Source organism: Athene noctua, chromosome 12, assembly GCF_965140245.1.
Source record: "Athene noctua chromosome 12, bAthNoc1.hap1.1, whole genome shotgun sequence".
In the NCBI taxonomy this organism is placed as follows: Eukaryota; Metazoa; Chordata; class Aves; order Strigiformes; family Strigidae; genus Athene; species Athene noctua.
In genome coordinates, this window is record NC_134048.1 from 11,956,835 (window position 1) to 12,101,013 (window position 144,179).

Here is a 144,179-nt window from a genome sequence, read left to right on the forward strand (position 1 = left end):
TCCTACATATATCTCCAGAAGATCCTATATACTGTTTGAAAAACTGATACCACATCTATAGAAGCAGATGCAGAGATACTAGGCATGAGAAATTCTGGTTTGCAGCTTCCAGGTTGTAAAGGTATACAGTCTTTTGTGTCTGAGCTTCCCCTGTCTCTCTATTTTGTTTCCTTTTTGGGTGCTCTGTTATTCAATTGCCATGTCAAGCCCTGGCAGGCAAGAAAGGGTTCCCATTGGTCTGCTACTTGTTAAACTTTCCTCAGGAAGCAGCCCAGATGCCTTGTCTGTCAGTGACAGGCTTCCCCTCTTCACACCGAAGTCTGGTCTGACACCTCTCTTTTGGTCTCTGGCAGGAGGAGCAGGCTGCTGTCACTGCAAATAAGATGGCTGAGTGATCCTGCTCTGTTACTCTTTCTACAACAGAGAAAACTCCAGCTGGGGCTTTTAGCTTTACTGTGTATGTGTGGCAGCTCCGGAATGAACTATGAAATCCATCTACAGCACACTTAAACAGTGATATTTGCATCTGGATATCAAAGCAAGCCGTTTGCCAGAGTTCAAAGGCAGCTTTGCAAGCATTAAATCTGATAGGTAAGGAAAATGACAAAGGAAACTGATAGGATTGCAAAATTTATGTCCCCTGCTTCCTTCACGTGCTTTGCATGCATGGGACTTCAGGGAAAGAATTAAACAGGAAGTATTATCTTCCCCTAGGTTAGCTCTGATTTAACAGTCCTTGCTCAACAATACACTTCCTGGGTGGGCTATATCTTTGTTAGGTTTATATGCCTATAGTGCAGATGCTCTACTCGGAGGGGTCTCCTCATACAGCCAGTGAAGAGAAGCGCTTCCAGAGCCTAATTCAGGTGGCCAAAGGCAGGTATTGACTAGCTCTCTACTAACTGGGAAGTGAGTCTGAGATGACTCGTGCCACTGCAGGCAAGTGCTTGAACTGCTTTGTGCCTCTTTTTCCTCACAGCCAGTAGGAGTAACAGCATTTCCTGAAAGAAGATGCAGTGATCATGGCTGTGAGTTGCTCAAGTGCCTGGGAAAAGTCATCTAAATAGAGAGTGCATAAGAAAAATAGATAAAGCAGAAAACATGCTTGGGATGTGGGCACTGTGGAAAGGAGCACAAAACATAGTGTTTTAGAGATGGGCAATATGCTGGTTCTTGCTTTTTTCTCTGATTTAGGAGAAAGACAAAATCAGTGTTTGGGTTTTGAAAAGAAAAGGATTTTGAATTATGCTTTTATTTGAGAAAGAGTTATAAGGAGTTTACGGAGACAGGAAATTTGCCTTTCACCCTCACTCTAGTCTCTTAAGCTCTTCCGTGTGTTAGAAACAGCTGAGACTCTTGCCCTTGCCCATGATTTCTGCTCTGAGTTATTAGTTCAAGCAGTTCAAACTTACTCCCTTGTCAGGGGGAAGATGGGGCATTTGTATGTACATGTGTGCTCTGCATGTGGTAACAGGACAGCCAAAACTAGTGCCCCATCAACTGCAGAGTTTCCATTAGCTCATAAACAGTCATTAGGTGTTGAGATAACCTTTCTCCATTGCAGGCTAGTTACAGAGCAAAACCACTGGCTTTGTGTTTGCAGGGAAGAACTGCTTCCTATGGTATGATGGCTCCAGAGGAATTATCTAAGCTGGAAACCTGCCATTTAGTATGAGAGCATGAGATACAGTTGGGCAGCTGACCTTGGTTTAGTCAGTCCAGCTATATCACACACTTCCAAAGAAAGGCGAGGCAGAAAGATGAAACATGTTAGCAAAGCAGCACTAGAAGTGCTTAACTTTTCTGGAGGTATCACCCCAAAACCTGGCTTCATCTCAGAAGAAAACCTTTGGCTGGGAGCTTTCAGTACAATGCCTCATTGTTTTGAAGTGCTTCATTTATGAAGACCCACAGCAACCCCCAGCCTTTGGGGACAGGCCATCCTGAAGAGGAGCTACCTGAGAAATGGAAGTATTTCTGGTAAGGAAGGTGCTTGCAGAACAGTCATTTGCAAGAAAATACTCAGGAATGTAACAGGATGGGCTGTTAAAAAATGTCCTTGCTTCCACAGGACAGATGGATCAAAAGCAGAAGCAGAGGATAGGTCAGCTTTCTCCTTCAGCAAATATTTCCCATGATGGTCTGCAGTTTAGATGTGAGTTTACAAATAGAACTGTAAAGGACATATGAAAAGCTGTATGTTGGAACTCTGGTATAGAATAGGGACATGGCAGCATTTATCTGCTGCATATAATTATGCTCTGGACAAGCTGCCACATCTGTGGCTGAACTGGAGATCTGCAGACGAGGAGTCTGATGGTAATAGTGAGCGAGCATAATGACAGTCCTGCTTTGGCTGCTACTGTTTGTTTGCGAAGAGAGGACTTCTTTTTATTAGATGAGGCCCACACTTCTGCTGTAAAAACAAGCAGAAACATTTTCACTCAGTTTTCAAAACAGATGATCATGTTTCTCGGTGGTCTATGCTGACCAGCTCCCAGGTGGATTTCTGCCTGAGGGTATTTCCCAGTGTAATTTAATCTCCTTATCTCTCTCTCAGTCTCTTCCAGGAGCAAAGAGAAACAAAAATCACAGATTTTATGTTGAAGTTAGACTCTGGCTTTGTTGCACTCCTCTTTCCAACTCATTAGTTGGTCAAGGAAGGGACGAAGCAAGTGGAGGTTATAATTTTGAACATGTCTGGTCTAGCAAAGGGCTAACAATCTGTCAGTTTGAAATGGGAAATGAGTTGTGCTCTCGGGTGATGCTGTCCACCCGTAGCCAGCGCTGGTGATGCGGAACTGGAGGTAGGCTCTCAGGGGTAGATAACTCCTCTCCTGGCTGCTCTGAGTTTATGCAAGAGGCACACAGATGTTCACAGCTTGAATTTCTGTCTCTTCACATGATGACTAGTAATGATCTTGGGACTGCCTTTCAGTGTTGTAAAGGTGGTAGCAAGTGAATTGACTCTTTCAAAGAGAGTAATGATTGAGTGTTATAGCAGGGCGCAGTCATGGGAACTGGTATGGAGTAAGCATATATGTGTTAATCTATGTAGATTAAAGTAACCCCTGGATTAATAGCTGTTGTTCAGTCACTGACAGTAGTTATTGCAATAATGCTCTAGACTCTCCTTTACTTTTTCTGTTTTTTGCAGATAGAGGGGTTCCCTTGAATAGGGTTGGATTTAGAGATTAGTGATATGAAGATGACCATTGATATGGTGTGACAGCCCTATCAGATATTCGTTATGTCAAGAGCCCTGTTTGGTGCGTGGGGTTCAGCTGACAGGAATATGAAAATAGATTCATTACTGAGTCTGCTGGGAAAGGATTTAGTTATGATACTTTGTCTGGATCAGTCAGTGCCTGAAACACACCCCATGGCAGCTACAGGTCCTCATTTGGGGCCTCCCTAATCTTGACATGGAAGAAAGCTTCATGGTAGACAAGTGTGATACTTAGCAAGGAAATAAATTTGCCTCTTGTCCCACAGGACTGAGAAGCCCCCTTCACAATATCTCTCAGAGAGTTCACACCTTGGCAGTACAGCTACTGTGTAAGGAGCATCAGCTAGCATTGCATTCCCATTCTATTGGGGTCCATGAAAGATATTTAGGGTTTCTCTGGGTTCTTTTAATGATTGATTTCAAGAACTTCAGAAGATCAATGAAAATAAAAAGACAGAACTCCGTAAATTGTCAAATAATGTTTGCTAAAATAATGTTAAGCTCTTCTGCTAAATCTTAGAAATTCTTTAAGTACTAAACATACATTTGACAGGAAATCTACTAGATTTCCTAATAGCATAGGCAATTTCATTTCACTTTAGCAGGAAGTAGTGGAACTCAGATATCAGGTAAATGCTAGTTAAATTATGTCTGTTTTTAATTAGGTGAGAAAGTTCCTATGGTAAGGTGAGTCTTTATAAGATGATGAGTAAATATGTGATTATTTGAATTGAGAAAGATTTAAGTTATACAAAAATTGAAAGAACTAAAAGCTTTTGTATATTTTTATTGAGTTCATATTAGCAGGAAAAAACAACAGATTTATTGTCTTTTGGCATGATACTACTCAGAGATGGCTCAGGAAATCTAATGTAGAAAAGGTTGGATCCTAAACTACTGAAGGATTTACAGTTGACAGTTACAGAATGAAAATGCTCTCCTTGGCTTTAGCATTTACGAAGACGGGTGAAGAAAACTCTTCAGAATGACTCAGAGTCTGCCATATGTGGGCTGCCTGCTCCAAGAAACCATCATTTTACTGGCGTTGTTATGTATTTTCATCTGTGCTAGGAATTAAATGGACACGGTTTGGTCCCAGTTGGTTAGTTCCGTTGCACACTATTAAGTCAGGCTGACACCAATATATACCTTAAATACCTTTTGATTCTTCCTCATCCTTGCTGAGCAGGGCCATTTTTGAGTGTATGCTGTTCTAAATGCCACAACTCTTCGGTCGATCTTTAGGTTGAAGATATTTGTTAGTAATACCTAAAGTGAGAGGTATTTTGAGATGCACAAAAGCATTTAAGTACAACTAGTATACTATTACTGATTATTTGCAGAACTCTTGATCCCATTTAGGGTACAGTAGGAGAAGGCATGGTAAAATAAAAGCCATTTTGAAGTGTGCTGAAGTCAAAGGCAAGATGAATATCATTGAACCCTCTCAGTTCTGACTCATATTCAAGTTTTCAGTGGTTACCTAACACATTTCCAATGTACATTCTCCTTGAAGTGTCCTTTGTTATAACAGAGAGTGATGGAGGATCAGAGTTTGCAAAAGGAAAGAGACTCTCTGGAGCCAGGGATTCATACTGCTCAAAATCAAGATGACCCTAATGATGGTTTTCATTGCTCATATGAGTCCATTTTGATTGCACTCATTCTGCAAGCTAGACCAGCACTGCAGTGACCCTCGAACTGGGGACTCCTTCAGGTAGATGAGCTAGGCCAGGGTGTGGGCTCCTATGATTGTAAGTAAATCATAACCAGTAATTAATTAAGCTTATTAATACGACAGTATCTCTGTGAGAAAATGGTGGTTGTATGTGCCTCACTATCTGCTTGTGACTGGAAATGTGCACAGCATTGAGAAAGAGGTTTTCAGTGTGCTGAGTTTGTTTTTTCCACTCAAGTCCTCTTCATGTGCATACTATGTGCATGGCCTCTCTTTGAAGCAAACACTTCTATACTGAGATCAGGAAGGATTTTAGCCTTCAAACAATCTGAATGTGGAAAATGTAGATTGGAGCCAGGCACTATGTGGGTGAGAAGTGAGTAAGGGCTTCCCATCCATCTCTACAAATACCCCTCAGCTCCAATACTGTCAGTCCCTCTGTTCCCACTGTGAGCCCCTTCTCAGCTCTGCTAATACACTGCAACTGGAGTGTAGGCACAGAAGCAATGTACTGTGGTGTAATGCAAATAGAAGCTATTGCCTTCACTTTTAAGCCACTGTGGTAAATATTTTCATTTCTTATTGTGCTTAGGCATCAGATCCTGCAATAAGAGCAGGTCATGTATTACATTTCTGAACTCAATGAAAAGGGTTTTGATAATTTATTGAAAGCATTTTTCTAATTGTTTTGCAGAGATAGTTTCTCCTTTTTTTTTCCATTGCCCTCTCCAAGACCGAAAAATGAAAATACATTCAGTGTTGAAAGAACTGTGAAGGATAAATGTGGAAGGGACATTTCCCCATAAGGATTCATCTGTCTGCATGGTGTTTATGAGCATGACCTGCTAGTACACTTGGGCTGCAGCCATATCTCCATACATCTCACTAAGCAACACAGCTGCTGACTGCCTCAAGCACTGACATTTACAGAGTGTGTATCATCCAGTTATTGCTTCACATCCCTCCAGACAGTCTTGATCATCAGCTAATTAAAGGGTATGGCCTCTTCTGCACTCTTCCTTGGAGCTTCTGTTTTGTGAACACAGCTTCCCATTGGTGACGTGTTTATTATGTATCTGAATTTTGCTTTGCAACATGACTGTGGCTTACTTTCTATCTGAATAAACTGAGTATCAGAGACATGGAAAGCTGCTTGGTAGAAAAGATGGCTTATCTCATGGTGGTGTGCACCTTGACACTGTCTAGGGCCCACTTAAAGTCAGATAGCCCACAATTTTTAGTGTTAGGCTAGGTTTTCAGTCTGCCTCTGGAAGTAGTCAGCCTCTTCTGCTTCTCTCTTTCAGCACAGGTAACCTCAATGCATCTTTGGATTTTATTCTCTGGGTACATGCCCTGCTATCAAATGTCATGCAAGATCTCAGAAATGCTTCTGGAACCTAGAAAAATACAGACATACAAAAATACAACTGTGTTGATCAGCCTCCTGAAGAGGGTTTAGCAAAGGTCCTCCAGCCAATTTCTTACTAGCTAGTTGTTTTGCTAGCACATTACCTCTGGCAAGGAAAAGTGTAATCTGTTGTAATCCAAGAAAACAGCTACACTTCTGAGGCTTACTGCGTTCAAAAAAAAGTAAAGTGGTCCCAGACCATAGATGTGGTGGTGTGCTAATTTCCTGATGAGTACTAGTATATTTATGTGAAAAAATAAATACATGGTTATTAGAGAGAATCTGTGAGAGAAGACAGGAGAGATGGGAAGGAAGGAAGGAAGGGAAGGGAGGGAGGGAGGAGCATCCTTTTTCAGTCCAATTCAATGGGAAACTCAGAGAAACAGAGCCACACAAAATTATATCTGAATCCCCATTTGCAAATACCTGTCTTGAGCGTGATGCCTACAGCAGTGACATCTCTCAGTGTAGGTAGTCAGAGATGAGGTGGACACAGCACAGGTGAGGGAGAAAGAGGGTTCAGTAACAATCTAAGCAAAAGTGTGGGGAGAAAGAGCCAGTGCACAAGAACTTGGTGCAGGAGGCAGGATTGTTCTGGTAGATAAATATTAGGAACTTCATTATAAACCAAGAATTCATCCGCATTTTTAAAGCAATGGGGCCAGATTCTCCCTTGCTGTTGTAGCTTTGTTTGAGTATATTGTGAAGCAGGTGAAAAGTATTACTTGGTAGCATTTTATGTTTTGAGTAAAAACAGTACAAGAAATGAGCATGAGCTGGAGTTTACTGCAATGTACATAAAGGACTTTTTATTTTTAGAAACATCCAATGCGTTACACATTACTCAGCACAGGCAAAGACTCTTGACACTGCTAGCCAAAATGATCAATGGGAAGATAAACTCAGAGGCTACAAAAGCAGCTACCTTTAGCAAAGGAGATCGAGTATGGGTTCTTTCCATGAGACAGCTTCTTTTCCATAGAAAATCTAACATTACTGATGATGGACAATGTAATTTACTGGGTTCAAAGAAGCATTGCTGAGATTGATTTATTAAGCGGGACCTGCCAGGTGGCTCATGACAGGTTTACTGAGTCCAATGAGCAATTAGCCAGGGATGACACAGAACATGGAAATTTCATGTTTGGTATTTCATTCAAATAGAGTGTTTGGAATTGAAGCCTTTTTCCAATCAGAACTGTTGACCATTTTGGCTAGTGAGCTACTGATCCTATTTATAGAGCCTTCTGAACATAGCCCATGAGTAAAATTCAGTGTTGAGAAGTTCATTTTAAATTAAGAGATATATTACTATAGCACATAAAAATATAGGAGAAAACAACACTTCAACGACAACAGTAGAAACAAAGAACACCATCACTATAGCATCCCCATGCTGCTGGTTCTGTATCACTCCAAGGAATTTCACACCAATATTTTGATGCCTTTTAATGGGGACAGAGAAGAGCTTTTATAGGATTTCTTTAAGAAATTTGATACTTGAAGTGAAACCAAGACCACCTCTTCTGCAGTCTTGCATACCCAAATCCAGACAAAAACCCATGAGAGCAGTTCCACGGAGGTGTAGATCACAGGACTGAAGCATCTGGGATAGATTTTTTTTTTTTTTTTTCAAACTTCCAATAATGGCCTGGTTTTTTCACTCACTGTTCTGTTTTGGTGTTAACAATAGAGTTGAACTGATAACGAATTCTTTTGGAAACACAACCTTGTAAAAACAAGTCATTGCCAAACTCTTCCTAATGATGAATCAGGAATTGGCTCGAACTATCTCACCCTCTCTTTTCAAATAGCTCATGTTCTTCCCATCTGCACCTATCAAAACAAACACCAATAGTTTTTCTCTAACTGCTAGCAATTTTCTGCATTGGTAAGTGTCTGGTTTCTTCTAATTAGGTCTGTTTCTGCCCAGTAATCTTTGAATCCTATAGGAAAAAGATGTGAAGCTTTATCAGTTTAATTTTATGTGGAAGAAGTATTTAAAGAAGTCAGACACCATGGCAAGGAAGCCAGTAGCTCTTATCATGCATATATTTTTTTCCTACTAAGCAACATTTTGGTTTGTTCAAAGCAAGATTTGTTTGTTTACAGTAAATACCTGTCACATAGCAACAGAAATATTACTAAATAATAAAACATATAATGTTAAGCTCCTGGGTCTAGAAGCTTTTCATGAAAAAAACCACGTTCCTGATAAAAAATAATAAATAATGTCACCTTTTCTTTTTACATTAAAAATATCTGTACATGATTACACAATATAACAAAGTACAATTTTATTTTCTAGGCTCAGGGTGGCATCTCTGGGTTAGATCTTTATCTAAAAAGGGTAGAGGCTTGTAGTCTTGATCCTGCATATTTCTTACTGCATTTTCCCAAAGTTATGAAGTCTACAGCCTTGCCCACCCTTTCCATGCAAAGATGGAAGCAGCTCACAAGGAACATAGCAACATCTACATGCAGGAAGCAGCTAAGTACTGAGATTTTTGCAGAGATGTGCATATGGTGATATTTGAAAGTCTTGAAACTTCTTGCCTCAACTGGAAGAGAACAGAAACAAATAGAAAAATAAAGATGGAAAATGTAAGTAGAAGTCTGTCTTTCCAATGTAGCTAGAAAAGTTTTTAGATGGTATATTTTTCAAGATGGCACTTAGTGATCTATTACAGACTGAGTCTCTCTTGGCCAACATTTCTTCTTGGTAAGAATGTCCAAAGTTTGCTCAGATGAGGACAGCACTGGCAGTTTGCCTGGGGTTTGAGGGCCACATCCCATTCGTTGGCCTTCGAATGGCAGAGGTTGGCCACTGTTTTTTAGAAATTGAGCTGAATTGAAGCACCACTTGCAGGACCTTCTGTTAGTGGTGAAAAGTCTCTGTAGGTCCCACTCCAGCTTGTCAGGCACTATGTACACCCTATGAGTCTTCTACCAATGAACTTGCCCAGGAAACACAAGAAAAGCATTTACAAAGAAAGCTCTGAAGGGTAGGGTGAACCAGCAGCTCACGTTGACCTTTCACCAGTAACTATAATCAAATGGCAAACGTTTCCTCTTATTTTGCTAAATAAAAGGTAGTGCTGTTTCTTTCCTGACAGCAGCTGGTCACTGGCAGGCAGGATCTGGTGCAGATCAAGCAGGCATTTAGTCTCTCATCATGTTAGGGCTCTAGCCAGAACTTGTAATCTTTAAGATCGTGATATCACAGGACACAGAGGTGGCTTGTACACAGATGGCAGCTGGAAAGGAATAACAGAAGTCCTTGCACTGGGTGGTTTGTATCTGTGTTGTTTCCTTACGTTGACAGAAAGCTCACTCGTGGAGTAAGGCTCTGACAGTCGTATAATCCTGCTGTCCTTGCAGATACAGGAAAGTCTCCACAGCTGTTTTGCTCATGTACCTTCCTGTGCCCCCATCAATCCACACACATGCAGCTGGACATTCATATGAAGTCAGTGCAGGAGGCACCATGACAGTGCAGATGAATGAGTCTTCATAAAGTCCTGCTGTCCCTGAATCCTTTGGGTATCCTAAAAAGAATCTCTTCCTTCAGCTGAGCCATTCCTCTTCTAGGGCTGTGACTAGAAACAGGACTCTTGGGATTCAGGGTCATTGTGGATGGGAAGCTTCTCATGTTCCTGATGATGCCCATTACGTAAAACAGCGTACCTGGGAGTGGAAAAACATAAAGATTTGTTAGTGCTAGTTAAAAGGACAAGATTATGTAAAATGAAATCTTGAAAACTCCAAAGTACATCTTAAGACAGTACTTCTTGCAAATATCCAGATCCCACATTAAGCAAACGTGAATCCCTACTTTGCTCCATAACAGGAAACCAAATATTCCATTTGATGCAGTCAAGGCAATCCCTGAAAATCAAGAACCTGTTCGTTTTCATGTATCTAAGGTGCAGCTGGTAATGAGAGAAGCCAGACCAAAGAACTAAGAAACACTGATCATCTGTGGGTGGACTAACCTGAAGGTACTTCAGTTAGTCTTCAATGCAAGCATTTAAAGAATCATTTGAGCCCAGCTTAGGAAGTGAATGCTGTTTAAGATGAAACCAAGACCAACATTTCAGGACATTTCCACTTATAAAAGAAAGTAGTCTTTTGCAAAGTTGGGTTTAGTGCCAATTCTAGTATCAAACCAGTGCTGTTTAGGTTTTATGTCCTTTGGAGGTATCATGTCATGTATATACCTTTCTGATATTTCTCGAGGCTTTGGGCAAAGCAGAATTCAGGTGTGAGGAATTCCACATTATCTCTTGTCCTGTGCCTCATCTACCAGCCTATTTCCTGCTGCCCATCTCAATATGGCTTTCTGAACAGAACTGTTGATTTAGTTTGCTAATGACATGTCACTCTTTTCCCTAAGTGGTATGCAGTGCTCAGTAGGAATAAGAAAATCTGAGGTGACAGCAAAAATGTTGGCTAACAAGTAACACTGATTTAGCATATCTTTCTAGAATTTCACATTTAATCATTCTTGCCTGCAAACCCCCTGAAGGGTACAGTGCAAATCAGGTATCTTGCCTTGGCAGTCTGTTTCATTTAAACTAAACTGAACCAAATCATCCTTCAAGTAGGTCCAGAAGTAGGAAGCTGCAAAAATAACTGTAAAAACATATTTTTCCCTAGTCCAAATGCATATCACAGAAATCAGGTCTCTGCTAAGACTTTCCTCTCCTGAGTGTTTAGAGATGTAGATATATTATTTCTATTAGTAACAAATATCCAAGACATACCTGAAATATCCACATCTCAATGAAGATTAAAAAAAGAAAAAAGCCTAAGTAAATAGAATAATATATCAGTTGTCCTGCTATTAGCAGAGGGAAAAGAAGCACTATCAGCCTCAGGATTTGTCTGAATAATCATTAGAGAAAAGGTCAGGGATTCCTCATTGTCTACATATTAAAAAACTGACATCAATTTACTTGGCATTATTAATCTGGATGCATCTCTTTCTCCATTGAGTATACCTGGGAATTAGGCTCCTAATTAAGGTGCTTACAGTGCCACTGAAATGTCTGAAGTAGATGTCTGAATATCCTACAAGTGATGTATCTGTTAATTCCAGTAGATCAGCCAGGCATGGACTCAAAATGAAGCCAGGGTGTAAACTCTACTGTCTGTCTGAATTTGCCCTGGTGAATATTCCTGGAGCAATTTACCCTCTAATGTACTAGATTCTGTTTTTCAACATGGTCAGGCTTGATTGCCTTAATACAGGTCACTATATGTCCATCACATTAAATAATGATCATAAATTTTAAAAAATGTGCTAGTTCTACCAACAAGATACAGACTTGATGTAAGAAACAAGAAAAGACATTTTGCATCTAACACTGAACAGACACTCCAGTTAGATGACCATGAGGCATACAAGTCATAACGTAATTTTAATTTCATATACCAGGTAAGACATGGCATGTTGTGTGATGCAATCCACCAAAGAGACCTTTAGCAGGGCAAAGTCTCTGCTACAAATGGTGATACAAGGATGAGAGCCAGGAGACACCCCGCTCTGTGAACAAGGCAGACACAGTTCAGAGCAACTTGGGACTTGCTCAGGAGCACAACAGACAGGCACTGAAAGCTGACTTCATACAGGATATCCAAGGAGCCAAACCTTTCTTCTTCTTCTGCAGTAGTCAGAGAACAGTTGTGCAAGATCAGCAATTTAGCAGGTGATGCCGTTTGTTACAAAGATGCATTAAGCTAAAGAGAAGTCATTAAGGTGTCCCAGGATCTCTTGTGGCACAAAGTGTCTGAAGCCTCTGGCAGTTAGCTCAGCACTTCCAGCTGTTTACCCTGTGGGGAAAGAGGACGGTAGGAGAGGAGGAAAGAGCATTCGTAGGCAGGGTGCGAAAGCTGCACCACAGAGGTGATGGCTTGCTCTGGTACTGACACATCATTCCTAAAAATCTTACCAACATCTCCAGGAAACTGTTAAAGGAGTGCTCTGCTGGCAGGCCTTTGTGTTACCAGGATTGTTTTCACATATTGTGGCATTTCCCTGCAAATGAAAGTTCAAAGCTACCTGACAGTTACAGGGCACCAGTTTAGTGTTGGATAAAAGACAGGATTATAACAGCCCTCCTTTTTTTTCACATCACCCTGTCTTAAATGATCTGCCCTCCGAAAATATAATTAAGTTTTCAGTCATCAGTATCTATGTGGAGCAAGCTTCAGCTGCACCTGAAACTCGTTTTTGCCTCACCTACAGGAACGCACACCTAATGTGCCTCAGCTCTCACCCAGCTGAGAAGTCAAGCACTGTGGGATTTATTTTACCGACTGCAAGAAGAAAACAACACCCGGACCCTGCTTGTGTGGGCTGAATGTTTCAAGAGAAATTTATCAAGAGAAAATATCAAGTAGGTTTGAGTAATGAATACATTTGAGGAAGTCATAGTATGTGAGCAGGAAAAAAAATTAAAATGTTTAAATGCATTAAATAAATTACCTGCAACAAATTAGTTGCTCAGCTTTCCTGCCTATAATGAGTTCCCTCGTTGGAATCTGTATATGCTGGCACATCAAGCTACAAAGCTCAATTACAAATAGCATCCCAGGCTGCCTCTGCCCTCTGTATCCGACTCCTCCCAGAACTGGGGGCGAGTGTTACTGTCGTTTCACCTGACAGCTTTACTCAGATCATAAATACCACCACCCAGTAATAAAGCCCAATAATGAAAATGTATTACCACCTATAAAGGGACCATGCTGCAGGCTATTCACATACTTGCCAAATGGTATTTTAATTGTGATGATGACCAATTTGGAGATAATTGCTTCTGCATCTCCTGCTGTTTCTGACAGTCCAATGGACTCTTTAATTAACTGGTTTGATTAGCTCTCCGCACAGTGGAGGGGAGCTGTGTGGTTTTACCCTCCATAGGTCCATGACCAGAACAAGTTGCTCCAGCATTATTCTGGGAAATTGGCAAGGGCTGGGGTGCAAACACCAAGGTGAGATAGTGGCTGTTTGTAATCTTCCCATTTTCATTCCCTGCAGAGCTATCCCCCACACCAACTTGTATACAATTTATTAAGGAAGCAAAGCTGAAAAATTGCTGGTCTTTGGCTTCTCCAACCCTAATGAAAAACAGTCACCATTTTCATAGAGCCTGAGGTCCCTGCTTAGTCCTCTCCTGATGAGAGCATCCACCTCTGTCCCCCAGGATCATGCCTGTCTGGCTAAAAAGCAGAAAACAGTGCAATTTTGGGGCAGGGTTCCTGGCTCTGAACACAAAAGCTAACTGCATCCATTTCCTTGACAGAGCATGACCCAGGAGGAAGGGAAGCAATACTCTGATGGTATGTGGGCCATCCCTCTATCAGAGCTCACAGCCACCTGTCCAGTTTCCAGAAGGGAGCCTCTCTGGAGACGGTGCCTGGGGTCCTTTGGGCAGTGGGGAACAGACAGGAATTGGAAGGCATCTGCTTTATCCCAGAAATGGCTCCTACGAACCTTTCATGCTTGCAGTATCTGTGTAAAGCTGCCTACACTGGTTACACATGCCCACGGCTCCTCTGCACCAGCAGAAGTGCCTGGGAAGCACAGCTTACAGTTCTGCAGCTGTTTTACCGATTAATTACTCCCCTGGTTTTTAACCATAGTCCTTGCTCTGAACACTCATATCTGTCCTTCTTCCTTAAGCTCCCTGCAAACTCGAGTTCATCAGCCTGCAGGCAGTTAATCCTGGTGGCTGCTGTGAAGGGCAAGGAGCCCATCGCAGGTACTCTGTGAGGGTTTGGATCACATTAGTAGATACTTCTCATTAATAACAAACTGACAGAGAGCAAAGACAGCCTTTCCCAGCTACAGCTGAATCACTAATGGGCTAGAGGAATTGTGTGGCAGCATCTCCTGCACTTTTCAAAGCCTCTGAAGAGTGGGCTTAGTGTTCCCTCAGCACCCTCCATCTCTTTAACCCTGTCAGGTGAAATAATTTTACCTAGAGTGTCACAATAATAGAAGAGAAAAAAAGATTAAAATAAATGCCCACAACTGTCCAAGCATGGCGAAGCTTTAGCCAGGCTGAAGGCAGATGAGCAGAGGAAGCCACAGCCATCCTGAACCCACTGTAGGTGCACAGCTGTCTTTGCTCTCTGATTAGTAATCCTTTCCCAATACACCTGTTTACATTGCTTCCATTTTTGAACTGGCAGAAAGTGGTTCCTCTTGTCCTGACATTCACTGGAGACGGAGGTGAGGTTTTGCAGCTGTCCCTGGACTGCGTGGGGAAGGGTTTGCTTTCGTGTGGGGCGGGGGGATACTGGGAGCTGTTAACTCTCTGCTCCCTGGGACTTTTGCCACCTAAATCCACTCCCCCTCTGCCCTGAAAATGAAGGACATATTGTCACCAGGTAGAGAAGAGATTTTGCACATGCATTCAGACACCAAGAGGTCAATGTTGGTGCAGAAGTAGGTGGATGGGTGCATTTACGGTAATGTGTCGGTAACTGGTACTGCCAGGATGCCCCGCATCGCATCTCAGCTGGCTACACAAGTGGCTGGAAAGTCTGGGTAAGTTTACACACGAACTCTGCAAAAAGCTGATAAGCACCAAGTGTCACAGTATTTGCAAATCTTTTTGATATCTCTATATTATAAATGCAAAATAGTTACTGCCAGAGTTTCTAAATACCCCCTGGTAATACAAGAATAGAGATAAAAATCCTTGATTCAAATTCTTTGAAATCTGGTGTTCTTAGCTGTTCACTTTAAATTGTTTGAAGCCTGTAATATACTCCACCACTGGCTTGCAACAGTGACGAGAGTCTCCTAGTGACCCCACACTCACAAAATTCCGGAAAATTACCCCTAATTGAAATGAAACTGTGGTCCTGGGACATCCCTGTACTCGGATTTGGGCTTTATTGCTGGTGGTTCATTAGTGACTCCCTACTGGAATGATGGAGGGAACTCAGGCATGGCAGAGTCAGGCAAGAAGCAAGTTTTCACTGTGGCATGCTTAAAAATTTGAAAGAATGAGAAAAGAAAGAAAACTACAGGTTTTGTGGCACTGAAAGTTTTCCTGAGTTTGTGCCAGTTCTCTAAATTTGTCTTTTAAAAAAAAATTAAGAAGCAATAATTCTGTAAAAATGACAAGTGAAATTTCTCATTTTAAGGCATTGAAATTTGTTGTTGTTTTGGGGAATTGTCCTTTATTAATTTCATTAATATTAACATTTTTAGTATTTTAATTTTTTTTTTGTCAACTCCTTGCATTTCAAATGCAAGATTCCAAATTAAACCAAGCATTAAATTAAATCCAAAACTGAAAAGTCTAAATATATTCATGTTTTCCTGACAGTAGCATACTGTAGTCCAAACTAAAGCAGAAATCTGTTGTGCTGAGCTCTGGAAAGTTCCTTTTGAAGACAGTGCACACCTTGAAAAAATGTACAGGCCAATTTAGCTTAAAACTAGGTGGTTTAATAGGTTGGAGTGGATGTTTAAGGGAGGTCAGAGCATCTGAGAAACATGCAATTATGAAGTTTTGATAGGTCAAAAATAATGAGTTTCAAGCTAAAATCAGCAGTATAGAAAATTCTTTTCCCATTCTCCAAAAGTTTCCACAGTTTCAAATATTTTCCCCATTTCTGATCTGGAGCAAGTCTGTAACTTTCCACGAGACAATAAAAAAAAAAAAGAAAAAAGAAAAAAAGAGCAGACCAATTCATGTTCAAGGCCCTTTTCTGCCCTTTATCAAGGTGACTGATCTAACCACTGTGATATTGGCAGTTCTGTATAAGAGTGCACTCATCAGCCTGTCTCTTAAATTTTCTCCTTTTTCCACTTGCTGATTGCCAGCACTCCAAATTAAACATTTCAAAATATGTTTATTCCTTCATATGCAATTAGAAACTCCTTCCAGAATCCCAGAAAACTTCTCAGTAACATCTGTAGTACAGCCAATTTGCATTTTTTAAGGTTGTGACAATGGTTGCAGAGGCAACCCAGAAAACACAAATATATCTTGTTATTCTGGTTATTCCTAGTGAACACCATCAGCTTTTCTACTGCTCTCCTATTTCCTCCCACCTTTGGTTCTGCTTGCAGTGGGCTCAGACAGGAGTCCTGCGGCTTTGCATCTCATTCTCCCCTATTTTCGCTGAGTTTTGCCTGCAAAATTCTGATGACCCCGTGGTTGTCCCACAGCTGTGCGGTACAAGAGATGCTTTGGTGCAGAAGAGCAAAGCTTTCAGCTGTAGGAGAGCTGCAAACTATGTTTTTGAGCAGCCAACGAGCAGCACAGCCCTCAGACTTCTCATGGAGTGAGGGAGATCTGCCACAAGTGGCATCTTGAAGTAGCCTGGGTAGGACATATGCACAAGGAGATGTGAGGGCCAGGAATGAGAATCTGGATAATAGCCAGAACTGGAGAAATAGACTCCTTCAAACTCAACAAAAGGAACCTTGACGCTGTGTCTCTGCTTTCATCTGTGTTCAGACCAGATCTTGAAGTCTTGATGTGAAAATAGTGAGGCAGGACATCTCAGAAATAAAATACTGCAAAGGAGTTGAAGTGCAAATAATTGTCTCCAGAGCCATCACACACCTTGCAAGATGATAAAACTGGTAAAGTGAAGCTGGTACAATAAGATTTCCAGGAAGGAAGGCAAATAGGTGATGATTGCTCCCAGTTACATCACGAAATCTCTTAATATTTGCAGAAGCACCCAGTAAACACTTGTTTGGACTAGAGAAAGACAAGATGTTACTAGGTAAGATTGATAACCTGTGAAGATTTAAGTTTTACATGAGCAGAGAGTTCCATTTTTAATAATGGAATCTACTATTATTGAACCCAACTACCTAAGACAGTAGAGAATAGAAAGAGTTTGTGCATAGGTAGAAGCTGGCTGGAGCTATGTTTTAAGTGAAACTGAGCTTTCAAATTGAATAAAGAAATGAAACTTTTCTTAGATTTGAGAATTGTGTTGGTCCACAACTTAACTTTCCCTGCATTTTTCTTTCTCTCACAGCTGTAAAACTCTTCAGTGGTTTCCCATCTGGAATATGTGTAGCACCACTATTGTAGCTTCACACTCAATATGGTATCCATTTCTCAAAGCTCCGTTTCTTTCAGATGGATTTACAGAGAAAGAATAACTAACTCTTTTCAATATCAAATTGGGATTACAGTTAACAATCACTTGGCAGACCAGAGTAGGTTATTTTAATGAACACATCATTCTGAAATAAGCCTTACACCATCTGTTCAGTCCCATAATTATAAATGCAAACAACATAATTCATAAATGCACTATAAAAGAGGGGGAAAAAGAGAACAGCTTAAGATGACTGTTTGTTAGTTATCCCAGACAGTGATGCATCTGTTTACTTTATTCCTGTTTCAGGAGCAGGTAGAAAACAGTCTTTTAATTCTGTATTTTATGGCAGTCACTAACACACAGTAAATGATTATCTGTAGATGATAGAGATATCATTAAGTGCAGTGTGGCTTCTGGTTGGCATCATCATTTAGCCATGTCTATGATGGAAGCACCCAAGAAAGATCACACAGACCACCCTGAATCCCAGTGGACCAGGAATAAACTTTGAGCATGTTTTTCAGAACAGCAGGAAAGAGCCTGTGGCATTGGAGTGCCCAGGGTCCTGCAGGGTTACAGGAGCTAAGGGTAAAGATGACAATGTTATTGTCTCCCTGAAAAGATGCTTTTGACATTTGGGAAAACTGGAAAATCTTGGGAAACAGTCAGAAAGTTGAGAAGAATATAAATCTAAAATCCAAGAATCTCTGGAATTTGTTATTGTATTGTGTGACATTTTTCATTTTGAAAGAGGCAAAAAAAAATTTTAAATCTGAAAAACATGAAATGTGAACAAAATATGTTGTTTCATTCCTATTTTCTGCTGAAAAAAAAAAGAATACACATAATCCAAATTAAATGTATTTGATTTTAACATTTGATTTTAATACAGCTGCGTATTTAATTTTCAAAAGGTCAGTGCAGAATTGTCCCTCTCACAATTACCAGGTTCATAGACTCCATAAAATTAAAAGCTTTCTAGTAACTCTGTAATCTCTGGGCTGAATGACTCATGCTTTCAGCCACTAAAGTGGCTATCAGTAGAAACTCAGTATAACAGGATAAGAAGAATAACCCCTACCTACTCAACACGATTCCTGGGGCAAAATGGAACCAGATGTTACAAGCTTGTTGTCTTTTTGTTGATAACATAGCAGAACATTGTAAATCAATTTCATATTCAATGCTGCAAACTAACAATAGATCTAGGATGAATAGGTCCTGCTGTTTCTCTGTGGGTTTCTCATCTCTTCCTCTCTTCTGAGATGAGCAAGATACTTGCAGGATTTCCTAGCAATAAGGTTTAAGCTTATTGTGTATCATGCCCACGCTGCATCTGATTGACCTGCAGCCCAGAGGAGACCAGCACGTTATCAGAGGTGAGTTTACTAAAGGTAGGTCTTTCACTGCACCTGCGCATGACTACCTGTGACCTGCTTTGTCCAACCAGTTCAGAGAAAAATTATCTTCTAAATGTACGGAAAATCAATGAATATAAAAACAGTGCATGAACTCAGAAAATGCAATGAGAACTGCTGCTCCAAGAGAGCTCCCTCAAATATCAGATACATTCCTTTAACTCTGTAGAGATATACTTAATGTTTGTCTCTTGTGCACTTTCAAGTGCAGGGCTCCCACCCAGGAGGGTTGGAGGAAGCTGGATTTCAAACCAGACGAACCCAGACATGGGGATGGTGAAGCTGTCATTATGGCCAGCTGCTGCTTCTGCTTGGGAGCGGAGTTTGTCTGGACGACAGACAAATGTCTCCATCCCCTCCTCCTATGGCTATTTCTCTTCATTGCAAGCTGACAGCCTGCAGAGCCCACGAAGATAAGGTATGATTATCTGAGTAAAGTGGCTGGGGTAGATGATTTGCTGAATCGCCTATTGGATCTCTGTTGGAGAAACAACTGACCAGATGTGGTCGGTATTTGTCTCTCTGCAGCCAGGCCCAGGAAAGCACAGTCGTGTGGCCAAAAAAATGAAGTCCATCCTCTGCAACAAGCCTGACAACAGGGACCTTCCTTTGCTTTGAATGTCTTTTATTCCAGTCCTGGGGAGGGAGCATCAGTTATCTGTGTGCAAAACCCACCTAGTCAGTGGACTTAATGTTTCAAGCAGCATCAGCACCAAAGAGAAAATACTCCTAAATTCCTAAAATGTCCTAGTCAAATTTGAAGTCTGTCCTAGTCTTATTATTTAATTATATTTTTTTTTAAATAAAGGGGAGCAAATATCAGTGGACCATTCCTTCTTAGAGATGATGCAGTCCTTTGGGAAACCATGGGCAAAATCCACAGAAATACCATAAAAAGTCCCATTTTCCTACTGCAGCTGAATGATGAAAATCCAGATCTCATGAAAACATTTGGATTGCTAAATTATTTATATGGATATGACAGCAATGTTGATTTTTAAAGTCCTTTGTAGTCAAATGTAAATACAAATTTGTCTCTATCTCATGACAACTTGGGGTTTTTTTTCCACTCTGAGCAGTCACACTGAATATCTTAATTATCTTTAAATCAAATAATACTGTTCAGACCTTGTGAGCTGGAATTAAGCACTCATCATTCTTTACTAAATTTCAGTTAGAGGTTTTAAAAACAGCTGTCTCCAGCCCACATAATCCAGCCTTCAGTACATTTTGTAAGACTTCTACGTGCCTCCTCAAATTTAAAATTAGCAGACAGTTCTTGAAGTAAGCAAAGCCCTCATGTGAGAGAAAGATACCACTGGGGAAAAAAACCCACCTTTCTTCATATCTGACAAGTCCCAGAAAACAAAGAAAGTATCCATCAATACATTTGTTTCTCTCCTTTCTTTTTCCTTTGTTCCATCATTCCTGAAGGATGTTTTCCTCAGCTGAAGCTCGCCTGTTCTCTCACTCTTACAAGCCAGCTCTGGCTGCTGCTTGGTCTACTGACCTGCAGCTCCAGGACATGTTCCCAGACCATCCCAGTCAGACGAGGGCCAAGGCATTCCCATACAGTATGAGGAAAGTCACTGTAGCTACGTGAGGGATGTCCTCATCTCCAAAAGTGGAGGTGTGCAGATAATGCCTAGTGGATATGTGACCCCACCATCACTCAGGCACTACTGCTTTAGGTTGATGTACAATAGAAATGTTTCATGTTTGTTTCTGGCAAAACAAGACTAAAATAAATAAACCTCCAGTTCATTTATTTTTGTGTTTACACTAGAAGTGTATCTTTTTTTTTACGGAGGATGTTTAACTCCTTTTAAAAGTACAGGCAAATAATAAACTGAAATATGATTTTGAAATAAAATGTCAAAACACTTCACATCTTGTTTCCTTTTAATTCTTTTCTGATGAAAACATTTGCTGAACTTGACCTGATCAGTTTGTTTCCCCAGAACTGCAAGAGCTCATTATATCTTCCTTTTTTTATTCTTTTTATTGCCAGGTTCTATTAATGAACTTGGTCTAAGAAAAATTATAAGAACGCATTTAAGCTATTTTAACTTCAACAACTAATCCCAGCACTCTGCTCCATTGCTCAGAAGACGGTCGTTCTGTGAATGAAGGAAAATCACATTGGCCTCTCCAGTAGAGTGCTGAACGCAACCCTTCACTTGGCACAGGAAGTAGATTGGATAGAGATTGATTAATGAAGATAACTAATTAGGAGCCTGGCCTGAGTCAGCCAAGGCATTTCACATAGATCAGCAAAGAAGCAAAGAGTTGAAGTCAATAAAAAATAGGGCTGAGGGAACACATTTCTGTATGTCATTATCTCTAGGTACTGGCTAAAACCTTTTGCATGATGTTATAAAGTCTCATTCTTGTGTCAAATAATAACCTCTTAAGATGATTACCTTCTTGATAGACATCAAAAGTTAAAACAGGCACATGACTACAGATACTTTAATGCTACGCAGACAAATGCTAAATGTGTGCTAATAAGAACAAAGATCAGCTAAGTTCTTCAGTGAGCTATTCTAAGAAGTTGTTCACAGAAGATTAGCAGGGACTCAGGACACCTCAAGACTGCAGAGGTGGCTTTTCTAACAGTTCTTGTTTGGTTATGGGCAAACCATGCCATTTCTCTAAGCCTTCTTTTCATCATGGATAAAATAGAGGCAATAATACTTCCTCTGTATGCCTCATCTTTAGACTCTTTGGAACAAGCATTGTGTCATTTCAGATACAAATAGTGTCTGGTACAACTAAATCATAGTTTGGTTCAGGACCCTGGTGCTCCAGCAGCAGCAATTAATCACTTAGATAAAAATAGTTTGTTTCGGTTTTAAAATGTCAGAAATGCTTTCCAGGACAGAACACCCTACAGCTGTAGGAAAGGTGTTTTATTTATTGAAGAACTTCTTTCCTCCACTAAATCATTCCCACCCTCAGAGGCTGCGAATATTCTGCCTCTAGGTCACTGACCATAATGATGCTCTCAGGCTGGTGAAATATAAACAGGGAGATGACAGAGTTTCACTTGGACCTCCCGTTTCTCATTGCACAGTCACAATAATTACATTCCACCTTTCCTCTGGGTCATTTACCAGTGCTTACTAAAAAGGCTGAAGACTCCCTGCACTGGAATGGTTATGCTGCAGCTCTGCAGCACTGCGCTTGTGATGCTGAGCTGGCATGAGTCTGTCCCAGATGATTCTGTGATTCTTCCTGCCTGCCCATTTCTTAGATCTTATCTTACGAAACCAAACCTTCATAGCAAGCAGCTGAACAGGTTAAATCTTTCAGCACAAAACAGTGTCACCATTGAGAAAGTTAATATTTTGGGAGATGGTTACCAGATATCTGCCATGAGCCAGAATCATTGAGCTGCTGATGGCCCGGTGGCTATTTAGACATGAGCCAACAGGGCTCAACTGGACCTTAAATAAATCAAATAACCATAAACCCAAAACATGGCATCACTGTTGTATAAGTTGTTCTCTTCTGTCAGCCTGACCCAAGCAACAAAGCTCAACTGAGAATGAGGTTTCTGTTTCCCAGGGAGCTGATAAACTCTCATTGCTGTTGCCCCAGTGCTCTGTGGCTTGATTGCATTTTCCCTTCCATGCTCAGGAAGGTGCCTGTGTCTTCCAGAGCTGTGAAACTCAGCAGCTTTCAAACACCAAACCTCACTTTAAAAATAATCAGCCTCATTATACCATTAGCAGTTTTGATCCTGTCAGAACAATAGCTACCCCATTTCTCCAGTACAGCCCAAATGCACCTCACTGGCCCCTCGCTAGGAAGATGAGCAGTTTGTATCTCACCTCTTCCTGGATGTAAGGATCCCCAACTCAGGATGTGCGAGGGATGCCACCTCTCTGCTCCCCTCCACCCTATTCACACGGAATTAAAGAATCACACAGAATCATCCAGGTTGGAAAAGACCTTGAAGATCATCCAGTCCAACCATTGACCTAACATTAACAGTTCCCAACTACACCAGATCCTTCAGCACTCCGTCGACCCAACTCTAAAACACCTCCAGGGATGGGGACTCCACACCTCCCTGGGCAGCCCATTCCAACACCTAACAACCCCTTCTGTAAAGAAATGCTTCCTAATATCCAGTCTAAACTTTCCCTGGTGCAACTTGAGGCCACTCCCTCTGGTCCTATCGCTTATTACTTGGTTAAAGAGACTCATCCCCAACTCTCTGCACCCTCCTTTCAGGCAGCTGTAGAGGGCAATGAGGTCTCCCCTCAGCCTCCTCTTCTCCAGACTAAACCCCCCCAGTTCCCTCAGCCGCTCCCCGTACAACCTGTGCTCCAGACCCTGCACCAGCTTCGTTGCCCTTCTCTGGACACGCTCGAGTCATTCAATGGCCTTTTTGTAGTGAGGGGCCCAAAACTGAACACAGCAATCGAGGTGCGGCCTCACCAGTGCTGAGTACAGGGGTAAGATCCCTTCCCTGTCCCTGCTGGCCACGCTATTGCTGACACAAGCCAGGATGCCATTGGCCTTCTTGGCCCCCTGGGCACACTGCTGGCTCCTGTTCAGCCGGCTGTCAATCACCCCCCCCAGGTCCCTCTCTGACTGGCAGCTCTCCAGCCACTCCTCCCCAAGCCTGTAGCGCTGCTGGGGGTTGTTGTGGCCCAAGGGCAGCCCCCGGCATTTGGCCTCATTGAAACTCCTCCAGTTGGCCTCAGCCCATGGCTCCAGCCTGTCCAGGTCTCTCTGCAGAGCCTCCCTGCCCTCGAGGAGATCAACACTCCCACCCAACTGGGTGTCATCTGCAAACTGACTGAGGGTGCCCTCGATCCCCTCGTCTAGATCATCAATAAAGATGTTAAACAGGAGTGGCCCCAAAACTGAGCCCTGGGGGACACCACTCGTGACCGGTCGCCAACCAGATTTAACTCCCTTCACCACAACTCTTTGGGCCCGACCATCAGCCAGTTTTTTACCCTGTGAAGCGTGTGCCCATCCAAGCCGTGAGCAGCCAGTTTCACCAGGAGAATGCTGTGGGAAATGGTGTCAAAGGCCTTACTGAAGTCAAGGTAAACATCCACAGCCTTTCCCTCATCCAATAAGCAGGTTGCCCTGTCGTAGAAGGAGATCAGGTTTCTCCATCCATGGAGACCTGCTGGGACACTGGCACCCCCAGCTCTCTCCCCCACAGCTCTGGGTGCTGAGCAGCAGTGTGGTTCTTAAGCAGAAAGATGATGCTAGCTAATGCCCCTCCTGACCCCACTGGAGGGATTGAAGACCCCCCTCACCTTGATTGCTGAACTCGACTATTGCAAAATATCAGCATATGGTGCAATAGTTTAAAGATAAGCCTGCTTTGCTTTTGGTTTAGAGCTACTGAGGCAATGTCTGGAGAAGCCACCTTGGATCTCATGTCAGGGTGAACCAGGGTCTGAAGAAGGCGTGACCAGGAAGGTCCCCAAGCACGTGGGCTGAAAGGTTTTCCTCATTCTAACAAGTCCAGTAGAGGCATTAGAAATATGACAGAGATTATCAGATACTGCTTGCCACCTCTCTGCTGATACAGGGCTATATTACTTGTCATTACTTTATCCAGCTTGATTTTGGTCATCCAAAGGGTGTTTCTACACTGGTTCCCTCAAGAGACTACTTCATGTGCTAATAGATGTCATCACTGACTGGCTTTGCTGACAGTCATCTTAATTACACTTGTCCTATCTCCCAGATTGGAATTTGCTCTTTTTCCAGCCTCCTTATGCTTCTATCTTTCAGCTGCTTGACCTGAATGATGTTTATTAATTTCCCTATTCTCCACTGCAGAATGTCCTGCTCAACTTTTAGCAAAAGGTCTTGGACTTTGGATATTATGAACATAAATGTGACAATGACTGGTGACGAAAAACACGGGATCCACATAGCAACCAGGATGATGGAGTCAGTCCAGAGATGTTGACTTTGTCCACCACAGATCTGCACCTTGCTAATGTTATTTATAATAGTTCATGTTTCCAAAAAAGAAACAGACACTTGGGCACTAAAAGGCAGAAACTGAGCTAACTTTCAAATCAGTGAAGGAGCTATTTGTTTTCAGTGATCTAAATCCATTTGCTAATTATAAACACCAGGATAAACAAGTAAGGCCATTCAGTGCTGTGCTGCAGAAGATGGGTACTTTGCCCTTTCTCTCACATTAACTCTGTCTTTCCATTTCTCTCTCACTAATGTTAAGTTTGACACTACATTATGTGCTCTAATTACCTGGAGATTTTGGCCTACGGTTCATTTTTGCACCGTAATTAATGCAACATTTGTAAGAGGTCTGAATCTGATAATTAGGAGAGTACTTGGAAGTGCTCACTTAGGTTAGAAATACACAACATCATGTTAAGAGAGGTTTATAACTACCTGCAGATGGGATAGCTCATAATAGGCTTCTGTTTTTTAAGTAAGGTGTTTCAATTACTAAGTAAAAGCAGGATCAATTAAGAATATTCAAATGGAAGATAATGAATGTTTTTCTTAATAAATGTAGATCTTGCAACTGGCATAATTAGATCTTTCATCTGGTAGGAAAACAACACAAGCCATTTATCAAAGCTGTGGAATGAAATAGTGGCAAAATACCTTGGAGCTGTTTCCTTGTGCAATGGAGACACCAGTTTCCAAACATATTTCAGACCAGCAGCCATGAGCTGCAAGACTAACTTTTGTTTGTCAGGCTTCGAACATGTGTCAGAGTGTTTGAACTGCAGCTATCTGGGAAGTGGGTGGCTTTTCTGTAGTGAAATATCCAGTGAAAAATGACAACTGCAGTTTGTTGAAATCTTCTGGCAAAAAATTCTTCATCATTTCATGTGTCTACTTTGTGTGTGCACTTGCAGAACTTTTTATGTCAAAACAAGACTTTCTATAAAGAATTATGTGTTTTATAACAAAAGTCTAGCATATGCACATTGTTAATGTCAGTCACTAGTTTAAGTTCCTTTCTGAATAGCGAACTATCACAAACTCCCTCATAGCATCTGGGGCTCATGCACGTTCCCTCCTACTCTACAACCTGCTGGTAGATTTTCTGGTCACCAGGGTACATATCATCCTTTCCCAACTTTTATAGGGCTGGCTCACACACATGCCCGTGCAATGTCTGTGGTTTTGTGTCCTGGTAATTTCTGGATATCCTAAAAGTGGTGTTGTGAAATTGTACATATCTTAAGGCACCTAATGGTAAGACCTGAAAATTATATTTTCTGGTAATGGAACAATGACACAAAAATGAAATAACAAAAAGCAGTATTAAGATCAAAATGAGTAATAAAGATCCTTGTTGGTGCTTTTCACATCTCAGCTAGTATCTACGCTGTTTTAGGTTAAGTTGTAGTAAGTCTTACTAGTTTAAGGTAAGTTTTCTTTGGCTACAGTAGCTGTTGCCTTTTCTCAGCTATCCATCCTGCTCCAGGAAAGGACAGGGCAGATAGCAAACACCATGTTTCACCATGTTGTGTTGAATGGGAGTTGCCACTCCTCTTTCCTTCTTCCTCAATGTTTTTCAATTAATATTTCTATGATATGCATTAACTAGCACATTTCTGACTTTAGACTGCTTCTCTCTTACAGCCCACTGGGTATGAATTCGTAAAACTTTACACAACATATTATGAAAAATATTAACATGGCAAACTTCTGAGCTGTGCTCAAAACTAGTCTTATTTTGTAAGCATTTTATTAGGATTAAATGTCATACCACAGATGGTGACATTGGAATTGGATGCTAATTTGAGTAAAATCTCCATATTCGCCTCCATACAGCCTTGGTTTGATAAATGGACACTGCATTTTCTTTCAGTGCACTGAGGGCAGCAGCAGACCCTCTGTGCTCCACTATTACTCTGTCCTCCTATATCTGCCCCACTTGCAAACACTAATTCCCTGCATTGCCTTCATAGGCAGTTGCTCCTCATTTTTAGTGTAGTTAAAACCAATACCAAAATAAGCCAGTAAGTACATATTGCTTGGTGGCTGTGTTTTCATTCCCCTGTTGTTCTTCAGGAAGGATGATGCTTCGTTTGCTCATCTGCCTTCCCTGCCAAGAGCTATTTCACAGCTAGGTTAGATAGTCTTCAGGAGTATGCTGGGGAGGACAGGAGGTGCCTTTGACAGCTTCTTCATTTCAATATGATTCAGAGGTTGCTAAGTCCCCATTTTCTGTTAGCTATATCCCCAAACATCCTGTGATGATAGCCTGTTATCTGACTTCAGCCTTTCCAATCTCAACAGGATTAGTTCCTGGACATCTGCTAGTGAGGATCTTGTACAAGTGATGACAGCTACTGCTCCCCTCCAGGCTCAGGGACCCTCTGGCCTTCTGTGTGAAAGAAGGACCTAAGGAAAAAATTTTCTTATCTGATTATCATAGAAAGCAGAACCTCATCTCTTCTGAAGATATCCAAATGAAAAATGTCAAGCTCTGAACATTTGAATACACCATGTCCAAGGACGATTCTCCATGTGTCAGGAAAGGCAAAAATCTAAAGACAAAAGAGCATAGCTGCAAAGTTTCTAATTTCTAGGAGGGTGAGGGGAACCCAAGGAACTAAGGAGCAGAACCAAAGCAGATATTTCTTCTCTGATGAGTTTAATAAAGTAAAATAGCCCTAGACAATCCCTTTTGAGATCCTCTGATACACAAATGCTTGTAGATTAGAACATGACACTTTAGAGCTGCATTGATCGATGTATTGATTTTGATCATAGGAGGAGGTAACTAGTGCAATCAAAACATCTAGTAATTGGCTGGGAGAAATGCACACAATAATTGCTGATAAAGTCATATTCCTTCCTCTGCTGACACAATTAAGTTTTCGGTTTCCTTGCAGAAACACAAGGTAGGAAAATTAAGGTTCAGGTGAAATTAGTCATTTATTCTACTTGATGTAAGTGAAATGCTGGCAGAAACCAATTCAAAAATATTTTATGAATATTGAGTCTCTGAATTGACTTAGCCAGGTTTCAATCCTTTAAGCATATGTGAAGCTCTGGAGTTTGTTGGAACAGGTCTGTGGAATATATATTTTCACTGGCATTCAAGTCACATATCATAGTTACACCTGCAAATGACAGAGAACAACCACAACAGTATGTGGTACCTAAATTTGAATGCTAACTGTCAACACAGATCATAAATATACTTGTCATTTGTGCAGTAGTCATTTTATGTTTTAAATATCATACAGATTCAGAATCAAGAGACTGATTTGATTCAGATGGGAGAGATAAGCCCAAAATCACCAAATCTTGTGGCACATTCTGTTCTGCAAGACTGGATTTTTCAAAGTCTTGTCATGTCTTAGCACAGGTGCAACCATTCTCCCCAGCACAAGTCGTTCAGAAAGCACAAGAACCCAAGCACAGGTGCCTGGGAAGAAGCGTGGATGTCCCAGCAAGCCTCAGGTGCAAAATCTCCCTTCGATCCACAAGTGAAACTTCTGTCTACATGAAAATTGCTATTAGCTTACTTAAGGAATTTCTTTATAATCTATCCAGCACAAGAAATATCAGTATCTTATTTAAACAAAGAATGTTTAAAATGTAAAACCGAAAACAGACATAAAGTAAGCAAAACCCCATCTGTGTTTTCCCTCAGTTTATGCTTCTTTAGGTCCTTCAGTCTGAGCCAGCACGGTTGTATTGGTCGGGTTTGCTTTACAGGGTGGGATCTGGACCATGTCCTCACAGCATTTTCCCTGAAGACATCTGCTTACCTGGCTGAGCTCTGCCCCATCTTTGTTAACTAATGGCATCTCAAAGGCTGTTGCTGTCCGAGGGATTCCCAGACTGAAGGAGGATGTTTAAAGAGAAAATGCTGCTTTGACAGTCAAACAGAGCTATGGAAATATGCTGGCAACATTCAGATAGCATTTAAACTTTTTTTAAGAGATTTTTTTGTGCTGTTTGCCACCACAGTGAGATTATCTGCACATGCTTCCTTGGAGGTTGATTCCTTCAGGCAGAGCCATTTTTCCTGAGCCAGGCTAACCACGGAGGTGATTTCTTTCCTCCCTCACATAATGAATCTCACTGGTGGCCCCAGCCCTTCAACCTATGGACCTGATGTCCAGAGCACCATGGTACAGTAATTCAGATGCACCACTGAACACACCAGCTTTTCTAAGCCTTGGCATAAACTGGTGGAACATCACCCTCTGTCTGGGTCTCTTTGTGTTTGTACTTGTGTGTGTAAATACTTTATTTGCCTATCTATATCTGCTGTTAACACTAGGCTACTTTTGCTATTTTGTGATTTCTTTTAGTCCTTCTGCAGATATGAGTATCTTTTAGGTCTCACAAAACTGTCAGACCCTACCCATCCACTGCTTTCTATATTGCCTTCAAATGTAAAGTACAGAAGCAAACAAGTAAGTTAAAACTCCTGAAGGTTGTGATATCCTTTTCCTTGGTTGCTCCTGGGCATTTGTATTTTCTGCTTCAGAGGAGACAACATAGTCTACAAATCTCTGCCTTGGCCTCTGCTTTTATAAATAAATGTTGCTCAGATTTATGTTTGTTCCCCTTCTTGAGGAAAAGCAAAGCAATGACACACGTAGCAAGTGGAACAGAAAATTGCATTTTAGCCAGCAAGTTTCAAATGTAACTGACTTAAGTTTTGGCTCAACTACAACAATCACTGGTCCATCTCTTATGAAATAAACCCAGTTTTGTACCTACAATTCTTTGTGTTACATTGAGGGAATCTAAGATGCACTTTTCCCAATAATTTAGCAGAAGATCACAAAACTGCATGATTAGCATGACACTTGCTACATGTATAAAATACAACAAGGTTTTGACCTCTTTTTATGTAAACTTATCTCTGTTTTTAGAAAAATGTGAAAGTGTATTAGCCCTTACAATAATAAGAGGTATGCTGGACTTTGGAGACATTTGTTATTATTTTATCAGTGATCATCCTAAATCTTTCACTTGCACTTCTTGGAATGGTCTCACAGTACTAATTATTTTTAAAGTGAAATGATTTATTCTAGAGCAGAGATCTCTGGTTTTGTCCAAGCATATGGTTTTCCCACACTGTGCCTCTAAGCCCTTCGCTTGTGCTAGAAATCACTTGTTATTTATAAGCGGGCAAACCCAAATACTTACTTTTGGGTGGCACTGGTTTCCATCCAGAACTGTGCTATCTCAAAACCAGTATCTGAGAACAGCATTATCTGGGGAGGACATTGTCACACCCTTAGCTAATGAGCACATTTGAGAAATGTGATTTCAACCATACTTAGCAATGAAATTAAGTTTCCAAACAGTGCCTGTGATACTGAGAATATCAACAGTGAGTTCGTTGTTAAATGTTCCTGTTTCAAAGGTAAATGTGACCCTGAGAGCTCTGAGTTTCTACTCCAGCTGCTCCCATAATAGAATAGAATAGAATAGAATAGAATAGAATAGAATAGAATATTTTCAGTTGGAAGGGAAAATTTTTTTTATCAAAAGCAATTTTTTTGGATTACAAAGGTCATTCATGTAACAACCAGCTCACCTCCTTACTTGACCCCCAGATCATTTGCTATTGCAGACCCATCAAATGGGTTTACCCATCATGATCTCCACACTGAGCTTGCAGCAAAATGTCTCAAGGTTTTCCCTTACAGTGTAGCAGAGGAGTCTAGGATGGGTTACCGGAAAAATAAGCCTTATTTAGGAAGCAGAGATGGTGATTGTACTGTCCCTGTGTTTCTAATGCAGTCAGGAAATTACTTTCAAATAGGACCACAGATCTGGTGGCTCCAGATAGACTCGTCTCCTCACATATCATCCAAAGTACTTTATCTGTGCTACCAACATGGAAGTAATTTCAGCTGACTATATTGGTGCAAAGAGTGTTTTTCTTGCTGAGCTTTACAGCTTCTGAGTGATTGAAAAGCAGTAAGCAGTATCTCACGGTGATTAGCAACTGTCTGAAAAACATGGTTTCTGCTACAAAACTTGGTAATATACTGCCACTCAACTCTGTTGGGAATTCCCAAACCGTCTGTGAACACGCCATGAGGACAGAAAACCAGGACACTGCGGTACTGAGACCTCGGACTATTTAGGAGGATGCATGGCTTAATGAAACAGCTGTTTTTAAAAAATGAGGCTGTCATGGCTGAGAAATAAAATATGGAGAGAGGCTATCTATTGAGATCATCTGTTATACAGGCATTAGGTTTGAAAAATCAGAAGCTGAGGAAAAAAAAATGTATCAGGAGACCCAAGAATAGCTGCTGATTTCTGCCTGGGAGACGAGCATGCTCTGAGCACTTGTATAGCAAGAGAACATCACAGCTGAAGCACAATAGGTGTGACACTCTAATAGGTCAAATGGGGATTTCTGGGCAGGGATTCCCCAGTTCTTGTAAAAAAAAAAAAATCACTAGCTTGCTTTTACCTTTTTTTTTATTTGACCCAGAACAACTAAGCTTCTTTCTTTTTATAGGAGAGACAACTTAAGATTTCTCTCCTGAAGTAAGAACGGATGACACCAACTACTGGAATTTTCCTTTCATTCTGAATAGGCTAAGAAATGCTAATTTCTCCCAACTATTTAATACAGTTAGTGTGTCTGGAGTGCGATGATTCTGTTACACAGATAAACCGTGTTGCTATCAGAGTAAAAGATCAGAGAAATTAAGAACACACTAATCTAGCTGCTGTCTCAGAGAAGGCTTGTAAAGGAAATCTTGTGTATATTTTGGCAGGGCTTTAGCTGTGCTACCAAGCCTCCAGATGCCAAGGTCTTAACTCCTAGCTGTTTAACAGGTATGCCTGTGTTGGCCAAAAAAAGGGGTGTGTTCCAGGGCCTAAACACAACCTCATTAAATAAATGTGGTTGGTGAGGCTCCCATAGTAGCGTTAGTGAACAACATGTTCCTGGTATGTGCCTTCATGAATTCAGCATGTCACAGCTGCTTTGTCTAGCCAGTTTTGAATTGCTCAGTTTCATCTTCTCCAGCTGTAAATCATGTTGCTTAATTAATCTTAATTAAGTGTTGCGGGCATCTCTTGAGCTCAGTTATCTCTTTATTTAATTACAGTAACATACCATATAATGTTCTCTGTTTGATGGGATGCTTTGCACAATAGTTTAATCCAGAAACTGAAAGAATTAATTAGTCCTTAGAATATGTCTCTAAACGGGTAGCCAAGTAAACTGCACGTTTGTCACAAATGCCTGGACTCGTTAGTCATCATAATCTGTTGCTGATATTATATACACAGAATCAGAAACACATTGCCTGGTTCCATGGCTCTCAGATACCCTGTAGGCTCTTCTGAAGTAGAAACCAGACTAATGTTAAACTGAGGTATATGGCGTTTGTCAGCTGAAAGGCTTGGCCACAGCCCAGGGGAGTTTACAGTTTCATTCTTGTTCCATAAACATTTACACCCTGTGAACTGGCCCCCCTCTGCATCTCCAGCTATGGACCAACTGCCCAGGGAAACCTGGTACACCAGCACAAACAAACGTGCCAGAGCAAAACCAGCGCAATGCAGGGCCACTGCTCCTGGAAAAGCAGTTCAGTTTCCTTCCCTACCACCTGCCTACGTATCTTTACAGCCCATATTAATTTCTTTTCTCAACAAAGCCCAGAGCTGCTGGCCTCCCCTTCTTCTTTGCCCCCAAAAAAGCTGGATCGACAAAAATTTAGAATTACAGCAAAACTCTTGCAGCAAGGACAAAGGCGAGCATAGTCAGGGGACTCCCCTGACCAGACTGTAGCCCCTGAGCACGCAGGGCAGTGTGGCCCCGACACTGCTGCAGTGCTGGGCTCTGCTCGTTGACTTGACTTGTGGCAGCCTTTGCTGTCATGCTTTTCTCATTTTGCACATGGCTGTTATTCCTTCAGCAATACAAATGGAGGGGAGCACAACATGAGCTGCACTGGCTACCAGGCAAGGTATGCAACCCCTGAAGACTGTTAAGAAGAGTGCTTTCTTTCCATCCACACACCCACGCAGACGTATACGCTCAGTCAAACACACTTTACCATAAAAGTACAATACTTGCTAAAGAAAAACATGCAGAGACGGACTGGTTTGCTATCAAATTTCCATTAACTTTCTGCTTCTTCTTGAACCGAGCAGGGAGGTTAGATGCATCAGCAATCTCTCCACGTGCAGGACACTTGAGTTTTGCAGGTTAGGAGACTGATGAGAACATGATGATCCTTGGAGACTCAAAAATAAGTAGTGAGGGGGAATTACTCCAAAGCAGCATGCAGCTCTCATTCATACTTCAGGAATTGGCTTCATCCAAATGGGGAGAAAATCCAGCTGGCCCAAAGCCCTTACAAACATAAATGCTGGTTTTCCGGTACATATGGCAGTACCATTCAAAGAGCTATGACAATGATACTGTTTATAGCTCTGAAAATGGCGCTGCCATCTGCACCATGGTGCAGCAGCTCTCATCCCCAGGATATGACTCTGCAGCAGGACCCGTCCCGTGCCCTGCTCTTCTACATGCTCAAGTGTCCTGCTAAAACACAGCGCAACTCCCAAGTCGTTAGTTGAAATAAATGAGAATGGAGGTGTGATTTCGTTGAGAAATCCCTGCCATCTTAAAGAAAACACCCTTGAAGTTCCTGTTGTGGTTGTCTGGAGGAAAAGACAAGGAGGTGCTGCTGGCTGCACAGTCTTCTGCTGCTGTTGCTACAGTTGGCAGTTGGCCCCCTGCACGCTCTTCCCTGCAAATGCTAAGGAGGCTCTTGCAGAGGTGCAAGTGGAGTATAGTGATGCAAGCACACGTGCACGCGCACACACACACACATATGCCGGTCTCCTCTTTTACTCTGTGGTTTAACAAAAAAAAAAAAAAAAAAAGGAAAGTCTTCCTCTCTTTCCTGTTTCCTCCCATAAACTGGCACATTTTCTTTCCTTCATTTCTGATTAAAGTCAAGATGTTGCAGTGGAAGCATACTGCACTCCCCTCCTGGACTAGTTAGTAAATGTACAACACTGGATGCTAATTTCTCCTGGAGAACAAGCACGTAGCATTCACAGGGCATGATGCACATGCTGCACTTACCAAGAAAGTTGCCAGATACCCACTTTCCAATTAATCCCAGTGTGCTCCTTGCAATGAAGCACTGATCATTATCATTGACCTTTCCAGTTGGAAGCCAGTTCTAGGCTGGGTATTCCCACTTGCTCTTTGGGAGCAGTCTTCAAAACAGAAAGATTTATGCTTTGGAAAATTGTGCAGCCCCTCATTTGTGTTCCTGAAACATCTTTCCAAGACAAATGTATGACTACAGCCATAACTCCCACTAAAGATAGTCTTTATCACACTAATGCATTGTTAAAGTAGGAAGAAAGACAAAAAGGAGCTTTTCCTTCTCCTTGACAGTGGTGTCCTACCTGCAGTCTCCAAGGATTAGTGTGGGAAAAGGTTTGTGTTACGAGCTGAAAATACTTTTTCTGATGTCTGAAGCATTTGAATCAGTTGTGTTCCTACGACAAGCACTGACAGCCTTCCTCTCAGTGCTTTTAAGCCTCAAAAAAACCCCAGCAGGATCTCAAATAACTTTCCTGCAGCCTCACTGAGTATCTCATCAATAACAACTGTGACAAAATCAACTGGGGGACATAAACAAGGACAAAAAGAGAAGCAGAAGAACAAGAAGCACTTCTACCATCTCAGTTCTGTCTCTAGCCCATGCTAAACTGGCCCAGAGCTGCTATAGCCTGTGGGGGTGACAGTGGCTCATGGGGTTGGCCAGGCGACTATTGCCATGCTCTGGCAGAGCTGCCTGTGCCACGGCCATGAGAAGGAAAGCAAAGGTGCTTGCTGGTTGCGACAGCCCTCTGGGTATTGATTTTGTCTTTCAGGCCATCTGGGATGGACACGATAGCTCCATCACAGCTCTGAGGCACAGCCTACATGAGCCTTGGGGATTGACTGGAGGACCCCACTGCCTCTCATGCATTTCATTAGCAGTAGCTGCTTGCCCTCCCTAAGCTCTGCATCCTCGCATACACAGAGCAGCCCTACCATGTACTTTTTTTACCTTCCGTTTAACAATTCAGGATGGCATCATGAGTAACTCAGGTTTTAAGAATGAGGTTAATGCAAGGGCTAAAATAGCATTTAGGGAGTCCATTTATCTCATATAAATATAAATAATTTAATTTTCTATTGACATTATAATATAAAAGGCTTTAAAGGACAACACTATCTCAGAGAAAACACTGCATAGGTTTGAGCATGGATTTTCTAAGTGGCAATTTGATTTTAAAGACTTGGCAATACGTTGAATTTTCTTGGCCCATGAAGGGAATTTATTTAAGCAAGGTGCTGTATTTTTTGATTAAATCATTGTTCAGAAGTACAGTCAATCCTCCTTTTTGACTACATTTTGGGGGGAGCTATGGATCTGCTTGCTTTAGTATTTCAGGAAATGTATGCTCTCAAAACTTTGTAAAGAATTGTTTAAGGGACCAAGAATGTAGGAGCATGTTTATGTTGCTCTGGCTCTGTAGGTATTCATCAAAGCTCAGCAAAGGCTTAATCAATCTGTTGGAAAACTCCCTTTGACCAGCTCTGTGGAGTTCCATTTAGGGACCCCATACAGTGTAACTTCCTGGGCAAAGGAGATACCAAGGGTTTTTTTAACAGCAATTACTTGTACCAAAATATTGTAGTGCACGTTCATTCTGCCCTGATGCTCCATCTCTCTGCTCTGATTCACAAAGTGAACCTCTCATTATCTTTCACCAGTGACACAGAGGCAGTCATTCACCTCCTTAACAAAAGAAATGGAGCAATCCACATCAGAGATGCAACCCTAACCAAAGTACTGTTCTTAACTAACTCTATCATTGCAGCCTGCCAGGGCTTCTCATTTCATCACAATTCCACGTTTTGGAACAGCTGAATTCACTTCCGAATGAATCATGTTGTTCAGAGATTGCCTTGGCAGCCTGCATGGGTTTTTTTGCAGACCCTAATCAAAGTAGTAGTGACTTTAAAGACTGTGATAAATAAGTACTAGTCTTACCAACCTGAAATTGTGAGATACAGCTCTGCACATCTCACAAACAGGATAGCAGCAGTCCATCCTGTGAAGGAGCCTGCCAAGCCATGGGGTCAGATCCCTGATTGCTGCTAGGTAGGTAGATCACTGTAAGAGTGGTCTGTGCTGATTTACACAAACATTAAATGGCTTGTGCCCGCGGCATTTTGCTCTTTTTTTTTTTTTTTTTTGTCCTTGCTCCTTGTTGTGTTCTAAAACTGAGCTACTTTTGCTGTAGTCCTGACTTCTAGGGAGGTGTTTTTCACTTTGACCAGGAAAGTGTAAGACCAGATTGGTAAGGTTTTGTAACTATTCAGCATAGATACAATTGACTATACTATGGAAAATCAAGATTTTCCTCTCTGTGACTAGCAGAGCAAGTGGAGAGGTGTTATGTTCAAGTGTTAGTGGGTCACAGGATCTGGCAGCACCTCAGTTAGGTTGGATTGTTCCAGGCAGAGTTAATTATTTCACCATAAAGCAGAGATAGCAGCACACAGAGCTGGAGGCTATAGATCACCTCTTGCTTGCTCTCTTCAGCTGAGCTTTTTGGAAGAACTGCAACCAAGATGGATTACGCTTTGGTGATGGACATGCTGAGCAATGTTGGTGTAGGGATAAGAGCATGTGGCCATGTGATGGGAAAGCACAGTGGAGAAATTGCCAGAGGGAGGAAAGCAGACACAAAAACTCACATGAAGACATTTCACAAACACTTGACACAAAGAACTGAAGGAATAAGCGTTAGATACCTACATCTGAAATTTTGACCTTTGAGCTCTGTGCTCAACCCTCATCTAATTACAAGTGCCCAGTAAAGCCTCTTAGACCCATAAATGTGAAGAACCAGAAGAGCTATGAGCCTGCCTCATGCAAAACCTGCAAGAGCCTCCAAACCTTGGTCTGAGTAAGTCTCAGCTTTCCAACCCCATCCTATTGGCTCGGACAGGCTGGCATTGGTGACAGCAGCTTAGTGAGCAGAAAGGGATTCAGAGTGGAGTTCAGCCTTCAGGTCTTTTTTCCCAGAGAGAGTCAAACTTGTTTATCCCCCATCCTACAGTGACTCACCACCTCCAGACTGGTACCTGCTTTTGGGTATTGGTTCCTGCTCATATTTTCTGTGGGAGTTTTTCCATTCTGCACAAGTAATTTAATACACACATAGTGCAGGATGACTTTTCAGCTTCTGTGGCTAAAGCCCCTGCTTAGGAAAAGGAAGATGATGTGAGGGCCATCTCCTAAGCCAATGACTGCTTAAATCTAGCAATATCAAGTAGCACATCAGCAACTGAGAACCAGGATGACTTGCCCTATCACCTCATTCCACAAAAACATCTCAAAGGAGTTCAATCAGCAGAGTGAGGTGCTTCTTTCACCCCACTTCGATATTGTTGCCCTTTGGGCTAGCACAGCTCATGTCTCACCCATAAAGGAGCCCAGGGGCCTTCCAGAAGGTGACAGGGCATGGTGAAAGGGTCTGATAGCCTGAGACTGCAGTTGCACTCTGTGCTCACTTGTTAACAGACATGAAAAAAATGAATTGAAGAAGACAAGCCAGCTGGTCCTAAGCAGTGGCATAGGTAAAGGAGTAAATTGCAAACTGTAATTCCCAGTGAGAGAGTTTGTAGGCAGTTGAGCTCTCCCTTAATTGAGATACTGCCTGTTTACTGTGTCCTTCAATGCTGTAGAATAGTGTCCTTTTTATAGCTGAAATGTGGCTGCAGAGTGCTTATGTACAGCGTCTGGCCAGGAGAGGGTTACCAGGGTTAGCTGTCTCTGCAGAGCAGGGAGATGGGTAGGGCAGCAGGAAGCCTGAATCCTCATTAGCACCAAGGGCCTTGGTAGAGAGGAAGAAATAAAAGAGCAAGGGTGGGAGAGCAGCACTTCTGGGTGCTGGAGTGGGTGTGGTGATTGAAGGAGCTCTGTTAGTGCTCTGTTATCCTGGAGAGCCTTGAGTGAAGAAAAGATATTATAAAAGATAGTGATGATAGGGGGTGATAGCTGTGTTACTCCTGTTCTCACTGACAGTTATTTCAGCTGAGGAAATCTCTGTAGGTTGGGTGTTATGGGGTTTGTACCTGGGCTCTTTTAAGTGCTTTCCTTTGTCCTTCTTCTCTCCCAGGAGAGACATGGTGCTCCCTCTCCTCTCTGCCCATCTAGCTGTAAATGGCTGTAGGGCTGGGGAAGGACCTGAATGTTGCTGAAAATCAGAGCTGCATGTCACAGCCTTGGGGGTACAGGAACCAAGTCCATTGGGGAAGAAATGGTGTGAGGTGGTGCTGGCAGTTATGGCTGGGAGGCTGCCCACCCCGTCTTGCATGCTGCAAAGGGTGAGAATATCTCTCCTTTGAGGAGTGCTGCTTCATGGGTGCTTTTGTACCTACAAGTGTATCCAGGGGTTAGGGATAGTCAAACCAGCTCTGAAACATCCTGGAGTCTCCTCCTAATCCTTGAAGTTTCAGCGATAGCCAAGAACTGGGGGATGTTGGAAGTTACTGAGGTTCTTCTCCAGTAGTAGTGTGCTCAGCTGTTTAGCCAGGGATGATTTCTTTGTGCTTCGGGTCCCTACTTCATGTTTGTCTACTTCAAATTAGCAGTTTATGCAGCTTCCACTGTTGGCTTTCAAAAAGGCGTTTTGGCAACTCCTTGTTGCTGAGGAATGTCCTTTATTTCTTACAGCCTTTGAAAGGATGGTGCTAGCTCTCCATCAGTGGTTGGGAGTTCTGCAGTACAAAACCTCAAAAGGCAGGTTGAGGGCTGATACAGGGAGCAGACTGCAGCCTGACTACAGCTCTGCCTGCATATGCTGTGTCCTAGCCAGGGAACCTGGCTACAGAAAATTACAGATGGCAGAAACAGAAACTACATTCTCCACTTTGAACTCTGCTCTCTTAAAGCAACTGTTGAAATCTGCCTTTCTTCAATATCTGTGTGTCCTAATGAGGAGTAAACAAAAGCACTGAAGGAAAAAGAGAAACCTCCTGCCTGCCACAAATCTGTTGGGATAATTGGAGGTTTTGTGGGTACTGGGGGCTGCAATCTCCCCAGGTGGCTTCATCGGCTGGATGCAGAGGGCATGGTCTGGAGGGCAGGTGGAGGGATCGGTAATGTTGAGATGCTGGAGCAGTTGTGGGTGTGTGGCACTTGAAGGGTCAGCTGCATTCTGTGTCTCCTGATGGAAGATGCAAAAGTCTGGTCAAGTATCAGTTCTTGTAACTTCTCATCTCATTTCAAGGTAAGGAGATTGTCATTGTGACTACCTGGATTTTCTTGGTCCTGAAATGACCTCTGCCTCTTTTTCCCTGCCCTCCTTCCATAAACATCTTGAGCAGGAAGCCAATTTCACACTTCCTTTTTAATGTTGAGCTGATTGGAGCTGTGTGTCTGGATGTGTCTGGCCCCTGGAGCATTCCCATGATGCTTGTCCCACTGTGGCAGGAGCCCAGCTGGAACCCTACACACCATCTGAGGGAAGAGGAAGCCTCAGAGCCTCGGAAGGTTTAACTGACTTAAGATATATACTGGAGTTACTGGAGCTTTCCACATTCCTATGAGAACCTCTCATGGCTGTATCTAAACTCTAAAAATTATTAAAATATATGCTTTATGCACGGGTCAGGTTTGGTCCAGCCAAGGGCTCCTGTCCTCCAAGAGAGCTCTTCTGTCCTGAGCACATTCTGTGATACACGGTTGTTGTGGCTTACCCCCAGCCAACGACCTAAGCACCACACACTCACTTACTCACCCTACCCCACCAGTGAGCAGGCTGGTGGTGCACAAGGAGTTGGGAGGGGACACAGCTGGGACAGCTGACCCCAACTGACCAAAGGGATGTCCCATCCCATATGACATCACACTCAGCATAGAAAGCTGGGGGAAGAAAAAGGAAGGGGAGGACATTCAGAGGGATGTTGTTTGTCTTTCCCAAGTAACTGTTACACATGATGGAGCCCTGCTGTCCTGGAGATGGCTGAACACCTGCCTGCTGGCAGGAAGTGGTGAATGAATTTCTTGGTTTGTTTTGCATTCATGGTTTTTACTTATTAAACTGTCTTTATTTCAACCCATTAGTTTTCTCATTTCTACTCTTCTGGTTCTCCCCCCCATCCCACCAGGGGCGTTGTCATCTGGGATTAAACTATGACGATGGTGTGCAGCTCTAATATGAAATTAATCCCAGCTTGTTACTGTCCTCTGTATCTTGTTCTACTGCTTTGTGTGGTACCTACAGGGTGAGACCCTGCACTACTGTAACACAGTCCTTTGAGTGAGAACAACCATCACCAAAAGGCAGTGTTCCAGCTGCAGGCTGTCTGCAGCATCCTGCAGCCAGGAGCCCACCCTCAGCGTCCTGGGTGAAACATCCCCATTCAGCTGGGGTTTCTGCCTCTACTGCACAAATCTTAGGCTGTGCATCAAATGAGGCTTTAAATTGTGTTACAATAAATACTGAACAGAGGCATGCATAGAGCTGCAGTAATAAAAGAAAGGACTTACAGAGCATGTTCATGGTTAGACAGGAGCTGGTCTACTGCAGAAGAGCAGGAGGAGCTTGGAGACAGAGGAACAGCCACTTTTAGTGTAGAAAGGAGGCAAGACAGACACAGTGAGGTAGTAAGGGGAGAAAGGAAAAAACACAGATAGTTAACAGGAAAATGTTTTCCAAGTAGCCCGACATTAAACAGCAAATAGTTATATTCCAATAGTGTGAAAGTTAGAGCTACATCCCCAAGCATTCCACTAAAGGGAAAACCTGATTTTTACAGTAGTGGTAGTAAGTGGGTTAGAACTGTATGAGCCATCAAGTGGGGTCTTTGTTTTCATAAACCATTTTGGGAATCTTTCAGCTTTTCAAGAATATCCTTTTCCTGTCTCCTGATGTGACTTTAGGCAGGAACACTCTGCTGAGCCCATCTTCCAGAAGGTCTTCAGTGTTGCTCTAGGAGGGGATCTGGTAGCTATATACTGTCTTTCTCCTGCTAATTTCATGAGTACCACCAGACCACTTGGTCTGATTGAGGATCTTCTTTTGAGGAAGCAACCTGTATCTCTTAAACAAAAGTCTAGGGAGTAGTAACTAGGCCACATAATTTCTACCCGTGATAACTGACATGTTCACTGCTAAGAAATTTGATCTATGGAGGCAATGCGGACCTGCCAGAGATCCCTGGCTGGTGAATCCTTGAGTCTTTTGACAGCACTAGTATGCTGGAAATGTCTGTCTGCTTTTTTAAGTACAGATGGGGGAGTAGTAGTTAAGCTCCTTGATTTTGTCAGACTGCAGTGCACGAATACAGCAGTTACTATTTAATTTTTAGTAAAGTTACATCTGGCTTCTAGCCAGCACCTGGTACTAACTTTAAAAATATACTGCTGTTGGCTGCGAACAAGGTACTACTGGTCTCTCACTAATCCTCTGAAGTAAAACAGAATTACCAATGCTTCTTAATGCACTTAGCAGTTGTAACTCCCATTCCTAGTCTTGCATTTTAATCCTGACCAGCCAACAAGAGCCTGATAAAGTGCAAAGGGAGAAGAAAAATTTCCTATATAAACAGCAGCAGTTCTGATGGGAGAAGTTGAGAGCTTCTTAGGCCTTTTCATAAGCAGGGATTTCCTTGGATTTGATGGGTTTTTTTCCTCATTGACAAGGTGCTTGGAGATTTACAGGCAGGCCTTGGTCCCTGCTGTAGATTTTGATGTCACTGTTCTCTTCACCTGGGCTGCCCTCAGGATGAAATTAAAAATACCCTGTGTGTATAGCACAGGACCTTGCTAAATGTTTCTACCAGTTGCATCCTTTGGAAGGGAATCTTTAATTTCTTAAGTTACAAGTTAAAGAAAAGCCATGCTGCAGTTGATAATATTATCTACTGAATAACTACCCTCACTGTTAGAAATTTGTGCTTTATTTTCAGTACAAATGTTCTGGCTTCAGCTTTCAGTCACAGGATCCTCTTTTCACTGCCTTTTATACTACAGGTTGTCTTTGACTGTCTTCCGGAAGCTCTGATTAAAGACCAGCTTCCCCTTTAGGCACCAAATAAGAGATCATCTCTGAATTTCTCACCATAAGGTAGGCTTTCAAACATTTAAGTTACTCTGTGCTTTGCTCCCCCTGAATTTTCTGATTTTTTTTTATGTTCCTGACTTTAGCACATCAGAACAGGCTACAGCATAGCCTGTGACCACACCATGTCAAACAGAGGTCACTTCTTTATTTCTATTTGGATATTCCTTCTATTTCTTCACTGGTGGACAGGAGAGAACCTCTTGCCCTCCTGAACCACGGATGTGCTGAGCTGCCAGATCTGTGCTCAGCTGCCTGTCCCTGCTTACTCACAAGCTTCACCCTCTGCTGACCATACCTTCCCCTGATAGACGCCCACTTACAAACAATTCATGGGGATCAGAAAAAGGGATTCTGGTCATCCAATGCCTGCCCAAAAAGGGAGTTTTGGGGAATTAAGAGAAGCAGGTAGCTGAAATCTAGCTGTAGGGGGATGAAGACAACATGTTTGCCTTTCCAGCCTTGAGGTGATTATCTCCACCCATATCTTCAGGTCATTACAGACATGCTTCCAAGAACCTGATCAGAAAGTCATGATATGAGAAGATGGGGTTTTATCCTATACTTTTTTTTAAATGTAAGCATCAGCTGTAGCCCTTATTTCTCTGAGGCGTGGCAGATCTAGACCTTATTCTGCAACAATAATAAAAAATAAAACCCAGTGATAAATAAGGCAGCACATATGGGAACAGGAGTGTGCAGTCAAAACTATTTGCCAAACAGAAAAGGACAGAACAAGTAAGGAAACAGTCAGTACTTTGCAGGTTTAAATAAGGTTTCACAAGCTGTGGAAGACGTTGAGGTTAGTGCAAACACAAGTGAATTAGCAGCTCCACTGAATGATGAGGAAAAGAATTACACATTAGGGCAAACAGTGAGAAGAAGGAAAAGATCTGCAGTTAACAGACTTGGCTTATTTTCTGCATTTGCTTACATCTCTAATTTAATAACGGCCTTTTCCTTTCATCACAATAATACCCTTATACTTCTCCCAAATCTGTCTATCAAGTATTTTGAGAGCATCATATCAGGAGCTGCACGATTTTTAGATTGGGATTTTATTCTCCTTCTGCTGACTTAAAATGGGAGTTGGAGGGAAGGATTAGCAATACACCAGTGTGATACACTTGATTGCAGAGGTGGAGTGCCCACATTTTGGTACTGCGAATTCCTTTCTGCAGGAGTTTGTCTTCCTCCACCGATTTCTCTGGGGCAAGAGAGAGGTCCCAGTTTAGGCACATAACCAGAGTGGTGGGATTACCCACCCCAGGTAACTGCAGGCTTGTGGCTATCTCAGACCTCTGCCTGCCTCTGCAAAAGAGACATGTTTCTGACACACAAACACTTGGATTCGGCTTGACTGGCCTGTTTTTCCTCCCCTAAAAACCACTGAATTAGTTTAAGGGCTGCAGTAGTGGTGTCAAATTGCATCAGTGGCAGTGAGAACATAATCGACAACTGAAAATTATCCTGCTTGTGCACAGAAGCTTTGTAAGGCTAACTTAACCACAAGGGACGCCTCTCTGAGCTTGTGATATCTGTGTCATAGTTTGACAAATCCTGTGGTAACAACAGCTGAGAATTTTTATTGGTAAGAAACCAAATTTCAGGCATCTAAAAATTCATCTGAATTAGACAACTTTCCTTATGTCATGAGAGTATAATTTAAGGTTGTCCCTTAATATATGTCTGACTTAGCTGAGCAATATTTCAAAGACTAGTCTCTGTAAAATTGCTTCTCTATTGCTTCCCAATATATGTATTTTATACTTAAAGGCATATACGGGTTTTGCAGATCATGAGTATCTAAGTGTTTCCAAAACACCCAGCACCCAGGTCAGTACTGGAAGTCAAAGGGAGAATCACTGCTGAAAATCGAAGTCCTTTAGTCTGGGGCATCCTGAAATATTTGCTTGTAAAATTCTGTGTGTGTGTGTGTGTGTGTGCACCCGTTGACTTCAAACAAGATGAGCACGTGACGTAGGACAGCTCCAGGACAGCGTGGCAGCCCATACTGCTCAACCATTAATTAATCTGACAGTAAGAAGCCCAAGGTAAGCATACAAAATTTTACAGCCAAATCTTCCAAGGAAAACCCATGTGAACTCATGCATAGGGGAAAGAGATTTTTAAGGAAATTAATTTAGCCCACAGCTTATTTAAAAGGATTTTTATGGGCTTGTTTTAAAATTTATTAAGAACAAAGATGCTTTCAAAAATGGAAAAAGAAGTGGTGTGTAACTGAAGTGCATAATTTCCCTAAGTTCTCTGGGCTGTTTTTTTTTATGGATTTCTCTCTTGCGTCCTGTTTTCTTCACTCCTGTATGATCACAGAAGCTGAACGGGGCTGTGCCTAACGAGGGAGCTCCAGCAACGCGAAGGTGCTGCAGAAGGTGCATCTCCATGCTGGGGAGGTGGATGTGACACTCCTGCTGGGGTGGAGCTGAGCAAATGTTCCCATCTTCTGTGCTGACAGCACTGTGCCATTGCCAGGTGCTGTGTTGTCGATGGCATGAAACTGAGCTCTTTGAGTATCTCTTGGTAACACTTCTTGAAGTGTCACTCGTAATTGCTTTCTTGCCTACGAAGTAGGTGCTTTGTGCAGTCCTTGTCTCAAATATTGTATCAATGTGTTATAAAGTGCTTTCATTGCTAATAAATACTAACTACAGTGCTATAAAAACGTGTCAAAAAGCACCATAGGACATGAATCTCACTGAATAAATTATATATTTAATACATTAGTGTAAACTGTTACTGTTTCTGTGCACTACTGGGCAAATTATAGATCAGTCAATGATAAGATTAGTCATACATAGCATTAACATAAGATATGACCAGCTTCTTGATTTTTGTTTTCTTTGGTACTAGTACTCAAGTTTGCCTGTTTGGCTACGTGTTTGGGTGCAGTGCTTCATGTAGCAGCACTGCACCCCTCCATTCCTTCCAAAGTGACAAATCCATACTGTGTTTCCTTCACTCAAAAAAAAGCATATTATTGTGGTTTGCACTTAAACAGCTGTTACATGTCTTTCCAGAGGTGGCTTCACTTCAGTGGAGAAAAAATGCTGCCAGGACTCAAACCTTTGGAGACTTTGAGGCTAAAGGATTTTCTAGACTTAATTTTGAGAGAGGTAAGGATTTCAGAGCAGTATAATGCTCCTATGAGTATGTCACATTATATGATGTGTGACATAACACCAAGGCAAAATGGAGAAAAAATATGATGGGATGTAAGGAGATGTGAACTACCTTTTTGTTGTTCCCGTCATACAAGTGGACGTACATGAAGATAAGCTAAATGCAATCTAACATTCACACACTTGTGTTGGGTGATTTAGAAAGCAGTCCAGAAAGGGTTAGTCTTTGCAGCGGTGTTTCCCAAGCTACTTTGGCCTGCCTTCTTCCAGGAGAGTGCAAAATGCAGGCTGATGCCCTTGCAAATGTCATGCCAATGCTTGGCTGATGCTATGGGCCGTGTGAGTACCTGCCTGTTTTCAGGTCTCGGCAAGCTAATGCTTGGTTAGTGACCAATGGATCAGTGGTCCTTTGTAACACTGAATCCCCCTGGGATTGAATGAACTCATTAACAAAACCTCTTATTAGCTTCAAAAGGATCAACAACTGACCTAGAGGAGCATCTTTCTGAACTAGAACAAAGTTAATGATCTTGAAAGCAAACACATCCAGCTGCACTCGGGTTCACAGTACAGGTAGCAGCATTTGCAGGTGATTCAACTGCTTGCACGAGGCTCAGAGTGCATTCCCACTGCGCTGGTGCATTTGATGTCATCATGTAAGGAGGCTGCTGCAGGCAGCGATGACTGCTGCAACAGCATCTAACAAATACTGGCTTACACCTGACATTCTTCCCAGGTAATAAATAGCACTTTATAAGCTAAATGCTCTTTAGTACCATGTGCTTCTTTAGTTACTGAAGTGCTACACTGCATTTGATGGGCCTACGGAATAACACAAAGCAGCAGCCTAATTAACATCCTTTCTGTTAAGTCTGCAAGAACATGTCTTCAAAGACTGTTAGTGACAGTGACACTTAACAAGTGTCAGACAGAATCAACACGCTTCCTTGAGGGACTTGATTGACTTTGAAACTACTGGCTCAGTCACTCCCAAGAAAGGTTTAACAAAGCAAGATGGTTATTTTGACTTCTGTGAGCTAAAGCAGCATCAGAGAAAAGGAAGAATGCAGGATGGACCACAGCAGTGTTCCTGCTTTCCAGAACAGTACTGTTCAAGCAAGGAAAAGTAATACAGCTCAGCTGTATCCCAAGGATTTCTCTGTTGTGCAAAACTCATTTAAAAACCTGAGCCTGTAACATGTCTGTGTTTTCTGGAATAAAATTTAAAGAAACTCTAGCTAAAGACTCCATGGTAGGACTCTGACTCTGCTCTATGTGGAAGCACACAAAGCTAAACTGAGCATCTGCTGGAGCTAACATGCCTTCCTTCCCTGATGAAAGTAAAAGAGGAAATATATGAGTGAGACTATTTGCTAGTTAACTCCTCTATTAATAGGACACTTTCCACAGGAAGAAGGGAAAACTGTTGGAGCTGTCCTCTGAAAACCCCCCGTATTTTTTGCAGTGAAAGTATGCGATTGAGGCAATTTCAGCCAGCTCTGCATCTGACAGTGCCTCCGCCACTTCTCCATGGTCAGAATGCCTCTGTGCTTGAGAGTTAATTTATAAACATTTTACATAGAAAATGCTGAAGGTCACTTTGATACAAGTATATGACATCTGTGGAGGAAGTAGCTCGCCTCTTTATGACCAGATGTTTACATGTTATCACTCCCTCAGAATGATCTTTCAGAAAAAAAATGCACATTTCTCCACAGAGAGTGACGGCTGAGTCCCACTGTGGATTTATCAGCTACCATTGACATCAGGGATACCAGCAGAGACCTCTTAAACTTCCAGAAGATATTATTTCTTCTATTCCAAACAAATCAGTCCACCCACAAACTTCTTTGCTGGTGGTCTGGAGCGCTGCAGCAGACTCCTGGCAGGGCACAGTTACAACCTCCCAGCATTGCTGAGGAAAGCTCTGAGCTCTTGATGTAGATCAGAACCTTGTAACACCCTTCAAATACCCTTCACACTTGGATTATTATGCTGTTCCTGCTCACCTGTTGCCTCTGGTCCCTAACAAGTTAAATTCATACAGAATAGAAGACATTGCCAGAAAAGTTCACTCCAGCCACACAGAGATGACAGTCTCCTTCCTTATTCAGTTATACACACTGTGCATCTCACAGTGCAGTTAATAACACTTGATAGGGAGTGTGCTAGTAACATTTCCTATGCTTCAGTAACCTCTTGGGAAGTTCATAGGTTATGAATTTGACGTAGTGTTTATAGGTTAAATTCAAATACGAATTTTTAAAATAGAGGATGGTTGTTTTGTACTGACTACTATGTAGACTTTGGGAATAAGAAGTCATGGATATGAACATCAAGAGAGAGGAATTTTTAGTAAACGAATTAACAGGATGTAACAGGAGAAATTAAAAAGACTTATTTTTAAAGATGAAACAGAACTTTAAAAGTATCTAATAGTGAAAGCTATTAGAAATCATGAAAGTGTTCCCTGCAGAGAGTAAGGAATCTGCTTTGTCTCTGGAAATTTTAAAATAGACTTGGGACTATGACATGTGTCAGTCACAGGTTCCTCCAGCCAGGAGTTACTAATCTTGCTTGTTAAGATATGATTACTCTTCTGATTACAATGCCTACAAAATATGAAGGCTCATAGTGAAACCAGTCTTCAGATTATAGGATTTCAGATGGTTTGACATCAGTAATAAGAAAATACATCCAGGTTTATCTATGCAATGTAAGAAAAAGACTTTGGATGTTGAGAAGCTTGTACATCTCCAAGGAGAGGACTACAGTTTGTCATCAGTAAGAGAAAGTAAGAACAACATGTTTGATTCAATGAGCTGTTTAGGCAAGAAAAATCATGTAATTTAATCAGAATTAAATGAAGACATAGGGTCAAAGGAAGAATCCAGAAAAATCCCCCATTGATAGGGTTGTGATCAATGAAGGCATCATATGCCAGGTATAAATCTCATTGATAAAGATGCAACCATAAAGCACAGCATAGCAACAAGAACAAAGATGAGCTCCAAAACTGCCTCCTAAATGTGGCTACATGCATTTTAAAAATACTGTCTTCTGTGATGGATGATAGTAATGCTGAAGTAGCCTGTGATAGCTAAAGAACAGAAAGAGTAATGCAGAAGTAAGGACTGGAAATCATCGGTTAATGGAGGAATAGCCTTACTCAGCTGTATGTAATGGTTGATGTAGCATTTGTAAGTCATTATGTACTCCTGAAGGCATACATAAAGAAATATTGCATCTTTCCTGGTGGCAAAACCAAAATAAAACCACATCTGTGTCAATTCACAGGTCAGGTCATCTATTCAATATGCAAATGCAAACTGAGCAGCAGATGTTAGCAACTATAATCTTTGCTATGCCAAATAAATAAAAACAAAAACCTCAAAATGGACAATTTACTGTTTTGAAATGTGCAGTTTAAGGTAGAAAGATGCTTACAGCTGACTAAGAACTGAAATCACAGGCAGAAATCCCAGACAGGCTCACAGCAGGCTTAGCAGGTACCTGAATTTGATGAAGCACGTAAACCAGCCAGGCTGGCACTAGCAGCCACCCAGCAATCGGAAATACAGGCAACAGTTAAGATCCAAAAAGTGGCAAAATGGTAAAAGGCAATCAAATCACAGCAGATTTACTGAAAGTCCTTGACACCTTCCTGGAGATACCAAAGAGCTGCCCAAAATGTCTTGAGAATAACAAGGCTTTTCTTTCCCACAGACACACCAAAAGCCTTAGAAACAATTTTAACTACAGCAATGGAGAAGCTTTTCCAGTGTGAGTTTACAGAGAAAGAGGCGGGGCATATAATTAATATAATTCTCCTACAGCAACCAGAAAGAAAGAGGGTTATTGAAAAATGAAAATGAAAAAAAAGAAGTTAACCTAAAATTAAAATGCACTTAAACAATTGGCCCCGAGTTTGAGAGATGTCTACTGCCAGAATGAATAATAGAATATAACAATAATTGCCTAGATTTATATAGCATTTCTAGCCCTAAGGTATGTAGAGCTCTTTGCAAATGCTGATATGCATTGTCTAAAACCCCTTTGACTGATAAAACATATTAATCTCTGGAGAGAAGGGTAACAGCCCAATACATTCAGTGTAGCTGTGCAAAGGTCTTGGTTGGGAGCTGTGCAGCGGAAACAGAAGGGAAGTAGGTGGGTAGTAAACTGCTACCCATAACAGAACTTACTGAGGTATCAAAATCAGTTTTAAACCCTGTTGTGGTCCTCTGGGATGAATGGAGAGAGTCCCAAAGGACTTGGAATCCGATTCAGTAGGTCATGTGTTATGAGGGATGTATTTACCTAAATATAATGTTTAAGTTGCGTTCAATTATTTAAGTGATATGTTTTCAGTAAGTCTGGGATGGGAGGAGTTGTCAAGCAGTCCAGCTGCAGGGAGTGCAGTGCTCTAGCCAGCAGTGCTCCTCTCTGGGCAAGGGCTCCCAGCTCCCAGTGCAATGGGCAATGCACTCCTAACGACAGCTGGAAGGCAGGTAAGCTACACACATCTTTGTCCATCTCACTGCACCATTCCCAGCACCAGCTATTCAGCCTGTCCTGTATTCCCAACACAGAGCACATTGCTCTTGAGAACTTCAGCTAAATACCGTTACATGAGGGAGAATTAATTTTTCAGCAGAAGCCTTCTGCTTTAGGTGTATAAACCTGAATAAGTATCTAGCATTGTATTGTTGATTCAGGAAGCAGAGCTGGGATTAAATTAGGCAGTCCAATAATGGTGCTCCATATTGGTAAGGACTCAAGTGAAATCAGATTAGAGCTCTTCCCAACAGATGATGTCCTGCTTTTTCATCAAGGCCTCCAAACCAATTAAAGTTACCATTCAAAACACTTCGTGCAAAGCCAGAGCTCCTTGCTTTTACTGGCAGGAGACCTAGAAGGATGGAAAAGTAAATGTGTGGAAATCTAGCCCATCTTTACTGAGTGAGTCTCACCAGACAGACGACTTTCCTGTATTCTTCATGCACTTGCTGTTCCCCTGCACTATCTTTTGCGGGAGAGAGGAAAGGAAACTTCAAGGAAAGCTGCAGATGCTGGACAGGAGGGAAGCGGATGGGAGAACGGCAGTAGGTGCTGGGGCTTTGCAGCAAGGGAGGCATTTCTGAAGCCTTTGGGAGAGCACAGTCAGAGCTCTCCAGGACTCCGCATGGAAATCATGTTCTTGTTCCAAGCCAGCAATTGCAAAATGCTGGTGACACGCTGTTCATTATGCACACTGGCTGCGCAAAGCGGAGAGAAATGAGAAACAGTCATGCATGTCAAAGACCAGAGAGGTTTAATTGGAAAAGACAACAATTAATATAAGTTACTTAAAGTTTCCATTTGAATCAAAGAGACAGTGAAGTGAAACCCAACAATAATTGCACAGAGAAGAAATGTTGACCTGCAGCAGGACTAGCCATCCCTGTGGCTTCTTCCCCTCTTCTGCTTTTCCTAATGGCTCCCTTCCTTCTAGCACTGTCCTCCGACAGCACTGGAGGGGCTACCATCAGCTGGATCACCACAAACATCTGTAAACCAGATTGGTTTCCATTTTTCATAAACAATAAACAGATTAAGAGAGGCTTTGCAGAGAATAATGGGGCTGAGCCAGGATGGCATGGGCAGCCCGGCAGCTCCTGGACTGAGCCCAGCTTCCCTGTATGGCCCACGGAGTACAAAATCCCCACTGTTTCCTGCAGAAAGGGCTTTCCCAGAAACCTCCAAATTATATGGGCCATACCACAAATGGGGAGACACTGAATCAGGGGTTAGACATTCCCTAGGGAGATATAAACCAGAGCAACGAACAACAAATCTCAGATTAGAAGGAAAGCATTAACTGGGATCCTGCCCCACCAGAATACATCAATTGCCTTCATTACCCAAAGCACAACTCATGCAATTAAAAACAGACAAAGATGAGTTGGTATTTCAGTTGCTTCCAAGCTCAAGGTGCCCTTCAGTGCCTTGGCTTCCCTACCAGAAACAGACACAGAAGAGAAGTTCTGATTTTGAATCTTGCATTAGGCCAAATAACAAAAAGGGGTTTATCTTAGCTCTTATCTCTTTTTCCAATATATAGACATATTGAAAGAGATTACCTTACTAAAATTGAAAGAAACTGTGGTATTTCAAAACCCTAATCCCTTCCTTCCTCTGTAGGAAATAAGTATCTTTATTTCACTCGGTACAATTAGAAGCAGCTTTTCTCTTATCAAAAGTTCTTAGTTTCCTCTAGTGAGGCATTTTTTGAGCTGTGTACCAGGCTTCATCAGTGTCCTGATTATCGGCAAGACAACCGGGTTTTGGGTGAAAGAAGGTACCAGCCTCCTCTGACACAGGCTGCAGTGCAGATGCCAGCAGCAGCTCAGCCGAGGGCAGGAGTCCCTGTAGGAGCTGTTTTTTACCGGGACAGGTAGTTTGCTTTGGTGTTGGGTTCTGTGGGGCTTGGCTGGCAGGTGGGACTGGTGTGCAGTCAGGGAGGACCAGAGGAGAGGCAACAGGCACACACACTGCCCGCACAGACTGTCATGGTGCCAGCAGCACTTCATTGTCCCAGGGAGCTGGTGTGATGCTGAGCAGGGGAGGGGAGCCAGTGTCACTCCATGCCCTTTCCCTAGACTTTAACCTTTTTGCAGAAGAATTTTGAAGTGTGAAAAGAAAAAAAAATCTTAAAACTGTTCAGCTTTTAAATTTAACACAGATCCCTAGGAAAGAAAAAGAAGGGAAGGGTGGGAGGAGGAAACTTACCCCAGACTTCACAGATGACAGTTGAGAGAAATTAGTGTCTCGACTTCCTACCCTGGGGATAACCCAACCTCAGTAAGAAGCCTATTGCATTTACAAATACAAAGAAAGGCTTCAGCAATAGCTTTAAAAAACACCCACAATAAGAAACAAGTCCACCCCCACGCAAGCTGGAGGCACACTGTACACAATAATGCTGCTGGTTGCTTCAGTAATCACAGGCATGCTTTGCCTTCCCAAAACCACGACAGGGGCACAGCAGGGGCTGTATCTTAGACGGTGAGCACAGCTTTGGAGAGGCTCCCGACTACCATGTCTTGCCATAAGCTCCTACCCCCACACAGCCTTTCTGACTTCAATTAATGGTGCGAATCCTGCTCTTTATTTTCCAGACTGTGCTGGAGTTTTCCTTCCTCTTTTGCAGCTCTTGGCCTTTGGGATTCTTTTTTCTGAAGTTTGGATTTTAAATGACGTGGGAAGTGCCTCCGATGCCTGCCCAGAGGTGTTTGTGCAGCAGAAGCCCAAAGGCAACTTGATGCTGAACAGCCCAGCATCTCCCACTCCCTTCCCCTGGGGGTGACAGTCTGACAGAGAAAGCCTGGAGATGTCTCTGTGTCACTGTTAAGTAAAAGGGGCCAAAACCTCTGCTGGCACCAGCTCCCACTGACGCACAGCTGCAAGCGCGTGTACATTTGTCACTAGCTGAAGCAATCAGCGGGGTTGTAGCACTGGCCTTGGCTCTCTAGCCTTTTTCCCATTTCCCTTTTTAACCCTTGTGCTTGGACAGTGAGAAGCAAGGTGCTGGAGGAGAGCTGACAAGGCCGAGCGGTCCGAGGCTCGGCAGCGGGACCCTCAGTGGAAGGTGGGCGCAGGCAGTCGGCGTGGGGAAGCAGCTGGGCCGTGATGGGAAGGGAAGGAGCCCTTGCTGCAGCTTCTCACGGGCCTGGCTGTGGCCGTGGCTGCGGCTGCTCTGCCCTCCACACATCCCTGTGTGCACTGCCATGCTAGATGTATGCCCTGGCCATTGCAAGTGCTTTTGTCCAGGGTGGATTCAGCCTTGTGGGCAGCACACCAGCTGCCTGGGGGAGCTTTGTGTGCCACCAGCTGCCACAGGGTGCCCTGTGCAGTCACCTGTTTGTAGAAGTCAGAAGATACAGAAATACACACATTGTTCTTCAGATGAAGGAGAGGGGATAGGATGGACAAGACAGTTGTGCAGATGATGATGTCCCATCTTTTGGTTTGTAGGTTGCTTGATACTGCACAGAACACACAGCCCAGCACTTTGACATGTGTGCAACTCTAATTTTATTCTAATAACTTCTGCTGCTGTGGAACATCTAAATTTCCTGACCCAAGGGCTTCTCTGCTCTTGCATAGCAGAGTATATAATCTCACCCTGCACTTCCTGACTCAGCCTGTATCTCCTGTTTTAGCTATCGTGTACCTCCTGATATTTATAGCTCTCTGTGTCCTGCTCGTGATCCTTCACAACTCCCAGTCACAGTATTTGTGAATGCTATATTAGAAGGCTGTTACTGTGGAGAAGACTGATGCCAAGTTGTAAAATCATGCCAGGGAAGTTGGAACATAAGTTTGATTGTAAATATTGGCAAAGCTTCATAAAAAATTACAAGTAAGCTCCTCCAAGAAATTACAAAACTCTTTTTTTAGTTGTTATTGAGCCTAATGAACTCCTATATTTTTACAGAATACCTCTTCAGGTTTGCAGCTAATGAAATTTCAGTGAAAATCAAATTATCTCTTGACCAAGATTAACAACAGTAGCAAATGGGAAGACCTAATAAGTTCTGTACTCTCATTCCCCAGTCTGAGCCTTTTCCCTGGTACAAGACTGTCCCCCCGTACTATTTTTAACTCCTTTGTCCAGCCTAGCTTTAAATGTCAGAACGAGATGAGACATCCATTGTGTGTACTGTACCTGCCATCACATACCCTCTCTGAAGAAGAAACTGGGAAATAAGAGCAAAGGCACAAAAGAAATGTATTTAGAGAAGTAACAGAGGTTATTTCAAGGTCACTGAGAACACTTGTGCTGAACTGAATGCAAACCAATACACTTGTGCTGCCTCTGCTAATACTTCAGGGACAGAGGCAGAAGTTGACTTCTCCTTTCTTAAACTCATCACCCCCCTGCCCCCAGACTGCAATGAAATACTCTGGCTGCTTACAAAGCTCCACACTACTGAGAGATGATCAGCTTAGGCCATGGTGTGGCCTGCCAGCTCAGTGCTGTGTGGTATCCCTCTGCTCCCCAGCTGCCACCAACTGTCCCTCGCTTGTCCTGGACATGGCTGCCAGGGTTTGAGCTGCCTTTCCCCTCTGAAATTGTGCAGCACCCAGCAAAATGGTGAACTCGCTCCTGGCTGGGTGCCCTCAGTGCTAGTACAACAAAGCAACAGATTGAAAGCAAAAGGGCTGGGGACATCCTTGTACTGGAGACCAGGCCACTCAACCAGCAGAGAACCCCGTCATCACCCAGTACGTCCTGAACAAAACAGGCTGCAGTTCTTCCCTGAACTCACTCTTGCTTTGTGTTCAAATACCTGTTCTTGAACTAGAAAAGTTATTAGAAATAAAGTCAATCTTCAGTCTTAAATTTCTAGTGGTAGAAAACTGAATATGATAATCTGTTATCATGGCTTATGATTTTCACTGTTAAAAGTTAACATTATGTTTCTAAAGCAAGTTTTAAACTTCCAGGTCTTTCCCTTGCTACACATCTCTGCATTAGATTTCTGTACCCAAACAGACTCTGATCTCTCTGTTTTCTCTAGTACAAGATAAAAAGTTCATGCACCAGGACTGTTTTGTTACAGCCTCGTTTTTGAAATCTTTAATCACACTTCATTTTTTCCAGCCTCCTTCCGGAGCACAGTACCCCACTGCCAGCCCTGCCAGGCAGCTCCGGCTCGCGTCTGCAGGAACGTCCCCCTCCACCCTTCAGGCTCAGTATCGAGTGGGAGCTGACGTTCAGCATCGAAGCTTGTTTCACACTGGCTGTTTATTAGCTTAGCCTGTGGGCTGGGGTTGTGTTCAGCATGCCAAGAGGCACAGCCATAAAGACCACGTTTCTGTAACTCTCTGGAAACATTTCCCTTGTGCTCAGTTAATCAAGTAATTCAGAGCGCAGAGTAGCCCTGTGCTGCTAGCTGTTATTAATGTTAGTCTTATACTATCTGCATATGTTATCAGCAATTATTTTTTTTCCCCAGAGAGATTAAAAGCAAGTATCTTATGGCCAAGACCTGTTCCTTACGAATTCTAACTACAAATACACCCCCTAGAAGGTGGTAATTTTATTATGATTTACAAACTATTGCGGGTGATCTAGTTAATATTTGTCATGCTGATGTAGGTACCAAGTCAAACGTTTCCCACTTCTTACAAACTGCAACCTCACAAGATTGGAGAATTGAGATCTACCTTCCATAATCTCATGTTTACCAGTGGTAACATTACCAGGGATGTTATCCTGTCTTTTCAGATTGTGTCATATTCTGTATCAGTCTGAGCACTATCATGTAAGCACATTGTTTTTCCTTCCCATTTATCTTTGGGTGGAATTTTGTGCCAAATTCAGATCCTGGGAATGAGACAGAGGCAACCTCAGGACACCAAACTCTGATCCACAGGGTTATGATCTTGAAAAGTCCACTTGCCAGTTATTGGGAAATACTGCACTGCAGCCGCTGTCCGGAGGGGAAAGGTGAGGCAGGAAGAGGAACCCAACCTGTGACATCTTTTGGGAAATAGGGACAACTTCTGTTTCTCTCAATGTTCTTTCATGGATGCAAAATCAGCAAGATCGGGGAGAAAGCTGTACTTTATATAGGCAGTGTGGTCAGGTATCAACAAGACCCAAAGTAGCTCAGCTCTGCTTCTGGTTTCCACAGGGGTCAGAATTAAGGCCAAAGTGAGGCTTTGTGTGTTCCTGAGGAAATTTTCTGCTGTCACAGTCATACCATATAATGAGATGATTTTTGTCAATTCATCAAGCTCCAGCTTGTAAAAAATCAGACATTTTCCCTCACTAGTCTTACTAAGAGGTTGTTTCAAACCATCACTGCCATGATGGCTGGAAACTTTCATCTAATTCCATGCTTAAATTTATTCCTGGCTACTTTATATTCATTTTTTTCTTGTGACAGCATTATTCCTTAGTTTAAATAACTCCTCTCCCTTCCTATTATTTACCCCCGTGATGTATTCACAGACAGCAGTCAGATCCCCTCTCCATTTTGCTAGACAAAGCAAGCCAGACGTGCTCAGGCTGTGGTATGGAGCTGCACGGTGCCCATCCTGCCAACACATGGAACTGATACTTGAAATGAATCTATCATCAGAGTGGAAAACATACCTTGAGCAATCTCTGCTTGTGTTGCCCAGAGGGCTCAGCCTTGGGGCTGTGCCAAACTGCTGGAAATACTCTTTGTCACCCCTGAAGTCATAATTTTTAAACAGTTTTATTTTATATAATATTTCATGCCTTGGGTCAGAGAGCTCTCGTGAGGTTTTCCTCCTTGTCGTGGCTCTGTACCATGGTGGGAAGAGCAGCCTCCAATGACCCATGGGACCACTTGCTTGCTACCCTTCCAGCAGTGCTCATGCTGTGGGTGGGCTTTTGGCCATGCCTAATGCTGTGCTTGCAGACTTGTAACAGGGAGAGTGTGCAAGACTGGGGTAAAGGGCTGCCAGACAGCACCTGAGCATGCCAGCACTGCTCATCCAGACACCTGCAGCTGATGAAAAATGACACTACTGCAATTAACGTCAAGTCCACCAACAGATTTATGTCTCTTAAATGAAAAGTTTCATTACATTCTCTTGTGCCTCTTGCTAAGCACTGGAGGGTCCCTAAGGACAAAGCCCTCCCGGGTGCAGAAGAGGACATTCCTTCAGGGCCTCTAGTCACCACAGAGCGATGCGATAACTTGCCTGCAGGATACAGTCAGCTGAGGGTGACTGCCCACAGGCCTGCTAATCAGAGTAATTTAATCACAGGAGCATGATTGTTTGCATCTATTTGCTAAAATGAAGCAAAATAAATTCCTACTATCAAGGACAAAAATAAAAATTACAGTCTAAACGTATACAAAGATACTATTAGCTTCACTCCAGCAGTATTTCATCAGCTTCTCTGAAAACAAAAATTATTTATGTCTCACAATGGGGAGTTTCCACCGAACCCCTGTCAAAAAGAGGAATTACACAAAAAAGCAAAATTTGCAGGGGATGGAGATGTCAGGGGATGTCATCATTGGTTGTGTTTCTCAAGCTTTTGCTCAGAAACTTCCTGAAAAGAACTTAGAGGGAATGTGCTTTATCAGCACATTCACAAAGGGGTGAAGTTCTTGCCTATTGGTCCCGTTAATAAGGCGACTCCTGGAGAAATTACAACACATGTCCTAAAGCTTAGCAGCCTGTAATTGCTCCAAGTCTCACAAGCACAGCAAAATATATGCTGCTTACATTGTGCCTCCAAAATGACCTATGGAAATCCAATGTGAAACAGCGAGCAATGAGGCAATGAAAGGAAGAGCAAACCAAGTCCGAATGATCCGTCTTGGGGCTAATGAACTTGTACTGAAGAACATGGTAACATATGTCAAGGCTCTGATCCATCTTGCAGGACCATTAAAATTCCCAGGCAGTTCCTGCCAGTCAGAAATGGTAGCCCTAATGGCTTGATTTTGTTCTAAATAACTGTACAGCTTCGGGCAGTAGAATCCTGCCTCTGGAATTCTTTTCCAAATGATACTTCAGTGATAAAAACAAATCACTGACCATCTACAGAAAAGTCTGTTCAGTTTGTGTAAAAAGGAAAAAACCTTTCAGAAGGGTATTCATGTTGTAGTTAGTGTTAAATTTAAAAAAAAAAAAAAAAAATCAATTTTAAATTGAAGATGTGGATCCTTTGTGTTTAAAATCTGAGTCATGGTCAAGATTCCCTTCCACATCAATTTCAAACTTGGTCAAACCAGGCTAAACCAGCATGTTTGTTACTGATGTTTTTTGCTCCCTTGCCAGGTCTGTGAGTCTGTGCACCCAGGTGCCTACCTGCTGCTTGTCTATTTCTCCTTAGGAGCAAAACAAAACAAAAAAAAACCCGTTGGAAACTCTGGGAGAGTTTCAACTAATGTGGTGGAGCCTGCAGGCAGCCTAGCCGAGTGAATGAGGAATGCAAATAGCTGGCTTTGAAGCTGAGGGTAGTCAGGACACCCTGAGTTTGAAGCTAAACCTTAATCTTTCACCTCTGGGCCAGCTGAAGACCAGAGCCTTTTGGAAGTTTGTCCAAGAAAAGCTGTGCATGTACCGAAATACCTCATTTTCTTTCATTTGTTGCTTTTTCTTTTTTTTTTTTTTTTTAAAGCAGCACCAAAGCCCTTCCTTGCCCAGCCTGGCCCATTGCTGCTGCAGCCTGGAGCTGAATTCCAGATTCTCACTGCAGCCCTGGCCCACTGGGCTCTTTCCAACATCACAAACAGATCAGGGTGTAACACCTCCCTGATAACACAGCCTGTAAACATCTCTCCTCCAGAAATAACTTTCCTCTGGGTTACATGATTAGTTGTTTCTGCAACTGCATACATGTGTGTGAGACAGAAAGAGAGAAAACACAGGGGAGGAATATTTAGCATCATGTAGCAGCAGCAGACCTCAGCTCAGATTCCTCTCTGATGCTACTAAAATGTTTTTTAGGGACTTCGGCAGGGAGGGCTGAGATATTGCCCTGGCTGTGCCCAACCTGTCCCCCCATGCTTGCTGCCACGGTCCCTCCTTTCTCCAAAACACGTCTGTTGGTGCCACCACTCTGTCCCGTGGGAAAATGTGATAATGAAGGCACGTGTCCCCCCGTCTGAGGCTACATGCACCTTCACCGATGAAGCACCCGTGCTGGGAGAGCTTTTGCCTTGCCAAACACCAAGAGACAGCTCTGCCTGGGGAGAGCTGGCGAAGAGGCAGGCGAGGAGAGGCTGCGCTGGCCAGGCTGGCGGCTGGAGGCTCGGCTGGGGTGGGCTAGGCTGGGCTGGGGTGGGATGGGACAGGATGGGAGACCCCCACTGCTGGCGCCAGCCCACGGCTGCTGCTGCTGCTGTGGAGTGGTGGGAGCCACCGGGGCCTTGCAACCCCCGGCAGCAAGTGTGTTATTGTGCCTCGGGGAGCTCTGCGGTCTCTGCGGCTGTCTTAGTGCCTAAGGAAGGATAAGAGATAAGAGGAACAGGAGGAGATATTTTACTTGTAAACCCAGATCCTTGAGAGAGACCTGCCAGTTCCATCAGAAAGCAGCTCAGAATAACTAACCTCTGCGTTTTCTGAGTCAAGCCACAACTGCAGCCCACAAAATCCCACCATCACAGGCGGGATGGGATCGCCGCTCCATCCACGCCTTACAAACACAAGTGAAATGACCCATGCCGGGCGCTGAACCTGCTGCATGGTTCAGCCCATACCCACTGCCTGGTTGCACAGGGAAACCACAGCACTCTTTAACCCATCTTGTGAAGCCACTTCTGAGCCTGGGAGCTCAGAAACAGCCAGAGGATTTGTCACGCCACAGCAATCAAATGCTCCCGCTCCCCTGAAGGCGACTGCAGGAGAAGGGGATGGTGCTTGGTGGCACAGGGACACCTGGCCAGCTGGGATCTGACCTGTGAGGAGGTGACTAAGCACTGATGGAGTTAATGACCTTGTGAAATTCAAGCTGTTGAAAACCCACGGTCATTCAAAATCATCTTTGAAAAGATGCAAATAATTGCTTTGCTTCCACAGCAGTGGGCATCTGGGCATCCTGGTATGTATCTGTGGCAGGCAGCACCCAAGCTGCTGCTCAGGCAGTGGGGTCCTCCATGTCGGGTTGTCGAGGAGACCCCGGAGCAAGGGGAGATGGGTCTCTGAGCTGGCAGCCTTGCAAAGCCAGGAAGTTTTCAGGATGGCTGCTTGTCTTTGTGTAAAACCTACCTCATAAACAGAGGAGGAAAGTCTCTTTAACTTATTCACTGTTTTAAAGCTGCATAAAGTAATGAAACGCCATCAGCCCATCCATCCCACCTGTACGTAGCAGCCTCTAGCCCAAAGTCTCGTGGCCAGGAAAAGATGAGGAGAAAGGAAGAGCTCCTACCTTTGCCTTTATGGACTGGAAGTGGCAACACAAAGCTAAACACAGGTGCAAATTCACCCTCAAGCCCTGACCCTCCTGCCAATCCCACATGTTAAACCCCTGCAACAGGAGGGTCTGGTTGTGTGGAGAGGGGGCAGTGGGTGCACAGGGCACCTGTGGAGCTCCACACACACAGCTGTGACAGGTTTCCCCTCAAATTACAGCAGATATTTCACAGTATGCCTGTGCCAGGAGGGGTAGCTCTGTGGGAGGGGACTGAGCCATGGTGCAGAACCACCCTTGTGCATTGCTGTTGGGGAAGCATCACTGACAGGCACACATCACTTCTTCCTTTGCTCCATGGCAGCTCTGACCTTCTCTTCCCTGCAACCAGGGTGGATTTATTCTTATTCCAACAGATCTGTGGAGTTGCTAGACTTCTAAATACTGAGACCCAAGTTGCTGTGTTGCCTGTTCGAATGTCAGCAAGGAAGCACTGGGGCTCGCTGCAGTTCAGGAGATTTACTGGCACAATTACTCATGTTCCCTACAGGGACCAATAAGGGTCCAGAGCAGTGCTCTGGTGCTGAGTGCTGGCTGCACACAGCGATTTACTGCACACTTCTTCCAGCATTTTGTGCACCTTCAGAGTGCTGACATGAGTGTGGGCTGATTGGGTTATTCATCTGATTTTGTATCTATGAAGACAATGAACTTCCAGCCCCCAAGGTGCATGCTTCTGTTCTTTCATTTTGTTTCTCTTGGCTCTTCTAAAAGGAAAATCAGGATGTGTTTTACTTTGGAGAAATGAAATTGGCATCAACTTTGTCTGAGAAGACCTCTCTGCAATGGAAAATGAGCAAATAAACCAGTGACTATATAGCTTTCTCTGAACAGACTAATGACTGTACTGTGTTGAACAGAGCACTTCTCAGAGGAAATGGGGAATACACCAAAGTGACCTCCTTGACACAAATGCTCCAGAGTTTGTCTACTCTGATCATTTTATCCAAAGTCATCTTCTTTGCTGTAGCAAAATTTCAGAGCTTGTTTTATCCAAGAATTCAATCAATGCTGATCTGGGTTCCCATCCACTTGTGCAGTATGAGAGTTTAATCATTCATGAAGGCATGAGTTTGTTGTTCTGTATTGAATAAATATCTATGCATGACAAAAGATACGCAAGCAATATGTTTAAAGGGGAAGACAGCATTTTTCAGATGATTATGGCATTTTGCTTTCAGTCTCATGGTGCACAGAACTCCTGAACACATGCTACAGCCATCCAGAAACCCATATCTATTGCAGTTAATTATTGTACTAATTTTTGCCATACATTAGTCGAGTGCTCATTGTAGATTCTCCTATCCACTCATTATTCAGAAGAATTCCCAAGTCCTTTCAATGAATGATATTCCAAACCACAGGTTATTAGAACTATGAATTGCAAATATTTATAATGAATTACACAATTTGTGCTGCAGCCAGGGAAACAAACCTTTGTATATGACATGTGAGTTGTAATCTCAGCCATCAAAAATGAATAGGGCATGAGTGTTGGATTGTAGCCACACCTGCAGATTTCAATTCACCATTTGCGTGTGTCCTGCCTGAATTTTGCAGTTGTGATACACATCAGAATTGAAATAGGTGAATATCCAGGGGGGAAAAAAGGGCTTCTGGCAATTCCTACACTTGCAGAAAGCAAACCTGGAAAACAGGCAAATCAAAGTTTTCTTTGAAAGCTGAATATTTAATTCTAATATTCTTTCCCATCGTACACATAGGTCCAGCTCGAACCAAATCCTATCTCCTGTCTGTTTGTGACATCTTCAAGACACATTTTGTGCCACATCTTTACCTCTCCCAATGAAGCGGTGGCTCTCCTACCAGCTGATGGCAAGTTCAAGAACAAAATGGGCGACAGGAAATCCTTTCCCCATCTTCTGGTTCATAATTTAGGGATGAAGTGGGGTGGTTGGCAGGGGATTAAGAAAGCCGTGGTCACCCTCATATCATGGTCGAGTCACAGTGCAGTCTGCTCCCTTACCCCATCGCCACTGTGGTTGTGTCTGGCCCCAGGTGTGCTGTAAAAAGTCTCTCACTGCCTGGGTCACCCAGAGTACCACAGTCTTCACAGATCCCTTGAAAAATAAAAGGAATGAGAACTGTCTCCCAAGCGGTCTCTCAGTCTGTGTGTGGTGAGGGCATCTGCCTCTTCTCACTGCACTCTGCTCCTTCTTCTTCTTTTTTTCCCATTCCTAATATAAATGCGAAAAATCCCAAAATGGGAATGTCAGAACATTATGACACTAAAGTTATCAGAAGAAAAAAAGATGAAATGCCTTTCTTTCCTGGAAGGCACTCTCACAGGTCAGATGCATCCAAGAGCACAAGCCTGAATTTTAACAGTGACAAACATATTCTTGCACTTGCAAACGCACCGATGAGATGATTCTGATCAAGGACAAAACAGTTCAGATCTTCTCAAGATTGGAAGTGGAGAGGAGTTAGAAATCCCAGACCTACTGTCAACCACTCCCTTTGAGGCTAAATGACTCACATCAGTTTAATACAAAATTGCAAATGTCTGTGGGTTTTGGGGGAGGAACCCTGCCCTAGATTCGGCACAAGGTCTGTCCTTCTCTTCAGTGCTCTCACTGCCAGGATACAAAAAGCAGCTGTAAAATCCCACTTGCACAACTTCCGTTTGCTGAAGCTCTTGGTCAGGAAGAAACAGATTTGAGGTTGGAAAAGAAGTGTGTGAACCAGGCCCAGCCCCTATGCAGCTTCTCAGCTCGGTTGGTATGAAGCCAACTCATACAGGAAGGTTTCAATATTTCAGCTGCTGTGCACAAACCCATTGTATTTCCAAGCTAGTAAAGAAATGTACATCTTGACAGAACCTGCATCACTAAATTTCTCTTCCAGCCACGCTGGGTCCAAACTTTTTTGTATTTAAGAGAGAAGCACTGAAGAAATAAAAATGCCTCAAGCGAGATTAACTACCCAAAGACTGCAATTAGTTGGTTTTGCTTTAATCCCCACACCTATATCATCATCAGTGCATAATCTGCAGCAGGGAAAGAAGTCATGCTTTTCTCATCAGTTACAAAGCTGAGGAAAACAGAAAATAATTGCTCTCTGAAGTGCTAATGTGCAGAGCTGCATCCCTCCGACATGCAGAGGCAGGAGGGGATGTGGCAGCGGGAGGTAAGTGTCTTCTGCAGCGCTGGAGCAATATTGGAAAGGCAGGAGATAACCTGACTTGCACATGTACTACACTGAAGAGAGGCAAGATGCTCTTATCCATAAAAGTACTCACAAAGCCTAGAAGTGGACAAGATGCCCTATGCAGATTTGGTTCTTATGGGGCCTTTTATAATAGTTGTTGGCATCTAGACTGACCGGATTGTTATACATTTCCATGGATAACTTGTATGTGGGAAGGGAGTGGTACAGGTGGGAGGGAGAAGCTGGAAATGAGGAAAGCCTTATCTCATCTCCATGCTGGGATCCACCATTTACTGCAGTCCACCAGAGCCTCCCCAGCTGGCCAGGGTGGCCAAGACCACAGCCACCTCTAGCTTTGGTGGGAAGGTGACTCTTCACATTTGCTTTGGCCATCGCAGGGACATCGATTTGTTTAAAAAGAGTCTCTGAATGAGGAGTTTGTCAGCTCAGGGACACTCAGAACAGAATGAAAGAAACCCCTAGCAGCTCAGCCCTCCTGGAGGTGTGCAAAGCCTCCCTGACTGCTTGCTGGCTGGGGAGCCCATCTCTGCCATCCAGCATCCCCAGGGCAGTGCTGGCCTAAGCCTGCCTGTCCCACAGGGCACAGGCAGGATGATGAGGTCCCACAGCAAGATAAAACAGAGCAGATTTATCTGAAAAAGCAGAAAGACAACTTGGAGACACGAGGAGGCACTGGCACCGCCATCTGCAACTGTGGAGGTCAAACATCAGCATGGACTGAAGCAATTCACCTTCTGCGCTGACATGCTCCCTGCCCTCCACATCTCAAACCCACACCTAAGAGAGGCTCCCTGTTGTCTCTCTGCCTTGTATAATTAACAAGAGGTATCTTGTTGCTGTGCTTATTAGCCAAAATAGACACCACTCTCTTTCTTCGTGTTTAGGCCACCAGGCTGGCCCCGGTTAACCAGGGATGGGAGAGAGCCCTTCCTCCCCTTCTCCCCATGCAGGGATGCATTTCCAGCATTTGTCCCTGCAGCTTCCCAGCCAGAGGGACCAGCTTGCTCGCTGCGGGATGGCGAACTGCATCCAACAAGGGCTGCTCTCTTGATCCTCCTAACTGCAGCAGAGGAGCATCTGGCTTGTCCCGGGAGCACAACTCTGATAGAAACACAGGCTGAGCATAGCACGCATCCATCACAGACAGAAGGCTCTGGGACCACAGCCCCCAAACAGTTTTTAATCAGCAGAAGGTAAATATGCTGTAATGTCCTTCATGACTTAAAAAGCTCGAGAGGTCTATCTTAAGGTTGTGACAAGCACTGCCTCATCTCCCATCCATTATACAGCTCAGGATTCTTTCCAAAACTTCAGAGATCGTTGCAGAAGGGAGCTGGCAACCAGCAGATCAGACTCAGCTAGGAAGTGCTCAGTGTCTGATTTAGTCTCTGGATTGGTTCAGCTCTGAACACAAACATGGTTACCAAGTCCTCATCTGCATGTGAAGAGCCATGAATTCATCTACCGAAAGAACCAACTCTCCTCTAGACAGTTGCATAGAAACATCTATGGGTTTTTTTAAAGATTGCAGTTTGTTCTGATATCATGGGAGATAATTGTTCTTCCCTGTCTTCCTCCCGTGCTCTGCCTCCCACCTCTCCGCTCAGGGAGAAGAAGACAGGAGAGAGTGCCTGATACCACAGAGCCCTCCAAACCCCTCTGTATCCCCACAGTGCACAGCCCACACACTCTCTCTTGCAATGAACACACTGTGGTACTCAGTGAAAGGTGGGGTGTGTGAGGCATGGGGTTCAAATGCACCGGGACCTCAAACTGCCAACCACCAGGACTATGTTCTGTAGCCCATGTGAGGCACGCTCAGCTCCCAGGGCTCCCAGGGCTCCCAGGGCTCCCACAGAGCTGGGTGTCACTGCTTTGCACAGGGGAAGGCTTTGACTGGGTTACAGTAAAAGGCAGACACCCCAGCATTTTCTGAACTGTTTAAAACACAATGGCAAGTATCCCTCCTCTCAGAGAGCCACTGAAGTGCCCCAGGAGGGTCAAGCAATTTGGGGAAGTTCATCCTTCACCTCTCATTAGTTCAGAAGATGCAGCGGTGGCTGGTGGGGCTACAAAGGCAGAACCTGAGAGGGGGCAACGGGGGTCAGGATCCCTTTGCTAGAGAAGATGGGAGTAGGCAGCTTCCCTCAAGGTGCTCCCTGTGGAGTCTAGTTGCTGCACCCAGACCAAACAGCACCACTTGCCAAAATGCATAGATGACTTCTGCATTGTCCCAGCTCTTTCATGAACACGCCTCTGGAGAAACTGCACACGCCTAAACTTAACTATTATTTTTTTGAGCCCCCTAAGGATTTCTGGACACTTCTCTTGCACTCTCTCTTTTTAAACAGTTAATCCATCAGATATTTCAAAGGCAAAGTGAAACCAATCCTTTACAAAAACTCCGTAGAAGTACTCTTTCTAGTGACTCCAGGCATCTTTCAGTACCTGATAAACACTCACCTTAGTACATGAGTTGACCCATTTATTGTGGTGGTGGAACAGGGGACCGTCTGCCCCAAGATGGAAGGCCTTCGGTATCGCTCATCACCACAGCACAGGATGATGAGGAAGGCACGTCTGAAAGACTTGTTCAGGAAGGCGTAGAGGAAAGGGTTCAACCCTGAATTGATGTAGCCCAGCCACAGGAAAGCCGTCCACAGCTTTCCCGGCACCGTGTAGTTTATGAAAGGGTCCACTATGTTTGTGATAAAGAAGGGGGCCCAGCACAGACAGAAGCATCCCATGATGATGCACAGGGTCTTGGCAGCTTTGGTCTCAGTCTTCATGCGGTGCGTGCTGTGCTGGTCCGGGTGGTGCTGCCGGCCGTCGGTGGGGGCCCCCGCACGCTGCAGCACCCGGATCTGTCGGGCGTGCTCCCTGGCCGTGACATAGATGCGGTAGTAGGCCAGCACCATCAAGAGGAAGGGAATGTAGAAGGCCACCACGGAGCAGGTAATGGCGTATGGCTTGTTGACCATGAATATGCAGTAAGTGGAGTTGGAAGCCTTGTTGAACTGCCTTTGCTGGATCTGGGGCAGGGAGAGGAAGGACAAGGACAAAGAAAGGAAGAAGTTCAGCATTGCTCCTCTGATGCCAGCACTCTGTTTGCTAGGATACCTCACCACCGCATTCCAATTCTCTCTCCTCCCTCTCCTCTCCCACCGATGGTACCTGCCTTACCCGCTGCTGCCCCTCCTGCCTGCGCTGACACCAGGGGCTCTCCAGTCCTGCTGGTCCCCAGGTCTGCAGGACCAGCCCATGTTGCAGCTCCGGCATCCTAGAGCATGCCTCAACCTGGGCAGTGAATTCCCAGTTCAGACACAGCGAAGGGGAGTAACTTCACTCCATGCCATGCTTTTTTGCAGTGCTCACTGCTGTCTATCAAGCTGTGGTTTTACACCAAGTATGCACAAGTTTCACACAGCCAAGTCCCACTGGGGTATTAGAGAAGGACCAGATGGACAGAGAAGGGACAGGGCTGCAGCATCTGCAGGCAGCTCCAGGCTGGGGGTGGCACTGAGCTTCCCAGGCACAGGGGCTGTGGGCAGCAGCCCTGGCAGGAGAAGTCTGAAGGCTGAGTCTGTAGGCTGAGATCTGGTCCATGACTTGTAATGGAAACAGAAACAGAAGAGGAAGAAAGGGGTCTTGCACGTGAGTTTGGGGAGCAGTGGGCATAGCAGGGACAGACAGCATTTCTCTGAGGCTATTCTTGCTACAAAACAATATCACTGCAGATCCAACAGACCCATAATTTCTGGTGTTTACTCCGACAAGAAAATAACCCTGTCTCCTATATAAAACTATAATATCAAAATTATTTATTAAATTATTTAAATTATTTATTTAAATTTATTTATTTATATAAACTGAGCAAGTAAGGAAGTTTACCTCTAAAATAAACTATGAAGCATTTTCACTAGGTGGTGTTTGAACCTTGCACTACCTCTCAGCATGCATCTACTGCACAGTGAACGTCAGCAAGTGACAAGGAAGGGCAGGGCTTGCACTGGTGTTTAGAAAGTCTGGTACAGACAGATGGGTGTCAAGTCTTTTCTGAAAAGGTGGGGGCAAAAAATGAGTGGAAGAAATCAGATACCTGACATGGTTTGCTAAACAAAATGCTCCTCCCTTTTCTACCAGCTGCATGTCCTAAACGTGCTTGTCTGGAAGCAATTTTGGCTTTATCACCTTGTCTAGAGTCTTGGCAGCTTGCACCTGTTACTCTCCATGAGCCAAAAAGATTGATATCTCCTTGACTGAGACTTGGCATAGAAGATGCCACATTTCTTTAAACAAGCTCTTCTACATAAGGTGCTTTCACAGTTTGCCATTTTTTAATCCCTGCATTGCCAGCTTGGAAGAAGAGCATATCTGCAGCTCTTAACTCCTTGCCCTGCAAATGGGATCCTGCAAGCGCAGCCAGTCTGCGGTGGGAAAAACTGACTCCTGCTGAAATTACTTGTATGGGGGAACTTCATCTTCTCCCCCACCTTCAAGGCTCACACCAAGACAGGGAATATTGATGGGACTGGCCCAAAGCAGCATTCCTTCTGGGGAACTCTGGGTTTCCCAGCTCTCCAAACATCGCTAGCATGGCAAGGAAGGACCACCAGGCTCAGCCAGCAGTGGCCAGCACTCCCCAAGAGCTGCAGAGGCCAAGGGGAACCGAGGACTCCTGAGGTGACCATTGGGAGCCAGCTGGGGCTTGTCCTTTCAAAGGACTACTCACTGAACTGATTATAAGACGTAGGTAAAATTCTCTCCCAGAGAATCACTGTCTTTGTGACAGTCCTTCCAGGACAGAGTCATTTCAAACCCCCTTAAAGACACCCTCCAGAAATTCAGCAGCCCCTCTGCGTTGGTAACAAGAAGCTTCTCCTTCAGCCTCTCTTACCTTCTTTTCTTTGAACATTGCTTTTGAAAGAAGAATATAGAGCACCAAATATATTTGATAGCAGGTTGGTGTACCTCCTTAGCCACTCACCAGATCAATGATGCCAATGCTATTCCAGCCTTGCATGATAGGGAGGAAAGAAATAAATGTTGGGATTACCCAGCACCCTCCAAGCATTACGGCGATGCGCAATGGAGTCATCTTGTTTCTGTAAACCAGAGGCTGGCAGCAGATAGCATAGTACCTGCAAGGAGAAAAGTGAGAGAACAACCCTCATCAAAGGAGACTTTCATGTCTTCAAAAAACTGTAAAGCATTTTCTCCAGCTTGTTTCTCCTGCCTTTCAAAATAAAGAAAAAAATAAGTCTATAGCCTATTTCCATTGACTGCCTCTCACACAAGGAGCTCAGGATATTTTCACAGCATGAGTAAATAAGGTTTCATAGTGCCTTGCAGGGGAAAGCCAGTATTTTCTGTTTTCCAGCTAGGGAAAATGAGGCACAGATTAATGCTGTGGTTTCTCTGAGGTTGCAGAGCAAGGGAGTGACTTCATATGCAGCCCTCCCCTCCCGCTGCACTTAGTCACAAAGCTGTCTACACCCTCCTTACCACGATGAATGAATCCACCTTCCTTCAGCCATAATTGAGTAAATGTTGGGGTTTTCCTAACTGCAATGGACACTTACTTTGACAAGACTGCCAAAGGTGCTACTGCAGATTCACAGTGTTTCAAAGCTGTGAAAATGTCAGTAAAATGAAGTGTGTTTTTTCATAACCAAGCTCCCTTTCTACCTCCCAGGAATCAGCTTCTTGTCCAGCTGTGCTTTAACCTTCTGCCAAAAGGACAGGGCAAATGTGTGCGCCAGGCTTCTAGTCTTTTCACTGTCAAAGGGATGTGCCCTGTGCTTTCCTTTCCCCTCCTGATCCATCCAACATATCGTACAACAGGTCCCTGCTCTTAGAATAACAACTGGCTATGACAACTAAAAATGTCTTCTCAAAGAGATTCTGTTTGTTTGGTCCCTGTGCTACCCACCTGCTAGCAAATTTCTACATCAGGAAGGTGTATCAAACCTAAAACGGGAAATCTCTTTGCTCTGTAATTAAAATATGTCCATAAGCATAGAAGATCAGCAACCATATCATCCTGTTGCAGATTTTTGGTGGTCTTGACCCGAAAGTCTGTCTCAGGTTCCCAGTGAAATGTTTTCAATCTTTAGATTTTTGGATTTCAGCACACTTTGTAGAAACTGGCCAGTACTGATGTCCCCACAGTTGTGAGAAGAAACAGGGGTCCAGAAACACAGGAGTGTCCATAAATTTTCAGGTCTTCTAAATAACTAAATACATCATTCAGTTATGTGCCTGATGAATACATTTTCTTAGTGAATGAATAATGATGGTAGGTGTAGCTTCCAGATTTGGTAAGCACAGAAACTATGCAATATGGTGCCCCACAGGATATGAGCACTGCTTTGAAGAAGTGGCCACAATTTCAATAACTATTTATAATGGGAATGAATGATCTCTGTCAGCGGTTTCTTTGAGTCAAGCCTCAACATCAAAGTATAACATGTACATAGAGAGCCTCACTGTTGAATGACTGTAAAAGTTGATTTTATGAGGTCAGCAGAATCATGAATTAGAGACATTAAATTAGCAAACACACACTAAAGCTGGACCACTAACCTGAGGAGATGACTGTGAGAATTTCTAAGTGCCAGCAGCATATTAAAATAAGACATGACTACATACAGTTTTATGTGTATATGGTAGAGAGGTATCCTTGAGGTATGCAATTTATTTCATCATTTGAGTGGGAAACAAAAGGCTTGTGCTAAACAGGCACAAAAATCTAAGAATTTCCAAATTTTTTTAAGACTTCTGTAGTCATGTGGAGTCATCTGAATTGCTTTTTGTGGAGTCATGTGGAGTCAACCAAATTTCTTTATTTTGATAAAATCAGATGATATATTCCACACAAAGGGTTGAAATAATATCAAAGTGTCAAAAGAAAACAATTTTTAAAAGTCTCTTTGAAACAAGATTCAAAATGTCACCAGGGAAAAATGTTGAAACAAGCATTCAACTGTTTCAATTTGATCATTTCTACATTCTCTTCTGATTTCATGTATGCATGAAAATCAGCCTGTTCCTCTGAAAAGTTTCACTTTCAAAGAAATGGCATGTTTGACAGTAACTGTTCCTTTAGAGCATTGGGTGAAATGTTCCTCTCATGGAGCTCATGCGAACAGCCACAGCAGTCAGTGGGTCTGATTCCTGTCCCCACTAACATGGCCCTCACATCCCTGAGGGAGAAGGAGAAGCTGAATCATCTACAATAGAAAACAATAGATTTGAGTTTGGTCCTGTTTTGAAAAGAGGACTGGATCAGAGCCCCTCCAGCCTTTCCAACTTACATTTTTCTATCAGACCATGAGGACCATCATAGTCAGATTTCAATACCTTAATGATTTCAGAGGATAGAATAAATATTTCTTTTGTTCCTGGGATAACTACTGTCCTCATGACAGCCACAATGTGTTTGTACAACTTTGTTCTGTGCTGCTAGAGCTTACTGCATTTGTATTTCTCCCTGCTCTCCAGATTTCTTTCCCCCAGGAAATAAACTGACCTTTGAATTCAAACAGGTATTTTCAGTAATGTTTTTGGCTGCTTATTAGGACAGACGGTGCTCCTCTTGGCATTATGTGCAACTGCTTTTCTGACTCTTAAACACAAAGGAGATATATCTGGCATATTTTATTGTTTACTATCTGAGAGGCACCTACTGGAAAGTGCTACCCAGTGCTGGGCATCAAAGGATTCCTGTGATGTGCCTGATGGCAAGTTACTGCAAGTAATCAGAGACTACATTTATTTGCAGAAAGGGTAAAAGAAGAAATTCAATAAATAAATGGGAAAGAACAGCTGAGACACCAGCTACCATTTCACAAGTTGAATAAGCAAACAGAAAAGGAAAACCACGATACATTACTAATTAACTACAGCAGGAAAACAATTCTTCCAAGCAGTTTGAGTTATTACATTTCTGTACTTCTATCTCTGCTGCGGCTGACAGCATTACACTGACTTGTACATGCTATTAAAGGCCATTAGAGTAAAAATTATGCCTGTAAAAATGACATCTTAAGATCTCATATTTCTTCCCTCCCAGTGATTCAGCAGCAATTTTCCTCCACTTACATGTCAAAAGATTTTATTTTTTTTTTTTTGCTAACTGCAGCTACCATGACTTCCCTTGTGTTCAGAAATTCAAGCTGGGTTCCTCCTGACCTACACCGTTATTGGTAACAAGGTTCCGCAATCGGAGTGTGGGTGACAATTTTGCTGATGGTGAGGGAGGCAGAGAAGCACACTGTCCCCTTTTCCATAGCTCAGCAGGATTTCCATTCAACGGCCCCAAGAATCAGATAATAGAAATCTGTGTATGCTAACAGAAGTCATTGAAGTTGCACCAATTTTTGCAGTAGCTGGTGAATTGATTTATGTGATCGTTTGCGCATTTAAGCAGCTATTTATTCACTAAGAGAAAAGTAATTATATCTAAGATTATCAATAGTTTTAGTCAAGCGCTGAAATAAAGACATTTTCTTATTCTACATTTATGCTTCCTTTCAAGCTAAAGCTGTTTTCCTGTGCTCATAAAGAATATCTATTATGTACTGGTACGACAGTGTGATGGATGGATATAAAATGTAATACGAACACATGATTAATACGATGTCCAAGTTTAATTAAATATTAATTCTTACTATTATCATTCAAGACCCATGTTTCTGCAGTTCCTTGAAAATGTTCACTTGCCTGTTACCTACAGCAGAGCAGATGATGCGAAATGCATCCTCTCCTCCACCTCTGTTATGACATTCTTTGCTGAAGGAGAAATACAAGAATCCCTTCCTGGAGCTGTAGATCTTCCAAGTAGCTCCGTAAAGCAAAGGTTATTATAATACTTCTTCTTTCCCATATCAGACATTTGCCACATGAATGAATCAAGTGCTAACATTTTACAGATGGCTCAAAACAAGAAATCTACAACTCCTATGGCCTTACTTACGCCTCTTATGGCCAGTGCAGATATGTCTGGCTACTGAGGATTTGTGACCTGCCCAGCAATCACTTGGTGGCTTGTGAAACACTGTGGTGGCCGGACTCTTTCTCAAGGAACAGGAATGTGATGCTCCCTGATCTTCCAGTGGAAGTTCCAATGATGTGGATGATGTTCCAATGAAAGCCAAGTGGATCAATTCCCAAAAGTAGAGTGTTACGAACACTCTGCCAGGACCTCCAAGAGGATGCAGATGCACCTCTACTATGTTAACGAAAGCTACAAAAAATGCCCCAACTTCAGTGACTCAGTGCCCCAGTCTGTGGAGAAATCTTCTCCATACTCCTAAAGGCATCACCAGCAGGAGCTGCCACAGTCACTCACATACGCAGTGTCTGTAAGTTTGTGCTAAGAGCAAAATGTTTTATCCTTTCCCAACAGGACTGGCGCTTTGCCTGCCGGCGAGCTCATCTTTACAGCCAGTGTTACACATAAAACCAGAAAGCAGATATAAATGCTTGATGAACTGTACATCAGCAACACATTTGTACCTAACAGCCTTCAGCACTTTGGGTAGAGAAGACATAGTATCACAATCCTCAGCAGTAGGATCATGGACAGCTTGCCTAATGTTAAACTTTTGCATATGTGAAGACAGGAGATGACAGATAAGAGGGAAGCTGTGAAGCCAAAGAGAAAACAGACAGAAAATGAACCTCAGTTTATTCTTGCCTTGTACAACTGAATGTTGAAACTGTTGTGTTGGCCCAAGGCTTTTGTGGAAATATAAGTGGTGTAAAACATGGGGTTTTGTTGTCATTTTGCCTCTATGAAAAATCCTATGCATACATGCACACACATGAATGCACATGCCCTGTATCACATCCTGCCTTTCCTCCAGGAAACAAATAGAAAAAAAAGATTCTTGAAAAGCACATCAACTTTTAAGTGATGACACCTGCAGTTATTACAAGTTTATACCTTCTAGGTTCTTGTAGACAAGAAAGAGTAAGGCTGAAAATCAGCATTGTATTTCAACACACGGATGATCTAGATCTGACAGCAGCACAATTTAGCTGCGGTCCATGGCAAGGACAGCTATTTGTGGTAGTGGCTGTCTGCATACTCAAGCACCAACATGATGAGGCTCCACTTGTGAATGAGATCTGTGGTCAAGACTGAAATCAAAGGTCCAAGAATCTAGATAACCAGCTGAGCCAATAACATTAACATCCACCAGTTTGTGTGGTTAAAGAGAAGCAAGCAGTGATACAGCAGCCAGCACATTTGGCCACCCATCAGCCTGGACATCCAAGTGCCTCCTCAAGACCATGGTAGTGGAAAAGCTGCCCTGGGCACATCTCCAGAGAGCAGTCCTGGAGTCCTCAGCTCCTGCCTCGGGATCAGTGATGCTCTAACCACACCGGTGCTCTTTCCTTGTTGTCTGAGAATTACAGAAATATAATTAACTTAGCTCCATTAGATAATTTCTTGCCCTTGGAGAAAAATTAAAGTATCTCACTGGTTTGCAATACAATTTTGTTTGAGCTATGGGTATGTAGATACTACCCTGCAAGAAGCTCCTTAGATATCGCAGACAGACAAATACACACCCACTTTTACTAAACAGACTGGTTCTGTGGGTGGCCCACATTTAAAACCATTTGGTGTCATGTGCATGTATAAAATCATATACATACCATATGTTTTATCATCACTGGGGCCAAAATGAGCCAAGGAAAATGTACTGAATACTCATATTGAGTAATTTTTTACCACCCCTTAAATAATCTAGAAAAGAGGGTGGGAAAACTGCTAATAGCTCGCTCCCAAAGTTAGGGTGCAACAACCGTGCCCATACAGGCTCCGTGCCTGTATGAGTCTGCTGAACCATGCCTTAAACACCAAAGTGAGAATGACTTTTTTTTTTAGTTTTTAAGGAAAGAGAGGCCACAGAAACACAACAGGAGAAAGCCAGACTGCACAAACTGCCACTGCAGGGGACTCTGCTCCTAACCCGACACCCAGGAGGAGGCTGTGCCCAGCGGAGGGGCTCGGGGGGCTGCCTGCACAGGCAGCCAGCACAGATGCTGAAGAAGCTGACTTGCACTGACAGAAAACGCTTGTGAGTGATAAGAGAGATGCTACTTGTCCTCGCAGGACACCTATTATATATAAGGATTTGGCTAGTTTGGAAAATCCCCTTCTTTGTCGTTTTGGAGTTCTGCTGTGCTCTGTGCTCTGGCACACTTCACAAAACCCAAATCAAAGCGTGATTCTGCACACTCCTCCTCTCCCTCAGTGAATCCAGACTGGTCCAGAGTCTTCAGTTGAACCTTGACTAAGTGATGAAGCCTAAGGAGCTAGAATCTCAAATTATTTGTGTCTGTGTGAAATTAAAACAACACTACTGGCTTTGCTGATTTTTCTGTGAAACCAGATTCTGACCCCTGTATAATCAGATTTTTACTTTTTTTTAAAAAAATGCAAGAACAGCTCTTTCTTTTTTCCTTTTCCCACTGAACAAATAAGTTATGGTTTCTGACTGTGCCAAATAAAACAAAGTTATGCATCGCTGGTCCAGAAAAAAGAAATCTCCTAAAATGATTATATATAACAAAATTAAATTCTTATTAGAAAAGCAATGGCCTGCTGGTGTTGAGATAATTACACTGAGGAAAATGCTAAAGAGAACAGTTAATTGGAACTGGATAAATTTAACTAGTAATACAAACAAACGTATGTTGCCAAATGGAGATAGAGGACTCCTTCATGGTCCCTGTGTGGGTCGGTGCATGTGGAGGGTTATTGGCAGCAACAGTGGTAAATAAATTACCATATTTCTAGAGGGTTTGTAAAGATTAATAAAGGACAGTGCATCCCTCAGGCTGTGCCATGGCCATCTGCTCCATTATTTTTCTTTAATGCTCTCAGACCAGAATTCTGCAAATCTCGTGTTGGTTTTCTTGCCGAGCTGAGTGCTGACAGGGATAACCCCACAGTTACGTGTTGTGTCTCGCAGCCCTTGTGGACGGTCTCCCCTTGTCCTTGCTCAGCCCTTCCTCCGATGCCTCTCTGTTCCTCCACCTAAGCACCTGGGAGCTGTATGAGATCAGATGCTTTTCCAGCTGGAAAGGGCATGGGGGATGTATGGCCTGGTTCAAAACTATACCTGGAATTTGTGTCATATAATCAGATTGTCGACTGCCTGATCGTTACTTACTGATAGCTATTTAAAACCTAGTGAGTCTCCCTGCTAACAACGACCCCCCGCCCCTGGGCAGCCAGCAGATGTTTTGCAAAGCACCACTGGGCACAGCTGCTTTCTTCCCGTCCTTGAGAAAGCCATCATGCTCCCAACCTCGTGTCCCACTGTGGCCCAGGCATCGTTTGGGGATCCAGTCGGTCTCCCCCATGCCTCGGCTATGTTGGCTGGAACCCTTGTGAAAAAGAGACGAGCATGAAGAGTGATGTGATGCAGGGCTGGGAACAGGAGGCAGCAGGCAGGGCAGGCAGAGCCAGCGCCCACCCAAACCTCGCTCCTCCTGTGCCCCTTGCAGATGCTCTCCCACCAGTGCAGGGAGGGCTGCTTTCCAGACGGACTGCCCTGCAGAGCACCGGGGGGTGGGAATCTCTAAAACATCATCTCTCTCAAGGGACTGTGCTAGTTTAATGTCTGAACAGTACATTAATGTTAATTAATGTTTGTAAATGGCGCAACGAGCATCTGTCACCCTGGTGCTCCAACACTCTTTGGATACATCTGCTTTGCTTTAACCTTTATTTTAGCAGTGATTGTGTGGTATGTTTGAATTCCAGTAAGATTAGCATTGAATATAAAAGCACACAGTTAGGCCTGTTTGATTGTGTGTTACATAGCAAATCTGCAAATGTTTCAAACATGCCAGGCAAACAGTGTACCGAGTGCCCAGCAGAGACTTAGACTTGGAGGAAAGCTTCACAGGCTGGGGCACAGCCAGGAGAGCTGGGGGAAGCAGAGGAAGGGTGCAGGATGCTTTGGTTGCATGAAGAGCAGAGGTGCCCGATGCGCATCTAAGCTCAAGAATACAGACATTTAGGACCTGTTTGTTTCTCTATTCCCAGCCCCCCCACTCCCCCGACTTTGAGAAGTAATTGTATTGCAAATTGTACTGCAAATATTGGAGAAGAAAATTGCCTTTCCTGACAGGTTTAATGTATTTGGAGACTTTATCATAGCTTCTTGGTCTATTTATATGCAGTGCAATTATTTTTATTGCATAGGCACAAAGAATGGATATGTATGCATAAAACATGCAATAAATAAATAATTCAAGGCTAAATCTTTCTTTTATATTAGAATACCAAAGAGATGATGAAAAAGCAAGACCCAGTGACAGCAAAATTTGGATTCAGTGAGCCCTGAGATACCTCTGCTACCTCAGAAAAACACTTTTTCAGGTGAGACTGAGAGTATCTCTAAGTCTCTGCAGTACTTATCTCTCTGTGTCTGACTGGTAAAATCAGTTTATCCTGTGGTGATTTCTCCAGATTTTCTCAAATGCCTTTGAGAATTAAAGCCTGAATGCTTTTTTTTTTTTTCTTTTTCAGAGGCAGTAATGGAAATAGGTACAAGATATTATCAGATAAAAGTCTTTTCAAGCAACACTTTTTGAAAATGTTGAAGAGAATGACTTTCCAAACTGAGTCCTAAGTATTAGATTAACCACCCAATTTTCCTAAAAAAATCCCAGCTGTACACCTTGAAATAAAACAGAAGGTATGAAATAAATGAATCACAGGAAAACCACCACCTAGAAGAAGCATACTTTCAAAAAGTCTGAATGAACACAAGGGCAACAACTAGAAAAAATTACATAAAACACTGTGAAGGAAGCAGTGCTGTCAGTGTTCCTCCAACCCAGATGCCAGGAGGGGTGAAGCAGTGGTGATGGAGAACAGGACAGATGATGGGCTGAGTCATGGAAACCCAGTCATTTATCTACCTGCTCTGATCTTCTCAGGGCCATCCACCGCTATTTCCTCATCTAATCTGTCCTCTTAACACGGCTTGCAAGCGATTTCTCACTGTAGAAAAACCCAACCCCAAAACAACCAAAAATTGTCACAGAAATTCAAGCTTCTGCCAGCAACCTTTAAAGCTCAGGTCTGAGGCTTGGCAGGTAAGAGGGGGAGAGGGAGACACGTTGCTCTTACTCCTATTAAGAGTGAGTACTTCGAGCTGACCTGAAAGTTGTCTGGAGATGACCGCAGAATACTGCAAAAAGTAAACTGTCTGGAGGCCTCTTCAAATCTCAACTAATGTTTGCAGAGGACAAGGGAGAGGTATGTTTTGAAAGCCTTTAGTCCAAGTCCCAAAATGAAAATTTGGTGCAGCAGTTGGAAATAAGGAGACTTTGCTAGCCTGTTAAATCCTAGCTGTGAACAGCACGTGTTGGGTACACTGCTCATTTGGGTTAGAGGATGGTTACTCTGTCAAGTCATTAATCACTATTAGACTGCGCTGTCAGGTACCCACATTTTAACTAATATGCACCAGAAACAGCACAACTTTTTGAGTTCAGTCTGCAAAAGGAAAAGGATTTTTTAAAATTGGCAAAGTGCTCAAGAAATAGGTGAAATTTAGAAAATTTTTCTACTCATATGTATTCAAATGTGACTGAAATGTGGATATTTCCACTTTTCATCTCTAGCACTGACATGAAGTAAGGTGAAAATTTTCTCCTTGCCCTTCTCAGGATGGCCACAGACCAAAACACAGCTGGACGTGATGTTCCCAGGACAGTCACAGCAAGGGGCTGGCACATTCGGGAAGAATGCACATTTAAAAGGTGGGATTGAGCCTTCTTTCAGTACAGAAAATGGATCTGTTCTTCTGTATCCACCATTCCACCCAAGCTGTGTTGAAAATCCCTGTTCTCCTGCTTGCTGAGGAGGTTTGGAACAGCAGCCAAATTCATGGCAGCAAGACTAAATTAATCTCTGCAAAAAGGACACAGAGTGAAGTGGGATTGTCACTGGCTCCAGGTGACCCACAGCATGACATAGCACAAGTGTAACATCCCTCTCTGTTTTGGTCTTTGTTAATGTTTAGACCTGACAGTGTTGACAGGTAAGAGGTATTGTGTTTTGGATCTGCAGCCATCAGGTCTGATGCTTGTGTGGTGGAAAGCAATTCTTTTATATGACACGTTTTCTGATTTACCTAATCAGGCTGCCAGACCATGTCAGTGAGCAAGCACTGCAGAAATGAAAATAACATGTGCAGTGGAAATTTAGGAAGAAAGAAAGTATTTTTAATAGAATGTTTGGGACAGGAAAGAGTTTATGAATTAGCACAGAAATTCCTGGTCAGGTTAGGGCTGTTTCTGCACTCAAAGATGATGTCCAGGTGCATATTCAGTGATGGCTACAGTACCCTGCCAAGTTGTATTTTGAAAATCCTGTTAATTGGTCAGCCAATCAATCAGATGAAGAAATGCAGCTTTAAGAGAGGAAGATGACTAGGGACTGGCCCACCTCCATAATATTTTTATTTATAGCCGTTCAGGAGAGCTAGTCCAGAGCTAGTCCGGTGCTACAGGAGGCATCTCGCTCTGTCTCAAGCATCATGGTGGGTAGTCTGAACTTGATGTTTGGTCCTGGGACTCCATCAGATTCATACTGAGGTGTCTGATCAAACAGGCAGTGATGAAAGCCACGAACTGACTTGGGATTCTCATCTTCACATGAGACAGAGAGATCCTGGGCTTTCTCTTTCAGCTGACACTGACTGTCAGCAAACACAGACATAACTGTGCCTTCTTGTACTGAGAGAAGAAATACACCTTTTGAAACATCTAAGATTAAATTCTGGCTTTTTTTATGTCAGTGGCAAAGCTCCAAACGATTACCTATGGAGTCAAAATAGCATTCAAGATTGACTTCTACAGCAAGACTGAATGGCTAGGAGAGCTATGTAAGCCCTGCAGAGATCAAATGATAGAGAAAAGTTTCTATGGCAAACTCGAGTGCCTTTGGAGAGGAGCAGCCTTCTCAGAGATGTTGCTGTTAGTGCTCTGCTAACAGTGCTGTGTGTGGTGGTCATTGCTCTAATAAGCCGTTTTGATAAGAGAAACAAGAAAAAACACAGTTCTGGAGAATTATGTAAAATTCAGATCAGCTCCGCAGCTAGTCTGCAGAGGCACCATTCTTCAGCATGAAAGCACCAAGCATATGATAAAGGCTGCAATAATTATCCATGTCAGGCTGCATCCAGCCACCAGCTTGGAGAACCTTTTCTCTTCCCCTTTCTCTGCTTGAGAGCAAATGAACGGCACATGTATGGCAATCACATGCAAAAGAGAAAGAGCATTGGTGTGTCCTGAAATAATTCCCTGACATCTGGCAATTTCAGGTTTGTTAGGTGTCAAAAATTGCCACTGTGTTTCTGTATCCCAGACAGTGCAGTTCTGCTCCCTCACCCCTGAACTTGCAGAGGTTTTCAGCACACCCATCACTCAGTAACGAATTCATCCTCTGCTTCTTTTCAAGCAATCTGACTGCTGTTTAGTCTAACATGGCCAAAACTGTGGGGATGGCAATTATTGGGGGATTTCTTTCTGTCAGTGCATTCATGAGGAAGTAGTTTACAGGCATTTTCTGAAAAAAAAAAAAAATTCTGTGACACTTAACATGATCGCCATCTCCTTCAAATTCAGAGCCATAAACACTTTCGATAAATTTGGCTCCAAGATTGGTGGATGTTGGGTGTTTTTAGCCAATGTGTGTGTGTACTTTTCTTCCTACTTTACGAATCTTTCTAATCCTGAAGAAATAGGAGGAATGTTTCTGGACAAGCAACAGGTTCAAATACACACTCAGTAAGCAGAAATCTTTAAAAGTGGGATAATTTTATCACAGAAGGCCAAGCCGCTTAAACGGAGTGATGCTGATATGGGACTCATTCAAGTGCAGGGTCTGTCACCCTCAGACCCCAGTGCAGGGGGTGCTGCACCTTCCCCAAACCTTCTCAGAACACGAGGGAACAAGTTAAAAGGATTAGTCTCCTCCAAAACACAGCTACAGTTCCTGCTTTCTTTCAAGACAGCCATTCTCCTCTTCTGTGTAGTATTCTAGTGATTAAAGCATTGGCTTGGGATGGAGTGGGGGTCCCCAGACTCAGATCCCTATTTCCCTCTGTCCACAACAAAGGGAACCATCTGTGCGTCACTGTAGGCAGAGATGCTCACCCTTTGCTATGGCAGCTCTGCATCTGGCAGAGAAAATTCAAGACTCTGGGCCATAGAAAAAAAGAGCATAGAAGAAAAAGCAGAGTTGAAGTCCTCTCCAGGTGCTCACACTCCGCTCCAAATATATCATTTAGTACAGAAAAATCTAATCCATCTTGGTTTAGGGGGAAGTTTGTTTGTTTACTTATTTTTCCATTTCCAGTTCCTTCTACTGAGCAGGGTGTTTGCAACTCTGCCTCAGGTCTGTTTACACAAAGAAAATCTTATACAAAACCGTGATCTCTGTTCTGTATCCCTAAAATATTAACTCTGAACAATGCATTTTGACAGCCATAGACCCAAGGCTGCCCCCAACCCCTTCACCACCCCCAGATGAAGCTGTCCCAGGAGCATGGGGACCAACGGGGACAGACAGCAGGAGCAAGAGCTCATGACATAGCAAAGGGTAGCACAGGCAGGAGAAAGGGGACAGTTTCCCTTCTGTGCACCCTACATGGGCATTCCCCATCCCCTGCGAGTGTCAGAGATCAGGGAGTAGAGAGGTGGGGGAAAAACAATATTTTCCCTTCCTGTCCTCTTCTCTATACAACCCCCTACATTTAATTAAGAGCCTGAAGAATCAGACTCCAACATTTTATATAACAAGGCCATAGCCAGAGTGCAGTGCATAACATCTCCTTTACTGGTAACTGGCTCAAAGTGGCAATTTCAATGTTTTTAAGATAATGAGCTTCCTATTTGTGTTCCTGCCAACTAAACTTCCAGATAAGGAAATGCACAGTAGCTGTTACACGTCAGCTTCTCTCTGGATACAATAGTGCACGTTTCAGTGCCCCCCCTCTTCCCACAAAAAAGGAGCCCTGCCTGTCAGTGGAGAAGTTAATCAATTATCTTTTGAAGTCTGGCCTAGGTACAGAGTCTTTGGATGAATGATGCTATTTAAATATCCATTGTCATGATGATGAGAATGATTAGGGTTATTCTGGCCATATTAGTAATACTAAGTAACAATACTTATAAAAGTATTGAAATCTCTGCACAGGACTCAAATGAAAGCTCTAAATATTGCTTATTAGAATAGCTGGCCAAAATGTTTTCTTGTAAGTATTTCTCCTGTGAAAAATTCTTGCTATTCTGTATGGAAAGTTCTGCCACCTACCCAGAAAAACGGCAGTAAAACAGAACTGTTTGCCATAAATTATTTAGGATTTTGGCTTCATTTTAATTTTTCAAGAAAAGCTTATTTTCTTTCAAAGTTTCCGGGACCTCTCACAAAGCCTGTGCACCCTTTTCACCAGCTTTATTTGCCCCCTTGTTAGCAGTCACTAGGGGAGATGGGCAAATGGATGCCTTAGAAAAACAGCCCATAATATATGGTTTGTTCTTTCTGCTCTTTCTCCATATAATCTAGTAACATGCCGAAATATGTCATTTAGTAATATTGGTGTTCATCTGCCTCTATGGCTGCTAGCAGCAGGAAGAGCAATTCTGATAACACTTGAGAGATAACGCCAAATATTTTTTTGACGAGAGAGAGGAAGGCAGATAATTTAGTGTTTCAGTCCCTGGGAAGACAGGGCTCAGCACAACACATCAAGCCCTTCACCAGCCAAGCCTGCCCTGCAGCCCTTGGCAGGGAGCAACACCTGACACTGTGACGGAGAGCAACATCTCTGCTAAAATATCCTGTGCACGATGCAACTCTGCCTGCGACAGCTGCAGGTCCTTCCTTTAGATTAATCTTTGAGGTGTCTTTTCTTTACTTTAAGGAAGAAACTGTGCCACGTCTGATCAGTAATGCAAACAGAGCTGTGCTGCAAAGCAGCTGAGAACCTCTATTGATATGAATCTCATTCCTTTCATGTTTTTCTACACCGATGACAATTCAGAAAACTCTCTCCAAAATCAGCTACTGAGAGAGATTTATTGCTCTACAGTTCCCAGCAGGTCCATATTTGCCCTTTGACTATTGCTAACAAGCAACAACACTGAAGAAACTCAAAGCAACTATAACTATTCTCTAAGCTTGTGTGTTCATACCTGTCCAGAGAGATACAGCACAGGTGCAGGATTGATGCTGTGGTGAGCAGGACATCAAGGGACGTTCGGACCAGGCAGAACATCTCTCCATAAATCCAGTTGTCCTGAACTAACTCAATGGCTCCAAATGGCATCACCAGCACCGACACCAGCAGGTCCGCAAAGGCAAGGGAAACAATGAAATAATTGGTCTTGATTTTCCTGCAAGACAGATCACAAAATTAGGGCAGAACAGTATCAGTGCAGCATCCTCTATATGAAGACAGAGATTTCAGCTTGTGTTTGGATCTAATTTGCTCGATCACACTAAAAGGTCCTCTCTAACGTACTCCTCACTTTATATGGTCACCCTTAGCTTGCTCCTGGTCTTTACAGCTAAATATCCACTGTGATCCCTGCATAAAAGCATCTTTCTTCTCACACAGAAGAGGCAAATAGATGCTCACCGGTCTCTGCATGTGGGTCAACCTCACATCTTGCATTGGAGAGTTTGGAGTGGAGGAGGGGGATTTTATTTTAACTTGTAAATTGAGAATATCCTTCCAGAAAGCACTGAGAAGAATCTAGACTGAAGCTGTAATTGTAACTTGAAGAGTACTTTTTAAATCATAACAATAAAATAGAATTAAATCCATTAAAAATCCCACGCAGAATATGAATAGAGGCTGTTGTATATCTCACTCTGCTCCTGAGGCTGGTCTGACAACTCCCAGGGATAGCAGCAAGCCACAAGACAGGAGTTTTGCCTGTGAACCCCAAAATCACTGGCTGCATTTGCCAAGCTGCAGCACAACTGCAATAGGACCTGGATCTGCGTGGTTTTCTGATAGGCTTGTTAGGAAATTTGAGACGGAAAAGGGGTAGAGGCCAACCTGCTTCTCCAAGAAACTGCTGCTTAGCTCTATTTTTCATGGATTTATCTGTTCTTTTACACTGAGAGTGATAAAAATGTACAAGAAGGATACTAAAATGATCCCACCGCCATGGTATAAATCCGAGTGGGGATGCACTGAGGCCAGTGTGAGAGTCTGACATCACCATGGTGCAACACACAGAGACACACTTCATTGCAGCAGTTCATGCCTCAGCTGTGGGCATGGGACTTTTTAGGCAGGAATTTTCCCCTGTGCCTGCCCAGGGAAGGGCAGGCGGTGGCTGGCTGGGTGGGCTCACCTGAGCTGCCTGTCCCGGCACACGGCCACCATCACCAGCAGGTTCCCCAGGATGGCCATCAGTATAACGGCGGAGATGAAGGTGAGCAGCACGATCTTCTCCACTACGCCGAAGCCCTCACTCGAACTGGGGAGCATACAGGAAAAAAAGAGAAAATAAAAGAAGCTGCAGCGGCACTGGGAAGGGATCGCCTGGGCAGCACTGATGTGCCAGTCACGGGCACCTGTTTCGGCGAGTGTGAGAGCAGCATCCCCATGCCTTCCACAGCTGCTTCCCACCAAGACCATTAACAAAGAACATTTCATATTTATGGGGAAAGCTGTGCGGCTTGTGTTCACCAGCAGAAAGGCTACAGGCAGAGGATAACCACAACACCTGTGGCTGCCCAGGTTGCCCAGTGGTGGGTAAGCCAACACATACAGTGGAGGAGCCCGCTTCCGAGAGCTGAAGTGAACTTTGTCTGATTTCTGAAAGTCCCTTCCAGTTCAGAGCCTCTGGGTGAAAATGCTTTCATTCTCCTTTCACCTCAATAAACAATGCTATTTTCTATGCAGAAGTATTTTGGTTTTATTTCCTTTAGTTTTTCCATTTTTTCCCAAGGTTTTCCTCAAGGTGAGAATTTTACATCTTGAATTTTGAAATATTTTACATGATTTTTTCCTTGTTCTCTCCTCCATTCTGTGCTACAGAACAAGAGGCAGTCTGGCATGGGTTATTTTTTTTCTTTTCACTTGGTAATTTTTCCACAATCGGGGAAAAGAAAATAATTTTTTTGCAAAGAAAGTGCCTAATTTCCCTCGAACCTGACATCAATAATTTCTTTCAGTTAATGAAGAGAAAGAAAATAAAAAGGACAGATAACACAAAACCACAATGTTGAACAAATTTTACATCTGCATTTCTACAAATGTTAAATGTTTCAAAAACAGTTGTTGGGGTTTTTTTTGGAGCCTGAAAAGCAGGAAGGTAATATACAGCAGGCAATAAATAGTGTTAAGTTCCTCATAAAATTAGTTTTATTACAAAATTTTTGTTGGGATTCTAGAGGACTTTCTGCGAGAGAATGGCCATGTGAGCAATCCTGCATGAGAACAAGACTGATCAGAGCCTCAGCCCAGCAAGAATGCGATAAGGATGTGACCCTGAATGAGGGGGGAGAAACTCGACGAGACAAACAACCCCCGGAAGGGGTTGGGACAGAAGAGGAAGTTACACAAGGCAGGTGCCTGGCAAGGCTGATGGGGCACTTTTATCCAGTCATAAGAAGGTTTAAAGCGCGGGCTAAGTTAACTGTCCAGTCCTGAGGACTTGTACTGCATGTTACTCGCGTGTGCGGGAGAACATTATAAAAGGGCTTTCTTAGTTGTAATAAACGGGCGTTGCTTGATCACATTGGTCATGTGTGTGCTCAGCTCTCCCGCAAATTTTGACACAGATTTTCCTTTAAAGATATTTCCAATTATGTATCTAGAACAAAATGAATCCTAAACCCTTGTGTGCTTGTGTAATTTTCCCTATTACATTACATGGGTGAGAATGGGTGTTTGTTCATGTTATCAACAAGTGCAGCTAGAAATAAACTGGCATTAAGAGCAGCACTTGACACTAATTCAGCAGGGAAATCTCTTCAGAGCGTATGAAGCTGGTATTTGGCACCCAAGATTAATGTTGTGAGATTGTTCAGGTAATTGAAAAATTGAACTGTTATTCTGTTTAACTTTCTCTGGGGTCATTTTTTATTTACTAAATACATCCCAGACTTTTACACTTTATCTCAGTGAATTTTCCTGATTTTGGCAAAGCTAAAGAAAATCAGAGACTGCTGAGGTCCTGCCTCCACTACCTGTGCCATTTTAATAAGCTTCTAGCAACTGACTTCACCCTTACCCGGCACTGCAGAACATCCACTTAATGACAATCTCAATTTTTGTCCCTAAAAGTGATGCCGATTTGAGTATAACGTTTTTGCCCACTTCTAGATACACCAGTGGGTCAAATGGTAGCCTGCTGAAGTTGGATTTTCATATTGAGTATGAACAATATCTTAGGAATTCCTTGATTTTCAATGAATGTTTACAAGCACATAAAGAAGAGGAAAGGAGACGCCCTGGCTTCACACTAGTTTCATAGCAAAACACAGCACTAGGCAGATATATGCAGGCTCAAACCCAAGCTGAAATATATGGCTATAAGAAAGAGGTCCAGGACAACTGAATATCCTACCTTCCTAAATGTATAGCCATATGCCAAGTAGTGCTTTCTCACCTGTGAGAGCGCAGGTAGCTTTTCCGGATAATTTCCTGTGTTAAAACTAAGAGATTAATAAATGTCACATAGAGTGGACATCTAGGTGTATCCCACCTCTCTACAAGGTTTACAGGCAAAAAGTCCCTGAGCACTGCCAGGCACGTGTCCTTCTGGAGGTGGGTTGCTGGGGTACTGGTGTATCAGGAGAGAGGACACGGGTGGCTCAGGGTGAAGGGTTTTGTCATGTGTTGGAATGAACGATCCCAGTCCACAGACAAAGTCATGACTGATTCTTTTGCCCTGTCGGTTTTCAGTGCTAATGTCAGTAAATCCACTCCTGCTTAATATAGGAAGATCTCTGGGGTTATGTTGAAGGGGTCAGACATAGCCATGGGTTTGCATCCAGCAAGACACTTATTTCTGTGCAAGCCAATTATAGATTATAAGATAGGAGAAAGGCAAAGTCAAGATGCATTTTTATTTAGCATCTGAAAGAGTTTGCACTTAATTAGGAAGAGATGTCTACTGAACTTAACACGACTTTAGTGAGGGCAATTAAGCCTCCAAGAAGCTGAACAAATCCTGCAGTGCATTCGGAAATGTTGACAAGGCTCTGTCTGTACTAAATTGGCTTTCCCAGTTTTTACTGGAGACCATTGCTTCCTGACACCTTGGGTCATTAGTTCTTGGACAACCCTTGCAACACGTGGATTTTGTGTCTGCAGTTCTTGAAATTATACTGCAATTGCTGCCTGTAAATTGCCTACACTGGTCCAATCACACTTCCTCCCACCTGACAGTATAAAATCCCTATCGATCAAAATGATCTGCCTCATCTCTCATTCTGACAGTGGCCTGTAGGAGACAAAATGCCTACATGCATGTAGCAGTCCCTCCCTTGCAAGTTATCTCATGCTGCAAAGGTCTGCGCCACAGTGGGCTTGTGTTTTAACAGCTCTTCATGGATTCCTTTGCCTTCCCCTCTCTGGTCTGTCCTTTGAAGTCTCAGTACATGGTGAACACCATCTCAGGGCAGCTTTCCTCCTTGATCTCACAGTGACATGCTAAATGCAAAATCAAGCAAATGGCATCAGTTTCTGTGCTTCTCAATCACCAGTGACTACCTCAAATTACATACAGAGATTCTTTTCTCAAAACTAAAGGTAATTGGCATCTAATGCCTTATCCTAACTCTAAAATCCCAAGCCTACAGAACCAGTCACTGGCCACACGGCTGCTCCTAAAATAGGATGTCACTCCTTCCCCCGATGGAACTCACTCTCCCTGTCTCCCATCCATCTCCACATACATCTGATCTGAAAGACCTCCTCTTCTCCAGAAGCAAAGCCCTGCGTTGGAGATTTTGGGAGTCAGGAACCTAGGAGCTGCCAACATATGAACGTGAACTGCAGCAAAGTCCTTTGGAAAAGGATGAGCAGCTGGGAGCGGGTCCTTCCCCGTGGGCACCACGCACAGCGGGATGCACAAAGCGATTCTCCTCTTGGAGCCGCAGAGACCGCTTGGGCCCACCATGTGTCCTGCTGCAGATGGCTGCTGCACAGCTGGGGAAGGTCAGACACTTGCCAAGCATCAGTATCTTGAGCACAACCAAATGCCAGAGCCTTCATTAAGAACGTTCATCTGCAGAAGACACCACCATGAAAATGAAAGGGAAATGGAAAAGGAACAACTTCAAAGGCAGGGCTCAGCCACAGGCCTTCTAGCTGGGTACCAGGTGGGATGAAAATCCTCAGGAACAATGGGGATGCTGAGATCAAAGGCACCTTCACTGCAGAGCTGTAATTGTACCTGTTTAAATAAGCCTTCACAATAGGCTAACGTTACTCAGTGGCTGCATCTGTGAAACAAAATGTCAAACCACACTAAACAGTGCCATACAAAAGATGTTCCTTTTCCTCCTGAGCGAGCATGGCAGCACATATGCACTGGCACAGCAGTAAAGAGGATGATGATGGTTTAGTTTATACAGAGCCAGGCTGAGTTAGATTTATATTTTGTCTTATCTAACTTTGCCCAACCTTCTGGTGTTCCTAAACAATTCTCATCACCACGTTATTTGAGCACCTTGCATCTGCACTCTGCAGTGTGTACAGAGGAGGAGAAAGACCTCCCTCGTCCCTGAGCCCTGCCGGGGGGGTGAGCTGACCATCAGCCGTGCACCCGGCTTCTTGGTCCACCATGCAGTGTGCCTTGTGAGGGAGGCTCTTTTTCAGGGAAAGCCCTGGGGTTTTGAGGCTGATTGCTGAGAGATGCCTGTCCCCTCCCCACAGCAGGGATGCTGGCTCTCAGGCCGCCCAGGGAAAGAACTCGGTGTCAGGATGCTCTGGGGCCTCATCCCACAGAAGGAGGTAGAGAGGAGTGAAGCATTTTGATTTGACCTGTACCTTGAATGAGCTGCTTTGGTCCTACAGGCAAGGGGTTTGCACTCAGACATAAACATTTCACAGTAATCAATACAACATGTAGTAAATTCATGGGTGAACTGAACTGCCCGCTCACCTCCTACTGGAAAGCAGCTGTGCCAAATGTCAAGGCTACCACCTGCTATTGCCACCGAAAGGATGGCCCTGTCACCAGGCACCAGGGCAGGCTCTTCACATCATGTCTGCTCCTTGGGAGCACTGCATCCCTTATGCCAAGGCGTACCCTCCGCTGCTGCCTCCCTGGCCATTCAGCATCCACGTGCCGTGCAGCCAGGTGAGCGGGCAAGTTGGGTGCCCTGATGTGTTGCTGGCTTCTCAGCACACACTGCTCCCCTCACGATGGGCACTGTGGCTCTGCGGGACTCAGGGGAGGAGGGAGCTTGAGGGATGCCCGAGAAGAGAGCTCTGGAGGTAGAGAGAAAATATGATTTTCACCATGCAGCTAGGACAGAAATAGCTGCAGACACCTCTGTGCTCTTCCTTAGCAGCAGGATTTTCTGCATTGAAAACTCCTACAGCTGCAAGGAAGTTATAACTCTGAAGTTATAACTGTCCACATTTGGTGCTTTGGAGCGTAAGATTGACACTGAATTTAACCTGGGTTTTGCTAAGCAATGACACCCAGCGTGCAGGGATGTGGTTTTGGGTGGAAAAGAGACTTGCCGGTGCAAGGCAGGCATTGGTTGTCTCCTTTTGTAAAAATCCCAGATGTTTTCCCCCTCATTCGGGCTCGTGAAGGTAGACAGGAACCATAATAGCAGGTGAAGACTTAGATCTGCTCTATGCTCCCAGACATCTTCCTCAGTGAACAAGCTTATTGCCCAGGATGGAGACCTCTGTTCCTTCCAGGCTCATCAGCTCCAAAAAGCTGTGCAAGTGAACGGACACTTAAGAGAGTTACCCAGCTCGGCTCTTTGGTGCACAGATTTGAGTTTTAATCATCAAAACAATCTCTGGAAATGCCAAAGGAGGCCAGCACTGAGCCACATTTCACCAGATGTTGCCCTGCTTGAAGACTGAGGGGTGCTTCAGCTTCAGCCAGGAAGCAGAGCAATGTTTTAAGCCCACATTTCCCATCCGGTGCACACAGGCAACCCTGCCATGTGGCATCCTGATCTGCAACATTTGACTTGGCTGGCTGCAACCCATCGCTCTGAACAGAGACCAGCAGGTCAGAAACACACACTGGCACGCTTGTCTATGGAGCATTTGCTGTGATAATAGTTTTGGAAGCATTTGGGAAATCTCTCCAAAGAGTATTTCTCTTGTGCCGTGTTGCATTGCTCCCCTGGGGGACATTAAGCATATGGATCACTAGGGGTGCAGGAAGGATGTTATCTGGGCTATGGTTCTATACATCTGCCTTTTGAATAAGCTATCATTAAGTAGGAATATTTGTTAATTATTCAGTCTCAGTAATTCAAAGCTGTTAATAATGGAAGAAGTGGATATTGCTGTAAATTAAAATCAATGGTTTGCATAACATCTTTGATCAAATCTGAGTGCTCTGGCTTCCAAGTATGCTTCCCTGTTTAATAAAGCAGAGATTGATGGGTTTGCTATTATGAGGAAATGAGATTCAGAGAAAATGATTGTTGGTTAGTAGGAATACAGAAATCTCTTAAGGAAAAACTGAAATACTAATGTGGAACGAATGGTTAAAATCCATACATGGACACATTTGAAAGGTTCTTCTGTATAGTAATTAATGTGAAGAAAAAAAGTGTAATTATTTTTTCAAGCTCAATTTCTACTTTCCTGTAAACACCCTGACTTTTCTAAATGACCTCAAGTGTTTTTGCATATTTTATGCAGCAATTAAACTGCACAGATCAGTCATGTTGGTAAGACCACGCACATTGCTCTCTGGTTTTCGTTACACCCATCACACCCTGACCTCTCTGCCACTGCAGTGGGAAAAAATCACTAATAAACAGCTCAGTGTTGAGAGCACCTTCGGCACTGCACAGAGACTCCTGCAGGAGTGGGGGAGATGTAAAAGAGAGTGAGGGTTGAATAAATAAGACACTGATTTTGGGAGCAGCTGATAAAAGGGAGGCTGGATGGCCCATTTCCAAACTGGAGAGGAATAATTCTGCCTGCAGAGGGAACCTGGAGCATCTCCCAGAGGAAGCCCGGGACCGTAGTGAGCATTTCCTAACAAGGGACGTGTGTAATTCTCACCGAAGAAGATTAAAAGCTCAGAGCAGTGGTGGCCTAGAAAAGAGCTTTCTTCTTGATTTAACAGTGGCCTCGGTTCACTTTGTTTTCAACCAAGCCAAGGCTTTTCCTCTGTAACTCCAGCTGACATGATATTTCATGTAGGTCTTTAACTACAAATAAGCTGTCATTTGCCTCTCCTCCTTTCTACTCCCCTGATTATTCCTAGACATAAAATCAGAGGCTGAATGTTAAACACTTAAAAACCAAGATATGTTGTTTTATGAGTAAACCAAACAGTGTGTGTCTCAGTATAGAAATGTGACAATAGGGAATATATTATCTGATCTATGGCTTTCCAGCTGTTACCATAGTCTTTTCTACTGCCACCTAAAAATATTAATCTGAGCCAGCATTAATCCAGAAGCATGTGATTTCTTTTAATGCCTTCAAATGCTACACTGCCTGTGCTGCTTCACTTCAGACTGTGCAGATGGCAGGACAACTTCTAACAGATTCAAATCAATTATGTACTTCACTTCTGTTTTAGAAACAGATTGAAATTAATTAAAGTATTGACAAGCCAGAAATAAACAGCATTCTATGTATCAAAATAACTCAGTCATATCATTAGTTTATTTGAGTGCTTTTTTTTTTTTTTTTACCCAAATAAATTGCAGCAGTGGGGTGGGTGGGAAGGGATGAGGTTTCCTCTTTTCATGCTGGTTTGAATCTCAGAAATGTTCTGCAAACCAACTTGTTTCCACTGATGGTGTGGGGCTGAAAACACAGCACCCTACTGCAAACAGCAGCAGCCCAGGTAGGATCATGAATAACGAAATTAGGACTTTAGGCCACCTCCTCCTGGACAAAACTACCGATAACATCACCACGGGTGATCCTGCACCTCCACCCCAAGTATCTCCCCGAGGCTGAATGCTATAGTGCTTCAGAGAATTAAGTGTTTTAAGCAGCTGATAATACTGGTTAAAATCAATTGTCAAGATGAAGAAAAGAAGATGGGCTATTTAAACGTTTTAAAAATTGCTGTGTGGGGGCTGTGCAGTCAATCAGTAGGTGCTAGGAGTGCTCTCCCATTTGGGAGCGAGTGCGTGCTGGAGATGCCAGACACTGCGGGACCTCAGGAGACATCGGGGTCAGAGCAATGGCTCCAGCTCTGCATGCACCTCAGGCTTTGGGGCTGCCCAGATTTGGGATGACAGGCAAGGCACGAGGGGCTCCAAGTAACAAACACAGAAAAAATGGATTTTCTGCTGGTCCATGCAATTTCCTTAGCTTACACCAGCAGAAGTTCTTGCCTTTTCTGGATGGAAATTGGATCTGAGGCTGAAAACTGGTCCCGAACAAAGCAATCATGAGCTCTATCACAATCTTCATACAGATGAAGGTCTGAGAGCTCGAGAGACAGACAGCAGTTTGCATGGTTATATGGGAAATGTGTGACAGAGGTAGGAAACAAACCCAGACCCAGTGAGTCTCTGGGCACTGCCTAAGCCGTAGGGCCTCTCCTCTTGCAGGGGAGTTAGGCAGGAGCCCAACAGTCCGTCTCTATGTTTCACACAATGAAGGATGAAATCCTGGCTCTGCTCTTTCCCAGGCAGCAGATCAACTGTTACATAATTTACACCCACATATGAATGGATATTGCTGCAAGGCTGATGCATATAAATACAATCCTTAAAAACCATTAGACTGTCACTTAAAATGTAAGCTAAAATTAATTTATGAAATTAGCATTAGATTAAGATCATGGTATTTACATGGAGGAAGGCCAGATGCTGCAATTACTTTGTTTGGATCCACTAACTACTGCAGGACAGTTCTTGTGCAAAGCCCTGTGCAATCACAAATTGCAGTCTTACACACCTACCTGGAGTTTGCAGGACCCTGGGCGCTATGGTTTATTCCTTATAATATACTTACAAGTCTTTAAATCTTACTACCAATGACCCCTTCACATGGTGAATATTTCCCTTTTATTTTCAGATAATTTTCAGGTATGCAGGGTCTACCTATTTTAATGACGTTACCAAATACTCTACAACTATGAAAAAAACCAAATCTCCGGTTAAGGCATAGGTAGGAATTTAGGCAGACTGGTACAAAGTACAGCAGAGACGTTGTAACAATCATATCTCTTTTGTCAATGCTGAATAAAACCAAAGATGAAACATGTATTTAACCAGAAATGTCTTGATCAGTTCCTAATTATAATTGCTCCTCAGAAGTAAGCCCACTGCACCTACCAAACCACATGTCAGTTTAATGAAGAACAGAAGATGATAAAAGAAGCACAAAAATAAACCTGACTTTTGGGATATATTCCGTATTAATAATTTGATTATTTTTTATTTTCCAGATAAGTGGCTCTTGACTATCTCATGTCACACGGAAATCTTAAACAGAGCAGGCTGTATGTTCAAATGACAAATACAACATAGCTACACTCAGGAGATCTGATTTAACGAAGCACCTTATTTCCCAGCAGCATTCCCATTAAGTGTCATTCATTTCACTTACATGTACTATAAATGTTTAAGACATAGTCTAGTATGTACTTTCAAACAAGAATGTTTGTAATTTGGTTATTGTACCAAGGTATTTTACTTTACAGACACATAAGCAACATCACCATTGCACATACATGTACAACTACCTCAAGCTTTATCTCAGTAATTCAGGAACAGGGAGTAACTTCATGTAGAGCTGTGATACAATCTCCTCTGGCACACGAGTGAGCTGGAAAAATCAAGGTTTAGACTCATGCTAAACATACTCTGAATGCCCAGATTTCTCACAGAAATCTGTGTGATGCCTCCTGCAATAACCAGGAGCAAAACTGGGGTACACTGAGACTGATGGAGCAGAGCCCACTACTCTTCAAGGCTGAGCTGCTGCTCCTGGGCTAAAAGCATTTGTTTCCCTGTCTTACTATAATTTTTCCCACAGAAACTAAAAAGTCTTGCCCTATGCCCACACATTTGTTTCCCCAAAGATAACTCTTCATCATAACACCATAATGGCATTTCTTAGTCTTCTTTGGCATTCTTGTACTGAATTCTCATTTTCAAACCAGGGAAAACCTCTGTTCCCATCTTTGCTGGAAGTTGCAAGACTTTCAAACCAAAAAGCATGAAGGCCCTGCTCTGCTTTTGAAGCATTTTTTGCAGTCAGGGAAATGTTGTTAAATGAGAGGCATTTAGACAAGGCTGGTGGAAGAGTCCTGGCATCAGGCTGTACATGAAAATATCCAGGCTGTGTACTTTTCCCACTGCCTGTTTACACCTTGGACAATAAAAGACATATACAGCTATTGGCTGTCTAACTTCTAATATTTCCTGGATAGTTTCCCAGTTTCAAGAATCTAGAGGAATGAAAGAGTTTCTTGTTGTTCCACGGCTAATGGAAGACTTGGCACAGATAAGATAATACATTGATTTCTGGAATACGTTATATTTGAGACACACCCCAGACACCCTGTGTGGCTCTGAGCCACACAAAACCAGTTCCCAGCTCATTCATTACCAGACAATAGCAGGAAGTACTTTCACTTATTTTTTGAAGACAACATAAGACTGTATGTCCCAATGAGATTTTTAAGGCACAGCACGGTGGGGTTCATCTGTTCGGCTCCCAAGGTGTGTGCCCCTTGAAGCATTTGACTAGGTGATTGCTGTGTGTCCCTAGGGGATGGTGTGTCTCCTTAGTCCCTTCTCTAGTGCCACAGTCTCTGAACTGTCCAACCAGTTCACTGGGCTCTGATACAAAACACATCAGTCAAGCAGGATAAAAGTCATCTTTAAGATGTCATGCATTTCCAACTCTGCTACCTCAGTTTGAGCTTTACCATAAAGACCAGAGTTTGGTAAAGTTAATTCTAGAGGTGGCAGTCAGAAACCTTCCAACCCCCAGAGTCAGTGTTCATCAGCTCATTTTGTATGAACCTCACTCTTATATTTAGGCTCCAGATAGGTGTCCTTTCTAAGCAAGGACATAGAAAATCCTTAACTCAAGAACAGAACACTTAAATTTCTTGTTTTATTTAAGCCTCCTTCTATATCTCCAAGCGAAGTGCATGTTCTGAATACTCTCCACAAAAGCCTCATCACATTTCTCGCTTCAAATAAACAAGAGAGAATGTCAACCTGGGCAAGCAGCAGGACAGAGGAAAAGTAAACAGCTGGGACTGCTCTGTAGATGGTAATTGCAGACACGCAGCTCAGATACAACGTAGATCCCACCCAGGAGCCACTACCAGCACGTTTCTCTGAGGCCAGCCTAAGGATCTTTGGAAGTGTTTGTTCAGTTGTGATTGCCTTTGGCTAACAAGTGCAAGAGCTTCCAGGAGGAATGTCTCACCATGCTCATCTGCAGAAGCCCTTGACAAAGATTCCTAGAAACAGCTGTTCCTGGAAAAGAGAGCAATGTGAAGGGAGAGACCTTCTTCCCCACCAAGGAGAGAAATGACCTAGAGGATTCTTGGTGGAATCAAGTATGGAGTCTCCACTCACAAATTCTATGAACTTCAAGTCTGATCCACAACTGGGAGCTAGCTGCTGCCTCTTCCAGCTATCTCAGTGCAGGCAAATTTAAAAAATCTGTTTCAGTTTGATAACTGACCACTTGCAAATAAAGTACACCCTGATATGCTGGGTACCACAAGTCTTCTACTGCCTGAGAAAACTGCCACTGACTGAGGAAACTGTTTCAGGAACTGTGAAGGTAAAAAAAGAAGAAAAAAAAAGCTCAAGTGGAAAACAGAGAGATAAGGCAGCAATGGGCCACAATGACACTGCTTATGGTGTCCTGGTTCAAGGGTCAGCACCACAGGTAAGTTCTTTAGACTAGAAAATAAGCCGTGAAGCTGCATACCAAAATGGATGACAAACTAAGAGCCCTGTTGGAAATAAAACTTACTGCCCCGACATACTTGAAAACAAGCAAAGGCCTGAAGAGCTGAAATTTGATAAAATAAGGCAGAAACATAGGATCAATTTGAGGGTTTAAAAGCCAATGGAGGAAGAAAGGCTGGGCATGTCAACTGTATCATGTGGCCCTATTTGAGACAAGTGAAGAAGAAAAAGGTACCCAGCATCTTAGATACACCTAGAAAATGACTGCAAACACAATGCTCTTTGCAAGTGTCACAGAAGGGACTGACCAAGCATAGAAGCACAAGGCTCAAAAAAAAAAAAAAAAAAACAACAAAAAAGACAACAGACTACAGCAACCATTTGGTTTTGTGGGTAATTTGTTCCACATCAGAGCAGGGAAACTGGCTCCCAACCTGGGGTCAGCAGATTCCCGGCAGTGCTGAGCAGCCAGGGGCAACCAGGGAAGCATGTTCCCATTGGGCTTAAATTCTCTGCTTAGGGGTCTGCAAGCTGTTAGAAATATGCAATTGCACCTGCCAACCACAAAGCACTGAAAACCTTAATTAGTGACATTTTTGGAAAGCTGGTGCCATGCATTTTAACTGAGGATCAGTACAGAAAGTCAGTTTGTTTTGTGACTAATTTTCTGGCCATTTAAACTTCATTACTAATTTCAATAGGTATTTCAGGTGAGGGACACTGTTAGTTGAATCAGTTTACAGCTGTAAGCTCCAGTGAAAACTTCTGTTTTACAGTGTGTCGCCAAGAGTAATTTTAAACAGATCCTCATGTTGCTGCAAGGAGACAGCATCAACAAGGGCTCTGAGTGTGGCTTACAGGGAAACGTATAAGCAATACAAAAACACTAGGTGCCTGCATTGGACTAGACCCAGATCTGCCGGGCTCAGGAAAGCATACTGAACAGTAGCTGAATTGCAAGATATAAAAACCCCATGTTTCATTGTAGCTGCCAGCTCTGCCTGAGAATCACATCCCCATTATGGCCCATAAAAATGGAAATTGCAAATAATGGCAGTAATGGGACCAAATCTATTCCAGCTGGTTGGGAATAGAGAAAAAAAATACACATGCTTCCACTCTAACATGGCCCAAAATACCATGAAAGCAGTTTAATTCCCAGAGAAGTAAAGCAGTCTATTTTCCAGGGATGTCTATCAGCAAAGAGGAGGTTGGTATCTTGATGCACAAGCCCTGAAGAAGCATCTCTGGCAGAGGCTGCAAAGGGAATGGCACATGCCTCCCACCATCTCCTTTCTACAGACTAACTCAAAATCTGTCTGGATCCCTGTGACATCTTCTATTTGCCCTAATCCTCCAAATAAATACCTGAGCCATGGGTTGAGTTTGCTCAGAAACATGTCACAGCTCTTGGGCAGCTTCCTCACCATTCAGCTTTCAGTCCTGAGAACTTCTTGACTAAATTAACATGAACCAAGTCCTTCCTGCCCATCATCTTTTGTTGGATTTATTTATTCTCTATTACACTCCCTGTTGAGTAGACAACAGCCTGTTCTCAAATAAGTCCTCAGAGCTCTCAGGAAGTTCATGAGAAGTGCAAGCCCTGGACAAGTCTCAAGACTAGTCTACTGACAGTGAGCAATGAGCTGGCCCATCACCACAGCCCTATGGTCTCATTGTGGAAAGAAGGTTTTGGAAACAGATAGACTTTGTATTTTCAGGTCCTGGCCTCTAAAGCAAAGTTGAACGGAACTTAAATGCCAATAAATACAACTCCGGAGATATGAAGATAGAAAAAAAAAACATCTGAACTCTAGGACTCAACTAGGAACTCATGTGATTTCCCAGATTAGGCTAAGGAACTGGAGACTAAGTGAAGTAAACTGTTTACACACATTTAACATCTGGAACTGGCTTCTTTTAGAAGAACTCGGAGTCACCAGGACATGCTCTTGCCCAGCACTATAATCACTGGAGTCTGCTTTTCCCTCTATCTGGTACCCTGCTGAAGCAGTGCCCGATATTCCCACAGGGAGGGCGATTGGGCTGGGAAAGTCATGTAATGAATGAACAAGCAGATACTGGGGGCATTAAAGCTTGGAGGGCATTGGAAAAGCAAGGAAAATGTCTGTGCCTACTGTTAGGTAGAAATATTCACACAGAGGCACAGTTAGAGATGAACTATGAGCTAAGTGCCCAACCTAGGGAGGGGTGACAGAAGACAGATAGGACCCCAAAATTGCCATGACGCATTTCTCTGCTCTCACGTAGGCATGAGCTCATGTGCCCTGGGAAGGGAAAGGCCCTGCTCAATACATTCTCTCTGCTTCACTCTGACCCATCAACAGATGAATAGCCAGATATTTAACAGCGTCCTGCTCACCCCATCCCATCCCTCACTAGCAGTAAGCAGAGACCTCTTCTTTCTCCTTCACTCCTCTCTGAGCTTACAGCAAAGCCAATGTGCAGTCAAAAGGTCAACTGCTGGTCCATTTATCACAGACATACCAGCACTTAGCCAGAAACCCAGCTTCTGTCCCCAGCAGCCCTCTTCAATGTTGATATTCTGTTTCTAATGCTTTTTTTTGCAAGGGTGGACTTTTTTTTTTTTTTTTTAACATTTCCAGATTTACTGTTCCTCAGATGTGAGAACTAGAAGGGCATCTGGCAAGTGTGAGATCAAATTCTCCCTGCAGTCCAGGAATCATATATTGGGAAGGACTTGAGTCACATAATGCCATACTAAGCTTTTAATGATTCAACAGGATTCAATAGAAAGCAGAAGCTTTTTAGCCTTTTTTTTTTTTTTTAATAACATCCTACAGTGTATTCACCCCCAAACAGCCAAAGATTCCCTGAAATCTTCGTCTCCATGGGGTTCCAGTCCATCAGATGGCAAAGCTTGTGTCAGACAACAGCCATTTTTATTTAATGTTCTGACTCTGGAAGGCAAAGGCTTCAGCTCAAATCACATGTGGTGGCAAGTTCTCAGTTAACAGATGGGGCAAGACAGTAAGTTCAACCAGCGACAGTAAGTTCAGACCTCTGACTGCTAGATCAGGGAGTCATATCATTGATGATTCATTGCTACAATACAGTAAGGGCACAATAAATAGTGGAAAGATTGAAGTCGGTAAGAAGAGAAGCGTATTTCTTATCTGCGTCGTAGATGCACTCTGCTCCAGGGTAACAGTCTATCAACAGTCATTTATACTACCCAACAGCAGGTCCTAGACACATTGCCAAACAAATAGCACAAAATGTTTTGCTGCGGCATCTTTCATATCTGAGATAGTAGAAATGCTCTTTCCCAAGCAGTGAATGGCTCATTCTGCAGCTGCACACACTATCGCAGCAGGATCTGGAGTAGGTAACAGCTCACTGCAGCTCTCAGCATCACAGCCCCATTCCCAAGACAGCACTCCCAGCAGAGATGTCTACCCAGGACCTGGAGTGTCTTTCTGCTCTTCTCCAAAAGCAACTCAGGGAATTGTAACTCACTGAGAAGAGAGCAAAAGTCATTAGATTTCCACCTACAGCCAATACCCTTTGGTTTTGAGACACAACATCATGTCTGTTCTATAAGGAAACACAGCTCTGTCAACATGACTCACAGTGCCCTATTAACCCTTACACAGCTAATCTGGTCCCACGTCTCCCACACAGCTCTGGTTTCACAGCAGTCCTGTTTCTCCAGACACCATGATACACCCTCCCAGCTTCCTTACTCACAACCTCTGAGCATGGCTCGCTCAAGAAATCCCAAACACGGAGACAAATTGAATTTTGCCAGCCTAATACTGATGATCAGCCCTAAAAGTCAAGGAGGGTGTCCTGGAAAGCCCCTGGCACTGCAGCTGCCAGCCTTGCCCTTCCAGGCAACTGGCATGGGCAAAAGCTGGCAAGAAGGTCCAGCCCATTTTCCTGCTCTGGGCAATCTGCTGCTTTCTAAGGCAGCTGCACATTTCTGCCAAGCACTAAAGCCAGAGCTGTCCCAGGATATCTCAGGCTTCAGGACTGTTTTGACAGGCTTCCACAGCCTCTTCCAGATCTTCACTAGCTGTCACTCTGTGCAGTGACACTGAAGCTAAAGAAAGGATATGCTGAAAGATACCAAAAAGTTAATTTTTACAGCCCAGCTCTTTGTCAAGGGCATTTTCATCTGATTCCTCGGGGCACACTAATATAAGCAGAGTGAAACATAACAGAAGTGCGTGACGGCCTTACCTCCCTAGGGGAACTCAGCACACGCAGACAAATGGTGGAGCTGCCCCTCTGCACCATCTAACTTATTTCACACAATATATATGTCTAACTTGCTCCACAGCTGCTGTAAGGGAGCACACTATTAATTTGCAGAAGCTGAAGCCAGGCTTAAAAATTCCATTAATTAAGTGTTGGCGGAGGTGTTTGGAAAGATATTCCGATAAATATAGTGCTATAAAGTGTTTCCCTAGAAACTGAGAAAAAAGTTGAACAATATGAAATGTACCCAGGCTGATAAAAGCTATCGCTTCTGCTGAGTGGAGCATTCAGCAGAGACAACTTCTTTTGCAGGGCTTTTTTGGCTACCAAGGATTTTTGGTTGGTAGCACAAAAATATGAACGTGAACCTCTACACCATGCCTTGCTTCCCTGTGCCCTCCTACTTCACCCCTCTTCTTGCACCTGGTGTCAGCAGATGGGGAATTCTCTGTGAAGTCTATTGCTCCAGATTCAGTAATGGCCCGTGCATTTTAGTGCTCCCAGCTTGTGAACTCCTTCCTAGGTGCCCCTGCTGTGCCCAACCACCCCAGCCCCCCCGGGCACACAGAGGCTAAACCCAACAAACCCAGCAACTGGTAAATGGCTGCTTACAAAATGGTTCATTTTATTCAACAACACAGCTTATATATGGTTATACCTACAGCTGATATAAATCAATACTGTTAAGTTTTGCCTCATAAGGAATCTGTAGGGTTTTACTTTGCTCTTTTCTGGCATTGTGTGTTCTGCCTGCCATTATCCTCAGGAGAAAGTGCACTCATCCACATCAGCTCAGCAAGCGGAATAGGACATGATATCACTTGTATACCAAGGGATGAAAACACTCAGCTCTCATCTACATGCTCCTCTGATTGCTGCATCACTCCTGCCTGGGGACACAGACAAAGACAGAGCTCTGCAGAAAATCTTCTCCATCAGTATGTCTGTCTCCACAGAAATGCATGAGCAAATACCTTTCTGGATGGATGCTGCAGGTATTACAGGAGGATTAGAGCTGATCTTCCCTTAGAAAGGAGGCTAGGAAAAGAAGAGTGCTCTAGGCTTATTCTGGCCTGTTAAATGACATTTTAGACTGGTATTTCTCACCTAAACAGAAATGTGATCAAAGAAGTTGAGACAAACAATGATTTAATGACTTAAAGCGTAGAAGCTGGAGAGGTTTTAAAAAGAGCTTGTGTATATATAAGAATAAACACTTATATTGCAACCTGCTGGAGGAATCTTAAGCTGTTTGCTTTCCATGAATTCCCACCAGCAGGGCACTCAGAGCACACAAGCTCTTTCCTAAAACCCTTCCATTTTCTACACTTCAGGTCATTAAATCAGATACTTATTTTGTTCCAACCACTCAGCACAGCCTCCCCCTTGCCCAAACGGCCACCTCTACTTTCAGCCAAGTTTTTTGCCTGTCCTGCCTCACATCTCAGATCTTGGCCCCCACTGCTGGCTGCCAGTGTGCTAAAGTGAGGGGAGCACGGAGATCAAGGGCACACACCGACTCCTCTCCTAGGACATCCCTTAGCTGCTTCTGGGCCTTCAGGGGTGGAGCTCTTTGGGTGTCTCTCTCCCACTACTGACTATTGCTCCTGCTTCCCCCCAGGTTTGGATGGGGAGAGGAGATTCAACACTTTCTCTGCCTCTTTCTGCAGTCAGCCATCCTGCCAGCACACCAGCTCAAGGTAACAAACCCATCTTAGAGACAGCCATCAACAGCACCACTTCTTGCAGTCCATGGAGAAAGGAGCCTCTTGGGCCAACACAGCAAGGCTCCAGATTTGGGACTGACTGAAACTTATACCTTGAATCGAGACGGCATATCATCGAGAAGGTCTGCTGTCAAAAATAATGTTCACTGTGCCTCTGTATGAGGATTTTGGGAACAGCAGCTGGGTTAAATAATGGAGTATTTTTTTTGCTTCCAAACAAACACAACTAATTCAACCAATTTAATTCCTTGTTCCTTCACCTTGGTTCTCATTTCTCAAAGTCAAGACAAGATTAATGAACCCCACACAGTACTGCTAGAGGGCTTTGCGTTTTTCAGAGTACTTCAAGCCACAAAAATACCTTCAGCATCAAACTGAGAAATCTAAAGCTGATAAAGCCAAGTTTGGAAGCAATTAACATCAATCTAAAATTCAGCTGGTTTGGGGGGCTCAGCTTAAAAATAAAAAGCAATTACTGTTGTGGCAAACTCAAATAATACATTGTTTCTCCGTAGGTGATTTAGCAAAGTGAATCTACCTTCACCAGCAGCTACAATAAAAAGGCTTATATAAAAGCTATTTACTTGGACTGAACTGTCTTGTGATTTTTTTTTCAAAAGCTTATTTCTCAAGAGCGAAACGGCCTCTCCCCAACACCTAAGGAAGCAAGAAACTTTTATACAGTGTGAAGTACACAGAACAGCCCTGACCACGCTGAGAAGTACCCATTCAAATAGCAGAGGTTTCTCCTTGTTGCCCAAGAGCGTGAGAAAAGCTTCAGCCAGCAGAATCACAACTATGCTTGCTCAGTCCTGACTATAAATGCCAGGCAGCTGCTCTTCAACTTCTCTCCCAACTATGGACTTGAAGACTAATAAGGGCTGCTAGTGCTGGAACTTGTATGGGACTCTAGTTGTCACAGGGAGAAGAATCTATCAGTCTTGAAGATTTGCCCATGGATCTACAGAGAGTTTCATGTGAGAGCTGGAAAAAAACCCTTGTTCTCAAATCCCAGAGCACAGCCTCTTAGGTTAAAATGCTAGCAGAAATATTTTAAAAGCTGCCTGAAGCACAATTGTGTGGTCAATATTTAGCATGCAATAGTAGGGTCCTTGCCCAATGGAAACATCAGCTGATACACGAAAATCAGTTTGCAGATTTTGAGAAGTCTTCAGATTGCCTCTCATCAGTTACCCCAACTTTCCAACCTGTTGCACTGTTGTAAACCACACCAGAGCCTACCTTCACCAAAAGCTCTTTCATAAAGGTTGAGCCAATGCTTTTCAAATTGTGTCAGCAGAGCAACTCTGATCAGTCAACTGAATAAAGCATTTGAGCACCCTGAACCTCTAGGGTGGTGGGACATTTGCAGACCTGCATCACAGAGTGCTATATGGCGCCTGGTCAGCTAAAATTGAGGCAGTCCAGGAACCAGAAATTCTGAGCTTGCCATGCAGCACCCATAGCAATGGGATGAATGAATGAACAATGAGTGCTGGAGCTCAAAGAAGGGAAAATGCATAGGAATGGCCAACCACACCATTCAGAACTGGCATAGATTTGAGTCACCTGTGTTCCCATCAATGTAGAGGAGTCAGATTTAGCTGCTATGAGATAAGGAGGGACTGACATGCCAACAGAAAGCTTTTCTTCATTCCTGGCTACAGGGAATGCTCTGTAGTGAGATGATGAAAGTCTTACCAAAGGTCTAGGAAGGCTTTAATCGTCTTTAATAAGGCCATTGCTCATTCCCTGTGCATGGCACATATGCAAACTACACTGGCAAGTGCCCAAGAGAAGCAGAGTCCTCCCTATTTGGGCCTCTCCAGATGGCTCAGCAAGGTCTGCAGGTGCCGTTCTTGGTACACGGAAGCTCCTCTCAGAGTTTACATGGGCAGAGTTATTATGTACCTACCCACACTCTAAGAGCCAACTGCCTGGTTTGTGCACAGAAAAACAAGAGTCCATGGACTCCCAGATGATTTCTGTACACACAAACTATGTCTACTTTAGCTGGTAATTTGTCACAATGGGAGTAGATCTAAGCCCCTACATCTCCCCTCTATGCAGGACATGGGGGGGGATATTTTTGATTAGATTTAGCCCAGTCTCCCTGCCTGAATGTCCTCACCACACCTGAATGTGGAAACTGCATGGTTTGAGCCCATTCTTCAAAATCTTTAGTCCTCAGTGTAGACTGAAGAGCATGTGGTGCAGAGCTGCTGGTTTAATGTCTTCCAAGAGGAATGTAGTTCACAAGTCCCTTTGCTAAGTCCTATGTGATCTGAACTGATACCACGTGTGGGGATGACCAGGGGATTCACCTGCAAGCATAGGCACAGTAAAACAAACTGCAGCAAACCCATCTCTGTGCATATTTTCCTGTTGTGAAAATCCAAAGAGATTCAGCCTTTTTCCACTTTCTCTGATGCTGTCAAAATCACTGCGTTTGCATGAAAGTGAAATTTTCTAATGCACCAAAAAACAGAAAAGCTGAAAAAGAGAAGTGCAAACACGCTTGAAGGTTTGTACAAATTTACAAGAACCATGGGCAAACACCTTGTTATGAGGAGGCAAGGCAGCAGCCTACTTGCTGAAACCCTGGCACCAGGTCTGGCTCCAAACAGAAGATTCAAAGTGGTACATCACAGCCTACAAATGGAAGAAGTTTGACTCGGCAAGGGTAGAAGTGAAGGTATCTGCAGGAGCTCCTGCCCTTTGGCTGGAGGGCATCAGCAGCAAACAGCCTATGGTTCACTGTGCTACAGCAGGTCAGTGGGAAGTAACACTGTATTCTTGTTTGTAGTGTGCCCAGCTAGCATTTTTATAAAGTTGTCTGAAATTAAGAGAATAAAGAGAACAGCTTTTTTTTTCCCATATTCTAACCAATTCAAGGGTATGAGTTTTCATTCCAAACCATTTGACAGTATCTCATTAACCTACTGCCTATAATAAATGTGTCCAATAACAATCACCAAGTCACGCGAAATTAAAAAATTCCGTAAAATATAAATCGGAAATACTTGCAAGGTCATTTATTTTTCTGTTCTAGAATTAGAGAAAATTAGGTCTGCCACTCCTGTCGGCTGTGATAAATACAAGTCCCAAAGCAGGCTAGAATTTCCAGGAATGTGTCTCTAACCTCACACTGCAGCTTTTCTAAAATTCATAATCAATTTTTTCCACAGAAATAAAACATTTGTGCAGTTGAATCTGCCTGCAGTGTTTCAGGTAGCTACAGAGATGTAAAGCCACTCATCACTTGGCATCCTACAGGGCACCTCATCAAAACCTGCCCAAGGGCAGGAGCCCTGCTCCCACTGCCATCCCAGCCAGCTGAAGCTGGGCAACTACAACACTTCTGCTCTGAACCAAAGAGTAACATCCTGTTTCCACAGGACTCAGCTCTAAACCAAGTCAACCTGTCCCTCTCCTCCCATCTCGCTGTTGTCCCCATGTTATCAGTGCATCTCCTATTTCCCCAAGCTTTGCTCCCCTTCTCATGCAGACTTCCTACTGGAGCATCCCTGAGCTCTGCATGGATGGTGAGAGGGGACCCAAGTGCTCCCACCTCTCAGGCTCACCACGTGCAGCTCTGGAAAATATGTGGAAGCTCCTGGCTTCGACAGAAAACATTCAATATTTCACGTCTGAGCAAAAAAGCTGGTATCAGGGCAGATAAAGGAGAAACATTAGCTACATACTGGTAGCTGACAAACAAAGCTCTCAAACCCAAAAATTCATCGTCTGGAAAAGTGTGGAGTCAAAATAAAATCATGTGCCTACCACAAAGTCTGTTTATGGAACCAATCACACAAAATCAAGGACTGCCTTAGTTCAGCTCAGAAAGAACCCCTAGGAACAGAAGAATAAAGTCATTCCTGAAGTACAACAAAGTGAGATCTGACCACAGTGTTTGATCAAAACAGCTGGGGAACGGTGAATCAATATTGATTCGGGAGAGCTTTCAAATTCCCATGGATTTTCATTCATCAGATCCCCATGAATACCTTGTGTTGCTTCTTTCAACATCTAAATGGGAAGTTGGATTAAATAATTCACCAAGAAAGAATTTCCTCCCCAGACATCCTTTCAACGTCCTACCAGGGTCAGACCACACCAGCTGACCACACTAACCAGTCTCCAGGAGAAAGCAGTCTCTTGAGGGACATTTTTCAAAATACTTTTCCCCAGGCCTGTGCAATGGGCATTTCCTACAGCAAGCTGACTGAAGGAGACCCCCAAAGCTCTGCCCGGGCTCCAGGGCTCCATGAGCACTGAAACGCCCTTCTCCCAAGCATCTGCGTGCATTCAGGCTGTATCAACTATTGCAAAGTATCACAAGTAGGAAGAGAAAGTCTAATTCTAATAGGAATAAATTTGGGTTTGTTGTTGGGGGGTTAGGGGAAGGGTAGGGTTTTGGCTGGGTTTTTTTCTTGGACCAGGATTAAGGCTGATTGGAATGATAGTAAAATTCAAAAATAAGAAGAAACAGATAATGATCTGTTGGTTCCTACAAACTGTGAATTAAAAATCTCCAACAGACCACTTCAAAACCTCCATGCTGGGTCAGACCTACTCAGTGTTTGCCTCTACCAGTCACAAATAGCACGTTACCAAAAAAAAATATACGGGTAAGGTAAATAAAATGTCACACTTCTGGTACAGCCTCCCTGTGCCCAGGCCCTTGTGGTTCAGGCACAATGCTGGGCCAGTTTCTCTTGTGCTCCTTGGTGTATATGAACTGACAGATTTTCCTTTGGTGAATGATGAAATGCATAGTGGGAAATTTCTTTCACTGTAGTGAGAAACAGAAGACTTTTTCCTAATGTCTTTAGAGGAAGGAAGAAGTTGTAGGGAAAATTGCCTGGTGTCAGCACCTTAATTCCCTTTAGAGAAACAGCAGTAGCCTACGCATTTAACTACACTTCTGGTCTTAAAAACCAGACAAATTTCATTAAGCAAAACACATTACCTCTCAGCACTGATTACTGGGTTATAGATGTGACCTGCAGAGTGTGCATTAAAGCAGCAACCCAGAGTTGCTGGTGACTTTCCTGACACTTGAGTAGGACAATGAAGACCAGAGATGTTCTCTCTGATAGTATAGCACTTTGAGGATGCTCATTAAGAACAGAAATTGTCTTTGAAAACATTATGTCACTCTGTGCACGCAACTGCAGAGAGTGGGTTGTGGCTTGCACAGAGGCACCTCCCAATCTAAAAGCCCAAGAGCTAGAAATGTGAGGACAGAATGGCACAACAGGATCCCCTTTGAGGTGTAAGCCCCTGTTCCCCCCTTTTCTGTAATGTGTTTCCTCCTAATTTCCATTCAGTAACTCCTTAGGGAAAGGCTTCCTGGAAGACCAGAGTACATACATTTGATCTGTCTCTATGAGAGCGATTTTCTCCAAGACGTTTCCCCATGTACTTGTCAACGGAGTTTCCAGGCAGGGGAAGGGAAGAATTACTCCTCAAAATAAAAACTTGAAACATCAGAAAGATAGTCCCTGAGGGGATTTTAAGAAAACTCAGTGGAAACTTACACCTCTCATTGCAGCTGGAATATTGCTTCCTCCCATGTCTGGGCCATGAACATGGATTTGATTAGAAGTTTGATGTCCTTGTGTGAAGTAGGTTTGGGGGGTCCTAGTTCAGTTCCCCACACAGTCCAGCATCACCAGCAGCCTGGCCAGTCAAAAGGCCAAGAAACAAAAGGGTCAAATCCTAGTCCTACAGCAGGACCCTGCAGATCATACCTGAGGGGTAACAGCAGAGCCGATGCCAGCCCTGTGTCCCAGGGACAACTGCAAACACGATCTCCAGCCTTTTTGAATAATTTCTGTTGGCATCACACTTCCAGAATCAAAATGATCCATACTGAAATTTGTCTCTCATTGATACCAGTAGTGTGCCCAGGGGTTTGAAATTCCTTCACAGATAGCATTTTTTTGCTTGCCCCAGTATAAGGCAGCAGAGATGAGATTGCAAGTTTTTAGACCACTGCACCAGAAGGAAAATAAACTAGAATCAGACTTTCAGCAGGCACAGACAGGCTTGTGCCTGGTCTTTGCTGGGGCCCTATCCTACTGCAAGTAAATCCTTGACTTGGCTACACCACATCTGATATTACACAAATAACAGGGTGACACTGTGATCGTCACAGAATCTTCAGAGAACCCAGACCAGGTATTGCTGCAAGAGGAGAGACCTTAATCTACAGGCAAACAGAAAATACCATCCTGCAGCTTGGCAAACACACCGCGCAGCCACTGCCCCCTGCAGCTCGCCAACTGGATGAGATGCGGCACAGGAGGGGCCCAGTAGTTTATCCTACCTCACATTAACATCAAGTTCTTCCATCACAGGCAATAGGCATAGGTAGCTGGGAGTTCAATGTCCATAGAAGAGACCTCGTCCTGCAGTGGAGAGAGTTAGAAAGGACAGTTATAAATCAAAGGTGCACATTTACCCCAGTGAAGACACCCATACACTGCATTTTTCCCCTCTGGCCTGGCTTCTATTGAAAACAGAAGTTATGTAGACGTGTCAAAATGAAGTCATACCATTGCAGAGAGCTGTCATAACATAATTTTCTGTTATCTACCCTGACATATTCGTATCTCACAACGCTAAGGTGCATGCCTAGAGGCATGAAATCAAGCTGAAGTGACAGACAACCCTTGTGGTTGTGTGTACATCACCCATTCATGCATAAACTAGGGCTAACAGAGTGCTTCAACATCCCAGGGGGACACTGGCTCTATCAAAAACAACAAAAAAATTCACCTGCTTATGAGCTTCCAGGTCTTCACCTGTAAGCTAAAATTAACCTTTAATCCACTCCATGATCATCACTTCTGTGAACTTCTGGGATTTAGATTCCCAACTGCAGCAAGGTAGTAAACCACTGTAAGGACTGCTTCACTAGCACAGAGAAAAGATTCTTCTGAATAAATATTCGGTTTCCATAGGAGTGAGGAGAGGGAGAATAGGCAGAAACCATATGATACCATGCATAGGACACAGATCACATCTAAGATTATATCTGTTACAGTCCTCTGCAGACATCTTGTGTCACTTGTTGAAAAATAACCCTCTGTGTAGCACTGCCTCACACAGTAGCAGCTCTTTGCCTCTAATTACCACAAGTGAGTTAGTAGAAAAATAGTTTTAAAAGACACAAACCCAGAGCACTATACCAGTGCACACAGGATGACATGCTGTACCCAGTGAGTTCTGGGTGCTGGTATGGGAAGTGGCACACACAGAAATATCCTTGGTCAACCCATTCTGTCCTTCTGCAAGTTAAAACTCCCAATGACCTCAGAGAGATCCATCTATAAATATTGCCAAAGACTCTCACAGCTGAAATAGTTTTATTTCTAGAAATAAATGCCAGCAACATAAATTACTAATACAGGCACCATTCTCAAGACTTGTTCTCCAAGACCAACTTTTTATGAAGTTCATGAAAACATGTTATTTTTCAATTCTGGTGACACCAAGGAGTTGAACACTGTGATATAAATGACCTCTTCCCACCTATGCTTACATTCAACATTGGATGCTGTTGCACACACATGAGCTGCACTGGACCTAAGACTTTCATGCTAACTTCCAAACTTTCAAAGCTATAAGAAGTAGTTTAAATACAATCAACTGAAGAAGGCTTGCAAAACCTGGCTGGGAAAACACAAGCAAGAATGCTTGGTAAATTAGTTTCTGTTTTTACACAAAATTAAAACATTGACTTACCACTAAATTAAAATAGGTTTCCTGTGACACTATATTGTACAGCCTTATGAATACTTAATAGTGGTACAGTAATTACAAAGAACTAAATGATTTGCAGCTCAAGTTAAAATGAATGTACTTACTCCCAGTAACACTAAGTGATATAAATATTAATGGAATTTTTAATTCTATCAAAATTCCATCATGACTCCAAAGAAATGAATGCACCACCTTAATAAAGAGTTTGTGTATTTGCTGCTGTTAATCCAGGGGAAAAAAAAAAAAAGTTTCTGAGCATTTCAGACTGTTGATTGCCCCTTGTGTTGTGTCTCTAGAGAGCTGAGGATAATGCCACCATCATGGCACTATTAATAACAACTCAAATGCAAATAATGCCATTGTGGTTACTTGGCTTCAAAGAAAAGAGTGTAATAATACTGACTCAGACTTCCTAGATACTATGCCAGGTTTGCACTGCAAATGAACACCCACTACCCAGGCCTGGTTCAGTGTTTACCAGAATTAGTACTTCAGTAGGTATAGACTATACATAGTTTTGCAAGGAAAACTTACTTGACTGAAAAGGGTGTTTTTATCTGAGGGTGGAAACTTTCAGAATTAGCCTTCAACTAGTATTTCTAAGGGCACTCTGGAATCTGGTGACTTAAAGTCTACTGCTGTACTTTGCCAAAATAAGGGTGAGACGTCTAGAGTTTCTGATCAAGTCACCTTTGGGTCCGTAATATCTGACCTCCAACTTTTATTTGGGGCGGAAAAAAGCTCTCCTGTGCTCCTGCTCTGGAGTTCTTCCATAGAACAAAACACCTAGCAAGCGGTTGGGATGGCTGCCTGTCAAAGATACAGGAAGAATATCCTGGAAGATGTAAAAATACAACCTATAGTCTCTGAGCTCAAATGGACAAAAAGAAACCTAATTATTTAATCTCCAAAGAGGTTTAAGTAACCACTTTAAATCATTCATTTGTTTGGCATACAAGTTAAATTAATTTCAGTTAATTCAGATGCAAGTACATCAGAATAGGTCTGACAGCGTGCTTTGTTTCAGTGGGGTCAGGAGTCCTTTCTTCCCTGTCCTGTCATTGCAAAAAAGGATAAATACAAACCAAAGAGAACAGTTTACCAACTGCAAACAAAACACGTGGGATCTTGACCCATCTCCTCTGCCTGCCAGCACAGTTTGTGAGCAGTGGTTAAAATTCTGCCTTAGAGCATCCTTCAAAAGCGAGCTGTCATCTTGGTTTACCGTGGAGGCACAAAAAGGTTGACTGAACCCCACCAAAAGGATTCAGAGCAGGGCAGAAGCAGCCCCTGGACATAAGCTATAGATACGATACTGATCTTAGTGTTGAGATAGCACAGATGTGTCACAAGGAAAATCTGGTCAAATTTTGTTGACACTGATTCAGGGGAAATTTTTCCTTTACTACGCAGAAACAGAGAGGCTTTAGTACTTACTGCTACACTGGAAAGTTATAAAACTGCTGCAGTTCACACCCGTTACAGTTCTGAGTTACGAGGGAAATGTGTGTGTGGGGGGGAGCCAGCAACAGCGGGTAGGAATAAGAGAAGACAGAAAAAACATCACCTATCTGCTCTATCCCAATCCCCCATCCTCCCTTCGGTATCAGGGACTAAGAGGCAACTTTCTAAAGCAGAAAAGTCACAATTTCAGTACAATCAGAATTGTTGTTTTACCTATTCATCAAAATGTACTTTTCTATGTAGTCACCAGCACTACTGTTCCTTCAGTCACAGCACATATGACTCGCTTAAAATAAAGGAAAACTTTTTTGTTTCCATAGTATTATCTTCACTTGTTTTGTGTTTATTTATACAGTAGAAACAACTTTTTGGGTATAAAATAGGAAAAAGTGAAGGTTTTAAGGATTTTGATAAAACTACGAATTTTGTATACAAACTCCTGCTACATCTCACTGTGCTGTTAGTCGTGTTTCTGGCAGCCACCCCATATGCTGTGTGACAGTCAGAAACCACATTCCTTATATTGCATCTTACATACTATTATTTTTTCTTATAATTCTTTACATATCTCTAAACTCTGCAGTCCTGAACACTTTTTTTTTTTCCCCCCCAAACATGTTATCTTTTTCCCCACAAATACAAAAACAAGCAACATTTGGGTCTGAACAGGCAATGCATTTAAAGCAACACACTCCACAGCCCTCTGGGACTGGAAACCTCCCACCACTGTACAGGAGACCTGTGGTATTTTAAGGGCTGTTAGTACTTTCATCTTTGCCCATATGATGAGGCATATAATGAACATATAATGAAAGACCACTAAACCAATGACATTTTTTAGCTTTTGTCAGCTTTACCATAATGGATTTTAAAAAGTGGATCTTCCTTCCCTTTTGTTCTCCCCATGACATCGCAGCAGTTAGACTTGTAGTCACTGGAGTCCCAACAAAGAAAAAAAAAAAAATTACGTCGATTACCATGAAATAAAAAAAGTCTCCACAAGTTATTCTGTAAATACATCTATCTCACACAGAGGGCCTGGTGCTATTCTTTGTTATTAAAAGTGATTACTCATGCTCAATTAGGAAGCTGTTCTCTGCCTCAGGAAGATAACACTGACCTCCTAACACAACCCTTACACCATTCAGCCTATCACACATATATATTCCTGTCAGTACAAAAGAGCTTCTCCGCTGTTGTGCACGGCGGTGATTGCAGGCACAGGGAGCCATGCACATCACTGCACCCAGGTCACGTTTTCCTGAATGTCCAGCTTCCAACAGCTCACGAGCAGTCCCTGTGCTGTAGCACAGGCTGAGGGCAACAGTTCTGCAGACCCATGGTCTTCCAGTCCCAGACTCCAGAGCCTTTCCATCCTGTGCTTGCTGAGAGCAGCCCTGCTCACAACTTGCCAGGTAACATGAGTGGGGCTCCAGGTCTGGTTTCGTGTACAAATCTGGTTCCTGGCTTCTAGCACAGGCTCCTACTCTGACATGGGACTGCTCTGCTGGCCAGATGGGAGAGTCAGGCTGAGCCTCCACACTCCAGATACATCTCAAAATGAGTCTTCTCATATGCGTTCTCTTCAGATTTGGTACCAAGGGACTGCAATGAAAAGCTCGACACAGTAATCTACCTAAAAACTTCAATTGCCATGAGGGGTTAAACTCAGAAAGTGAAGTGAAATGGTTTCACTCCTTCAGGTGTCAGCACAAAATTAATTTTGATAATTCCTGCAAAATGCAAGAAAAACTTTTCAGTCATTTCGTATGTCAAAATTCCAGTTTGGGGTCATCCTGTTTGCTTGATTTTCTGCAAAATTTTGTAATTTTAATGCACACTGAAGGTACACAACATCTGTACTGTCATACTGTCACGGAGAGCTCTACAATAACCAAAACTTTCTATATTAGAACAACAAAAAATTAACATGGAACTCAAAAAAAAACCCAAAACAAACAAGAAAAGGCTTTTGCAAAGAACTGTTCACCCAGAGAAACTTAACTGAAATCAGTACTCTTGGCAATATCTTCACTTCAGCAAAGCACAACATTTTTTAATGGAAAAAAATACAGGCACAGTATCTCCAGAAGGCTTGACTTGACAGCTCCATAGACTTCCCTTCTGGAGCAAGAACTCCTCATCTCATTTTATTCTCCACTAATCACCGCTACCAAGAGCAAGACAAATACACCATATGTGTATGACTAGTCTTAGTCTTCACTGCACAGGAGACTGACTTGGGAAAGGCAATCCATTAACAAGCCTCAGCAAGGCTGCACTGATGGCATTCAGGGAAATTGGAAACCACCCATCAGTCAAGATGAGATCAGCGGCATGCTTGTGCCTCACTCCTTCACCTGACACACCACCAAGTTACCTTAGTAGCTGCTCCCCTACCTCTGCCCCTTCTCATCACCTCCACAGTGATGCAGGGTTGGAAAGGGAAAATCCAATGAGGAGATGGATAAACCATCATATCTTCCCAACCAAGCTGTAGGGACTCTTGGGGAAACTTTACTCAGTGGCTTTAAGGTATTAACAAAGAACTCACTTCTAAGAGAACATAAGGAGTTAGCTGGTGGCCATCAGCTAATCCTGTCTCTTAAGTGACCACAAACTCACATGCTCTCTGTGGTGGCCTTGTTCTGCCTGGCAGAGATGAAAATGTCCCACCAGATGACAGCAATAGCCACACCAGTCTTGCAAGACATTTTCCTTGCAAGGCACCGACTAACAGAGACACTGACACATTCTTCATCCAATTTATTTCCATCCCACTCAAGCCTCGTCTAGTTCCACTTTCTGTCACTGATGAGTTGATGACAACAGAAGAGTTGAGTCATTCTGAAAAATTTACACCCCCATTTCCTGCAGTGCTGGATTGTGCTGCTTCATCACATGTGACACCTTAAATGAAGTTGCATCTAGGGTGGACTGAACAGCCTGAAAAGCCCGTTTCATTTTACTTACGTTGTATTTTGTACTGTTCCTTCTGCTATACTGCACCACAGAGGAGGGAGGGCGATATAAAAAACCCCTTCAATTCAGTTTCTGAGTGTCTCATGCTCTCTGTGAAGAACCGGACTTAACACTGCGGTTCTCCAACTTTACTCTAAGTGTAAGGTAAAAAATGCCCTTCTCCCCCAACCATTGCCAGCTTTGCCTTTTTAGAGCAGAGTGTTGTGTGCAGTGACAATGACTTGATGCAGGCTCGGACTTAAGCATACACATCCTACAGACACCCATTGTTAGCGGGTAACACAGAGCAGTGGACCGATAAAAAAAGATGTCACAGATGTTTGGGAAACCTGTTTAGCCTTCCCCTAGAAATTGCTGTCCTCAACATCTCTCAGAGTATAAGTTCTTGGAAGTACAGGGAGTGATTTAGCTTTCATCCAGCATTTGTGATTCCTGGTTGAGGCCAGAGGAATCACTCTAACATAAATAAAGACTACTACTATCTGAATCTGTGATTTCAAGAGGGTGCTCATTTTCTGTAGTGAACATCTGCGAAATTAAAGCTGTGATTGAATAAAAAAAAGCTGTTGCTCGATTCCCACCGCATTTCACATTTGGGGTTGTGATTTTTATCATGGCTCCATCTTCATCATTATCAGAGAAAGAGAAGTTGTTAGCAGAGGCTAACTGAACAAGATCTTCCCAAGCCACATTAAACTGATGCTGTGGAGTGACAGTCACCTCAATCCAAAGATAATTTCTTGCTCATCACTGCAGAGCAGTCCAAAACCCTCCAATTGTTGCAAGAGAATATCCTGCCCATGACAACACTTGAGGAGTCGGAAATACCAAAGTGATCCAATCTGTTCGCTCCCAGATAAAATAGCTCCATTTCCACCACTCATTTCTAATAAAGGCACTGCCCCCTCCCACAGCACTTCTTGCTTTCTCCGTCACTGCTGCCTCTTTTCTCCCCACGAAGGACAAAGCTGATAAGAAGTCCCTCAGTTGTCAGCAGAGACAGATTGCTGGACTGATTTTAATCAAATGTCATTCTAGCAGGTTAAAATGCAGCACTTTGCTTAAATGGAGAAAAATAAAAAGACAGACGTGACAGGTCACCTGGAAAAGAAAACGGAGTCCAGCTTTAAATAGAAAAAGACGCAAGAAATGTCTTTTCACTGAAGGGTTATTTTTCAAAACAGCTCTTTAGACTCACAGAGAGTGCTTTGGGCTTGACAACCCAAACCACGGGCACTGAGTTTAACGGGCTCCTGTTCCCGAGGGACGCAGGAGTAGCAGGCGGCATGCGGGTCACAGCAGAAGCCAGCACCTTATGCTTGCCCGTTTGCAGACAGGCAGGCTTTTCTTCATGTCAATCTGGCCTTCGTGGCCTCTCATCTGTAACCTCTGTGCCTTTTCCACCTTACACTAAGGTATTCTGCCCTCTCAAAAATGAAAGTTAAAATTCCACCTTTGAGTACCAAAAAAATGCACTAACAGAACAATAAGGGCTGTTCCCTTGGAAAGGACATGTGGAAGCAATTCCGCCTACCTGTTCTCTTGGACCAAATATTTACAGCAGTAAAATTTCTGTGGGCTCTTCAAGAGGGACTTTGTTTCAGTGCAGACGCATCTGTATGAGATCCTTGTGTACACCATGCTACATTTGTATAAGAGCTCTGAGGAGAGAAAGCAGCTATAAAACCTGAGGGGTTATTTACTATGACAGTAGTAGAATGAAATTTCACAACTTGCTGCTCTCACCTTTAGCAATTACTTTCAGTTGGTAATCAAAATGCTCCAAGTATTTGACTGCAATAACAAACCCTCAGCAAAGGAAGCCAAGAGAACATCCAGCATGAGACCATGGATCTTAAAAACGCTGAGATACTGCAAAAGATACCAGTCAACAAATGAAGACAAGAAGGGCAGTTGAGTTCAACGAGTGCATCAGAAGTGTGGGTAGAAACACAGATGGGCATGATTTACACGACGCTGTCACAAATGGGTTTGTGTTTATAAGGACAAGACACAATGTTAGTGCTTCTAATCACCACAGAGGACTAGAAACCATACATGTGTTTGATGGGGATTTGTACAGGGCTACCATGTTTCCTTCTTGCTCACGTGTCATAACACTTCCCCATAATTCACTGTAAACTTTCCCTCCCTAGAAAACACATTTTTCCAGCTACTCTTGTTTTTACACCAGCACAGACCCAGGGTATGGAAACCACTGCCCCAGAAAGGCACCAGCTGTGCTTGCTGTGCCTGCAGTGGAATAATTTTACTTTGTTTACACAGCAGAGGAACGTACACTATAAATGCTAGGAAATATGGAAATCCTTCAGCTTTGACATGGTGTAATGGTCCTGAAGGTAACTCACTGGATGAGCTACAGGACACCCACCACTGTCACTAACTCAGCCCTACCTCTACAGACAGCCACAAACACATGTACCTGGTGCTTGCTGCAGTTGAAAGCAGCTCTACACTTCAGCCGGGATCCCTGCTTTTACCAATTCTCTAACAAATTACTAGCCAGTATAGCACCTTCCTACTGCAAATGAACTTTAGAGACAAGTGCTGGTGGTCCCGTGGCAGAGGTTAACTCATACCCCAACAAGAACACTGCTGGCAGTGATGGGCAGTGACTGTGTCGCTCAATGGCAGTCCTCTGGGTTACAGCAGCCCAAGCCTTCAGCCTCTTGTTTAAAAAGCTACCCTGCTCCAAAGCAAACAGAAAATGACCCATGGAAAATGCACATCACCATAGGCATTCATCTTATCACAGAGCTACACGGCTGTGCTGTTCTGAGCTCTGCTAATGAGTACACACTGGCAGTTGCCACCTTGAGACAGCGGAGGGAAAGAGCAGTGAAAGGAACCATCTCCCTCCTGCCACCAAGTGCCGAAATGTCACAGGGGGGCCTGGAGTCACTCCCAGCTACCGAGTTTCAATACGTAATAACTATTCTTTGTTTTGCCAGCTGAGCAGGCAAGCCTTTTTCACCTGATTTTGTTCCTCGTTTGGATTCCCATCCTGCCTGCAAACCCACTTGGGTAGCACTGCATCACCGAGGCCAAGCAGGGGAACCATGAGTCAAAGCAGATGAGCAAGCCAGGAAAGATTCCTCATCGTGCTCTGCAGAGAGGAGCCCTCCGAGGCTGCCACCGCACTGCAGGCACCATGATTCATTTGTAGCACGAGAGGGACTCGAGCGTAACTCATCTTTCACACTACCTTCAACTCCTGCCTGATTTCCTACGTGGGTCACTGTGTGGCGGACATGTTACACTCCCCCTCTGGGGGTCATGCATGACTATAGCTTCATTGTGTTGGAATTAAAATTCCTCTGCTTTATTTTTATTGCTGCCATAAGATGGTTTTGTAGTCTGTGAAATGCCATCAGGAAATAACCTCCGGCTTTGAAGCCCAGTGTCGAGACACACCAGTCACTGTGTTTATGGTTCTGTGATTCCTGGACTTCAGCAGAAACAAAAGTATTTCCTGGCCTAGGTATCTTTTGTTGTAACTGCTCCTGTGTAATTATGACTAAGAAATCAGTAGGGTTGTGATGAATTACATCTTCTGTGATTTCAACTGTGCAAAGGGTTTAGGAAAAGCTTTAAATCTCAAGCATTAAAAATTCCCTGTTACTTCTGTCTGACCAAACTGCCTATTGATGGGAGGTTTTAGGGTACATCTGTCTGAATACCTCAGCAGCAGAGGACATCTTACAGAGATGAGCTGGAAATTTATAACCCATGGCATGAAAACCTTCAGGCACAGACCTTACCTGTTCCTACCCAAGGGTGCCAACAGACCTGCTGTCCTTGCTAAAAAAAAGAAAGAACAAACCCCCCACAACTCCCTGCACATGGGGGGTTAAGACAAATAAACTAATGCAAGCATGAAGCTATTGCAAATAGACACACTCTGAGCAAGGGTGCTTGATCCCACATAGTTTAACTCATTGCACCACATTCACACTTTCTTATTAACATTCTTGATTACCATAGGCAGACCAGAGCCAGGAGGTTTCTGCTGCCCCTGTGCTAGGATGGAAATGCCATGACTCCATGGGACATTTTCAAAAATGAAGCAGAAACAAAATTCCCAGAGCTCTAAGCTAGAGATATATGTAACCAACCCAACTGACTCATGCCTCTGCTGCCATTTCTTCACACGCCATTAAAGGATGACAGCTTCTCGAAAGAAAACTGGCTGAGTATGTTAATCTTAAACTTGATCTGCCTCTGTCTCACTTCAAAAAAATTAGTTGAGCAGCAAGCTAAAATAATCACAGTTCCCAAGAGACCATGAGATTCTCAGGGTCTGTACAAAATATGTAAAGTGCACAGCCATCACCTTTTCTGGTTAAGAAGCTGATACCATCAGGTAATGTCCAAAGGTTAATTAATTAATTACTTTTTTAAAAGACAGAGATGATGCAAAAGGGAATGGGTTATAATACATTCTCAGCACACAGGCTCTGATGTTACCCACAGAAGAGCCTGTAACAGAGCTACTTTGAGATGGTTGTAGATACTTACATACTGCAGCAATAAAGCAGTGACCTTCTCTGGTGGTGGTCAGAGGGGAACAATTGAAGTATGCAAATTTTTCTTGTGAGAAAGTTCAGACAATCACTGTGGACTCAGTAGCTAACCAGGCTGTGCTGGCAGTCACGCCACCACCCTCGCACTGCTAGCAGCAGTCCAGGGCAAGGGGACTCAAACAAGAGCCTGTGTCCCAGGTGCAGGCTTTGTCAGCTCATCATCCCAGGTGGAAGCAATGGGTGATCCCATCACAGAGCAGATATTTGTAAATCAGGCCCACGTCTGCTGGGCTATGTAGGGCAGTGTGGGGTCAGGAGTTGCGTTGGTAGGAGTTGAGCAGAAGCTGGGTCTGACACTTCTGCTTACGAAGTATGTATTTGGAGGCAGTGTCTTTTCCCAACAAACTATGCTGAGCTCAGCACATTCTGAGGTGCTGTTGATGGTTTTGACTTCTTTTAAATTAAATTATCAAATTACTGAATCCTTCTCAGGTCATTAAAAGTGAAGAAACCAAAATAAATTTGGAACTCTGAGACCCTGAGGGTTGACCCTCAATGTTATTTTTTGGGGGGCTAAAGCTGTGAGCCTTATGGCACTCCTGATGGACATGGGGGAAAGGATAAATGAGCTCAAAGGGCAAGCTGCTTTCAAATGAATGACAGGGTATGCCTTAGGAGGGCTGTGAGTTCTAATCAGCTAGACTCTCCAGGTAAAACAAGCTGTCCAGACACTAATTGTGTCTGGCACCAGACACCTGGCAGCTATGAGACATCATGTGGCTCATTTTCAATGGTTTCACAGAGATCAGTTATTTCTACCAGCACACAAAATACAAGTGTATTTTTAAAATTCTGCACGCTTCAGGCTGTTATTCCTCACCCTGGTTTCTGTCAGGCTCTCTACGATGTACCTCATGCTGTTGTTTCTCTTGTGGGTGAAGTGTGTCCTGCTTTCTACTGCTGTGAAGTGCAAGCTCCCTAATTCCCCTGCTTACTTTAGCTCTGCAGAGAATCAGCAGACCCACAAAGGAAGGAAGGAAGTAAAATTTGGCTGGACTTGGATGCAGCAGGCTTCACCATTTCTGGTGATACTAGAGGGACTCTTGGATGTGCACCTTCCCCTGAGAATGAGATGTGCTGACGCTGCGGTTACCTTGGACCAGGCATCAACTTTACAGAGACAGCTCTGTGGGTTATTCCCTCATCCTGATGTATCATGTAGATGAAAAAATGAGCATGAGTGCTTTTGGCCAAAGCTTCCACATGGGACATCGTGGTGCTACACTAAGAGGAAATGTTTACTGGATTAAGAAATGGTGATCGTGGCAGCTGATCTGAGATTTATGTTTCTGAGAAGCAAACAGAAGAAAAGCCAAAGCAGGAATATATGAAGAGACAGACGTGTGCATTAAAGAGCTTAGACAATATCTAATAGTATTAACACAGCTGAAAACAGTGAGCCAAAACAGAAGGAAGGATGTAAATAGAATAGAGCAATAACCACCAGGTCACAGACCTGCAGCACAGAGAAGCCTCCATGCCAACAACCCTGTAGGGAGGCATGGGTCGGATGTCACAGCTGTGCAGTAGTTTCAAAAAAATACTGTAATGAGAAGAAAAGGGAAGGTGGTAGCTATGGATATATAGTAAAAGCTTGGGATGGTCAGAAATCAGTAACAATTGCAGACAAATCTGTAGGCTGCAGAAGAGGTTGATTTTGAGCATACTGGGAAGAAAAGAAATATTAAAAGTTAAGCTGCTCAGCTGGATGATGGTAGAGTTGTTGACCATGGTTCAGAAAAAGCAGACACTGCTAACAAATACTTCTGTTCTACTTTTGGGAGCCATATTATGTGGTGATGAACTTTTCCATCCCCACAGACATTAAACAAAATAGTAAACAGCAGTTACTAATGCTAGACACTTCAAAATTAGCAAGTCCAAATAATGGCATTTAAAAAAAAAAAAAAAATTTTAGAGAGTTGTGTAAGGAACCTTACACATGGTTGATCTTCATTTCCAGTAAACTTGGACAATCAGAGTTAACAAAAAATGTACCAATATTTTGAAGGAATAAAGTGGATAATCTAGATAATTATAAACCTATCAATCCAAGATTGCTCTCCAGAACGATGATAATATGGCTCGTAAAGAACACAATTAATCAGGAATTAAAGATGGGGAATAGAATTTGGCAAATCAGTGTGGATTAGAGGAGAATAAATTTGCTATCTTGATATTTTCAGTGATAATCAAAAACAATACTGCTGTAATAAATTGATGTATTCTCTGATTTCAGAAAAGCATTTGATTTCATATTACATGAGGTTTTGATACAGAAGCAAGGACAACAGCAACTCTGTACAGGACTCTTGTGCAGAATTAAACCCAGTATAGCGAGAGGTCTCCAATGTACATGCAAACATGGAAATGCTGCCTAACAATTCTGGTTCTAGCATGGTACCCTGGGAATCTATTACGAGTTTTCTGCTACTCAGTTTTTTACCCATGTCAAGAAAAGTCTCTTGAAATCATGACTTAAGAGTTTGCTGGTGACCAAGATCAGGGGGTCTGATAAACTGATCAGGCAGCACAGCATACTGATACAGAGCAATCTGGATTGCTCGGCTACATTTTGCAAGGAAACAATATGCATTTGAATATAACCAAGGTGAGGCAACATGTTTGGAAACCAAAATAAAGGCAATATTTACAGGACAGGGATAATTTGGCCTTGGAAAGAGATGACTGAAAAGGAAATGAGGTCCTTGCTAGTTGTCAGCTCGTGCCTACTCCCATTTGTCGTGGCTAACATAATTCTCAGGAGGATCTTGAAATGAGAAAGCAGGTATGAGGCTGCTATGGTACCTTACTCCATGCTGATGTTGACATAAGAAAGATATTGGATAGCTGGATATACACAGGAGAAAAGCCAGGAGCCTGATGAAAGAACTGAAAGAGATGTTTTAGCATAGGATGCTTTTGGAGAGTAATCTATTTAGTTTATCCCACGAGAGGCTGAAAAAGGACTTGAGCATGTCCTGCAAGTACATACTCAAGAAACAGAACACTGGTGACAGGACAATCCCAGTGGCAGAAGCCATGCTGGGGACTGAAAGCTGAAACCAGGCAAATTTAGATGAGCAAGATGATGCATATATTTGACTTGTAGTGATTACGACTGTTGCGCTCAAGCAGTGCAGCATGACCAAACACACTCCTATGAGGAGGCAAAAATCTCTGCAGGTAATGGTAAGGCAAAATCTGTGAGTGAGCAGAAATGGGAGCTTCTCCAGACAGACAGGCTAATGGAGGGGAAAGCCATGACTGAAAAGATGAAATTGCAATGTGAAGGCACTGCAGAAGCATCCAAGGGTGTGAAGATTGAATAATGTATCCAGACTGATGTGCGTGGCATTTACCTAGTAGTTATTTGCTGCCTCCAGTCACTGATTTCAGTCCTTCATTCTTTAAACCGAGCAAATCATTCAGTGGAAGGAAGATTCAGCGAAAACCCATGAACGCCCTTAACTGATTGAGGTATTTTCTTTCCTTTCACATACGAAGTGCCAGAATCTCACTGCCTGTATAACTTCTGATGTTCAGACAACAGAATTATGGAAACTTGATTCTTAAAATAGCAAGAAGAAGGAGGAAAAAAAAAAAAAAAGACATGTAAAATATAAACCCGTTCTTGAGGAACAGAACTTTCTTTTCCCCTCCTTCTCTAAGAGGAAAGAATTACTCCTTTGTACCCTCTGAGACTTCAAGCTCTTTCTGATGAGTTTAATCACTCAAGAGAGCTGTTTGGAGCTTTTGCTCAAGATTTCAAGCAACTAAGAGAGAAGCAAGTGCCACTTCAGAACCTTGCGTTATGTTAATTGCTAGGGTAAAGGGAGGCAAAGAAAAAGATCTGCGTGTTCCCAAACAGTCCTGACTGTGCCTAAAAGCACTTGCTTCCCAAACTAATTCCCCGCTTACCCCAGATACTTGATGACTTACTGGTGGCATTCAGTAAGAGGTAGCCAACTGCAACAGACTCTCTAATTATGGCATGACCTGTTGCTAATTACTGTTTGACTAACCCACTGATGTTGTATTATCGCACTAAATAAATAATATCCACTCTCCTCTGGCAGTGTTTACAGAACTGATTTCCCATTCAGCCTCGATGCAAAGCTGCAAACAGTCCCCAGTGACACCAGCTGCTCCAGTCAGACCCCGGGTGTGGGCAGCCCTGCCTCACGCGTTAATAGTGAGTGATGGACATGAGTGATGAGCAGATGTGACAGCCAACAAGCCGCCAGCTCAGCTGAGATCCTCACAGCTGGAAGCATGGACTGACGTGGCCGCAAGGGAGATGCTGAAGTTCCAACGTGCCCTGGAGGCCTGGGAGCAGGCTGGAGGTTTCTGAATGCAGTGTTTTCGAGGCACTGCACCAATATCATCAAACACCAGATGTTTCATCCCACCATACGCCTTTTCGGAAGACTGTTGATCAAATCTGGCTGGCAGATCCAGCCCTGAATGCTTTCCAGCCACCTTCCCTGGTGACCTGCTCAGACTGAGGGATCACAAGCCTTTCCAGACCCTCTCCTGCAGAGGCTGGAAGGTCCAGCTCATGTTCAGCCTCTCTGAACCTACCACTGCCAGGAGTCCTTAAAACCTTGGCTCCACTTGGCCACTGCTTCTCAATGCCCAATCTCCCACCACCTCACACGCAAGCACGAATGACTACCACACTCTCATTTCATTTTGAAGTTTTCAAGAAGAAACTTCTAAAAATCATTTTGAAAGCACTTAGCAGTTCTCATGTTGCTTATGAGAAGATTTGAAATTTCCACTTTTTATTCCCAAGTACAAAGAATCTCTGACTTTCTGGCAGTTATAGCCACCACTGTAAATATTCTAGCAAATAAATTAACTGGTAAGAAAGCTCATGGGAACAGCAGATTTTTAACTGAATATTGTGCACTACTTATTATAATAATAAGTTCTGAATTTGCAATGGCTAGGATGAAAACCTAGTTTAGTCACTAAAATAATCCAAATGGGCAAAGGAATCAACAGTGTGTGACTTGTATGTCCCATGAAACTGAACAAAAATAGTCATGGTATCAGTCGCAATAACCAAAAAATTGCAATGAACAGTCCACAAATGGAAAATAAGTACAGGAAAGAATCTGCATGCTGTCAGCAAAGTTTATCATTCATAGTTTTTAATCTAAAATTAACCTACATCTAAAATTATCTACTATAAACATAGGTGTTCAATCGTATGCCCTCCATAGTTATTGGGAGTGAGATATTCCTTACTCTTGAGCTCACCTGGACTCATGGGGTGTTCCACCTGTGCTAAAGTAATTTGGAGGTAGCCGCATGCTCAGACGGCAGGGATATATGGATGGGATGGTCTGCGATACTAGAAGGGGAGTTTGGCATCAGGGTACAAACAGCATCAATGAAGGTCCTTCTTTCAAAATTCTGTAGTTTTAAACAAGAAAAAGGTTTGGTAACAACCAGATAATCCAGTTTAAGACAGACTTCAAATTTCTCAGCTTTTGTCTCTGAAAAATATGTTATACAACATGTCCTTCATGCATTCATTTTGGGGAAGAAGTCTGATGCAGGGAAAGGGCTTCTGCTGGCCACGGAGGTTCAAAGTCCTTTACAAGCTACCTTTTGTTATTTTTCACTAATATTCCCTTACTTTCACCAACTGTTTAAGCTTTGTTCTTTCATGGTCTCAGTACTTATGCCAAAAACTTGCATCAGCTGGGGTCTAAGTGTGACCAGCTCTGGGCAACTTTAGAGACTCTGAATTGTGCCATAGGAACAGCAAAGCAAATGTTGGCAAGTTTCACTTAAGAAGATGAAGAGGAAAATTCCTATCTTGTCTAGCACATCTGTAGCATGCTTCAGCCTATATAATTTCCTCCTTGTTGTTTCTAGGCACATACCTGGCAGTACAGCGAGTATAGCAATGCATGGGGACAATACAGCACTACTCTGCAAATGGTGAAGCTATTTGTAAAAATACCACAAAAAGTGGTTTTAAAAGTTGCTACTGTGATTTCCTGTCATTTTGTACTCCTTTTATGGAGTACAGGCATACACAGTGATGGAGGAGTAGCTGCAGCCTACAGATGCAGTTTAGTATTTTGAGACTGCTTTTAAAAACTTCTGTGTGGGTGTTTGCCAAAGGATGGGGTTTTTTTATATATTTTCTTCACTGCTAGTGAACCAACCAACTTTTACTCATACTTACACCATCCATGATAAAGTAAATAAAAAAACCTACTTGTCCTAAGAAGTTGTGAAGTACTAAATTAGCCAAAAATAAATGTTCTTGTTGGGAAACAAGTTCCAGATGTGTCTGCCAAACTCCTTCCATCCAAAGCTGCAGTATTTAAGGGTCCACAATACAGCCTGGATACAAGGAAAGAAATTTCACTGTTGTTGAAACAAAAACAGATGATCACTTGAGAGGCATTTCTATCCATGCTCCCTGGACATGTTTCCCAGGGCTGGAAAGGAAATGGGGGCTTGGCTCATACGTTGTTAATGGGAAATCTGGAGTCCCTGCCAGGACTCTTGTAGGACATGGGTGCAGGCAGAGTTGGGACACCAGAGGAAGAGCCACAGGAAAGAATGAAATTGGAGGGTTTGCATGTGCACCTTCCTTATGCATGGCCAAGAACTGATGCTGGCAAAAGGTGGCTAAGTCATCAGATGGGCCATTCCTTCAGAGTCCTCCTCCTCCCTCCATCAACTGCTATTACAAGGACAGGTTTATCACAATATATCTATCTTGTGTGTCTCCTGCACCCTTAGGGAAGTAATTAATGCATTCAGTGCCTATTTCCCCTTCTGTCTTTTTTTATCCATTTAAATCTAAACTTGTTAGGGTCTGCATCCTTGAAGCACCAGAAACCAAATGGGCCAGACAGCAAATCCATGAGGGGCTCTTAGGGCAACCTGCAGGTTCCCCATGAAAGTGACCCAGGCAGGGACCTAATCTTAGAGTTCCCGTAACAGCTACTGCTCCTTAATCATGTTACTCTGCTTTTGTGGAGCAGAATTGAGGGCTCTGATTTTGGCCTCTGGGTTTCTGTTACACGGATTACCAATGGGGTCTATATGGAGGAGGCTGTGGGGCACCTGAGCTAGCCGACACCATGATGGGCACAGAGAAGGCATCTCCCCTGGGGGGGTGTAAGATCTGCTGCTAGCCCCCAGAAGTGGGGGCAGATGTAAATCCTTCTCACATTTGGTTCTGACTTGACATTTGCCAGTGGCTGACCAAAATTTTCTTGCCAACTCCTGTCCAGGTCCTGCATGGACCAAGTTTTCATCTCACAGTTTGTGGCATAAGAGGCACAGGTCATGAAAGCTGCCACTGAGTGTGAGATGCCCCAGGGTCTGCATTGCAATGTCACCAGCACAGTGGCTGGAGCTCCCCTGCGCCTGCTGAGGCAGAGGTGTGCTCAGTTCGGAGGGGAGCTGCTGGCAGTGTGTTGCAGCTGCTGCCCAGGAGATCAGTGTGCATCTGTCTGCAAGCCCCAGAGGTGCCAGGATGAGCCCCTTTACGCTCAGTACAAAAGCTTTTTGCTTTGTTATTTGGTTAAGAGCTTCCTTCCTGGAGGTATCCCCTGTTATCCTGGAGATAACTCATTCCTGTGGTTCTGGGAGCTTGTTTGCAGACGGGCATCTGGGGAGCACGACCTACCCTCTGAAGTGACTGCACTGTCACCTCCATTCATTCGACCTTCAGTCAGCTTAAATACAGAGAGCTAAAACAAACATTATTACAAAGTGAATTTTACAAACCTATTTCCTTGTTTTGTATAATGTACAAGACAGGAAAGTTACAGATCTCTCTGCAAGGAGAAGTGTTGTTTATAGCATGAAAAGCTCAGTGATGTCAGTGCAAAAGAAGCACGTGCTGCCCTGGCTGTGCTCTGAACTTCCCTGGGTGCGCGTTCAGCTGCCCTGGGCACACGCTGTGCTGCTCTGGGTGAGACCAGGGCTGTCCTGGGGGCACACTAAGCCGCCCTGGGTAGGCTCTGTTTGCTCCAAGATATACATCGGGGCACAACCTGGCTCAGCATCTACTCCAGCTGCACCTCCAGCTCCCCATGTCTCCCCCCACACACAACTGCCTTGCTGCCCAAACAGCTATGTGCAGAATGCAAAGCACTAGCATGACTCTGTTAGCTCTGATGATGCTTCAAGCCCATGGGTTTACATCAATCCAGTCTTGAAGCTTTTGGAAGTGCTCACCCAAGACCGCCCTCCCAGGTATGTTTGTGCTAGTACAGTGAGGCAGCTTTGGGACCACACACATCTCATGCCCAACTGCCCTGCCAGCCATCTCCACTCAGTGCCTGAAATCTTTTTTTCATGTGTCTAGACAAAATATCTGAGAGGAAAGTGCAGTGTTTAAAAGGAATGAAGAAAAGTAAGAATAGCTTCGAAAGTATAAACAAAAGCAATGCTCCCCTGAAGAGCCAACCAGGTGGAGCTCCTCTCCAGCCTGTCCTCCCCATTCTGCCTGTCTCATAACTAGGTTTTTCTAGTCTAAGTGGGAAGAAGGGATTACACCCTCTCCCATCTCCAGCACCACACAAAGAGTAACAACAATCACAGAGATGATTTTAAACAAATTTCAGAATTACAGACAGAAACTTCTTTACACAATTAATAAGTGAAGGTAGTTAACAGTACTGCATTCACGTGGACTGTGGGAAACCCAGCCACAGGGAGATTTAAAGGCCATGATCAGGACTACAAAATCAAAGAAGTAGTAGAGCTGGGATTAGAAATCAGCTTTTCCCTGCTCTGAGCCTGCACAACATGTGCATTACCAACAGGTAATTTCCTCTCCTTTCACGAGTATGAAACAGGACTCCAGGCTTCTGAGTGCCTTCAAGTCACCTGCTGGGCCTTACTCTCTTCTGAAACAACAATGGAAAATGGGACACCATGGTTGCAGAACAGTTTTATTAACATCCTCTAGATCAGCTGAGTTTAACATTTGGCTCCTGGGCAGTCCAGATGTGGTTCCCATGTCACAGCTATGGCAGTTGAGCTGTGATGACAGGAGCCTGGCGGCTAACACAGTGTGGCCTCTGCAGCACTGTCCTGGGAGCCACAGGCTCCCTCTCCATAGCTCTCCTGGCTCTCGCTTCCAAGGTTGCGACGTGCAGCTCCTCCACCCGGCGAGCTGGCCGCTCTTCTGCCAGGGACGCCACAAAAGATCCTCCCTGGTGCTCCTCACCTGCCCTGAGCTTTACCTCCCTTAACCCAACTGGCAGATATTTGAAGCTTGAAGGTAGTTTTTGTCCCTCAAAATTATAAATTTGGAAGGTTGTGCATGGGTCTGTCACTGACCCAAAATAAAAAAAGATCAGAACTTTTCTCTCCTGCTATGCAGAGGTGTGGCAGTAAATCTCTGTTAAATTGCCACCCAGTGTCAGAGCATGGGATGCCAGAATAAACTACCAGAGCCTTTTCACACTGTACAACTGGAATTTATAATTCTTGGTTATCTGATTGCCATAGAGCTCATGCCCTCCAGCCATGTGGTGGACATAACTTACCCTGCTGCACCAAGCAAAGTCTTTCCAAATTCAACACCATCCGATCAAATGACTATAAACAAACTAAATACCAGCACAGCTCTTGATGGCTATAACTGTTAAAATGTTTATTCACTCTGCAAGCAAATGAACTTGTGCTTTGGAACAGTTATGGCTACTAACACTTGTCTAACTTTAAGAAGCTTTTATAAGATTTGGTAAACTTCTGTTACTAAATATAATTTAACTTCTATCTTCTGGACAGCAACATTTTTTTTTTGGAAGAGAATTGCTCTAAAACAACTCCATAGCAGGCTTTTAACTAAGATTTACTTCCTGCTTAAGCAAAAGTAAAGCACTACACTAAGCAACGGAGTTGGATTTGTCCAAAACCAGGAGGGGACAGACCAGCAGTCTTCTGACTTTTCTTGTGCTCCTTGGGAAATCTTATGGGAAACAAAAACACAAAGAAAATACTTGAACTTAAAAACTGTGGCATCTTAGAATTTCACCTGAGTTCAGGTAAGCTTCAGGTAAGACCATCAGTCCAAACAGGGCAGCAGACCACAGAGCTAGAAGTATCACTCCTATCAGGAGAGTGCCTCAGCAGTCTGCGCTAACTGTATTTGGTGGTCTCAGTTCAGAGGTACCATGAGTGTGCTTCTACACACACACTCCTACACACCCGGAGCCTGGTGGACATGCGTGTGAGTGGCAGCATGACAAATTAAGTGCATAAGCACTTGGCAGCACCCTCAGCTTCCTGTGCCCTAAAGACGTGCCAAAATTCATGGATGGAGAAACCAAAAATTGTGGAAGAAAGGTGTTTCTTCACGACACCACGTGTAAAGAGGAAAAAGTTTAATCCTCCCATTCTGTAACAAACTGCATTAGTTTCTCAAAGTCCATCATATTTCCAGTTGCTCCATTACAGACACAGGCTAATGAGCTCTCAGTGGTAATGCTGTGCCACGGTGGAAGGAATCACACTGCATTTGGAAGAGATGAGACTGGACAAAAAGCCTTAAGGAGGTTGCCCTTCATGAGCAATTCCTTCAAGCACAGATTATCAAACATAGTTTAGTTTTATATTTCATATCTAAAAAGCTTGCTCAGTCTCTCCTTCTGGTTTTGTGTTCTGGTGCAGAAACAGCTGAAAAGCTGGTAAATCCTGATGCTAAGGCACATCCTTGGACTGCTTGTTTGCAGTACGTGACCAGACCCTTCTCAGGGCTCACTAGCTGCTTCCCAGAGTCTTAAGTTCAAAAGATAGTTTCACCTTGATTTGTACCATTCATTGTGAAGTCAGCAAAAACAGCCACACTTCCTTCACAGTCAAGCTGGTGGAAACACTGCCAGCAGTTTCCACAAGCTGGCTGGTCCCTGCTAGAGAATACGAAACACCAGACCTTGCAGAAGGGCTGAACGAGGGTCAAGAAATAGATATCCTCTGTGGAGGATTTGCCAAGAGCACTGGGAGATGGCAGTCCTCCAATGACCGTGGTCTTTCTTATCTCACATCTTACTATTAGATACCAGTTCAAAAACTGCCACCTCCTCCCTGAAATACAAAGTCAAAAAAAGAGGAGAAGGTCATGTAAGGCTTGTTATATGTTCATGACACAAGTTTATGGTCTCTCAATGGGAAACACAGACAAAATGACCACCTGTAAAAATTACTTCCAAGCCAAGCAAGCCTTCACAGTCACTTAAAACTAGTAACTTGTCATTTAGGTCTTTTTTTCCTTCCTATTTGTCATTCCTGGGAAAACTCTTCAGGATGAGACTTGTCATTTTCTCCAGATGGATCCAAGGAAAGTCTGATTTATGCCTTTCTGGAATCTTCTCCCATCACCTCTGCCCCTGAGCAGTGCACGAGCTGTTTGCTCTCAGCAGACATTTAAGATCCTTCCATACACATATATTTATTGCCACATACTTTTATGCTTGCTTTACCCTAAAATCTCCTGGCTCCAGCAATACTGCACTTTTTCAGTGGGTCCTAACTGGCCTTTTCAAGAAATTATTCCTTTAGAGAAACAAAAAATAAATCTTAACTAAAGAGCTGATTCTCCCACTACATCAGCTAATTCTATTTCCTTCATTAGAACTAAATATGATTTCCACCAGCACAGGAGATCCAGCTACCAGTACTATGGCCGTAACCTCTCTGTAAATCCCTCAGAAATTCATTATAGCTCACGGATCTTTGAGTGGTGGTATCATATTATTGATTTTTATCATAATTGTGGATGTTAATATTATGTATTCATCACAAAAGGTTTTTGTGAATACAAAGCACTACACACTCACTTTAATATCAATATTCATCATTTCTCATTCATCAGTTTCTCAGGCTAGGTTGCGACTGTCTCTGTGCTCAGCAGCACGAAAGGGGTGGAGACAAAAGAATCCATGAATCCTAACAAGCCACTAGTGCTCAGGAGCTTAAAACAGTTTAACAGTAACTAAGCTGGCTGCCTCAATTTTTTTTTTTGATTTCCAGAAAATAAATCAATAGTAAAACAGTAAAGGTATGCAGGTAAACTAGTCAGAGTGCATAAATACTGTTCTTTCCCAAATTATTTTTTTCAGATGAATAATCAATTTATACTAATGCATGAAACTTCCAGATTTTTGGAAGATGATCACTAATAACAGCCCCCTTAAGTTACAGCTAACTGAATCAGATACTTCAGTTTAGTGTATTAGCAAAATTGTTCTTCACTGACTTTGAGGACAAGGAAAAGACAGGAATGCTGTTCTCAGCTACAGTAGGGACATCTTTCCAGTGCAGCCTTTAGCCCTTTGCCCTCTGAGAGGAGGCTGCCTGCCCTGCCCATCACCTATCTCCTGTCCACCATACAGCAAACTGCACCTCCTGACACTTCGGTGCACAATGGAGCTGCCTTTAAACAAGCACACCACTCTCATCTAGCTCAGGAAGCTCCTATAGACACAATACGATTTAAAACAACAGTGATAAAAGACAAACAATAATAAAAAAGACTGAAGAGCATATGGTCTACAGCAGAAGCTGGGAAGGGACAGGGAAGGTCACACTGTCTGCATTTTGCTGTTAAAGTTAAATGTGGATTTATAACTGATTGGATCTTCTGTAATAAACCTTCCTGCACACCTGACTTCCCTGAGATCTTTTCTAACATCCCTACTGAGGCATGAAAGCATTTTTGTAGGATTTGTAAAAACTTACTATAATGGGATTACCACATGGCTTGCAGCTTGTTTTGGGTAGGGCTTTTGCTTGTGACTAAGAGCCCCATGAAATATGACTTTATGAATATCATGATCTGTGCATGTGTCTCACTGGGATTCTGGACCTTATCCCACATGCTTCCTACCCTTGACCTTGGAGATCCCAAATGCGTTGACCATTTGAACAAACTTCCCCAAACCAGTTTATTTTCTGCACCTTCTCTGGGAGCACATGTGGTCACATGCAAAAGCCATATAGGTAACAAGCTTTGGGTAATTACTCCCCCAATCTTTCCATGGGAACCACGAGAGGGACACAAGGCCCATAAAGCGTTAATACACAGATAAGTTATCCAGCAATATGCTGATATGGCTATTTTACAGCTGCAGACCAAAGGTTTTCAAGGCATGAATGGTCTGAGCTTTGGCGTTCTGGGGTGTCTTTTTTTTTAACCCATTTATGTCTTTTTTTCATACAGTTCTCTCAATTACAAGCACTCAAAACTGTTGGTTGGTGGAGGGTTAGGAACATGCCTGGGGAATAACACCCTTCTCAGGAGGACCTGCCTGGACCTGTTACACAGGTCAGGAAAAGGACAAAGCTCTAGCCAAGACAACCCTGTTTAACAGCCACCCGTGATAAGAGAACAGCTAATCAAAATGCTACCTATTTGCATTTCTTTAACAAAGGTAATACTCTTTTGGAAGGGTTTTAATCAGCTCTAAGTGGTAACAGCAACCCCTAACTGTCAGTGCACAGTTCAGAGCACTGCCAGACTGGCCAAACAGCCAGGAGAAGGCTGGTCAGGAGTGTACACGTCTCAGAGACAGAGGCTGAGACAGAGTTGGGAGGATAAAGCAGAGATGCTTAACTCCAAATTACGTATTTCATTCAGAAAAACAACTCTTCTCCCCCTCCCTGCCTTGGGAATAAGGACCTAGCCTTCTTCATGTCTAAAGGCAAATCTAAAACGAGCTGATGCTCTCCTCTGTTCAGCAGAGACAGCCAGAGGTACCTTTCTGATTTACAAGCATGGTCCAAATTTTCCCCCAGAAGCCTTGGGTAACCCTGGGTGCCAGCCTGAAGCCCTGTTTCGGTGCAGCCCTGTGTGTGGTGCAGCCCTGCTCCTCCTCCTCTTCTTCCTCCTCCTGCTTCTCCTGCTCCAGCCGAGTGAAGGCGGTGGAGGGAAAGGAGAGCAGGCTGAAAGCTGGGAAGAGCCCTCTGAACCTTTCAGTTAGCCACAGCTGGCTTAAAAGCTTTTCAGCAACACAGACATCCTCCTCCCCATCCCTTCTTTGTTTTCTGAAAGCAAGGGAAGATGCTCCCTCAGGTGTAACTCCACAACTGCACAGACCTGTGAACTGTGCGTTCAACTCTGTGGAGCATCAAAAGAAAATGTCAGTGAGATCTCTGAGATCTCTTTTCTGTGAGGCCAGGTTTTGATGTCTGTGCTCACAGCAGAGAGTACTTTATTCCTGAAGCAGTGATGTTCAAGGCTCTGTTTAAAGAGGGAAATACCGGTCGATACAGCCAGACACCAACTGGCTTTGCCCTCTCCATCAGTCTGCTGATATTGCTTCACCGTATCCCACCCCATTGCTAAAACCCCTCCTTATTACAAGTAATAGATCAAACATTTAATTTTCTCTTTGCATGGCAGGAAATTACATCAGGTCCTGCTATGAATGATCCAGAAGTGAAGTTTCAGCTCACTTAGTAGAAGTCACTAAGTCACTGCTCCAAGTGCTGATTGAGACTAGCTCAGCTTTTGTCACGCTAGTTACCTCTGAAACGTGTTCACTCGAGGAATTCATGGGCAGCAATCAGATGTTTTCCTGCCTGCTTTTCATCACAGCTCATCAGAAATTCGGATACTGTTGGGGAAAGGGCAGGGGAGAGAGAGTCTGAGATGTGATGAGAGAACTAATCCATCCTCAGAACAGGAACTGATTTTGCAATTTTTTTTCCTGCTTATTTTACAGTAAATAAAGAATTAAGGAAGATTGCTGAAAATGTGTCCATTCAGGCAGCAGCTGAATTTCCTGCTAATTGCTTTGGAATGGTGAGGGAGGAGGGAAAGTGTTGGGACATTACAATAAGCAGTAAGTGGTGTGATTGGTGACTACCCAAAACCTTGCGTCTGCACATATGTCGCTAATGATAGTAATTAGAGACGTGTTCTCATAAAAGCCCCATATTTAGTGAATGATGGTGAACATTAAAAAAAAAAAAAAAAAAATCCATTTTAGAGGGAGAGAGAGAAGTGAAAAGTCATATATCATGGCATTTATCTTGTCTGAGCAAAGAGTGCCCAGGCTCTGCTCCCCAGCATTTCCCTGCCAGCCTCATGTGTAGCCTAGCTCCCACAGCCCCCAGTTCCCCCCAGTCGCCTGCTCCCCGAGGGAGCCAGTGGCTCTGACCTGCCTTGGGACAGGAGCCAGCTGAGGGCAGAATGAAGAATGGCTTTGCCAAAGCCCACCGTGAAAAGGAGTGGCACAAATAAGATTAACCCTTGTCATGCACTAAGCCTGTCTTTGTTTCTCTACCTTCCGGGTAGATCTGGGTTCACAGGGAGGGGGAAGCTGCTAGGAAACGTATGCTGAATAAGCACCAAGATGTATTTGGATATGCATCCTGGATGCACTCGGGAAAGAGGGCAGGAGTACCTGTGGTTATAACGTACCCTTTTTTAAAACACCCGTGGCAACAAGCATAAAGTGCCTCTGTACAGGGAAGCAGGAAATGCTGAACTGAGACAATCTCCTCCCGTTATCTGTATCTTTGGTTTATTATATTTAATCATGCTTTTGATCTGAAGGAAGAACATCCTAATGGAAAACAGCATCAAAATCTTTCGTCAGCACCAACTTAGCAGATCCAGTAAAACCTCTGACCCACAATCAACTCAGCAGATCCAGTAAATAATCAGGTTTTTCCCATGAGCTTTCTATGTGATCTTGTCTTTTTCATAAAAAGCCCAGATACTACTGAAAACAGACTTTCCCCACAGGAAGTTTCCATTTGTCACTTAAAAAAACCCCAACCCACTACCAAGAAAATCTGCTAGGTCTGTCATTTAGTTGTTTCAGCTCCACATTTCTCTTCAGACAGACGGTAAAACAGATTCTTAGGCCATGGAGAGAAAAATCAGATGCAGAAAAGGGCTGGAAGAGACCCTGAGGAGCTGTTTAACCAGACCCAGGTTATATTTTAACCTGCTGTAGATGACATTTTGGGATGGAGATTCCATGTTCTCCTTATGCAGTCTGCCAGGGGGAGTACATGTAAGGATTAATCTAGAGTCTATTCTAAATCTTTCTTGCGGCAGTTTATTGCTGTGACTTCTTTTCCTACCCCCAGCAGACACTGAGATCTGTTCATTACTCTCCTTTCTGCAGACACTCCTGCATCTGAAGAGCGGTACCATGAATCCATCCCTGGCGGCGCTGACAGAGCCCAGACTGCCCCAGCTCTGCTCTTCTCCTGCTTATTTCTAAGAGCTCTCCCTGATCTCTCCCGTACCTTTCCTGAAATGCAATTTCCAAACCTGAAAAGAGTGCTGAGGAAGGACTCCTTCCATGTGCCTTACACATCATAGTCCTCTGTATGAGTGCGGTACTGTGTTTGTTCTTTATCAGCATTAGTTGGTGGTTTTTATTGATTCCCTGTTTCTGTGTATAACTTTCATGTCCTTTCCCATGCAACACCTTCCTAACCAATCATTCTCCACCCACTTCTTGTGCAGTCAGTGATTCCTGCCTAAGCACAGCTCATCGTCATCAGGTCCATCAATCTTCATGTGAAGATCCTTCCCCAACAGTTACTCTGTGATGAATACAGCATGAGTCCTAGAGAAAGTCTCTGGAGAGATATTTCTGAGTTTTGCACTCAATCTATCTTCATAACCTCTCAGTCAGGAGATGTGGGCACTCGGGTGTGAAAAGGTTGACTCCCACCAGAGGCTGATAGGAAGCAAACCCTCTGCACCTAATTCCTGACAGGAGACATGTGCATCTCTGCCACATGGGGTATGAAAACATGTCACCAAGAGCTACGTGCTCATAGTGACTGCCTGCAAATTTTCATGGTTCATGACTGAATTCAAGTGTACCACACTGCAGAGCCCATCACACATCCAATGTGCCAGTGGAAGTGGCAGATTTCTGCAGACACAGTTGATTCCCCAGGGGAAAGCCCGCCACGTGCTAGGGAAAGCTCAGCAGAAACCCTGACGCAGTGCGAACTTAAATTCTGTTTAGGAAAACTGCCCGTATTTATAATCAAGCCTGGATGTATGACTGTGGCTTCATGTTCATTCATATGAGATGTGTGCACGCCCAGCAGTGAAAATGGCATCTTGATGTTGAGATAGGAGCCCATGATCTCATCCTCCCTACATGGCCAAGCACATGACACCACGTTTATGCCAGCCTTGGACTCCAGCCCCAGCGCTGCGTTGGCTGGAGGACACACAATACCTGATGCAGCACACAGCCTGCCAGGACAAAAACCACTACATTTAAGAGTGTTTTGACAAACTCAGATGACTGAGAGAGGGCATGCAACAACTTGGTGCTTGGTGTTTCTGATGGGGCACTCTGTGTCGTCAGCCTGAATCTGTCCTCACGTGGGAGCACAGCTTTACCACACGTAACTACATTAAGACGTAACTTCACATTCAGCTGTTTACTGTAGAATTTGGAAGACAGTGTTCCCTGGACCAGACTCTTCCTTCAACTGTTCTGAGCACCACTAACAGCTTCTGCAAAGGCCAGAGAGACGAGGAGACAAGTTTACAAGAGAAGAGGCTCCAGATAGTCTGGCAGTGTCTCCCCTATTAACAACAGAGCAGGGGAGCAAAGAAGTCCCTGCCTTCCTTTAGCCAAGTATAATAGCACAGAAATCCTAATTCACTCGTTGTTTAAAAAGTGCAGAGGGGCAAAGGAATTTAAACTCTAGCTAGGTTATTACTGTCTAAGCAATGCTCTTTTAGGGGGACAGCCAGAGGAAAGCTGAAGGGATGAAGACCTTTCCCCACAAAGTCTCAACAAGTGATGTGGATAACCCATTTCCTCCTGATGTGGGTAATCCATTTCCTCCTGTGAAAGGAGGGAACTAGTGTAGCTCTTGTTCCACAGCAACTCCTACAAATTCTCCAGGACTTAAATTATAAATCCTTTTTGGTGTTGCCCACCCATCTTTTGTTTCCCTATTTAGTGAGAAGAAAATCTCATTTAAAGGCAGGTTCCTCCATGAGCTCCAGCACCATGCGGTACACACCCTCCTCCCTTTGTCACTCTGGAGAGGTCACCCTGGGACATGGAGGTCGATAGGTACTTTGTGGGGGCACGAAGGCCCACCTGAAGCAGGCTGGACACAAACTCCTGGAGGAAGACAACCTCTCGTGGCTGGCAGGCCAGCAGCCAGGGCAGACCTCTGCACATGCAGGCTGTGACAAGGGGGAGGGAAAGCTGCAGAAAAGCATCCTGCGTGCCTCTCCCTGTGCCGCAGCTCTCTGAGGAGATGAAACGTCTTTCCTCTCTGCATCCTCACTCAGTTGTACTGCAGTAAGTGCCATCAGTCCTCGCGTCCGGCCCCAGCTGCCATCACCGGGTGCCGAGGGTCAGGGCTGTGCCCGGACAGCCCCACCAAGGGACACTTTCCCTGGAAGAGCGAGGCGGCAGGCACAGGCAGTGATGTGGAGCCAGGAAGGTCTGTCCTGTGCCGTCTCACTGCACTGGCTGCTTGATGCAGTGCTAGCTCTGCTGCACAGCGTCCCATGCCTGACACTATTTTTGCCTGGGGTTTGAGCTTCAGTGAAGGATGATAATCAGTGTGTACTGTGTTTGTCATTTTTCTTTGCAAACGTCTTTGGGGTGCTTCTCTTGCTGTTGTTGCTTTTAGCCGGACTTTTTAAAGTCTTCATCACCTAAAAATGTTCTTGTGTGCCAAGATTAGAGCTTTCAGTCTCTCTTGGGTTCCCTATTTTTGGATTCTTGATCTGGGCTCTCATGCTGATTTTTTAATGTTTGTTTTTAAATAAACAAAAGCTGTAGTAACAAATGTCCAGGGACCCACAGAGTGGTGAAGGATCTGATGTTTGCTAAAGAAGAGGGATGTGACTGTGGAAGAGAGAGGAATTGACTGGGAAACACTGCAGAGTCAAACATCCCAGAATACCTCACAGCTCATCTGTCAAGCAGCCATGCCTAGCGGGGAAGGCAGGGAATTCTCAGGATGCAGATAAACTCGGATGAGCCAAAGAGAGGCAGTCAATCTTCTGCTACCTTTACCATTCTTGCAGATAATAAACAAGGAAGCGTGCTCACAGACCACAGCCCAAATCTTCAAAGTGCCACGCAGCAGGATTGCTTGGCTACTGATAACTCTTCATCCGCCACAAGCCTTTCCCTTGCCCTTCTGCCTGGCCAAGGGAATCCTAGTGCAGTGCTGGCTCTGGCAGTGCAGTGCGCACGGGGATTAGCAAAGCAAGACAGGAGTACATGGGCTGTGCCCCCTCACCCTCCACAGCAATCACCCACCAAGGCAAGGGCTCCAAAATCCTCCCTGGGGAGCCACTGAGCGTAGGTGGAAGTCAAGGGAGATCTGGGATTATGTTATATTAAATGCAAAACCTGAAATTATCGAATTTACCCAAGAACTGCAAGTAACCTGAAACACAAATTAGCTTTCAAGACCTGTTTGATTCCTCACCAAGCAAATTTCACCATTCCTGTTTGCAGGCTTGGCTCAGAGTGATTATTGAACACGCACCCCCAACACCCAACCAGCACTGCAAATGGAAGGAACCTGGAAACATGTGAGATGCCAGCTGGGTCCCCAGTGCTTTCCTTTAGAGAAAGCAACCCTGAAATCTGTCCTGGAATTAAAAGCTCTTCCCCCAAATGGAGTTAAAGCGAAGTTGAAGATCATTCCTTGAAGACAAAGCTGGCAGCCTTGTCCGAACCCTTGAGATTGAACAGGGAAGATAAACTTGGCACCATCTGGCTCAGGCCATACCCTGTCCACCTCTCATCCTCTACCTCACAATGCTTTCAGCACTGCTAAGCAAAAGATGTGCTCAGAAACCCTTTTTTGACTGGGACATTTTCCCTGAGATAATTTAGGAAGTGTGAGAGATCCTAAGAAAGCTGCTGTGTGTTCAAGAGGAACAGCTTTCCCTTCACAGACCATGCTTGAGGATCTCCTCTGCTGTGTCCCAGCACTTACTCATCCCTCCAGGAGGTTTCAGAGTTTTCTGAACAGTCATACACAGCCCATGCTCTGCACAACCTCCTCCCAACCTTTTAATTTTTACCTTTTTCTAGAACTACTCAGCAGTGCCTTGACTTGTTCCAGAAAACCCCAGCAAACCAGAGCTCCTTTACCTTCTGCCCTCAGCACTTCAGTCCAGGAAGAACTAGCAAAGGGAGACCCAGAGCAATCCAGACCCATGTCTGCACGGCCATAAATCCACCTTTGTGATGAACTGACTCTGCCTCTGGGACACCCGCTATTATTATAGTCATAGCTGTGTACTACTATTGCTGGCGGCTTCCTCCCCAATAACAGATGTGAGCACACAATGCACAGACACTGAAGAGCAAGGCTGGTGTGAACAGAAGGGTAGGGGGAGAAGAGATTAAGCAGTCAGTCCTGTGCAAAAGCATCATCACAGTGAGGCAAAAATCTGTGGAGACGGCTGTAAATAGGTGGTGTTCAATAAAGGCCTGAGGTAGATTGTTGCATATGGCAAAACTGAATGATAAAATGATAAAAGCATTGGAAAGCTGGGATTTGGGATGGGCCCCTTTGTAAGGTGGTCCGTCTATTAGTTTCTGCAGTGTTCACCAAAGATAAAGACAGTTTTAAAGACAGGAAAATGTGATTCCCGAGCGATATCCAAAAATGGAAGTTTCCCTGGGTAGAAGTAACCAAACCTTTTCAATGCAGAATAAATTTCTGTGATGTCATGGTTAAGTTCAACTCTTCCCCTATTTACAGTCTCCTGCTTAAACTGCAGTAAGAATCCATCCCTGAGCAGACCTGCAGACACTTGGGATTTGTTCATCACCTCTGCAGTTTATAAACCAGGCTGAAAACTTCCTGAGATGGGTCTTCTGGCAAAATCTCAAGGCACTGTCTTAGAGCTGGTATAAGAGCTGAAATCCAATTTGCCAAATGTTATTTTCCTTCATTTACTATCTTGAAGGCTAATAGCCCAAATCAAAATCCACCCTTGCTTGCAACACCCTTGCTTCTATCTAATCTTTTTCAGTATTAATAGTCTCCATCTCCCAGCACTGAGGTGCAGCATTTGCTCTTTCACCAGCATTTCCCTGCCAATATTTGCTATCGGAGTTATTTCATTTACCACCTTTCCTAGTTATTGTAATACCCATCATTCTGGCAAAGTATGAGTGATAACGGGGAGTGCACTGGAGCTTTCCCTGCCTTATCTCCTTAGCCCAAGATCCCTTCCTCTCTTAAAGGCAGCTCAAGTGCCTTTTTGGTCCCTTCAACCTTGTGAGCTTTAAAGCAAAACCAAGACAATGTCCTGGCTGAGCAAAGTAAACTCTGGGGTCCCAGCCCCAGACATGGGGGTCACCATACACACGGGTGCACCCTGTGAAGGGAGGTAGGAGGGAACTCATGCTGCTGAGAAGCAGCTGCCACCTCCCAGTGTACATAGAAAGGCAGGAGCAGTGGGGCAGGATCCATCCCAAAATCCTCCCTGAGCAAACACATGCTCCCAAACACCTCTCTGAACTCACAAGAAAGGACAAAAGCTTTGCTCCCACCACTTGAGCAGCTCCTGCACCCCACGGCCCCGGTCCCCTGCCCAGCAGCAGCCATATCTACACATTTCTTCTGCCCCATTCATGGACCAGTGGAAGGTGGGAACCAGCAGCATCACCTCCCTTCCAAGAGTTTTGCCTGAATAATGTCTCATTTCAAATACAATGAGAAAAGCCCTGCTCCAGACCATGGTGGTGGATGATCAAGGGGATGGTGTGAACTGCTGTTCCCTGCTCCACCAAAGACCTGTTTATGCCAGTACCCACCACACTCCTCACTGGGAAGCTTCAGCAGCATTGCCTGCTTAAAGGGATGGTGGGCTGCACCACCAGCAGGGTGAGCCTGGCTCAGGATTGAGCCCTTGCATGGTAAATGTAATGGAACAAGAGCTGATAGCTCAAGGAAAAGGGAAATCTTCATTTAACAGAGAGGGAAGGGGTGAAAAAGATTCTCAAGTGTTCTGCTCTTTCCCTCTCCACCTGGGTAGGGAAGGTTGGACTAATAATTTTGCAGCTGAGTCCAACTTCAGGATTCAAGCTGCCAGCTAGCTCTAATGCATTTCAAATGCAAACACACTTAGCCAGGTCTTCTTTTTTTTGATAGTTCTACCTTCATGATTTCAGCTCTTACACTGAAAAATGTCCCTGCCCCAAATCCTTCTTTTTAAAAAATAGTTAACTTGAAGGAGCTAGGCCTTAATAGAGCCCTAATTCCCTTTGATGCCTCCCATGTAATTCACTGGAAGCACAGTTTGCCAAGTAGATTTTTTTTCATGTAATGTGTATTTACCAACCAGCTTTTATAAACCAAACAATGATACTATGGTGAATTTAACGGCAGTTTATTGGCATCCTGTTGTCATGGCATTGCAATGTAAAACATCACTGTGGACCTCCCACTGTGATAATTTCAGAATAAAAACTTTAGAGTCACTGTTGAAGAAGCTATCAACAATTCCAGGCAAAACCACCCCAAATCCCAATGTCAGCATTTCTAATGTACTCATATAAATCAAAAATAGACACCTCAGGAAAGCGCAAGGTTATGACCCCAAAAACATCACATGCAAGACACATGTTGCATTGAATTGCAAAATCCCCAGTGACCCGAGTCCATGTTCCTCCTTCTGCTGTCCCTGTAGTGACTGACCTAAAACTGAAATGACACCCTCATACAGTGTGTCATTACAGTTTAAGAGAGAGCTGGACAAGAGCTGATGCTCTAGGGAGCCATGGAGGAAGGAGATACTCCTCACTGCAGCACTTTAATATGTACAAAGGAGGATGCAAAGAGAAACTGCCCTGGTGCAAGCACGGCACTTTGGAAAGGCATTCCAGCAGCTGCCCAGGGAAGAGCCCTGAAGGACTAAGGACAGTCACAGCTATGGACACAGGAGGGTCTCAGGGGTCAGAGACTAGCTTTAGTTATGGAAAGACAGAACCAGAGTCTCTGCTCTGCCTTAGGTATATCCTTGGCTAACCTGGGCAAATTGTTTCACTTCGTTTCCTCCACAGCACAACACCCTGTTCCTGCTTCAAGGAATTGCTGCAAGTATTAAGCAGAATTTAGTCCAGCCCTGCAGTGCCAATGCATACAAGAAGGAGGAGAGATGGGTATAAGAAAGGAGAGAGCCAAAGCTCAGTCCTGGCTGCCTGATATACTTTTCTTCTACAAGCTAATTATTTAACTTGTAAATAGGTCTTCACAGGTATTTGCACTCACTTTGCCCTGACTTCACACCAGTCACCCACAGGTCTCACACACCATGGTGTCTCCTGCAGAGCCAATCTTCCTCCTCTCTTTTAGCAGTTACTTCCCTCAGTGGTTATGATTACTCAATGGATCAGGGAAAACCTGAACTGGATGCGCAGAAGAAAGGAAATTCCCTTCTTCCTCTGATTTCCTACTTTCCTGGTTATTTTTTAATCACCATAGTACAAGTAATGCTTGCTTTATTTTATTAAATGTAAACAGAAGTGCAGATAGGGCTGGTTGTTTCCTTTTGTGAGTTATATAGAAGGGATCTGATCAATAAGATAATGCAGCCAAGCAGAGTGCAGCAGAAATCATGCATTCATAAAAAGCATCTTTGCAATTAGTCTTTAATCAGCTCCTGTGATTTTCCCCTGACCAGCAAAGATCTTAAACTCATACCAGCAACAAGAGGCTTCCTCTGCACTTCTCTGACATGCCCCTATGGTAAAAGACAGGGTGGAGTATTTAGCCTGGCTCCTACTGAAAGATTTTTGAAGCTGCAGATGCTGAATTGCCTGTGTCTCTGAGAAAGTCAGATCCAAGAACATGGACAACTCTGGAATGAAAAGTGGATGAAGGCAAAAAGGAGGAGGCGAAAGGGAAAAGGAACTTCATCTTCCGCCAGCAGCAACTGCCTTCACGCAACTGGCTCTTTTGTGCTTGCACAGTGGGTCTCCTTGCCAAAGGTCCTGTTTTGCTTTCACCAAATTCTCAGCCACCCTCCTCGGAGTGAGGTTTGAGGTGACCCATAGCAGTGCGTATCACAAGCAAATCTAGGCCAAAAGAGTCTCTTGTACTTTACAAGTGTCCCACAGTGTGTTGACTGTATTTTCCTTTCAAAAAAAAACAAACAAAAAACAACCCACCAAAAAACCCAAAACACCAAACCACAGTATTTATCTTTCTATAAAATAGTTATTTCTAGCAATCTCCTAAAATTAAGAACGGTACTACAAGCTCCAAATGTTCAGTCACCTGCTACCTTCCCAGTCCAGCCTCTGACTTCCTCCCTCTTCTGCCCCTCCAGGCACAAAGGCTGTACACATCAGAGTACTTACTGGTTTATGCAGCCTACGGAAGCCAAGAAAACTTTCTGTTTCCCATGTGTGCTCTGGGGCTTTACAGCATAACACAACACCGTGAGGTGAACCTGGCAGCTCCACCTTTGCCAGCTGTCAGCTTGGACACGCAGAGTGCTGTCCTGCAGGACAAGCAGCACCCCCCACTCCTGGGGGAGCTGCTGTGCTCTTCCTGCCACACTTCAAGCAAGAAGCTGAAGCAAAGTTCTGCTATTTCTTCTCACTGGCAGTAGCAGGATACCAGTTATTTACCTAAGGTTATGCAGGAGAGACCTGCAATATCCTCCTGAAGTCTATCAAGCAGGTCATGTCTCCAGCGGACAGCATCCCCATGGCAATGAGTTAATTCTGGTTTTATGCCAGAAAACACTGGCTTCAGAGTAAGCTCTGGAATCCATTCGATACAGTTAGTTTTTTCTTCAACTGTCTGTCAGGACCTTTTGGTTTCTAACGCTTAGTATATGCACATTTGTACTAAATTTGGTTTAAATGTCATCTCATCCCTGTGTGAACGATGGCAACAAAGTGCACCAGGGACGGGGAAGGCACTGAAGGGAAGGAGCTGCCCAGGAGGCAGGGAGGACAGCATCACCACCCAGGAGGGTGGCTCAGAAGGCTGGCTCCTCTCTGGGAGCTCACTCACGCCAGAAACGCAGCTCCTCTGCAGCACACTCAGCCCCCAGTGCCCTGCCCACCCCTGGGGATGCCGCAGTGCCAGTGTCCCCTTTTCTTCTTCCCCTGGGTCCCTCTTCATCTCATGCCCAGTAAACAGGTCCTCACTTCCCAAGGTGCCCTGTGAATTTGAACAGCCGTGCTCAGAAAGTGAGGCACAGCGCAGCATGCCAGGCCTGCTCTCCAGCAGCGAGCCCGGACTCTCTTCTCTCCCCGTACGCGCTCCACCTGGCACTGCACCGATCAGAAGAAGAGCATGTGTCTTCTCACAGAAAAAAATTCCCAGGAACAGCCTGGAGTTTGCCCCAAGAAGGCAAAGCAGGGACAAACCACTGCCTGAAATCATTTCCCTTCATTCTGTACTTCCAGACACTGTTACACTGGCTGTTTAGAAATCCTCAGTCAAGTGAGGATTTAAACAGCGTTTTGTGGGGTTTTTGTCTCCTATTACTATTAAACAACTGGTTTATTTCTTTTTTATTATTCCCCATCTGATATTTTGGAATTAATCATGAAGACATTTCCTTAGCTACAGTTTTTCTTTTGTTTGTGTCTTTCTTTTGTAGGTAGGAGAGCAGACAAGATGATCAGAGAAGTCCTTTTCTGGCTTTAAAAATCCACAGATTAAATTAGTGATAATATTACTTGTCAGCTTCAGGGTGGGTATGATTATCAACTTTGGAATCTGTGTTTCCATGGATGAGCCCCCTTCCACTGGCATAAATCAGTGTAGTGCCACAGTAACGTAGAGCAGATCACCTGTGCCATGGACATTGCTAAACCACAGGCAAGCAGCTGAGGCTCTGCAGAATAGGGGTTTATACCTGGTCCTGCTCCTAATAACCAACACTGATTTAGAGAAGTCCTCTTTTCTCTCAGCATTCAGTCTAGAACAATGAAATAATGGCATTGCTGTCTTCAGTAAAGTGTACAGAGTAAAAAACACACTAGGTTGA

At 43.6% G+C, this 144,179-nt stretch overlaps 1 protein-coding gene across 1 annotated transcript; it reads right to left on the minus strand.

Annotated features, from left to right (window-relative positions):
• Positions 1–9,853: 9,853 nt before the first annotated feature.
• On the minus strand, positions 9,854–89,829 carry HTR4 (5-hydroxytryptamine receptor 4). The gene is made up of 6 exons (XM_074916204.1): positions 89,804–89,829; positions 83,658–83,783; positions 82,485–82,685; positions 68,233–68,386; positions 65,709–66,277; positions 9,854–10,002 (listed from the first exon to the last, which is right to left on the minus strand). Exons 1-6 carry the CDS (start codon positions 89,827–89,829, stop codon positions 9,915–9,917), a joined length of 1,164 nt encoding a protein of 387 aa, XP_074772305.1. The 3' UTR covers positions 9,854–9,914.
• Positions 89,830–144,179: the final 54,350 nt, after the last annotated feature.

Bases quoted from the DNA above. Each gene is read 5' to 3' on its own strand.
- HTR4 (XM_074916204.1), bottom strand. From the start codon at position 89,829: ATGCAAACCATTGATTTTAATTTACA. The intron at 83,784-89,803 runs GCAATATCCACT...TATGCTCCCCAG, and splicing joins ACCATTGATTTTAATTTACA to TTCGAGTGAGGGCTTCGGCG. The intron at 10,003-65,708 runs GTGAGTGTTTAT...TTCCACTCCCAG, and splicing joins GGGTCAACTCATGTACTAAG to GTACGCTGTTTTACGTAATG.